General features: G+C 39.1%; 6 protein-coding genes across 8 annotated transcripts; 1 reads left to right on the top strand and 5 right to left on the bottom strand.

The window, feature by feature from the left end:
* Positions 1 to 2,829: 2,829 nt before the first annotated feature.
* Positions 2,830 to 9,005, bottom strand: tex36 (testis expressed 36). Its single transcript, XM_089012627.1, has 5 exons — positions 8,903 to 9,005; positions 7,071 to 7,273; positions 6,816 to 6,956; positions 5,960 to 6,034; positions 2,830 to 5,485 (listed from the first exon to the last, which is right to left on the bottom strand). The coding sequence occupies exons 2-5, from the start codon at positions 7,230 to 7,232 to the stop codon at positions 5,183 to 5,185; spliced, it is 681 nt and encodes a 226-aa protein (XP_088868753.1). The 5' UTR covers positions 7,233 to 7,273; positions 8,903 to 9,005; the 3' UTR covers positions 2,830 to 5,182.
* Positions 7,176 to 11,595, bottom strand: LOC148889704 (autophagy-related protein 16-1). Of its 2 annotated transcripts, XM_089012625.1 has the most exons (7): positions 10,997 to 11,595; positions 10,862 to 10,925; positions 10,691 to 10,772; positions 9,900 to 9,973; positions 9,076 to 9,327; positions 8,903 to 9,011; positions 7,176 to 7,273 (listed from the first exon to the last, which is right to left on the bottom strand). In XM_089012625.1, exons 1-7 carry the CDS (start codon positions 11,082 to 11,084, stop codon positions 7,190 to 7,192), a joined length of 753 nt encoding a protein of 250 aa, XP_088868751.1. In that variant the 5' UTR covers positions 11,085 to 11,595; the 3' UTR covers positions 7,176 to 7,189. The 2 variants fall into 2 exon arrangements, with proteins under 2 accessions (XP_088868751.1, XP_088868752.1); XM_089012626.1 differs by lacking the exon at positions 7,176 to 7,273 and having other exon boundaries at positions 8,289 to 9,011; positions 10,997 to 11,586.
* Positions 11,596 to 11,811: 216 nt separating this feature from the next.
* Positions 11,812 to 30,479, top strand: edrf1 (erythroid differentiation regulatory factor 1). Its single transcript, XM_089012331.1, has 25 exons — positions 11,812 to 12,180; positions 12,630 to 12,850; positions 13,205 to 13,271; positions 13,346 to 13,471; positions 13,573 to 13,697; positions 14,557 to 14,695; positions 14,987 to 15,088; positions 16,070 to 16,191; positions 16,330 to 16,441; positions 16,508 to 16,655; positions 16,740 to 16,851; positions 16,930 to 17,041; positions 18,193 to 18,477; positions 18,555 to 18,626; positions 19,135 to 19,267; positions 19,358 to 19,549; positions 20,582 to 20,782; positions 21,868 to 22,083; positions 23,082 to 23,308; positions 24,313 to 24,471; positions 25,277 to 25,426; positions 26,487 to 26,640; positions 26,750 to 26,865; positions 27,955 to 28,100; positions 28,728 to 30,479. Exons 1-25 carry the CDS (start codon positions 12,100 to 12,102, stop codon positions 28,897 to 28,899), a joined length of 3,690 nt encoding a protein of 1,229 aa, XP_088868457.1. The 5' UTR covers positions 11,812 to 12,099; the 3' UTR covers positions 28,900 to 30,479.
* Positions 30,480 to 31,322: 843 nt separating this feature from the next.
* Positions 31,323 to 80,310, bottom strand: adam12b (ADAM metallopeptidase domain 12b). Its single transcript, XM_089012477.1, has 23 exons — positions 79,880 to 80,310; positions 72,084 to 72,196; positions 67,884 to 67,957; positions 55,650 to 55,728; positions 54,189 to 54,265; positions 53,308 to 53,497; positions 52,065 to 52,130; positions 51,478 to 51,549; positions 50,181 to 50,350; positions 49,008 to 49,092; positions 48,055 to 48,203; positions 46,074 to 46,251; positions 43,923 to 44,012; positions 42,486 to 42,681; positions 42,273 to 42,381; positions 40,694 to 40,892; positions 40,348 to 40,425; positions 38,744 to 38,852; positions 38,455 to 38,593; positions 37,391 to 37,499; positions 36,848 to 37,108; positions 33,997 to 34,172; positions 31,323 to 33,135 (listed from the first exon to the last, which is right to left on the bottom strand). The coding sequence occupies exons 1-23, from the start codon at positions 79,989 to 79,991 to the stop codon at positions 33,084 to 33,086; spliced, it is 2,883 nt and encodes a 960-aa protein (XP_088868603.1). The 5' UTR covers positions 79,992 to 80,310; the 3' UTR covers positions 31,323 to 33,083.
* A 717-nt stretch (positions 80,311 to 81,027) lies between these two features.
* On the bottom strand, positions 81,028 to 90,641 carry LOC148889701 ((E2-independent) E3 ubiquitin-conjugating enzyme FATS). Its single transcript, XM_089012612.1, has 6 exons — positions 90,613 to 90,641; positions 87,911 to 87,998; positions 86,990 to 87,149; positions 85,009 to 85,012; positions 84,224 to 84,323; positions 81,028 to 81,057 (listed from the first exon to the last, which is right to left on the bottom strand). The coding sequence occupies exons 1-6, from the start codon at positions 90,639 to 90,641 to the stop codon at positions 81,028 to 81,030; spliced, it is 411 nt and encodes a 136-aa protein (XP_088868738.1).
* Positions 90,642 to 94,784: 4,143 nt separating this feature from the next.
* On the bottom strand, positions 94,785 to 117,844 carry insyn2ab (inhibitory synaptic factor 2Ab). Of its 2 annotated transcripts, XM_089012580.1 has the most exons (6): positions 117,266 to 117,844; positions 117,072 to 117,189; positions 108,370 to 109,486; positions 104,745 to 104,816; positions 97,389 to 97,876; positions 94,785 to 96,261 (listed from the first exon to the last, which is right to left on the bottom strand). In XM_089012580.1, exons 3-5 carry the CDS (start codon positions 109,479 to 109,481, stop codon positions 97,693 to 97,695), a joined length of 1,368 nt encoding a protein of 455 aa, XP_088868706.1. In that variant the 5' UTR covers positions 109,482 to 109,486; positions 117,072 to 117,189; positions 117,266 to 117,844; the 3' UTR covers positions 94,785 to 96,261; positions 97,389 to 97,692. The 2 variants fall into 2 exon arrangements, with proteins under 2 accessions (XP_088868706.1, XP_088868708.1); XM_089012582.1 differs by lacking the exon at positions 97,389 to 97,876.
* Between the last annotated feature and the right edge of the window lie 4,523 nt (positions 117,845 to 122,367).

The raw sequence follows: 122,367 nt of genomic DNA, 5'->3' as shown, positions 1-122,367 counted from the left end.
AATATCGTTTTACTTTTTGTAGGATGGACTTTTTCCTCTCATAAACCACACACACACACACACACACACACACACACACACACACACACACACACACACACACACACACACACACACACACACACACAGTGAGTAAAGAGTGTGTGTATCCAAGTGAAATGAAAATACACACCAAAAAAATCATTTTGGGTGAATTTGTGAGGACCTCTCTGAAACTTTAACAGATGCATATATGGACCCTCTTGAAGCCTTTAGAATGAAAAACTTGTGAGGACCGGCCAAAAGGTCCTCACTTGTCAAAAATGTCCTCACTACGTATGGTATAAAAGGTTAGTGGTCCTCACAAGACATACAAACACACGCGCACACACACACACACACACACACACACACACACACACACACACACACACACACACACACACACACACACACAGGCTCAAAAACATCTTGGCAAAGTTGTTTCTTATTCTTAATGTTGTTGTTGTAATTAAACAGTATTATTTTCAATGGCGGGCGGTGGATTTCATCGCTAGGCCTTCAGTAGTGCTATGTCTGAATCAATCCAGACTGAATTGTAATGATTTCCTATGGGAAACTAATGTTTGGAATACACACACGCTTTTCGCCTTACACACTCTGTCTGGGAACCAATTAAGTTTGTAAGCCACGGTATCAGTGTGAAGTAAAATAAATCAGACGTACGCTATAATTTCACTTTACTCGCTCGTTTCACACATCTCACATCTGTATCTGGTTGTCATTAGCCCGAATGTGCGAGCACAGCGTTGTGCAAACATTTACAGCACATCTGCAGCAAGAGACGCCCCCCCCCGACCCCCCTTCACAATTCCTCCTGGCGCAAATCCGAGCGCTTGACCTTTTTAAAATGCAACACGAATTCTTGGACTTGAGAGTGTAAGCTCATCATGCGTGCTGCTAAATCTTAAGGACTCACCGGCGTGCTCGCTGCCTGCTAATTCTGCACTTTGCTTATGGGGTGGTTGATTTCTCTCATATCTGCATAACAAGCGCTTTGCTAGTTAGCATATAGCGCTGTTTTGAAGATTTTTTGAATAACTTCTTTTCCTTTCTGACCAGTTTTAGATTTCAGGGATGTGAACAGGGAACCTCTATAAATAAAAATAATAATAATAATCAATTTCATTTCTAAGCGCCTTTCTAAACTCTCAAGGTCACTTTTCAGTCACAGGATACATTTTTTTTGTGGGTGAGCAGCAGCAGCCACACGCGCCAACGTTCACTCAATCCCGAAGTAACTCAAAAAGATAGAAAGCTAACTAGCTAACAGATAGCTAATAGATCGACAGCTAGCTAGGTAGCCGTATAACTAATAGATAGCCAGATAGATAGCTAGCGAGCCAGCCAGATAGCTAATAGATAGCAATTAGAGAGCCAGCTAGGTAGTGAGCTAGATAGCCAGCCAGGTGGTAATCATAATAATAATCATAATGACAATACAATAATAACAGTAATAACAGTAATAATAACAATAATAATAATTATAACAGTAATAATAACGATAACAGTAATAATAACAGTAATAATAACAGCAATAAAAATAAAAATAAAATAAAAAATTAAAATGAAATAAAAAGACAATAATAATAATAATAATAATAATAATAACAATAATAATAATAATAACAAATTTCATTTCTAAGCGCCTTTCAAAACTCTCAAGATCACTTTACAGACACAGGATACGTCTTTCTGTGGGTGAGCAGCGGCAGCCACACACGCCAGCGTTCACTCAACCCGGAAGTAACTCAAATAGATTGAAAGATAGCTAGGTAATGATCATAATAAAACTTTTTTCAGCTGAGTCTAGCAATATTAAATCCTATTTTTTTTTTTCATCTCTTACCATTCTAAGATATCCTCCACCTTCATCCGGATGCAAATTTCCTCCATTGGGTTTTACGCTACACTTCATCGGTAGACTTTTGTCCATGAAAATCAACCTCTTGCTATTTTTCACCCCTCATCCTCCATGCACAAACAGGTGCAAAATCTCTTCGCATCAACACACACCTGCGAATAAATCACAGCCAACGCTTAAGAATGAAGAGCGCAAAGAGAGTACGGATTTAAAGCCCCCGTCTCTTTTCATATTCATGAGGTGTAAAGCTCTAGTGCTCCCTGCGCTTGTTTACCGCCTTGTACTGCCTGCCTGGTGTCCTTGGGAGAAGGTTTGATATTCCACCAGGCAAACGTGTTGACATAAGCTTGCCATTTTGCCTTTCGACACCATGCACATGAAACGCTACACATACATATCATCCGACGGGCCCTCCTTGTTAGGTATTAAGTCGTTCCCATGTGATGTTTGTTGCTAGCGTTGAGGTGTTGAAATTACTAAATGAAATTGCTAAAGCGGCAAAACGCGAGACAGCTCTCATTATGATAATAATAATAATAATAATAATAATCCATTTCATTTTTAAGCGGCTTTCAAAACTCTCAAGGTCAAGTTTTTTTCCTGTGGGTGAGCAGCGGCAGCCACATGCGCCAGCGTTCACTCAACCTGGAAGTACCTCAAATACATAGAAAGCGAGCTCGCTAGTGAATAAATAGCTAATAGCTAGTGAATAGATAGCTAATAGCTATCAAATAGATAGCTATTAGCTAGAAAATAGATAGCTAATAGCTAGCGAATAGAAAACTAATAGCGAGCGAATAATAATAATCCATTTAATTTCTAAGCGCCTTTCAAAACTCTCAAGGTCATTTTACAGTCACAGGATAAGTTTTCCTGTGGGTGAGCAGCGGCAGCCACACGCGCCAGCGTTCACTCAACCTGGAAGTACCTCAAATACATAGAAAGCGAGCTCGCTAGTGAATAAATAGCTAATAGCTAGTGAATAGATAGCTAATAGCTATCAAATAGATAGCTATTAGCTAGAAAATAGATAGCTAATAGCTAGCGAATAGAAAACTAATAGCTAGCGAATAATAATCATAATCCATTTAATTTCTAAGCGCCTTTCAAAACTCTCAAGGTCATTTTACAGTCACGGGATAAGTTTTCCTGTGGGTGAGCAGCGGCAGCCACACGCGCCAGCGTTCACTCAACCCGGAAGTAACTCAAATAGCTAGCTAGCTAGTGAATAGATAGCTAATAGTTTAAAAATCATGAGATGGCAAAAGTAGTCGCATTGTGTACCAGGGTAAATACGTAAAATTCCTCGGGAAGCGTCTAAATGTGTTGTAAAAACGTACAAATAAAGTTGTATTTGCTTTGAAGCAAGCAAATGGTTGAAGAAATGCTTAGGTGTCAATGGAATTTAAAGGACAACCGACGTCTCCGGACAAGTTGTGTCCATAATTTGTAAAATGGCTTCAAATGACTTCTACTGAGCGTATTTTAATAAGATTCCACCGCATATAGCGATATTTTACCTTTTAAAACTCGAGCTGAATATTCCGTTAGTCTTGTTTTTGAGTTGGTGACGAGTCCGCACGTGACGTCACTAAAGGAACTCCCCCTGACCGAAAAAAAGACATTGTAGCAGCCCTTTCATCACGTCAATGTATTTTGCTGTATTGTTTGGTCTGAAAACCTTGTGTTGCACCCAAAAGCCGCCAGAAGAGGGTGTCCAAGCTCCATATAAGGAATTTATCAGCCGGTGGCCACAGGAGGTCGCCATTTTGTGCCTCTTTTCTGGTGATTGTTTCTCCCCAATGTTGCCTCAAAATGGCACGGAATAAATTATTTAATCGATTGCAAACATGTATGCTTTCCTCTACAGAACTATTTCAATCATATTCATAACTGGATGTGTAACAAGAAAGGATATTCTCCGAATCTGAATCCATTGTTTTGATTCTCCAGCAATTCATGACGTCTTGGCGTGACGTCACCAACTGGGGGCGGGACTTTCTGAAAATGCCCAATTCGCGGCTCAATTTTTTTGCAGATTTTGTGGACACTTTAAATCATTTTTATTGGTGTTTTGCATTTGAGGACATGCTCGCCATCCTTGCAAATGTGACACCACAGCTAATTAATACTTGCGAGGCTCTCGTCTCCCTGATGAAGACTTAAGTAGCAGCTGCTGCCCCCGAAAGCACTCTATGGGGAAAAGCAGCAGCTTTTAGTCATTGGTGCTGCGCCTCCCATAAGTGCTTTTCTCCCATTCGCTCCCACGCATCCCCCACTGTGGAAAGAGCTTTGTTCATCTCACATGTTCTCATTTGTATTGATGAAGAGCTCATTGACTGCCCGGGTTTCTTTTAGCTGAGAAATTAAATGAAAAAAAAAAGGCAAAAAAAAAAAAAGCCGATTAGTCAGTTTAAACAAGGGCGATTTGATAGTGTGTTGCTGCCCTCTGTTGGTGATTATTTAAAGACAACCGACAACTCCAGTCAAGTTGCGTCCATAATTTGTAAAATCACTTGTGCTGAGCGCATTTGACAAAGATTCCACCGCATATAGCTATATTTTACCTTTTAAGACTCGCGCTGAATATTCCGGAAGTCTTGTTTTCGAGTTGATGACGATTCCGTGACGTCACACCCCTGACCGAGAAAAACACTGTGTTGATGGCAAAATTAGAATGAAAACTACATCAATAACGCAATGGTGAATCGTTGTGTGTCACAGCCAATTGCGGTAACACGCATAAAGAAGGTGGAAGTTTACACAAAATCCCAGCGGACAAATCAGCCCATTTGCACCACAGCTTGTGCGCCATCTTGTGCATTTTCTGGGCGCTACATTAGAGTCCAGAATTGATACGGAAGGACTTCTTTAATCGATGTCAAACATTTATGCTTTCTTCTTCAGAACTATTTGAATCATATTCATAACTGGATGAGGAACAAGAAAGCATCTTTTTCCGAATCTGAACTCTCTGAAGCCATTGTTTTGATTCTGGAGCATGGCAGTGTGTGACCAATAGTGACATCACGAACAAGGGGGCGGAACTTTCTGAAACTCCCCAGTTTCGAGGTCATTTTGTGGCAGTTTTGGGAGACTTGAAGTCATTTTTATTTGTGTTTTGCATTTGACAAAAAATATCAACCTGCGTGTTTTGGGTATTTTCGATGCTATAAAACGTTGTTCTGATGTTAGTTAAGAAACCAAAAAAAATGGTGTCAGTTGTCCTTTAAATCTGCCTAGCGAAACCCCAAAACATCCATTTTACACCACGGGAGTTTAGAGAGGTCTGGAACCCGCATTTAGATTAGCAAAACCCAACACTTCCGTGCTGTCATAGTCATCATAAGTATTTTGTCCAAACCACATGAAGTCTCCTCCGTCCAGAGGCGTCTCGGCGCACTTCCTCTTATGATCGTGCGGAAAGCGTCGGGATCTGGTGGGTTCCACCGTAGGTTGCGTCGCATAGTCAGTGCTGTAGACTGAATTCTTCTGAGTGGCGCGTTTGGTCCCGTGGTGGCAAAGGCACAAATGGGACTTGTGCTGACTGATCTCCTCGTGATATTTTTTACGACCTGCACCCTGACGGCATCAAACACAAAGGTTGGTTCAGTAGGTTGTCTACAAAAAAACAAACAAAATAAATAATAATAATAATAATAATAATAATAATAAATTTAATCTCTAAGCATTTTTCCAAACTCTCAAGTTCAGTTAAGTCACAAAATCAGTTCAGTTTAGTCACAAAATCATTTTTTCCGCGGGTGAGCAGCGGCAGCCACTTGCGCCAACGTTCACTCAACCCGGAAGTAACTCAAATACAGAACGCTAGCTATCTAGCTAACAGATAGCTAATAGATAGTAAGCTAGACAGTTAGCTAACTAGCTAGATAGCCACAAAGCTAATAAATAGCCAGCTACTTAGCTAGCCAGCTCGATAGCTAGCTAATGGATAGCAAATAGATAGCCAGCTAGGTAGCTAGCTAATAGATAGCAAATGGATTAAACATTTTACCATGTTTTTTTGCTGTAATATAATTCATAATTTATACTCACATCATCGAAGACAATGATATTTTCGTGAACGGTTAGCTTGTTGTCATGCTGCGAGAATGGATATGTCTTGGATTTCTATAAAACAGTGAGACACAAATACAAAATTGACAATTTGTGTGTGTGTGCGTGTCTTCTACTACGGATTTTGACCAATCACGTGCGGCTTTAACCGAATGGAGGGCGTGGGCTCCTATAAGCGGCTACCTATTAAGAGCCGGCTCCCTATTAAGAGCCGTCTACCCATTAAGAGCCGTCTATCCATTAAGTGCCGACTCCCTATTAAGGGCCGGCTCCCTACTAAGAGCCGGCTCCCTACTAAGAGCCGGCTCCCTATAAAGAGCCGGCTCCCTATAAAGAGCCGGCTCCCTATAAAGAGCCGGCTCCCTATAAAGAGCCGGCTCCCTATAAAGAGCCGGCTCCCTCTTAAGAGCCGGCTCCCTATAAAGAGCCGGCTCCCTCTTAAGAGCCGACTCCCTCTTAAGAGCCGACTCCCTCTTAAGAGCCGACTCCCTATTAAGAGCCGACTCCCTATTAAGAGCCGACTCCCTATTAAGAGCCGACTCCCTATTGAGAGCCGGCTCACTATTAAGAGCCGGCTCCCTACTCAGAACCGGCTCCCTACTCAGAACCGGCTCCCTATTAAGAGCTGGCTCCCTATTAAGACCCGGCTCCCTATTGTGTCCTGTCCTTGTATTCTGTCCTTGTGTGTTCTACATACTTGCCAATAAAGATGATTCTGATTCCCGGCTCCCTATTAAGAGTCGATTGCAGTCATTCACTTCAAAGAGCCGGTTCATTCGCGAACGACACATCACAACTGCAGTGAGGTTGGATAGGTCTTGAAACACACACATACCGGCTCGGGTCTCGTCTTGTTGAAGCGTTCAAAGCGAAAAGCTTGCGGCAACTGCGAGGGAATCTGAGTCAGCATCCTCCCGGTACTTGTGTACAATTCCCGATTCCTTCCCTCCCTGGGCGCAGCGTCTGGATGAGGAAACTGAGGAGGGTACAAGAAACAGTATTAGGTACACCTGGGGGCACACAGAGAATGTGAGGGAACTAGAGGGAATAAACTAAAAATGTGCAGGCTCAAAAAGCAAAATGGTCTTACCCAATTGCCGTCATTGCACGTCGGCGAATAACGCTTGCCTCCTTTTACCATGTCGACACTTTTGACCAGGTTGCTCCCACTGCTAAACGACAACACGACAAAACGACACACGATCCGACTCAAGAGTTCACGAAAACACTGGTGACTATGGAAACTGTGCATTCAATAACCAACTGCTCTCGGTTGACGGTCGAGATGAGAAACTGGAATACACACACACAAAAAATGGGAGGTGAGGGTGAATTATGAATGACAAAGCGATAAGATTTGACCTAACACAGACACTGTACAGTGATACCTTGGCTTACAAACTTAATTGGTTCCCAGACAGAGTGTGTAAGGTGAAAAATGTGTATCCCAAAAATTCATTTCCGATAGGAAACCATTAAAATGAGAATAATCCGTTCCCAGTTCCCCACAAAACATAATTTTATAATTTTCAAAGCCTTAAAACTACGCAAAATATACCTTATTTTATGTATAATAAATGTGCTATGGTATTATAATTAAAGAAATAAACTGTACTGTATTATAAAGTCGTTTTATTGACCGGTTTCATCAGCATTAAACACTTTCAACATCTTGAGGAATGATCCCTTGTAGGTGCTTTCTCTGCGATAATTTTACCTAGTTCCTCATCAATTGTGTTCTGTTTAGATGGGTTGATAGCTTTTTGAAACAAGTGTACAGATGGCTTGTGCGGGTTATTTGTGGAGCCTGATTGATGGAAATTTTAACCTTGCAGTCTACACTCTGCTTTTGAACTATCAAAGTTGAAACTAGTCCAAATTTCACTGTTTTCTATCCATTTTGTCACACTCTGTGTCGTCTGTGTGTCTTTTTATTGTTTAAACCACCTCCCCTCACTGCTGCGTTCTTGACCAATCACATGGCTTTAACCGAAGACGGGAGGCGGGGAATAGAGGACCAAAACAAGTCGGCTGCTAGTTTCTTGTTAGGAGAACGGGCTCGTTTGCGAATGACACATCACTCATTGTGGCAGCTCTGTGTGTATCCTGAAAAATAGTTCGTATGCCAAGGTAAAATTTTCATACATTTATCGTTCATAAACCAAAAAGTTCGTAAGCCAAGGGGTTCGTAAACTGAGGTATCACTGTACTTCAAAAAAATAATTCTAATTTAGCAAATCAGTGACTTTATTTCCACATTTCTCATGACAATTAGGTTAGTTCTTACACAAACATTCCGCAGTTTATTCGCAGGCACATTTTATTATTCTTCCAACATAAAACCTAAACCCATTAAAACCTAATTTTACACACACACACATCCCATCCGAGGGATTAAATCCGTTCAAGGTTATTTTCTCAATTACTTTCAGCAAGTTAAAAACTCACCCGGTGGAAATTAGACACGCCCGGTTGGAGATAAATGACAAATGGCATCAACTGTTTAAAAGTAACACTGGCAACAACAAAAATAATAATAAGATGACTGATGACACGCATCGCGTGTGTAATAAGGTGACACAAAGATCTACGACTTCTTATGACATCATCATTGCGTCCCAAATCAAAGACCTCGTCGAAATTATTACTCTGACTGGAATTATTAATTAATTAAACCTCAATCAGGTGATCACAGTTCTTTTTGAACCTAACATACAAACGCCGCACCGACGAGCTCGAGTCGGGATTTAAACTTCTCTACTGTGCGGCAGAGCTGCTAACCGCTAACATGCTGCTGTCATCATTTATTAATTCAACCTCAATCAGGTGATGACAGCTCTTTTTGAACCTAACATACAAACGCCGCACCGACGAGCTCGAGTCGGGATTCAAACTTCTCTACTGTGAGGCAGACATGCTAACCGCTAACATGCCGCTGTCATCAGACGAGGAGGGAATTTTAATGGGCTCGTTAGCTTCCTTCTTCTTCCTGTAAATGTGTTTTTTCAAGTGCCTGGCTACACGCTGCCACCTGCAAAAAAAAAAAAAATCAGATGAGTCCAGAAAAATGATCCAGCGTACATCTTTCGGCATACCTCTCCTGCGCGTCGTTGTGCTTATTTAGCCGTTCGGCCTCATGTTTCTTCTCTTCCATCCACCGCCGTAGGAGATCTTCCTTTTCGCGCCAAGCTTGCGACAGCGCCTCCTTCAGGTCGCTCTGCTCCACACGCAGCGTGGATAGTTCTTTCGTTTGTTGTTCGATGGTGTACTCGTGTTGATAAAGGGTCACTTTCTGGGCGTTGCTAGCTTTAGCCAGAGTGATAGCCTCTTGGCGGTGGTGGGACACTCTGAATTGAATCAGAAAAAAAGAACTATCAGAAAAAAAAGCACAGTAAGTTGCACACGGTTAAACTTGAGAAACGTAGAAGGCCAGAAGGTCAGAAGCATTCAAAAACTATATGGGAAGGGGGGTCAGGGGTACCACAAGGATCTTCCTTGGGGCCACAAGACATTTGTACTGATTCCATTAACTCGTTTTGGACCCTCAGAATATTGAGTTTTAGGACTACATAAACATTCAATGCAGCGTAAGAAACCTTAGACTCTCTTCTTTCATCAGAAAAAATAGTTAATTCCTGAGTTATATTGGCTTGGAGTTATATGAGCTTGAAAGGAGGGTGGGTGTCCAAAATTCAATGCAATACATACATTTTGGTTTATACAGCACTTAAAAAAATAATAATAAGACATTTCATTTATAAGCGCCTTCAAAACTCTCAAGGTCACTTTACAGTCACAGTTTAAGTTTTCTGTGGGTGAGCAGCGGCAGCCACACACGCCAGTGTTCAATCCAAAATATTCCGACCAATCCATGTAAAGTTTCACCTCGTCCAACCCAAAGCCTCAAGGTCATTCTTACCGTGAGTGACAGTGCTGCAGCTCAGCATCTTTCAGATACAAGACGGTGGTCAAGTCCGAGACGGTTTGAGACAGCTGAAGAGACACAAAATAATACAATACAATACAATACATACATATAGATTTATATAGTGCTTTAATAATAGCTGAAGCTGTAACAAAGCGCTTAACATTGACAGCTATCATATACACACAGGAAATAAAGCAGTCACAAAGATAGGAGAAAGCACCAGGGAGTGAAAACAAGACCTCAAATGCGCCCCAGAAAATCAATAATAATAATAATAATAAAATAATAATACAATGCTAATACAATAATAAAATAATTATAAGGTAAAATAAAATAATAAAATCATAAAATAATAAAAAAGAAAAAAGAAAATAAGAAAAAATAATACAATAATAATAATAATAATAATAATAATAATAATAATATGAAAAATAAATAAATATAATAAAATAATAACAATAATAATACATTTCATTTCTAAGCACCTTTCAAAACTCTCAAGGTCACTTTACAGTCACATGATCAGTTTTTCTGTGGGTGAGTAGCGGCAGCCACACGTGCCAGCGTTCACTCACCCGAAAATAATTCAAAAAGATAGAAAGCTAGCTAGTTAGCTATCTAATAGATATCTAATACCAATAGCTAGCTAGATAGCCAATATGTTCCCTGACTCAATTAGCTAGCTAGCCAGCCATATAGCCAAGAGATAGCCAACTAGCTAGCTAGTAATAATAATTCATTTCATTTATAAGTGCCTTTCAAAACTCTCAATCCATTCTTACCTTTTCAGCAAGATGCTCACTTTCTCTGAGGTCAAGTTGAAGTCGTCTGACGTTCTCCCCAACTTTTATTCCATCTTCCGAGCTGTACTAAGTCAACGTTGACATTTTATTCGTCAAGCGTTGACAAGCCGGATCAATGACGATGACAAAATAAAAGTTGATATTTCTAACCTTTCTGACTGAAGATCTTTGAAAAACTGCAGTCGAATTTCAAAGCGTTCTTCCAATTGAGACACTAAAACATGCGTTAAAGTCAAAAGTAGTAGATGCACAAAATATGTCAAATGTTTACATTGGGAATCTTACAGCTTGTGTAGACGCCCTCGTAAGGAAGTTTCTCTGTTTGGTCTCTGAGTTGCAGTTGTGAACGAACATGACGTTTCCAGCTGGCCATGTTAGTTCACACACACATATCTTAAATTTCTCACTCACCAAAATGAGAGTTTTTTTTCTGAAATCTTCCACGCACGATTGTGGGTTAGCAGGACAACAAAAGCTGATTGTTAAAACGCTGGCGTCAGCTGATCAATGCCCCGCCCACTGTTGGCACCATCGTCTCCACTTACACACAATCAGCAGCTTGACTGAAATAAATGCTTTTTTAATCATGTTAATAACAGAAAGTATTTGTAGAAGATAATACGATACCTTGTTTATTTTATGTTATGTTTTATGCGTATTTTTATTCTATTGTACGTCTATTGAAAACACGCTTAACCAAAAGTGTTATTCGTTTGTATTGTTTTTAATTTAATACGTATAAATATACATATATTTTTGTAATCAGAACATGTTTAAGGCAAAGCAGCATGGTTTTAAATAATTGACAATGACATTGCTTATTTTTAAAAAGATAAACTAAAATATATCGCATAAATTGACCAATTTCCAGTTCTTTCCAGAAGTAACAATGTATCCCGACCCTTCCAGAACGATGACGATTGAAGTGCTTCCGGGTTCACGTTTTCGAATTTTACCAATGCATTGCTTTTAAATCTACACAAAATGTAAAACAAAATCAGATATATTATTTTGTATTTTATAGTTTCTATCTTTTTACTTTATTTTGAATAAACATTTTGTTAAACAAAATCATTTTTTGAAAAACCGGAAGTTGCGTTTCGTCATGGGATCGTCGGGGTCGCTTAGGGGGAGGAGGAGAACCCCTAAATTTATAATTCCGCGACTGTACTTTTTTAAGTTTGACAGCACAAAACGAAATACTTTCCTTCAATGTTGACCCGAATCCCGTGGTATTCTCCCCGCATGCATAACGTGTCCGATCTCCAGTTGTTGTGTAACAGTTTATCGCTTGCTAAGCTAGGAGACGTCAACTTTAGCTCCATTGATGATTGAAGTGTGTTGGCAGCTCCATGGGAAACATCGACTAGTTTTCGTGGCTGTCTAGTATGAGCTCGTCAGATGGGCACACAGAGCCCGGGGAATATTCCCAGGAAGAAAATATCTCCACGGGAGACAACAACAAACATGTGCGTAGAAATATTTCCTATAAACTGTGTTGACAATAATTCACCCACCATAATATTGTATAGCGTGACCATTGGAGTCACTCAAAATTAAAATCAAAACGAGTTTTCGAACGATACTTAGGTGCATTGTTATTACATCTTTTCTCTTTCGTTATTACGGTATTAACATCAGAATTGGAATTCGGTAATAAGTGTTGCACAATTACGTTGTAATATAATGTTGTTTGAGTTGATTATTTTTCTGAAACTAATACAAGCAAAGCATTTTCTTTATAAATGTATGTTTTGTAATCTGACTTGTGTTATTGGTGCAATCGATTTATTGCTCTTCTTGTAACCATCAATACTTTTCAATTTTCACGATACGCCGTGACCGTTGGTTGTTGCATTGTGGGATGCATTGAAGTCCTAACATCACCTGTGTTTGATTTTGCCTGGTTGCTTCTTAGGACTCAGCGATATGCTCAGCAAGTAGCAGCAGCAGCAGTGAAATCAAGAGCTGCGCTGTGGTCAAGTACTGCGCCGCCCCACCTGCTAGCACGTATGCCCTCCTGCAGGAGAAGACCGACCTCAAGCTGCCTCCCGCTAACTGGCTCAGAGAGAACGCCCAACTGGGAACTGCCGGTACCACCGTGTTGGGCTCCAGTAGCAAGGGCAAGCCGTTTTCAAGGTGGAAAACCTAAAGCAATAAAAATTGAAGTAAAAATGTATTTAAAAATGCCTTTATTCGTCTCACAATGGAGAAATTTAGATATCACAGCAGCAAATACAAAATACAAAAGCTGCTGTAAAGGCAGCCAATCACGCGGCGCCATCTTGAAGTCAAAAAGAAAACAAAAATCAAATAATGTGACAACACTAAAGTCACATTATTTAAAGACGACAATTTTATGTCGAATGGCCGTTGGCCGTTATGTTTAGTGACAAGCAGAATGTGGCGGTAGTTACATAATCTGCCCGTGTGCTCACATTTTATTCCGTGAGACTGAATGTAACATGCCTCAAATGCTTTTTTTGATGACAGTTTTGGAATGGCGTATGACTTTATCGACTGCATCGGGGATGACGTGGACGTCGTGTCAGACTCAGAGGTCAGTGTGACGGTAGTTCAGCGTCTCTGTATACACGTCGTTTATGCTAACCGTCCTTCTCCCCCCTGTGACAGAACATCAAGAAGCTGTTGAAAATCCCTTACAGTAAATCGCACGTCAGTATGGCCGTCCATCGCGTGGGTCGCACCCTCCTTTTGGACGAGCTGGACATTCAAGAGCTCTTCATGAGATCCTCGCAGGTCTTTCCGTTTGCCCATCGGCCACATTTTGACTGGCCGTCTGTGGGATAGCATGAAAGTAGCGTCTGGAAGGGGGAAAAAAAGTTTGTTCTGCGTTGTAGACGGGCGATTGGACGTGGTTGAAGGAGTTTTACCAGCGGTTGATGGATCAGAAGTGGCAGAGAAAAAAGAAGAGCAAAGAGCATTGGTATCAGAAAGCCATCCTGTCCAAGTTCCTCTACTACAGGCGAGTTTGTCAACTACAGACACTGCCCAATTTACGAACGAGATGCGTTCCGAACGGTCGTTCGTAAGTTGAAATTGTTCGTAAGTCCAAATCGTTCGTAAGTTGAATTTGTTCTTAAGTTGCTTCAGTGCTATATTTTGCATGGAATGTCTGTTTAAGACTTATATAATATTAAAAATAATAATACATTTAATTTCTAAGCGCCTTTCAAAACTCTCAAGGACACTTTACAGTCTCAGGGTTTTTTTTTTTTTTTGTGCGGGTGAGCAGCGGCAGCCATGAGCGCCAGTGTTCACTCTGCCCGGAAGTAACACAGCAGCTGAGTTATGAAAGGAAGAGGACAGGAAAGAAAGAAGTAGTAAAACAAAATACAGGAGCTGCTCGATAGATATCATCTCGCTAGCTAGCTAGCTGATATATCAGCTAGCTAGTTGATATATCAGAGAGCTGACATATATATAGCTAGCTAGCTGATCTATAGCTAACTGATATATCAACTTGCTAGCTGATCTATAGCTATCTGATATATCATCTAGCTAGCTAGCAGGATAAGCTAGCAAGCTGATATACCAGCTAGCTAGCAAGCTATCTACTGTATATATCAACGTTTAAGGTTCATATCAGTATGTTCAAGTCTTGTACTGAAAAATAAACATTTAATAAAATATATGCTCTATAAAGATATGTACATGTATAACTGGAGAGAATATTACACAAGTTACTACAAAAATGTTCATATATAGCGTTGTTCGTAAGTCGAATGTTCGTAAGTAGGGGTGCGTTTGTAATTCAATCAGGAGAAGATGTCACGTCATGGGTACGTTCGTTTTATCGGCAATCGGTGTGTATTTTTTGGCAGTATTAACGCCGACTGCGCCGCCGAGCCGGCGGCGGAGAACCTGAACGACGACGACGAGTGCGGCGAGCGGGAGTTCGGCTCGTCGTGGCCCACCGCTTTCACCAGCTCAGACGCGGATGAGTCGGCAGCTTGTAAACAGGTCGATTGATCATTTGATATGACCTAATCACATTGCCAGAGAGGAAAATATACATGAAATGGATGCCTCAGGTTAGGGGATAGAGGGTCACATTAAGCTTTTCACCTCAACATAGTTCCTTTTGCTTGATGAAGCCACAAGAGGGCAGCAAAGCAATACTTTGACATTGGACACAATGATTTTAGATCTTTTTTGGCCCTATTTTCTTTTAATTTATTTTATCCATACTGTTGAGTGTTATTTATGCAGGATGAATTTGTGACTTCTTTTTTTTTGTGTTTGTTTTTTTAGGGACGTGTCCCCATGGCCAGCAAATTCGCTTTAGGCCAGGCGACGTCGGCACCCCAAGAACAAAACCTGCCGGCGCTCTTTAACGAAGGCGAAAACAGTCAGGTCGGGTCTTTTCGTCCGAACGGAATTGATTGCAATTCAGAATTGAATGGCCCATTCATTCATTCATTCATTCATTCATTCATTCATTCATTCATTCATTCATATTTCTATATTTATTTTTATCTGCTCATTTCTTTATTTATTTTTATCTGCTCATTTTTATTTATTTATCGATCTATTTATTTATTTATTCATTTATTTATCAATTTATTTCTTTATTCATTTCTTTATATCTACTCGTTTTTTAATTAATGTATTTATATATCTATTTATCTATTTATTATTGTGTGTGTTTATTTATTTTGATCATTTATTTCTATATTTTATTCATTTCTTTCTTTATTTCTATCAACCCGTTTTTATTTATTTATTTATTATTTTGTTTGTTTACTTATTTATTTGTTTATTTTATTAATCTATTTCTTTATCTATTTATTTTTATCTACTCATTTTTATTTATTCATCGAACTGTTTATTTATTTCTTTATTTATCTATGTATTTCTTTATTCATTTCTTTATATCTACTCGTTTTTTAATGTCTTTATTTATCTATCTATTTATCTATCTATTTTTTATTCATCTATTTATTTATGTATTTATTTATTTATTTTGTTCATGTATTTATCTATTTTATTCATCTATTTCTTAATCTATTTATTTATTTTTATGGACTTATTTTTATGTATTTATTTATTTATTCATTCATTCTTTTATTTATTTATATCTACTCATTTTTTTTATGTATTTATTTATCTATGTATTTATCTATTTATGTATGTATTTATGTATTTATTTAGTTAGTTCATTTATTTATTTTATTCATCTATTTCTTTATTTTTATCTAGTTATTTTATTTATTTATTTATTCATTCATATTTACTCGTTTTTCAAATGTATTATTATTATTATTATTATTATTTATTTATTCATTTATTTGTATTTATTCTTTTGTTCATTTATTTATTTATTTAACTTGACAGGGTTTAAGGAATGACTTTGTGCGAAATATCATGTGGACCTTTGAGGACATTCACATGCTGGTCGGCTCCAACATGCCGATTTTCGGAGGCGGGCGATATCCGGCTGTCAGCCTCAAACTCAGGTCAGATTTTGGAATTGTCGGTTCTGACGTCTGGGATTTAAATCTCGCCGCTAAAAAGTGCACTATAATTTTTTTATTCTTGGGATATTTTGACAAAAATGTCTTAAGATTATTATTTTATTTGTTTTTTGTCCTCAGGGACAACAACAAACCCATCAACATCCTGACCGGTATCGACTACTGGCTGGATAATCTCATGTGTAACGTCCCCGAGTTGGTCATGTGCTTTCACGTCAACGGTATCGTTCAGGTAAGCGTCGGAATTTGCGTCCCTATGACGACCGGAATTTGTTACATTTGAATCTGCGTTTGTCAGAAATACGAAATGATGAAAACGGAGGACATCCCCCATCTGGAGGACTCGACTTTTTCCACCAGGGTGGTCAAAGACATCGCTCAGAATATTCTTTCTTTCCTCAAGTCCAACTGCACCAAAGAGGGTCACACCTATTGGCTTTTCAAAGGTAGCGCAGGAGGGGAATCCACTTTTGAAATGCTCACCAATTTTGATGTTGTTTTTCCAACAATCGCCTGTCTCGTATCGTTAGCTAGCGGGAGCGACATTGTCAAGCTTTACGATCTGACGACGCTGTGCGAGGAGGCCGAAGAGGAGAAGAGCCACAATCCCTTCACGCTTCCCGTGGCTGTTTTGCTTTACAAGTAGGAAAATGTCCATTTGATTCAATTAAAAAAAGGAGCGCGATGACTGGCCTGACTGGTTTACGCTTTACGCTTCAGAGTGGCATGCAACCTGATGTTCAAGGCCCGAGAAAGCCGAAAGCACTACGGGACTATTCGAACTTTGCTTTTAAACTGCATCAAACTTCTGGACGAGGATCGGCACCCCCAGGTTACATTTCTTTCCGTCACTATGCAGTGTTGTTGTTGTTGTTGTTTTTCAACAGACATTTAAGTGAAGTGGGAGGGGGTGGGTGTTTTTGTTTGGTCAAGGAGAACCATGGTTGCGACACGGCTATTTTTTTTACTGCCTACTCACCCACAAAAACAACAAATCTATTTATAGTTTTTTATTGTGTGTATTTATGTATCTATTTGTATATTTATTTGTTATTTATTCATTATTTATTCATTATTCATTCATTATTAATCTATTTATTAGTAATCTAGTTGTTATTAATCTATTATTTTGAGTGTTCAGAAAGGCGCTTGTAAATTAAATGTATTATTATTATTATTATTATTTATTATTAATATATTATTTATTCATTATTTATTCATTATGTATTCATTATTTATTCATTATTTATTCATTATTAATCTATTTATTAGTAATCTATTATTTATTAGTAATCTATTATTTATTATTAATCTATTATTTATTATTGTTTATTATTTATTTATTTTTATTTATTATTAGTTATTCATGTAATATTATTTGTTTATTTATTTAGTTAATTATTTATTTATTACTCATTATTTATGACTCATGACACATGACTCATGATTATTTATCATTTATCATTATTATTTATTATTTATTATTTATTATTTATTATTAATTTATGGTCATTCATTTATAAATTAATTTATTTGTGGAAAGTAGCATTCATTCTATTGTACGGCCCTTTATAAAAAAATGGCACTATTAAATTGGACAAGCATTTTTGAAACTGTTTTTGCCACATTTTATACTACGGACTTAAAGGCATTAAGCAGCAGTCATTTCTTACAATTCTAGTTTTTTAATTATTATTTATTATTTACCAGCATGAAGCTAAACAGATTTCATTTAAGATAAAAGCTATGCAGTTGTGTAAAGCAATCAATGTATACTTCTTTTGTCGCGGCTTGGAACTGAAGCGGATTTATGTGGGACAGGAGATGTGAGACAATCTCTTTTTGTCAAGGGATGCTACCGGATTTTGTTTTTCTACTTCTTCCTTTCCTTTCCTCACTTTGCTGCCTGTGAAATGTAACAACTCCACAAATGCGTCCCAATCTCACCTTCTTCGACCCCCCCCCCCCCCCCCCCCAACGCAGATCATCGCCTCGGCCCACTACATGCTGTCCGAGCTTTTCCAGCTCGACGAACCTCAGGGGGACGACGACGACGGAGGCGAGTCATTCCGGGCTTGCGGCTCAGAGGACAGCTACAGTAACGATGACCGCGAGGAGGAAGACGACGACGACCCGGAGGAGCAGAGCGACGACAGCAGTTCGGACAATCAAGGCCGGATGCAGGACGCCAGTAAAGCCGTGGCGGTCATCCGCTCTGTCGGAGAACTTTCTGTTCCGGAGAAATATAAATCCACTCAGCTGATCAGAGTCTGTGAAATATGTATTTTTTTTCATCACCTGTGAGTTAAATATTAAAGATATATATTTTTTGTCTTTCTCTGCAGCCGGGTTGCGCTTTCCCCATCTCACATGACAAAGAGGAGCGATGCAGACATGTCCTCAACTATGTACTGAAGGCAAGTCCGCGGGATATTAAGCGTTTTTAACAGCCGCAGTTCGTACATTTTTGCGAAATAATCAACAATTTTTTAAAATTTATTTTTATTAATTTAGTTAGTAGGTTTTTTTGTTATGCGTTATTGATTTATTATTGATTTATTTTATTTTTTATTTTTTATTTTTTTAATTTAGTTAGTTAATATGTTGTGAATTTTTTTCCGCCTTGAAAAAAAATATCAATACATTTAACAAAAAGAAAAATAATAATACAAAATAGCCACAGTATCAACAGAGTAAAAGTTAAGGTAAAATATTGAGTACATTTTACACCCAAAAATTTTGAGCCAATATTTTGTGGAAAAGCAAGAATCAAAACGAGTGCAGAAAATCCTACAGGACCCTCCGCACCCTGCTCACCACCTTTTCCAGCGAGTCTTATATAACTGTATAATGCCTCTTTCCTTGTGTGTTCTACATACTCGGCCAATGCAGATGATTCTGATTGTGATTCATAACACCGCACAGGGTCTGAAAGCCGTCGATAGCAGCGTCAAGAAGGAGAGCGAACTCCCGGCGGTGGACCCCAACACGCCCATCCCCCTCAAGTATGAAGACGGAAGCACCGTGGAAAAAGGCGTCTCACCTTTCCTTGAAAGAGGTCACCGTCTAATTGGGCACGACCGCAATAATGTTGACCAAGATGGTGGAAAACTGTTTTTGTTCTTACCCGTCACTTGGTCGGTCTCAGTGGGGCTTTCGCAGGCGGACCAGAAGCATCCGACGCGCTCGGGGATGATTCCGGGCACTTGGCAGCATCAGATGAAACTGCAGCTTTTCCTCAAGGCCTCCAAAGCGTACTACGTGCTGTCCGACGCCGCCACCAACCTACTGAAATACGGCCGAGCTTTGCGCTACATCAAACTGTCTCTGCAAAGCTACGGTAAGCTAGCTTAAAGGACAACCGACACAAGTTGAATTCATAATTTGTAAAATCACTCGAAATGACTTCTACTGAGCGCATTTTACAAATATTCCTCGGCATATAGCTATATTTTACGTTTTTAAGTCTTGTTTACGAGTTGATGACGATGCCGGAAGTGACGTCACGGATGGAACGCCCCTGACCGAGAAAGCGACACACAATGCATTTTGGGTACTTTGTTTGGTCTGAGAACTTTGTGTTGATGGCGAAATTAGAAGGAAAACACATACATAACGCGATGGTGAATCGCAAGACTACTATTTGATACTAGTTGACACAAATTCCCAGCAGACAAATCAGCCCATTTCCAACAGAGCTTGTGCGCCATCTTGTGCATTTTCTAGGACGCTACATTAGAGTCCTGACGGCTCGAATTGATACGGAAGGACTTCTTTAATCGATTGCAAACATGTATGCTTTCCTCTTCAGAACTATTTGAATCGTATTCATAACTGGATGAGTAAGTGTATATCGTTCTAGTTGGCTGGCTAGCTATCTATTAGCTAGATAGCTAGTTTTCTATCTATTTGAGTTATTTCCGTGTTGAGTGAACGCTGGCGCGTGTGGCTGCCGCTGCTCATCCACAGAAAAACTGATCCTGTGACTGTAAAGTGACCTCGAGAGTTTAGAAAGGCGCTTATAAATGAAATGTATTATTATTATTATAACAACAAAGCATCTTCTCCGAATATGAACTCTCTGAAGCCATTGTTTTGACTCTGGAGCAAGGCAAGACGACTTAGCGTGACATCACGAACAAGGGGGCGGGATTATCTGAATCTCCCCTAGTTCCGAGCTCATTTTGTGGCAGTTTTGGGACACTTGTAATCATTTTTGCATGAAGTGCATGTTTTGCATTTGACTAAAAATATCAGCCTGCGTGTTTTGGGCATTTTAGATGCTATCAAACGTTTTTCTGATGTCAGTTGTCCTTAAAAGCAAAATCCAGCAAAAGAAATGTCATTGCATCACCATTTCCTCCCCTCGCAGATGCCTATTGCGCGATCGAAGGCGCGCTCCACCCGCAGGCGCTTCTTTTCCACAGCCACTGCCTCTCGCTGTGCGGCGACATCCAGCTGATGTTAGCCCAGAATTCCAACAACAGAGCCGCGTACCAGGAGGAGTACAGCTACCAGACCAAAGAGGACCAGGAGATCTTACACAGCCTGCATCGGGAGAGCAGCTGCCAGGGTCAGCGACACTGTCACAATCTCAACACAAAGACCGTACAATAAAGTTTTAGTTGGTGGACTGAGGCCCCCCTAAAATGTTTAGAATTATTGGTATTGATCGTTTAAAATAGCCATGGGTATCAGTATCGTGCCTATACTGACTACCACTTTAAGGTTCGCTAGCTAGCTATCTAGCTAGCTATATTATAACATCTATTTGTCTGTCTGTTAATCTATCTATCTGTATCTATCGTCATATCGAGCTATCTATCTGTATCGATCGTAACTAGCGAGGTATCTAACTTTTGTAACTAGCGAGGTATCTAACTTTTGTAACTAGCGAACTATCTATCTTAACTAGCTCTATCGTAACTAGCGAGTTATCTATCGTAACAAGCGAACTATCCATCGTAACTAGCGAGCTATCCATCTCTCGTAACTAGCGAGCTCTCTGTCCATCCATCCATCGTAGCTAGCGAGATTGCTATATATTTATTTAGCTAGCTTTATCTTATCTAGATTTCCATCCATCCATTCATCTCGCCAGCTAGCTAGCAAGCAATATAGTGTATGTCAAACATAGCTAGCTACCTATATTGGTTTCAAACGTAGGTAGCTACCTAGCTATGTTTGTTTCAAAAATTTGTTTGAAAGATATGTTTTTCTATCTATCTATCTATCTATCTATCTATCTATCTATCTATCTATCTATCTATCTATCTATCTATCTATCTATCTATCTATCTATCTATCTATCTATCTATCTATCTATCTATCTATCTATCTATCTATCTATCTATCTATCTATCTATCTCACCAGCTAGCTAGCTGTCTATACCGTGTATGTTAAAAAGAGCTAGTTATGTTTGTTTCAAACATAGCTAGCTAGCTAGCTAAAAATACGGCAATCGCATTTCCACCTCTCGTTAAATGGTGGACTTCTTCCCGACATTATAAATGAGAGAACTGAGGTACTGGAATGACTCATTTTCAGCCCAAATTTGATGTAAGTTGTGCCTTTAAGAGGCAAGGCTCACTGTGGTGGCTAATTTATGACTCCTACTCGTTGCTCTGTACCTCACACTTCCAATTCAAACCCGTTAGCGTTCAACATGGCGACCGACCTGGCCACCGATCTTGAGTACCAGCTGTTTGTGAGCAGCAAGTGCTACGAGGCCGCCTACGAGCTGCTCGTCTCGCCCGCCTTGAAGGAAGACGGGTCGGATCAGCTTGCGCAGGTGCTGAAGCGCTTGGGGAACATCCGCAACGAGATGGGAGTCTACTATATGAACCAGGCGGCGGCCATGCAGACGGAACAAGGTGACCCATGATGTCAGGTGTCTCGTTATCAATCCGCTGTGACTTTATGATGATGATTATTATTATTATTATTTTTACAGTGATACCTCAGCTTACGAACTTCATTGCTTCCCAGAAAGTGTGTGGAAGGCGAAAAGCTTGTCAGCCAAACATTTATTTCCCATAAGAAACCATTAAAAATGAGAATAATCCGTTTCCAGGTCCCCATAAAACATAATTTTCGACTAAATAAGCCTTAAAACCACACAAAATATACCTTGTTTTATGTATAATTAAAGTGCTATTGTACTGTAATTAAAGAAATAAACTGCACAGTACTATATAATAAAGTCGTTTTATTTACCTTAGTGATGGTCGTTGATGTAGTTGCCTCTTGATGATATCCGAATGAAGTTGCCGTGCTTTTTCGGCGATAATACCCTCACTTACACTGTCCCCTGCTAGCTGTTTTTCATTAATCCAAATCAACAGAAGTTTATCAATGTTTTCTATTGAGTATTTTGTATATACTGAGTATTTAATAGTGACAATAAGTGTATTATCTAACTAGGTATGTAGCTAGCTATCTTTTAGTTATATAGTTATCAAGTGGCTAGCTATCTGTTGGCTATCTATTAGCTATCTACTAGCTGGCTAGCTAGCTTTGTGTCTGTGTATTTAACAGTGACAGTCGGTGTATTAGCTAACTAGCTATGTAGCTAGCTATCTTTTAGTTATATAGTTATCAAGTGGCTAGCTGTATGTTGGCTATCTATTAGCTATCTACTAGCTAGCTTTCTATCTGTGTATTTAATGGTGACGGTCAGTGTATTAGCTAACTAGCTAGGTAGCTATTAGCTATATAGCTATCTACATGGCTAACTATCTCGTGAGCTAATTGTTGGCTATTCGCTATTTAATAGCTGGCTAGCTAGCTTTCTGGGGTATCACTGTATTATTGTTATTTTATTTTACGATTATTATTATGATTTATTTTTATTTTTGGGTGGGGGCGGCAGTCAAGACGTCGGTATCGCCCGCCGAGCAGGAGATGTGGAAAAAGAGCTTTGCCTTTTTCGAAAAGGGGATGAAAGACTTTGAGGCCATCAGTGACAGCACCAACAAAGCGCTACTACTTTGCAACACGGGCAAGTTGATGAGAATCTGCGCCCAAGCCCACTCGGCCGTTTCCGTGGACGACAGCAGAGGGGAGTTCTCCCCCGAGGAGGCTCTCTACTACCATAAGGTCACACCCTCTTCTTCAAATGCAAAACACCAATAAAAATGAGTTAAAGTGTCCCAAAACGACCTTCAAAATGACCCCGAAATGGCGAGTTTCAGAAGGTCCCGCCCCCTTGTTCGTGACGTCACGCCAGGACGTCTTGCTTCTCTCGAGAATCAAAACAATGGCTTCAGATTCGGAGAAGTTGATGCGCCATCTTGTGCATTTTCTGAGCGCTACATTGGAGTCCAGACGGCTGGAATTGATACGGAAGGACTCCTTTAATCGATGGCAAACATTTATGCTTTCCTCTTCAGAACTATTTGACTCATATTCATAACTGGATGAGTATCAAGAAAGCATCTTCTCCCAATCTGAACTCTCTGAAGCCATTGTTTTGATTCTGGAGCAAGGCAGTTTGTGAAGGAGTATCCTGCCGTGATGTCACGAACAAGGGGGCGGGACTTTTTGAATCTGCCTAATTCCGAGCTCATTTTGTTTTGGGTAATAGTGGTGTGTCGTTCGCGAACGAACCAGCTCTTATCTTGGATGTGAACGACTGGAGCCCACTCCTAATCGGGAGCCGTATAATCAAAAAAATTATATATTGTACTTTTTTGATATATTGTACTTTTTTGGTTTGTACTTGAGAAATTCGTTTGACATATAATTTACTTTATTTTCGGTCATAAATTAATTTATTAAAAAAAAAATGAGGAGCCATTTGGGAGCCTTAAGAGCGGGATTTCCCATCACTAGCTATTAGTTATCTATTTGGATGGCTCGCTATTAACTGGCTATTAGCTAGCTAGCTTCCGGGATGAGTGAACGCTGGCACGTGTGGCTGCCGCTGCTTACCCACAAAAAATCGTATCCTGTGACTGTAAAGTGACCTTGAGAGTTTTGAAAGGTGCTTATATATGAAATGTATTATTATTATTATTATTATAGATGCTATAAAACGTTTTTCTGATGTCAGTTAGGAAAGCGTCGGTTGTCCTTTAACACTTTTGGGGAAAACTATCCAGGCCATCGACTACTACTTGCGTGCGATGAGGTCGCTGTCTTGCCGGGAGAACCACCAGCCAATTTGGGACAGCGTCAACTGGGAGCTTTCCACCACGTATTTCACGCTGGCTACGCTTCTCCAGGACTACGCGCCTCTCTCCAGGAAAGCTCCGGAACAGGTCGTTTTGGATTACAAAACATCTTGAACTTTGACCCAAAAGGGTGATTGATTGCGTTCGTATGCCAAGGTATCACTGTATTAGCTAGCTAGCTACCTTTGTACTTATTTGAGTTATTCAACTATCTAGCTAACTATCTATGAGTTATCTATTAGCTATCTAGCTAGTAACGTTCTACCTATTTGCGTTATTCAACTGTCTAGCTAGCTATGTATGAGTTATCTAGTAGCTATCTAGCTATCTATCTATCAGTTATCTATTAGCTAGCTAACTTTCTACCTGTTTGAGTTGTTCAACTATCTAGTTAACTATCTATGAGTTATCTATTAGCTAGCTAGCTAACCTTCTATGTATTTAAGTCACTTCCGAGTTGAGTGAACACTGGCGCGTGTGGCTGCCGCTACTCACCCCCAGAAAAACGTATCCGGTGACTGTAAAGTGACCATGAGTTTTGAAAGGCGCTTATGAATGAAATGTATTATTATTATATGCTGTAATTGGCTATCTATTACAATAATACTAAATAAATTTCATAATTCAGTTAGCTAGCTAATACAATTAGCTAGCTAATAGCTAGCTAACAGCTAGCCAGCTAGATGCCTAGCTAGCTAGATAGCTAATAAATAGCCAGCTCCATAGCCAGTTAGATAGCTAATAGACAGCAAATAGCTAGCTAGCTAGGTAGCCAGCTAAATAGCTAGCTAGCTAGCTCTGGTAAATTTGCACGAAATTGCTTGAGGCCTCCTTTTTTGATGAATCACATATTTTTTTCCCGAAATTTATTATTATTATGATTATGATTTAGATTGAGCGGGAGGTGACGGAAGCCATGATGAAATCGCTCAAATACTGCGACCTGCACACCGAGTCCGCTCGCCAGCTGCTGTACCAGTACAGGGCGGCGACCATTCACCACCGACTGGCGTCCATGTACCACAGCTGTTTTCGGAATCAGGTGAGCAAAGCATATCGGCATTACAGATAAAAATTCCGTTCAACCAATCATGTCTGTCCAAGGAGCCATTTTTTGATGGTGCTTTTCATCATTCGGTTGCGGCTGAGCTCCACCCACTCCATCATGTTTTTTTTGTTTATTATTTTGGTCATTATTGACCGGATTTAATAAAATAATGGCAGGTGTTTTTATTTTGTTATTTTTTAGCAGTGACTAAATTCAGACAGCGATTCTTCCGAAATGAATTATCCGCCTGTTTTCGGGCGGCACGGCGGCCATCTTGATTGTAAATTACCTAATATAAAAAGAGAGCTATCCGTTAGCCATCTGGCTGGCTGGCTATTTAGCTAGCTACATATTAGCTATCTATCTAGATAGCTGACGATCTATTGGCTATCTATTAGCTAGCTAGCTAGCTTTCTATCTATGTGAGTTACTTCCGCTGCTCGCCCACAGAAAAAAACATGTTTGTTGAGTTTTGAAAGGCACTTATAAATGGAATGTATTATTATTATTATTATTATTATTTTATTATTATTATTATATGCTGTAATTGAATATCTATTACAATGATAATAAATAATACATTTCATTTCAGAATCAGAATCAGAATACCTTTATTATTTATAAGCACTTTTCAAATCTCTCAAGGACACTTTACAGTCACAAGATGTTTTTTCTGCGGGTGAGCAGCGGCAGCCATACGCGCCAGCGTTCACGTAGCTACCTACTAGCTGGCTGGCTAGCTAGCTTTCTATCTCTGTATTTAATAGTGACAATCAATGTATTAGCTAACTAGCTATTAGCTATATAGCTGTCTAGGTGCCTAACTATAGAGCGAGCTATCTGTTGGCTATCTATTCGCTATCTACTAGCTGGCTAGCTGGCTTTCTAGTTACTTTCGGGTTAAGTGAACGCTGGCGCGTGTGGCTGCCGCTGCTGACCCACAGAAAAACTTATCCCGTGACAGTAAAGTGACCTTGAGAGTTTTGAAAGGCGCTTATAAATTAAATGTATTATGATTATTATTATTATTTAACGTGCGCAAACGTCCATCCAGGTAGGCGACGAGCGCTTGAGGAAGCACCACCGCAGCCTGGCCGAGCTCCACTACAGCAAGGCCGTCCATTTATTCCTCAGCCTGAAAGATGCGCCTTGCGAACTTCTCCGCGCCTTATTGGAGAGGGTGGCTTTCGCCGAATTCACCATGGCGGGTGCGTTACCACGGCGATCTACCTTCTCGTGACGGTTTGAATTCAATGTGATTTTTTTAATTATTATTATTATTATGATGATGATTTTTTTTTGGTGTCTCGCCCTTAGCTCAGAACAGCAGCACGGCTAAGCAAAAGAGCCTGACTGCCGCTTTGGAGATCATGGCGGAGACTCGCTGCGCCTTCCAGATTATTCACAAAGAACTGCTTGAAGAACAGACTGAGGTTGACTTGCAAAAACTTTCAAGATTAACTCTTTGGATGTCATCAACAGGAAACTTAATTTCAGGATTTTATTTCCTCACTTCACTTCCTTTTATTTATCTGTCTATCTGGCTAGCTATCTAGCTATTTAATAGCTGGCTAGCTAGTTAGCTATTTGCTGTCTATTAGCTATCTAGCTGGCTATCTAATAGCTAGCTAGGTATCTGGCTGGTTAGCTGTTAGCTAGCTATTAGCTAGCTTTCTATCTATTTGGGTTGAGTGAACGCTGGCGGATTATTCTCATTTTAATGGTTTCCTATGGGAAATGAATTTTTGGCATACACACTTTTCGCCTTACACACTCTGTCTGGGAACCAATCAAGTTTGTAAGCCAAGGTATCACTATATTTGAGTTATTCCGGGTTGAGTGAACGCTGGCGTGTGTGGCTGCCGCTGCTCACTCACAACAAAAACGTATCCCGTGACTATAAAGTGACCTTGAGAGTTTTGAAATGAAATGTATTATTATTATTATATCAATTAATTATTAATGTTAATTATATAGCTAGGTAGCTAATAGCTAGCTATTAGTTATATAGCTAGCTAGCTAGTTTTCTATCTATTTGAGTTACTTCGGGGTTGAGTGAACGCTGGCGCTTCTGGTTGCCGCTGCTCACCCACAGAAAAAAACGTATTCTGTGACTGTAAACCTTGAGAGTTTTGAAAAGCGCTTATAAATGAAATGTGTTATTATTGTATATCTATTTTTTTCACACATTAATGCTATTTACATAATGGATTAATCCCATTTCAATGTATTTAAATAATAATAATAAATTTGGTTTTGTTATGCGAATAATACGCTGGCGCGAATGGCTGCCGCTGCTCACCCGCAAAAAAAAGTTCTTATCTTGTGACTGTAAAGTGTCCTTGAGAGTTTTGAAAGGCACTTATAAATGAAATGTATTATTTATTATTATTGTAATAGATTGCCAATTACAGCTATAGTAATAATAATAATAATAATAATAATAATAATAATACATTTCATTTCATTTATAAGCACTCACCAGGTGGTGCTGAGGGACTCACCTGTGTTTTTGTGTGCAGGGAAGTCACGCGGCTTTTCCGGCATCTTCGACGCCAGGACTGAATTTCCATGAAGTGACCAAGCTGACCGCTCTGTTTGAGTCGCGCTTCTCCGATCTGCTCCTGCAACTAATCAAAATCATGACGAAAGCTAAACGCAAACCCAGGTGAGCACCCCACTCTGCAAATAACTTTAACTCACAATTCCGACTTTTAACTCAGAATTCCGACTTTTAACTCAAAATTCCGACTTTTAACTCAAAATTACGACTTTTAACTCAGAATTCCGACCTTTAACTCAGAATTCCGACTTTTAACTCAAAATTACGACTTTTAACTCAGAATTCCGACCTTTAACTCAGAATTCCAACTTCTAACTCAAAATTACGACTTCTAACTCAGAATTCTGACCTTTAACTCAGAATTCCAACTTCTAACTCAGAATTCCGACCTTTAACTCAGAATTCCGACTTCTAACCCAGAATTACGACATTTAACTCTGAATTCCGACTTAACTATGAATTCCGACTTTTAACTCACTTTAACTCACAGCTATTCGACGCAGAGGATAAAGACTATGGCGAGTACTGTGATACTGTCTGTATTCATGCCGAACAGTTTCTTTTGGATCTGTTGCTTAAGCTGTGGTAGAAGTGCGACATCGATGCGAGTTAGCATTAGCATTAAGCTAGCGGCACCTTTTTTTTTTTAGGTGGCCATTTTTTAAAATACACCAAATAATAATAAAAATAATAATAATAATTGTTGGACATACAACATTTCTTGACGTGCAGCAAAAAGGACGAGGAGCTGCTTCAGAGTTACAAGAATATTTACTCCAAGATGCTGCGTTGCGACAAGAACACGCCGCTGCTCGCCCGCGTCGCCCTGTACGCCCAACTACTGCAGCAGCTTACGGCCAACGCCGATGGCTACGACGCTAAAGTGCCTTCGTTAGCGTCGTGACGATGCCTTGATGGGATATTACGGACTGAAAATGCATATTTTTGAAGAAGCTAGGTTTCACAGTTTATCCGGTACTCACATATTTTTTAGGGATACAGTGATACCTCGGTTTACGAACCCCTTGGCTTACGAACTTTTTCGGTTTACGAACATTAAATTTATGAAAATTGGCATACGAACTATTTTTCGGGATACACACGCAGCTGCCACAATGAGTGATGTGTCGTTCGCGAGCCAGCCCGTTCTTCTCACAACAAAATGGCAGGCAACTGTTTTTGTCCTCTATCCCCCGCCCCCAGTCTTTGGTTAAAGCCACGTGATTGGTCAAGAACCCAGCAGTGAGTGGAGGCAGACGACAGAGAGAGAGTGACAAAATGGATAGAAAACAGTGAAAGTTGGACTCGTTTCAGACTGCAAGGTTAAAATTCTCATCAATCAGGCTCCACAAATAACCCGCACAAGCCATCTGTACACTTGATGCAAAAATATCAACCCAGCTACGTTCCTCATCAAGTGTTTAATGCTGATGAAAGCGGCCATTCCATTCCATCAAGCCATCAATGACCATCACAAAGGTAAATAAAACGACTTTATTATACTGTACAGTGTAATTATTAAATTATAATACCATAGCACATTTATTATCCATAAAATAAGGTATATTTTGTGTAGCTTAGAAAATTAGAACGTAGAAAATTATGTTTTATGGGGACCTGGGAACGGATTATTCTCATTTTAATGGTTTCCTATGGGAAATTAATTTTTGGGATACACACTTTTGCCTTACACAGTTCGTAAGCCAAGGTATCACTGTATTCAGATTTTGGATGAAAAATGTTTTTGGAAGAACAAGTCATGCAAAAAAAAAAATCCAAAATCTGACCTGGTTCGCACACATTTTAAAGGCAAAAGGTCAAATTAAGCTGTGAAGTCCATTTTCAATTCATCTTGAACTTTGACCCAAAGAGTGAATGTGACTGATTGTGTCAAAAATCAATATTTGATTGACAGTAAGTATAGTGGTGCCTCAAGGTTCATTCGATCCGAATGGAAATTCCACGAATCTGTTTACTCTTAATAATAACACACCAAAGCTTCTCTGACCTCATCAGTACATCACTAATATGAGCTATTCTACGTAGAGGATAAAGATTATGGCGAGTCGTGTGATACTGTCTGTATAAACGAACTGTTTCTTTTCAATCTGTTGCGCAAGGTGTGAAGAAATGTGAGTTAGCATTAGCATTAAGCGAGCAGCACCAATTTTTTTTAGTAGGCAAGCCAGTTGGCCATTTTTTAAAAAGACATGAGAGCATCAGATTAGCATACAAGACCCAGTGAGGGTCTGATTTTTTTTACGGGTATCCCGCTTTCAGATCGTTACGTTAACAATTTTCGGGAAAAGACAGCGTTGACGGTGCTCAATCTGTAACGACTTGACATATTTTTGATATCCTGAGCTTCCGTTTTTTTTGTTTCATGTTGCTTTCTGAAAACCAAAACAGTGCAATTACGGAAACAAAATGTGTCAATGTTGGGCATGTTTGCTGTGATATGGAAATAAAGTTTTTGGAATGTGATTATTGGCTTTTTTCTTTTTTTAAACACTGCCAGTAATAATGCCTATTATTATTATACAGCTATCCAGCTGGCTAGATAGCTATCTATTAGCTATATAGCTATTTAGATCGCTCGATAATGTCTATTAGCTATCTAGCTGGCTCGATAGCTGTCTATTAGCTATCTAGAGAGCTATCTTTTAGCTATCTAGATAGCTGGTTGGCTATCTATTAGCTATTTATTAGCTATCTAGCTAGCTGGCTATCTAACTATCCAGCTGGCTAGATAGATATGTATTAGCTGTCTATTAGTTATTTGGCTGGCTCGCTAGCTGTCTATTAGCTATCTAGATAGCTGGCCGGCTATCTATTAGCTAGCTAACTGCCTGGCTGGCTATCTAGCAATCCAGCTGGCTAGATGGCAATCTATTGGCTGTCTATAAGCTATCTAGATAGCTGGCTGGCTATCTATTAGCTATTTTTTAGCTATCTAGCTAGCTGGCTAGATAGCTATCTATTAGCTGTCTATTAGCTATTTAGCTGGCTTTTTATCTATTTGAGTTACATATGCTTCCGGGTTGAGTGAACTCTGGTGCGTGTGGCTGCCGCTGCTCACCCACAGAGAAAAACTTCTCCTGTGACTGTAATGTGAACTTGAGAGTTTTGAAAAGGGCTTATAAATGAAATGTGTTATTATTATTATTATTATTATTATTATTATTATTATTATTATTAAAAACTGTATGGGATGAGATTTGTAATAAGTCACCTTTTCCACAAGATGGCAGTGTAGGACCAAATGCTGTTGGGGAAGACAAGAGACCACAAAATGGCAAAAACAGACGCCATACACCTGTGTGGTTGCCCTCCAATGGCTTTTGTTGCCTTTATGTAAAGAAAACACACATTTGGGATGTCAAAATGGCAAAAATATGAACCACAATTGCGCACTGAATGTTTTCCTCCTCGCACGCAACACGAAACACTCTTGGAAAAAGCAAAAATTGAGGTCTAGGAGGAAAACACCAACCAATAATCCAAAACGCGATGCTGTGGTGAGAAAATAAAATAAAATAAATAATTCACTTATTCACTGCCAGACGATGTGCAAAAATATGTCCGCTCCAGTGGCCAGGGTTTTTGTCATTGTCACTTGAATTCCAGAAACCCCACGGAATATTGCGTTTTAGGACGATATAAGCATCCAATGCAGCATAAGAAATGTTAGACTGTCTTCTTTCATGACCAAAAAAAAGTTAATTCCTAAATTATATGGGTCTGGAGTTATATGAGCTTGAAATGAGGGCCGCTGTCCAAAATAAATGCAATACATATTCCTTTCATCACTTTGCTGCTGTGAAATGTACATTTCTCCAATGTGAGACTAATAAAGGCAAATCCAATCCAATATTGATTTATATAGCGCTTTAACAACAGCTGAAGCTGTTAACAAAGCACTAACTCAACCCGGAAGCAATGTACATACATTTAACTCAGAATTCAGACTTTTAACTCAGAATTCCGACTTTTAACTCAGAATTCCGACTTTTAACTCAGAATTCCAACTTTTAACTCAGAATTCCGACTTCTAACTCAGAATTCCAACTTCTAACTCAGAATTCCGACTTTTAACTCAGAATTCCAACTTCTAACTCAGAATTCCGACTTTTAACTCAGAATTCCGACTTTTAACTCAGAATTCCGACCTTTAACTCAGAATTTCCACTTCTAACTCTGAATTCCGACTTTTAACTGAATTTAGATTTTTAACTCTGAATTCCGATTTTTAAGTCAGAATTCCAACTTCTAACTCAGAATTCCGACTTCTAACTCAGAATTCCGACTTTTAACTCAGAATTCCGACTTCTAACTCAGAATTCCAACTTTTAACTCAGAATTCCGACTTTTAACTCAGAATTCCGACCTTTAACTGAATTTAGATTTTTAACTCTGAATTCCGATTTTTAAGTCAGAATTCCAACTTCTAACTCAGAATTCCGACTCACCTCAGAATTCCGACTTCTAACTCAGAATTCCGACTTTTAACTCAGAATTCCGACTTTTAACTCAGAATTCCGACTTTTAACTCCGAACTCTGATGAAAGAAGTAACTCCAAGCCTTTCTCACACTGTATTGAATGTTCACGTAGTCCTAAAACTCAATACTTTGCCGGTCCTGCAAATTGGAGCGAGAACGACAAAAACCCTGTCACCAGAGCGGGACACATTCCTTCCTGCACATCATCTGCCAGGCAATGAGTCAATAAATCACTGACAATTGATTTAAAAAAAAAATCATAATTATGTTAATTTATCCCATGTTTTTGCTTTTTTTAAAATGTATAAAACACCTCATACATAAGCGTCCAATCTCCCTCACGCGGAAGAATGTGTGACAAATACAATAAATAGTCCATTGGTACCTGAGCGAGGACAAGATAGAGCACCATCATCGACCAGGTGATCTCATCGCCTTTTTTTTGTTATTTTTTTTTTTGGGGGGGGGGGGGGGGCGTCCATTTGTAGGTGCAGCGACCAGTCCAGCGACCAGTCCAGCTGAGTCTCGGTGATGAATTAGTGCAAATAAAAGAAAGACAGAGACTCGCTCCACCTGGGAGATGCTGCTCAGCAGTTTTTGGGGCTCTTTGGTGGTCTGTAGGGCAATATTGGCGCAGGTCTGGAAAAAAAAAATGTATTAAATTAAATTATAAAAAGAATGTTTAAAGGACAACCGACACCTCGGGACAAGTTGTGTCCGTAATTTGTAAAATCACTTCAAATGACTTCAACTGAGCACATTTTACTATTCTGGAAGTCTTGTTTTTGAGTTGGTGACGATTCCTGATGTGACGTCACGGAGGGAACGCCCCTGACCGAGAAAGCGACACACAATGCATTTTGGGTACTTTTTTTCCATCGGAAAACTTGTGTGTTGATGGCAAAATTAGAAGGAAAAAACATAAATAACACGATGGTGAATCGTTGTGTGTTGCATCAAGACTACTATTTGATACTAGTTGACACAAATTCCCAGCAGACAAATCAGCCCATTAGCAATGGAGCTTATGCGCCATCTTGTGCATTTTCTGGGACGCTACGTCAGTGTCCAGACGGCTCGAATTGATGCGGAAAGACTTCTTTAACCGATTGCAAACATTTATGCTTTCCTCTTCAGAACTATTTGAATCATATTCATAACTGGATGAGTAACAAGAAAGCATCTTTTTCCGAATCTAAATTCTCTGAAGCCATTGTTTTGATTCTGGAGCACGGCAGTTTGTGAAGGAGTATCATGGTGTAACGTCACAAACAAGGGGGCGGGACTTTCTGAATCTACCCAGTTCTGAGCTCATTTTGTGGCAGTTTTGGGACACTTGAAGTCATTTTTATTGGTGTTTTGCATTTGACTAAAAATATCAGTGTGCGTGTTTTGGGTATTTTAGATGCTGTAAAATGTTTTTCTGATGTCAGTTAGGAAACCAAAAAAATGGTGTCGGTTGTCCTTTAAACAAAAAAATATTGACTTGTGGGGACCAACCTGCTGGGTAAGGAGATTGCCGGCGGTGGTTTGGGCACGGTGGGGATGGGGACGGGCAGCGGTCCTCTTCCGGGGATTTGAAGAGCCAATGCGGAGGCGCCGTGACCCAGTCGAGCGTTTCGGCTCAGAGGGTCGGCGGGGAGCGGCTTCCGCGGAGGACTGGGCTTGTCCAAGTCCTGCGGATGATCGAGCAGTTCAGTTCACAGATTTGTTTGATGCACAATCAGAAGAAAAAAAAAAAAAATAGGTGGGCATAGTCAGTTGTGAAACTGTTATTGGATTATACTGCCTCCGAGTGGCTAAGAGAGGAAATGCAACCATTTGAGAAAAAAAAACCCCTGCGTCAACACCCAGAAAAAAACAAAACGAACAACTAAATGTTGTATCGTTTACATTCTGTGACAATTTATGTATTCATCTATTTATCTATGTATTTATTTGCTCATCTATCCATTTATTTTTATTTATTCATGCAATTTATTTATTTTTATGTATGTATGCATTTATTTATCGATTTATGTATTTATTTATTCATTTATTTTCTCATCTATTGGTTTATTTATTTGTCCATTTATTTATGTATGTATGTATTTATTTATTTATTTATTCATTCATTTATCCATTTATTCGTTTATTTATTTATTTGCTCATCTATCCATTTATTTTTATTTATTCATGCAATTATTTATTGATTTTTATGTATGTATGCATTTATTTATCTATTTATGTATTTATTTATTCATTTATTTTCTCATCTATTGGTTTATTTATTTGTCCATTTATTTATGTATGTATGTATTTATTTATTTATTTATTCATTCATTTATCCATTTATTCGTTTATTTATTTATTTGCTCATCCATCCATTTATTTTTATTTATTCATGCAATTATTTATTTATTTTTATGTATGTATGCATTTATTTATCTATTTATGTATTTATTCATTTATTTTCTCATCTATCCGTTTATTTATTTGCCCATTTATTTATTTATTTATTTATTTATTTATTTATTTATTTATTTATTCATTCATTCATTCATTTATCCATTTATTCGTTTATTTATTTATTTATTTATTTATTTGCTCATCTATCCATTTATTTTTATTAATTCCTGCAATTATTTATTTATTTTTATGTATGTATGCATTTATTTATTTGCTTGTTTATTTATCTATTTATGTATTTATTTATTTGCTCATCTGTCCATTTATTCATTTATTTATTTAATTGGTTATTTATTTATTCATGTATTTATTTGCTCATCTATCCATTTATTTTTATTTATTTATGCATTTATTTGTTTATGTATTTTTAATTATTTGTTTATTTATTCATTCATTTATTCATTTGCTCATCTATCCATTTATTTTTATTCATTTATTTATGTATTTATTTGTTTATCTATTTTTAATTATTTGTTTATGTATTCATTCATTTATTTATTTGCTCATCTATTTTTATTTATTTATTTATTATTTATTTATTTATTTATTTATTTATGCTTAATATAATATTACTGGGGGGCCATAATTTGTTTCCATTCGAGTTCCGTTATGGTTGAAACTTATCTAAGAATGTCCAAAATAACAAATGAGAATTTCAGATTTTAGTGGATTTTGCTTTCGAAGGCAACCGGAAACGATCTGGCCCCAGGTGTGTCAACTCAATACGTTGCTCTAACAATGACAGACCACTCTGGAAAGGCAAAGACTGTTCTGCACGGACGTGATTGGCCTTCAAACAAGCCTTTTTTTCCCCATTCCAATCACCAATATTAGCAGCGACAGAGTCGGCGTCACGTCTCACAAGAAGCGACTAAACACATTTTCCTTCGAGGGATGCCGCTCGCCTCGCACCCGCTGGCCTTTTGATTGGATCTCGTGACACGGCGTCTCTCGGCTTGATTAGAACCTGACCCGCTCTGCTATCGCCGTCTTGTTTTGCAAAAGAGGACGTCTTTTTTTTTTTTTTTGGAGGCAGAGAGCCTTTCGGGTAGCGTAATGGACAACCGACACCATTTTTTTGGTTCCTAACTGACATCAGAAAAACGTTTTATAGCATCTAAAATACCCAAAACACGCAGGCTGATCTTTTTAGTCAAATGCAAAACACCAATAAAAATGAGTTAAAGTGTCACAAAACTACTTCAAAATCAGCCCGGAAATGGCGAGTTTCAGAAGGTCCCGCCCCCTTGTTTGTGACGTCACGCCAGGATACTCCTTCACAAACTGCCTTGCTCCAGAATCAAAACAATGGCTTCAGATTCGGAGAAGATGCTTTCTTGTTACTCATCCAGTTATGAATATGATTCAAATAGTTCTGAAGAGGAAAGCATACATGTTTGCCATCGATTCAAGAAGTCCTTCCGTATCAATTCGAGCCGTCTGGACTCCAATGTAGCGCCCAGAAAATGCACAAGATGGCGCCCAAGCTCCGTTGGAAATGGGCTGATTTGTCTGCTGGGAATTTGAGTCAACTAGTATCAAATAGTAGTCTTGGTGCAACACACACAACGATTCACCATCGCGTTATTTATGTGTTTTCCTTCTAATTTTGCCATCAACACGAAGTTTTCAGACCAAACAAAGTACCCAAAATGCATTGTGTGTTGCTTTCTCGGTCAGGGGCGTTCCCTCCGTGACGTCACGTCAAGCATCGTCATCAACTGGAAAACAAGACTTCCTGAATATTCAGCGCGAGTCTTAAAACGTAAAATATAGTGAAAATTATGGACGCAACTTGTCCGGAGGTGTCGGTTGTCCTTGAAACGACCATTTAGGCGACACGTCTTGACAGATTGCATCTTGGGAAGTCATCGTCGGCCACTATCGCACAGCGCTGACATACCGTGCCTATTTGGTAGGATGCCGGCTGGCGCGGCAGACTGAAGAAAGGCGGCACGGCGGGCGGCGAACGAGCGTTGGCGCCACGTTGGGCCGACGCCAGCCTGTGTCGGGTCGGCAGAGGAGGCAGCGTGGGCTGCCCCACGCTGAGTGACACGGGCATGGGCTGGCTGATGTGCAGAGGCTGGTACAGCGGCAGGCGGCGGAGGCTGTGCGAGTGGAACTTGTGTGGCGGGAGGAGAGGCTCGGCGCTCAGGAGGGACGGCTGGGCGGAAAAAACACTCATATTTTCTGGTTTATATGTTATATTATTATTATTATTATTATTATTATTATTATTATTTTATGGATTGGAAGAGGCGTTATTAGTCTCGCAGTGGAGAAATGTACATTAAACAGCAGCTGAGTTATGAAACGAAGAGGAAAGGAAAGAAAGAAGTAGAAAAACAAAATACAGGAGCTGCTGTAAAGGTAGCCATCTTGAAAATAATAATAATAATAATAATAATAATAATAATAATAATAATAATAATAATAATAAACTCACCTTGTAGATGTTGGCTGACAGTCCGCAGGGTTTGGGAGGAGGTTTACGCTGTGGTATGGTCTTAAACTGTGTCCTGGATGGGCTAGTGGGCCTCTTGGCCTCGATGGATCTATAAAAGGTCATGAAAAGGTCATTAAAAGCATTTCTAAGTTACCAGGATAATGGGAAATCAAACTTTTTTTTTTTCTCAACAACAAAAAAATACCCGTATTTTCCAGTGTATAAGGTGCACCCCAAAGAATTGTGTATTTTCAAACGTTTCCATATACAGGTAACATCCAACTTACGACCGAGTTCCGTTCCGATTAAACGGTCGTAAGTCAAAATGGTCGTAAGTCGAAATCCATTCAAAATGTTGAATAGAGACTCGGAGGCTCTTAAAATGTTAAAAATAGGGTCTGGAAGTCGTGGTCGTAAGTATGGGTGGTCGTAAGTCGAGCCGGTCAGAAGTCGTATGTTACTTATATAAGGCGCACCTGAGTATAAGGCACACTTTCAATGAATGAAAAATGTTTTCCAAATATAATAAAGAAATACCGTATTTTCCAGTGTATAAGGTGCGCCGGAATATAATGTGCATCCAAATATATAGAAATACTGTATTTTCCGGTGTATAAGGTGCACCAGAGTATAAGGCGCACCCCAAAGAATGGTATATTTTCAAACTTTTTCCACATATAAGGTGCATTGGACTATAAGGCGCACTTTCAATGAATGAAAAAAGTTTTCCAAATATCATATAGAAATACTGTATTTTCCGGTGTATAAGGTGCACCAGAGTATAAGGCGCACCCCAAAGACTGGTATATTTTCAAACGTTTCCCTATATAAGGCGCACCTGAGTATAAGGCACACTTTCAATGAATGAAAAATGTTTTCCAAATATAATAGAGAAATACCGTATTTTCCGGTGTATAAGGCACACCGGAGTATAAGGCGCACCCCAAAGAATGGTTTGGAGACTAAGGGCATTGTGAAAATATAGGGCCGCACGCACCAAGTCTCTGAAGTCCAGTAGCGCGATGTGAAAACTGACTAGCGTATGATTTTTGCGGGCTGCTAACCTGAGCTTCTCCAACGTGCTCTTCCTGTGGGCGAAAAGCAGTCGCAGCAGCGTCTTCCTCTTGAGGAAAACCAGGCCGCTAGCTAGCAGCAGGCCGCTAGCGGCCACCAGGACGGCCACGGTGACCAACGCGCTGTCAGCTAACGATACATACAAGATTTACACGAAGACACACGTGAAGAGTAAAACATCATAATGCGTCACATTTGTTCTTTTTTAGCATGGCGTAGCGGTGTAATTTACTGCCGAGGCTAACGGGAGTGGCGGTGAAATCATCGGCGAGAGGCTACCTGCCAGTCTCGTCGGCCCGCTGTCGATGCTTCCGCCAAAACCGACTCCTTCGCAGAACGGGGGCGCCCAGTGCGCTTCGCAGTGGCAGTTGTTCTTGTTGTTACACACCTGCGACAGTGGATGATCATGTCATGTTGTATAATAATAATAATCATCCATTTCATTTATAAGCGCCGTTCAAAACTCTCAAGGTCACTTTTACAGTCACAGGATGAATTTTTCTTTGGGTAAGTAGCGGCAGCCACACACGCCAGCGTTCACTCCATCCGCAAGTAAGTCAAATAGATGGAAAGCTAGCAAGCTAGCTAACAGATAGCTCATAAATTATCTATCCAGCCAGTCAGCTAAATAGCCATATAGCAAGCTAGCTAGCCAGCCAGACAGCTAATAGATAGCAAATAACTAGCTAGGTAGCCAGCTATTTTTATTCATCTTACAGTGGAGAAATGTATTTGAGTACACATTCCAAAAATTAAAACATCAAACATAAAGTTTTGAAAGGCGCTTGTAAATGAAATGTATTGTCCCCAACTACAATCACAAAGGTAAATAAAACGACTTTATTACACAGTACAGTTAATTTCTTTAATTACAACACAATAGCATATTTATTGTACGAAAAATAAGGTATATTTAGTGTAGTTTTCAGGCTTATTTCTTAGAAAATTCAGTTTTATGGCTACCTGAGAACGGATTATTCTCATTTTAATGGTTTCTTATGGGAAATAAATGTTTGGAAGATGAACTTTTCGCCTTAGACACACTTTCTGGGAACCAATTAAGTTCGGAAGCTGAGGTATCACTGTATGTTCAACTAACAAGCTAAATGTAGCTGAGAAGGTTTCTTCAACCGTCATCTGTACTTCTTTGAAGGTTGTCGGACGCTTCTTATCCAAGAGGCTTCGTCAGCTAATTAAAATATTTTTTTTGCTGGTAGTTTTGGCCATATATATATATATATATATATATATATATATATATATATCCCTACTGTCCAGACGCGGCGGTGCCAGACTCTGCTATTGGTCCCTGCTCTCAGGTTGTGGGGAGCAGAGGACTACTCCCTGCGGCTACACTGATTACTTCTATTGTCCTGACTGATTACTTCTATTGTCCTGCCTGAGTATGGGATCTACGACTGGCCTGATTGCCCCATTTGATCTGGTATCACCTCATCAGCATAACTAAGCCTATGTTGCCTAAGAAGTCGGCTGTAGGAAGGATCCACATTGAACCTCACCCCACCATGGCGATTTAGTGATGGGTTTTGCTGTTTTATGAACATAGCTTCTTTAACTCCCCTTTCAAACCTTCTATGGTCTGTCAAAAGTCCAAAATAAATACTGACTAAAGTTACACAAGCGGCTTTTGATAAACTTTGTCTTGATCTGATAGTGAGAACACATTCAAATTAGCAAAAGACACCCGTCTCCCGCCCAAAAAAAGCGTATGAAGTTGGGACGTCAAGTCAACATGCTTTGAATTTGCCAAGTAGCTAAGGGTGATTAAACGGATAACTTGCTCAAGAGTCAATTAGAGCGTGAGGAGGGCGGCTGCGGTCTCATTAAATATTGAATCCAACGCGACGCTACTTTGTACTCACCCCACGTCCGTTGCACTTTCCCGAACACTTGTGCACGCCGAAGACGCTGATGTTCTGACATTGGCGATTCAAACACACCTGTCGAGAGAGTGAAGCGGTGAGGCTAACGAACTCCAGTGAACCCCTTTTGCTACGTGCACGTTGATCATTCACAGAAGAAAAATGCGCGGATGAATACAGTCTTCAGTGAGTCATCTCAACTCGTCAGTACGGCGTTAATATGTACAGAGGATGTACATTGCAATTGTTTTAATGATACGGGTTGGAATTGCCTTCTTATTGGTGTGGCATTAAATTCAGATAGAGATATATATATATATAGAGAAAAACAGACAGAAAAGCTCACCCTTCCGTCTCCGCACTTGGTGCCAGCCAGAACTAGACCCGGATCAGGCATGTCGTCCCCAAGATAAACGTGGGTCCCTCGACACAGGATGCGTCCGCCTTCTTGAAGCGGGATGTTGGTTTCGATGGAAACGGCGTTGGTGCCGATCACCGGCCGGTTGGCACCGCCTTGGCATTGGATTTTACCGCACTTTGCATCTCTGGATAGGGCAATAAATAAATAAATAAATAAATAAATAAATACACAAAGAGATAAATAAATAAAGAGATAGATAGATAAATAAATAAATAATAAATAAATAAATAGATAAATAAATAAATACACAAAGAGATAAATAAATAAAGAGATAGATAGATAAATAAATAAATAATAAATAAATAAATAGATAAATAAATATAGAGATAAATAGCGAGCTCGCTTTCTATTTGAGTTACTTCCGGGTTGAGTGAACAGTGACGCGTGTGGCTGCCGCTGCTCACCCAAAGTAAAATCTTATCCTGTGACTGTAAAGTGACCTCGAGAGTTTTGAAAGGCGCTTATACATGAAATGTATCATTATTATAAATGAATAAATAAATAAATACATTTTAAAAAATGTAAAAAAATTATGTTTGATTATTCATGATAACAAAATACTTTGGGACACAATCTTAATTATTTTTTCCCTCTCTTAAAAAATATCATTTGGACTCTCATTAAGTCCATTAGCAAACCCAATTAAGCATAAAAGCAATGAAATCATGCATGGATACTCATTTAGCTGTCCGAATCATTGATAGTTCGGCTGGCCTATTGCCTGCATAATGACGATTGCTAATGACAACGATTAAGCTAATTGTTACATTTTCCTTGAAAACAGCATAAATTAACGACAACAATACGGGGCAGAGAAGGTTCCCTATTAAGATACAGGAATAGTCGTTGTTCCCACAGAATAGAGAGAACAAATGGGTGCTTAAACGACAACCGACACCTCCGGGCAAGTTGCGTCCATAATTTGTCAAATCACTTCTACTGAGCGCATTTTATAACGATTCCAGCGCATGTAGCTCTATTTTACGTTTTAAGACTCTCACTGAATATTCAGGAAGTCTTGTTTTTAAGTTGGTGACGAGTCCGTACGTGACGTCACTGAAGGAATGCCCCTGACCGAGAAAGCGACACACAATGCATTTTGGGTACTTCTTTTGGTACATTCATTTTAGTACTGAAAACTTCATTTTGATCCGTGTTGATGACGAAATTAGAAGGCAAACACATAAATAACGCGATGGTGAATCGTTATGTGTTGCACCAAAACTACTATTTGATACTAGTTGACACAAATTCCCAGTGGACAAATTAGCCCATTTCCATGTGCATGCAGTTTTGGGAGACTTTTTATTGGCGTTCTGCATTTGACTAAAAATATCATACTGCGTGTTTTGGCTATTTTAGATGCTATAAAACGTTTTTCGGATATCAGTCGGGAAACAAAAATATGGTGTCGGTTGTCCATTTTATGCTTCGAATCAATAATGATGATGATTCTTCGAATTAATTTCCTCGATGAGGACATTCGAACCCTTCAGAAGCCCACCTCGCATGGCATTTGGCAAAAGAGCCTTTGGAGTCCTTCCCGCAGTTCCCGTAAGGATCCCCCGCCGAGTTGACTCGTTCAAAGCAGATTCCCGGCGCTGGCTTGGCTCCTACGCGTAGGACGGGATGGCTTCAAACATGGCCGACACAAAGATGGCCGTTCAGAGGCCATCGTCAAAGCGAAAAATAAAAATAAAGGAAAAGGAAAAGGGACCTGGACCCCAAAGGGTGATGCATTGCTGCTCGTGCGTCTGGCAGATGCCGTTGTAGCAGTAGCCCTCCACGGAGTGGCAGGCGTGGCCGTCGTGGAGGTAAACGTTGGCCGGGCAGTGGGCGTCGGCGCCCGTGCAGAATTCGGGGAGGTCGCAAGTGTTGCCGGATTCGCGACACTTGGTGCCTGCCGGTTTCAGCTGGAAAAACGAATCAAACGTGACATTTGGGCAGGCTTTGAGTTTTCATTAAAAATTCTTTGCATTGGGTTTTAAACTTCTTGTTTGATTTAGCTTCTATTTCTTTTTGGAGCAAGTTTATTTAAAAAATGCTTAGCTTTTGAGTTTGTTGTTTTTTAGAAATAATTTCCTTCGTTATTGTTAGTTTATATATTATGTATTGTATTATGTATTAATAATTAGGAATTATCTGATTTTTTTTTTAAATTTTTAGTATTCATTGGTTACAATTTACTATTTATTATTTATCAGTTAGCGTTTGATAATTATTATTTAGCATTTAATATTTAATATTTAATATTTAATATTTAATATTTAACATTTAATATTTAATATTTAATATTTAATATTTAATATTTAATATTTAATATTTAATATTTAATATTTAGCATGAAATATTTATTTAATATTTAATATTTAGCATGAAATATTTATTTTTTATTATTTAGTATTTACTATTCATTAGTTACTATTTTTTATTTATCATTTATCATTCACCATTCCTCATTTATTATGTATTTTTTGTTTATTATTTATTATTTATTTTTTATTATTTATTATTTACCATTTTTTACTTAGCATTTATCATTCCTCATTAATCATTAATTATTTATTATTTACTACTTCTTATTTATCAGTTAGTTTTTATTATTTATTATTTAGTATTTACGATTCGTTATTTACTATTGTTTTAATTTATCATTTATAATTCATCATCATTATTATTATATTATTATTATTATTATTATTTACTATTTAGAGTTACTATTTTCTATTTATTATGTATTAGCGATTATTCATTATTTATTATTCATTATTTATGATTACTTATTATCATTTTTAAAATAATGTAATATAAGTTATTAAGTGTTGAGTCATCAAGCAAACGTAAACTACAACAGTCAGAGTATTTGATACTGAAATGAAGACATTGAAAAGTTCATGGATATTAATGTCAATCAATATTTCAATGTTTTTTTTTTTGCCATTAGCACAAAAAAAATGGAAATTTTTGCAACTTAGTTGAAAAAAAAAGCTAACAGCGAATGCAATAATGCCACATTTCCATTATTGACTTAAATGTGATGTGTTGGCATTTCCATGATGGCCCCAAAGCCTCAAATGATAAAAACTGGAATGTGTGCATTTGGCTTTCGTTTCGCAGTATTCGTTAATGTCAAGCTGGTGGGCGAAAGACTCACCTGGCAGTCGTCGCAACATTGTCCGTGGGCGCACACCGCGTCTCCTTTCAGCGTGCACGTGGTGGCGTTGCAGCAGGGATTCAAACATTCCTTTGGGGACGACACGCAAAGATTATTATTATTATTATTATTATTATTATTATTATTATTTGTATTATTATTATTATTTTTTAATTATTATTATTGTATTATTAGTATTATTATTATTATTATTATTGCATCATTAGTATCATTATTATTGTATTATTATTATTATTATTATTATTATAGACTTTTTATCTTTTATTATTTATTATTTCATTTATGGTTTTATTGTTCTTTTAATTGTAAAGTGTCTTTAATTAAATGTATTATTATTATTATTATTATACTATTATTATTATTAGATAATAACTAGCTAGATAATAACTAGCTATTTGCAAGCTGGCTATCTATTCGCTAGCTAATAGCGAATACATAGGTATATTTTGTGTATTTTTCTTAACCTCTTCTATTGCCTGAGACTGTTGCTATCTATTCGCTAGCTAATAGCTATCCATTTGCTAGTTGGTAGCTATTCGCTGGCTAATAGCTATCTATTTGCTAGCTAGATAATAACTAGCTATTTTCTAGCTGGCTATCTATTTGCTAGCGAATAGCTATCTATTCGCTAGCTAATAGCGAATAGATAGGTATATTTTGTGTATTTTTTTAACCTCTTCTATTGCCTGAGACTGTTGCTATCTATTCGCTAGCTAATAGCTGTCTATTCGCTAGCTAATAGCTATCTATTCGCTAGCTAATAGCTATCTATTCAGTAGCTGGTAGCTATTCGCTGGCTAATAGCTATCTATTTGATAGCTAGATAATAACTAGCTATTTGCTAGCTGGCAATTGGCTATCTATTCGCTAGCGAATAGCTATCTATTCGCTAACTAATAGCGAATAGATAGGTATATTTTGTGTATTTTTTTAACCTCTTCTATTGCCTGAGGCTGTTGCTATCTATTCGCTAGCAAATAGCTATCTATTCGCTAGATGTTAGCTATATATTTGCTAGCTTGCTATCTATTTAAGTTTCTTCGGTGTTGAGTGAATGCTGGCGCGTGTGGCTGCCGCTGCTCACCCACAGAAAAAAACGTATCCTGTGACTGTAAAGTGACCTTGACAGTTTTGAAAGGCGCTTAGAAATGAAATGGCTTATTATTTTTATTTAAGTCTGTGTTTATAAGATGAATTCACTCAACAAGCGCAAGCGAGTGCGGCGGCGGCGGCGACAAAAGCAAAGGAAAGTTTATTTCAGCCTTGGACCCAATCAAACGTTCTCTTTTTTTGTCACAACGCCGGAGAGCAACTTGATGAATGGCACCGTAACTGGGAAATGACAGCAGCGTGATAGCCTGTCACACCAATGACTAAGCACCAGGCGGCGGGGTTAGCGTCACGAGCGGTGAAAGGAAAATACTGGAAAACGACAACTTGCTTGGGCGGCTTTGTTTTTCCACGTTTGTTTGTTTAAAAAAAAATACATTGCGAGTCACAATAAAAATGTCAAGGTGAGAGGGTGGGGGGGGGGGGGGGGGGGGGAAAATTGACATGAAGCGCTGAATGTCAGAGATCATGCTAATTTGTGTTAGCTGATTTATGGCGTATGTCGTTATATGATAGCAAGAAGCTAATGGATGTTTGACCATATTATATATCTCATGTTCATACTTCTATATAGTTTGTAGGACAGTCAAATAGTTATATTTTTGTTTGATGAAGGTTTGTAATTACCATACCATCTGTGCTAATTTCCAATCGCCTGTACATGACGTCCGACATGATGTTAGCGCAAGGCTAATGGACTTTGTTTAGACAAACCATATATGACGCTAGAATATGCAATGTCAAATTTACATGCTATGCTGTTTCTTTTGTGTTTATTTTTTTCCCCTTTTATTCTAATTTCGGTATTAATATGTTAGCATGACGCTAACAGACTTGTGTTATATGAAATTATATGGCTTCTTTATACACATACAAACCTGTGTGTGTGCCTATCAAAGACAGTTCACATTTTGTGTTAGCATTAAGATAGCAGACTTTAATTAAATTGTTTGGCCAGTTTTAATAATAATAATAATAATAACAACAAGGTGTTCGTAGATGGACGCCCGTCGTCCTTACCTCGGGCTCCCCGCAGTCACACTCCTCGCCTTCCTCCACGTAGCCGTTGCCGCACTTCTGACCCCCGTAGAGCACCTTGACCTCAGGCATGTTGTCCAGACACATGCCAACGCCTTTCTCCAGACTGGCTGCAAGGTCCTTCTTGCTGCATGTGCTGAAAACTGTGGGGAAGGGATACCTAACGGGAGCAGAGGAGGGTACAAAGTTGATGACAGTCAAGGAGTCAAAAAAAATTATTTTATATATATTATATATACACACATATATATATATATATATATATATATATATATATATATATATATATATATATATATATATATATATATATATATATATATATATATACACACACACACATATATACACACACACACATATATACACACACACACATATACATATATATATATATATACACACACACACACACACACACACATATACATATATATATATATATACACACACACATATATACACATATATATATACACACACACACATATATATATATATATACACACACACATACACATATATATATATATGTATGAATTTTGTGTGCATATATATTTTTTCATTGATTAATATATCTATATATATTTATTTTTATTTTTATTTGACATATACAGTAAAGTCTCGTTATATCGATATCGGATATATCGATAGTCCCGGTTATATCGATACTATTTCTATGCACGCACGGAGAAAATTACATGCAAACAGGGTCGGATATATCGATAGTCCCGGTTATATCGATATTTTTTCGGACTCCCTTGAATATCGATATAACGAGACTTTACTGTATATGTATATTTTTATTTTCCATATATTTATATAGATTTTTTTTATTTTCCATATATTTATGTATTTTTTTCTTTCATATCTGTGTTTTTTTAAATATATTTTTTACATATTTGTTTCATTGTTATATTTTTTTCTATTCCTATTCCTTATAAAAATGTATATATATTTTTTTCATTGTTTAATTTAATTTGTTTAATTTCATCGTTTTATATATATATATATATATATATATAATAAAATCTCTGCATTGCCGCCAAATGTTCTGTGTAGTTCTACACCTCGCCGATAAATGTATACGTAAATAGACTCCTGAATGTTTCAAGCGAGGCCAAATAAAAGCGCCCTGTCACTTGATTGACGGCTTCGGGCTCGAGACGGATGAGCGTGAAAATGCTTTCTGCCGGTGACTGTGCCGCCGAGTGACAAATATTTAGTCTAACAAGATGAGACCTGGCTGACATTTAAGCAAATGTCAAGCTTTGACACCATCGGGAAGGTGTTTGCGATTAAAAGAAAAGGACATGTTGTGCAAACATCAGGTTGTCTACGGAGGAATTGTATTTGTCATTTTGCTTCATCTAAATGTGACATAATTTTTGAACAGCTTTGCAAAAGTAACGCTCGGCCTTTAAGTTGAGTAAATGTCGACTTTTCGCCTGCGTAAGGCGAAAAGTGTGTATCCCAAACATTAATTTCCCATAGGAAACCATTAAAATGAGAATAATCCGTTCTCAGGTCTCCATAAAATATAAATTTCAACTAAATAAGCTTTAAAACTACACACAATATACCTTATTCTATGTATAATATATGTAGATTACTCTGCCAGCTGTGGTGGGGGGTATGTATCGTGAAAAGTAGTGCTTAATCCAAGGTTTACTTTTCATAAATTTAACGTTCATAAACCGAAAGGTTCGTAAGCAACTGTAGTGAACTGGTTTAACATTGACGATCGTCCCTTATTGTTTATTGAGTAAACAGTGAGAGGGGGGAATAAAACAAAAATGTGTGTGACACCACAACCAAAGCATCAAGAGAACATTTGGGCTATCAAAATGCATGCCTCGCAATGTTAGGGTTCTGGGTTTGAATCTTAGCTCTGGACTTTTTAGACATTGCACGTTTTGCAAAATTCGGTCGTGGAAAAAAAACAAAAAAGATGACATCTCACCCCGTTGAGGGCGTCATGATGCAACCGCCACGGTCCACCGTCATCCGGCATCCGCAGCCGCGTTCTGGCGTGTCGTGATTCATCCCGAAATTGTGGCCCAGCTCGTGCGCTAGCGTCACGGCAGCGCCCAGCGGGTTCTCTGAGTGATCCTGTGAAAGGGATGCAACAACAAGCAAAAATGTTTCATGAATAAACAAAAATATAACTTATAAATCATTCATAAAAATGAAAAAAAAAACAAGACAAAAGAACAAAATACATAAAGGATTCTGAGCCTCGGGTCAATTTCAGTCAAAGTTCGCGCCATTTTTTTTTCTTCTTACGCATTTATCTGGATTTACTGTAAATTTAGTATTCTATCTAGCTGGCTAACTAGCTGGCTACATAGCTAGCTGTATATTAGCTATCTGGCCGGCTAGCTGGCTTTCTAGCTATCTGGCTGGCTATCTAGCTAGCTGTACATTAGCTATCAGGCCAGCTAGCTGGCTTTCTAGCTACCTGGCTGGCTATCTAGCTGGCTACCTAGCTAGCTACCTATTAGCTATCTAGCTAGCTATTATAATAATAATAATACTACAAATACTATGACTACTAATACTACTACTACTACTAATAATAATAATAATAATAATACATTTCACTTATAAGCGCCTTTCAAAACTCTCAAGGTCATTTTACAGTCACAGGATATTTTGCCTGCGGGTGAGCAGCGGCAGCCACGCGCGCCAGCGTTCACTCAACCTGGAATAGATAGCTAGACAGCTAAAAGCTAGCTAGCTAGCTAGATAGCTAATATGTTTCCTGACATCTGTTGGCTGGCAATATACATAGCTATCTATTAGCTAGCTAGCTACCTGTTAGCTTGAGTGAAATGGATCATTTCCTCGTGGCAAAGAGTCGACACCTATTTTGGATATATGCAACGAGAAGGCCGGGAAGGCATCACGGCTCACCATGACGATGCCTCCAGACTGCTCTGCCGTGCACATGCTCATGATGGGCGCCATGCCAATGGTGGTGCCTTGGAAGTAGACCCCGCTGCAAAAGGTGAGGAGAAAAGTCTTTTGAAAGGCGCTTATAGATACAATGTAAATACAGTGATGCCTTGGCTTACAAACTTAATTGGTTCCCAGACAGAGTGTGTAAGGCAAAAAGTGTGTATCCCAAAAATTAATTTCCCATAGGAAACCATTAAAATGAGAATAATCCGTTCCCAGGTCCCCATAAAACAATGTTCTACTTTCTAATTTTATAAGCTTTAAAACTACACAAAATATACCTTATTTTACGTATAATAAATGTGCTATGGTATTATAATTAAAGAAATAAACTGTACTATATAATAAAGTTGTATTATTTACCTTTGTGATGCTTGTTGAAGGCTTGATGGAATGGAATGGCCGGTTTCCTCAGCATTAAACACTTGATGAGGAACGTAGCCTTCTTCTTTCACCATCTTGAGGAATGATCCCTTGTAGGTGCTTTCTCTGCCATAATTTTATCTAGTTCCTCATCAATTGTGTTCTGTTTATCTGGGTTGATAGCCTTTTGCATCAAGTGAACAGATGGCTTGTGCGGGTTATTCGTGGAGCCTGATTGATGGGAATTTTAACCTTGCAGTCTACACTCTGCCTTTGAACTATCAAAGTTCAGTCTCTCACTGTCCTCTGCTTATCTCTTTAATGTTTAAACCACCTCCCCTCACTGCTGCGTTCTTGACCAATCACGTGGCTTTAACCGAAGACTGAGGGCAGGGAATAGAGGACAAAAAAGTCTGCAGCCATTTTCTTTTTGGAGAGCCGCTTCACTCACGGCATTTCAAGCTCAGATAACTCCAGACCCGTATAGCTTAGGAATTAACTATTTATTTTTCTGATGAAAGAAGAGAGTCTAAGGTTTCTTACGCTGCATTGAATAGTCGTAAAACTCAATATCCTGTGTGTCCTGGAATTCGAGTGACAATGACAAAAACCCTGGCACTGGAGTGGACACTTTTTTGCACATCGTCTGGCAGTGAATGAGTTAAACATTATCTGAAATGCCCACTAAATGCCGCTATATTCCATTTTACTCTAGGGGGACCTTTGTATACAATCGTACCATATCCAAAATCGAGCGTCAAGAACCTTATAAGCTGAGCGTTGTCATGAGGTTTCTGTGGCAGCAGCTTCACTTTGCGCCAGTCGAGGAACTCGTGAAGGGTAGCGAAGGGATCCTGCGTTACGGGACATTTGTCGTGGTCACTCCACACCTCCAGACCCACCAATGCCACCCGGATGTTCAGCGCTCGGTAAAACTGAATGGATAAAACAAGCACATGGCGATGAGTCGCGTTGAATCTATGAAGCGCTAATTGTTAGCGTTAACCGCATACAGATAGCTACTGTTCTGTTAGCAGCTGATGGAGAATAAGAAGTTATCATATTTAAAAGTTTCATGCTGTTATATGCTTAGTCAACATGTGTGATTCGAATACACAATTGAAGCACAGACAACCTGGGGTCAATCTGAGGTCAACAGACACAGCTTGTTAAACTGTCATCTTCAGCTAGGTGATCTGGCCTTGGACAGAATTTAGGACTCGCGTAATAGTTGTATTAAGTTCATCCCGTCTACTTGATATCTAATTTTCAATAGATTCTTTTCTTACAGACTGTGTTTTTTTAGGTGTTCTGTTACCTGACGACTTGAAACTCCTTCACAGGAAGAGCTCATTAGCCAGGTTACAAATGTATCAGTTCATGAAAAAGACAGTGTTTTATTGATTACAACTGTTTGTGCTTAGAACTCAAGAGGTGCGGTATTCTAATCAAGAAAACTATGTTTTACTAATGTATCATTTTAATTTGCATATACGCTCAATAAATAGCTTGGCAGAGGGCTGCAGAATTCAGGCGTCTGTCATGAATGGCTATGTTTCCTGCCGGCAGTAGGGACAATCTTTCTGGTTCCGAGTCTCTGTCCACAGTGTCTGACTGTCATATCTCTGACACAGTCTGTAAGAAAAGAATCTGTTGAAAATTAAAAATTGGGAAACTCCTTTATCACCGGAGTAATTTACGACTTGAAACTCCTTCACGGGAAGAGCTCATTAGCCAGGTTACAAATTTATCAGTTCATGAAAAAGACAATGTTTTATTTCTTACAGCTGTTCGTGCTTAGAACTCAAGAGGTGCGGTATTCTAATCAAGAAAACTATGTTTTACTAATGTATCACTTTAATTTGCATATACTCTCAATAAATAGCTTGGCTGCAGAATTCAGGCGTCTGTCACGAATGGCTGCATATCCTTCCGGCAGTAAAAGACAATCTTTTTGGGTTCGAGCCTTTGTCCACAGTGTCCGATTGAACATCCCGGACAGCGGCTAACAGAACAACAGCCGTTAGCGCGGCATTTGCGTTGTGTCGATTGCAGTTTGTACCTTGTCCACATAATTAGCGATTTCTGCTAGTCTCTGTTTCACCTTCTCCACGTCACTGCCCTGTTTTTGAAACTAGACAAAAGAGTGGGAATAAGTGAATACAACACAATACACGACCCCTCGCTTCCGTTCTTTAGGGGGGAAAAAATGTCCGAAGACATTGTGGTGAATGTGTGGGAATTGTTTGTCCATTCGGAGCATCTGTGAGGTCACATGATCTGCGAGTTGCTCGCCGTATTGTTGATGAGTTCGGGTTCTTTGGACTCACTCGCTGACATTGGGAGAAGCCGTAGGAAAAGTCAGCGTCGATCTTGTTCCTGTTTGCTCACTCACTCGGCTAGGGAGTCATTTCCTGTTCAAGCCGCTGGCACCAAAGCACACAGCTTGTTGCACACTGACCTATATATATATATATATATATATATATATATATATATATATATATATATATATATATATATATATATATATATATATACGCTGCACTCTTAATGGACCCCCCGCCCTGCCCCCCCTCGATCCCACAACCCGTTTCCTGCTCTCGTCATTGTGGAGAAGACGAACAGAAGCGAGGCAGGTGGCTTTACCTCTCGGTTGTCGGCGACGATGATCAGTTCCACGTATTTGGTGGTCTTCTGCGTGTCCCTTTTGTGCTGAAGGTTTAAAATAATAAATAAAAATGTGAACGAATATTATTCCATTACAGTTCAGAATATGTAAAAAAACCTTTTTGGCCAAAATATGGCACAATTCGAAAAATGTCATCATTATTTGCTATTAATAACATTATTATTATTATTACTGAAACAGTAGCATTAAAAAGAGGAATATTGATTTTTTTTTTTTTATTATTATTATTATTGATATTGTTGGCTTTTGATATTATTATTGTTATTATTATTATTCTTGTTGACATTGTAGCAGTAATAGTACAAACTGAAATATCAATATTATTATCAGTAGTATTAGTATTATTAATATTGTTGACATTGTAGCAGTAACAGTTCAAACAGAAATATTGATATTATTATTATTATTGTTATTATTATTATTGTCAATGTAGCAGTAAAAACAGAAATATTGAAATTATTATTATTACTACAATACTATTATTGATATTGTTGTTTTTTGTCATTATTAATATTATTATTATTATTATTATTATTATTATTATTATTATTAGTAGTAGTAGTAGTAGTAGTGTTGTTCCTGACATTGCAGCAGTAATAGTACAAACAGAAATATTGATATTATTATTAATTATTATTATTGTTGTGATTATTGTTGACATTGTATCAGTAACAGTACAAACAGAATTATTATTATTATTATTATTATTATTATTATTATTATATTTTTGGGGGGTGCTGTTATTATTATTGTTATTATTATTATTGTTGTTGTTGTAGCAGTACAAACATAATTATTATTATTATTATTATTTTTTTTTAATTATTATTATTATTATTATTATTGTCATTGTAGCAGTCGTCGTACAAAGAGAAATAGTGAAATGCCGCAATATCACTACAGGAAATAAATAAAATATTTACGGTACAGCATCTATTTGATAACATCGAAAATGTCTTCCTGCATTTGAAGTGTTTGCAACATATGCAAGTCCATGTTACTTTGTAAATATTCGCTATCACACTGAGACATGGCCGCCAGCGCCTGTTTTGGCCAAAAACTCTCAGAAGGTAGCCGTCAATATTTGGACTTAGATGACAAAGCCTCAGGTAACAACACTTTCTGGGACCGCCTCTAAAAAAATGCAGTTTGCACAAAACGTTTGCATCAACAAGGTGAGTCCACAACCTGTCATCTCACCCTTGTGTGAAAAGCCCGAAAATGGCTTTTAAGCTCGTCGCCCGGAGCCACGGAGGACATGTTGAAACCGTGACCGCAGTCGCCCGTGGTCAGACGCAGTTCCTCCGCTCGGTAAATGAAATGGACGTCAGCGACTTTGCCGGGCGCCGGTTCGATGATCAGCGACTTGTTGTCAAGCGCGATGAAGCCTCTGGAAAGAGCAGCATTTTATTTACAGCGATACCTTGGCTTACAAACTTAATTGGTTCCCAGACAGAGTGTGTAAGGCAAAAAGTGTGTATCCCAAAAAATAATTTCCCATAGGAAACCATTAAAATGAGAATAATCCGTTCCCAGCTCCCCATAAAACATCATTTTCATACTTTCTAAGCCTTAAAACTACACAAAATATACATTATTTTGTGTATAATAAATGTGCTATGGTGTTATAATTAAAGAAATAAACTGTACTGTATCATAAAGTCATTTTATTTACCTTTGTGATGGTCGTTGATGGCTTGATGGAATGGAGTGGCCGGTTTCATCAATATTAAACACTTGATGAGGAACGTAGCCTTCTTCTTTCACCATCTTGAGGAATGATCACTTGTAGGTGCTTTCTCTGCGATAATTTTACCCAGTTCCTCATCAATTGTGTTCTTTTTAGCTGGGTTTTTGCATCAAGTGTACAGATGGCTTGTGCGGGTTATTTGTGGAGCCTGATTGATGGGATATTTTAACCTTGCAGTCTACACTCTGCCTTGGAACCTGCATTATTATTATTATTATTATTATTATTATTATTACAGTTATTTGATCATTTTCTTTCCCCATAATAACCTTTACTGAAACATTCCTCCTTCCTACGTCACAACAGCATCAACATTTGTCCAATTTCTTACCGAAGGCCCGAGCAGGCGCTGAGGGTGACGTCAGAGTTGGGATGCGCCTTCACGTACCCGTGGTAGTAGCAGTTCTTCTAAAAAAAAAAAAAAAAAAAAAAAAAAACATGCAGATAAATATTAGCATAGTTGCTAATATAAGGACAGTTCCGATTGACAAATAGTAGCGCCGTCATGTTGCGAGTCATTTAGCTTCTGAGGATTTCGACTTACGACCATTTCGACTTACGACTACTTGGTCGGAACAGAGCTCGGTTGTGGGTCGGATGTTACCTGTAATGTACGGCGTACTACAGCTTTTATACGGGAAAAAAATTATTTACAAAATTGTGAACCGTTAGCGTTTTATTACTACAGTGAACCCTCGTTTATCGCGGGAGATACGTTCCAAAAATAGCCCGCGATAGGTGAAATCCGCAAAGTACAATGTAGATTTTTTTACACAATGCAAAACTGTACATACTGCAGAATAAAACAAAATAAAAAACTCTTTTCTTTAATAGTTTAAAGAACGGTGTTGTAAAACAATATCTTGCTGTTGCGCCTATTCGTCCTGACTCCGCTGCGCTGTAGCGTCTTTTTCTACTGAAGGAGTCTTTCTCTCCGAGAGAAGAACATTGTTATCGGTAGTTGTTGGAACTCTCTTTTTTTAGCGAGAAGATTTTTATAAACCGACATGGCCCGATTTCTAGAAGCAGAATGCTCCATGAGCTGTTCAAAGCCAGTATGTTTGATTTTATTCTGCTTTGTTTGCAGTATTGTTTCTTTTACTTTGTTTGTTTGCAGACATTTAAACAGCTTCTTCCCCCAAGCCATTAACTCTTTGAACTCTTCAACAGTAGCCAAAATGGAACTGTATAGTGCCACTTAGCAGTTTTTTTGACGACGATACTAGTGCAGCGTGTTCTACCGGAAACAAATTCCTTGTGTGTTCTACATACTTGGCAATAAAGATGATTCTGATTCTGATTTGCATGCCATAAAGAAAAATTTAAAAAAGTAAAAAAGTGAACCGCGAAGTAGCGAGGGATCACTGTATTTCAAATGATGTATGGCGTTCTACAACTTTTATACGGGAATTTTAATCAGGCAGCTAAAGGGCAGCTATTAGCCATGGTTGACAGGTATGGCATATGAAAACATCATTTTTTAAAAAGATTTTGCCTGTTTTGTTTTATTTTATTTTATTTTATTTGCAACTCGGAAAGGCTTAATTGGGAAAAATGGGATTCCATAATAAAACCCTGATGGCATCATTCCTTGGATAAAAAAAAAAACAACTGAGCTTATCAACAAGTAGGCCACTGGCTATATGTCATGCTCTGCTACGGCGTCATGTTGCCACGCGATCGGGTCACGTTATACTGATGAGATCATTCCAGGGAAGAAAAAAGAAACAGGCTCATTCAAGTCCGATTAGCAAGTCGTCAATGCATTTGCGTGTTGCTTTCGCCGTCGTACCGTCAAATTGTGCGCAGCGGTGACAACGCGTTGGTTGTTCTGGTAGTGCGTCTCCGTGTAATGGTTGGCGAAAAGACCCCTGTGAAAAATAAAAAGGACACGATGAGATTAGGACGATGGAGAATGACATTCTTAGATGTTCAAGGGTAGATTTGTGGACCGCGGGTGGGGGGGAGGGATAGTGGGGTTCTGTTATGCGAATGTCTGCCATGATTAGAACAGTAACAATCTTTATAGAGGCAATTCAATGAAATGTATTATTATTATCTCGCTATCGATTAGCTTTTTAGTACCTTTTTATTAGCTATCCATTAGCTAGCTAGCTATTAGCTGTCTAGCTGGCAGGCTGTTAGCTGTCTAGCTGTTGGCTATCTGGCTATATCTTAGCTATTTATTCGCTATACAATAGCTAGCTAGCTAGCTAGGTAGTCTTCTTTCTCTGAGTTATTCCCGGGTTGAGTGAACGCTGGCGGGTGTGGCTGCCCCTGCTCACCCATAGAAAAAAACTTATCCTGTGACTGTAAAGTGACCTTGAGAGTTTTGAAAGGTGCTTATAAATGAAATGTATTATTATTATTATTATTATTATTATTATTATATTATTATTATACATACTGTACTTATTGATTTATATAGCGCTTTAACAACAGCTGAAGCTGGAACAAAGCGCTAACACGGACAAAAGGCATATTCTGCCTCCTCGTGGAAGGGAAAAAACATTGACTAGATAACAAATAATATAACAACACAAAGACAGTCATTATTGTATTTTGTACAGCTGCCCCCATTTCAAGCGCAGATAACACCAGACCCATATAACTTAGGAATTAACTATTTTTTTTGATAAAAGAAGAGAGTCAAGGGTTTCTTACATTGGATGTTTATGTAGTCCTAAAACTCAATCTTCTCTGGGTCCTGGAATTTGAGTGAAAATGACAAAAACCCTGGCACTGGAGTGGACACATTTTTGCACGTGGTCTAGCAGTGAATGAGTTCAAGGCACATGCTAATGTTTGTATTCATTTATTTATTTATTCTTTTTTTTTGTAGGGTTCTCCGTTGATCACTTCTGGAATGTGATAAAGTTTAACATGAACGCCATGAGGGCAAGCGAGGATGCGCGTTTGCGCTCCAGATTGGATTTAGCAGCACGTGCGCGGTAAATCATAGCGAAAAGCTGCCCGTGTTACATGTTGGCAACATATTTGGGGAAAACCAGATTACATCCGAGTGGCATGACCATATATCGCGTATTAAAGCCGCCGCTTTTGATCTTCTGGAAGCGGCCTGTAATCAAATATTTGGCCAAAGGACTCGAGTTAATGTTTACATGACCACTTTTGTTGACGGGGAATCAATTTTGTCTGCCGCGACTGCTCTCGTTCGAGATAGACAACATTTTCCTGGACTATAAGGCACACTGGATTATAAGGCACACCTTCAACGAATGATGTCATTCGTTGAGGTAACAGGTAACATCCGACTTACGACCGAGGTCCGTTCCGACAAAACGGTCGTAAGTCGAAATGGTCGTAAATTGAAATCCATTCAAAATGTTGAATAGAGACTCGTAGGCTAATTGACTCGCAAACCCCCCATTTTAAAATGTTAAAAATAGGGTATTATTATTATTATTATTATTATTATTATTATTATCCATCCATTTTCCATACCGCTTATTTCTCATTAGGGTCGCGGGGGGTGCTGGAGCATTATTATTATTATTATTATTATTATTATTATTATTATTATTATGATTAAATTGACATTTCAGTACAGATTTTAGATAATTGACACAGAAGATTTGCTTAAGTGGACCACATAAAATAACCTGGTGGGCCAAATCTGGCCCCCGGACCTTGACTTTGACACCCAAAAAATCTCCCCTAATTAAAGCTATCGCTAACCAAAACAGCAGCACCAATTGAAACACGTTCTCAAATAAAGGAAGCGTTCCCATTGTAGTTAAATATAAAATAATCTGGTGAACAAAGATGGCGGGCATAAGTGAGGACGACAGAAGCCGAGAAACCGTGCGCTGCAGTTTTGAGGATTTTGAGGAAAAAGTCAGGGGGGGCAGTGGGAACACAGCCACATGTGGAAATAGCATTAGCGTTGTCAATCCCACCCCCTTCACTTCCTCTTCTTTTCTTTGCTTGTGTAACATTAGCAAGAGCGGTGGTTAAAAAGTGGTCTTCTTCCATTTGGGGGCACTCCGACAACTACGGTATAAGAAAGGCTTTGGGTTGCAACTGATGGTGAAAGGTGGTGGGTGGGTTGAGATGGGGAAGGGGGTGCGATTAAAAAGAAAATCACAGCAGTGAGCAATTCCTCTTCAAAGGAAGCGTGTAGGGGAAGCCACGCTTCTTGCCAATGGTTTGGCGCTCGGGGGGGTGGGGGATTAGGGTCTTTGAGCAGCGTTGAATTATTACGCGGAGTCACATGTATAGTGTGTAAATGAACCCGCCATCTGCGTCAAGTGAAAAAAAAAATATCGGACGCAGCATAGAAAACTGTGGTGTTAGCAGCCGTGCTAAATTTGAGTCATTTTAAAAGAAATCGCTTCAAAATCTTACCAAAAAAAAAAAAAACAATTGAGATGTGCTTGAACATACAGGTAACATCCGACTTACGACCGGGTTCCGTTCAGACAAAACGGTCGTAAGTCAAACGGTCGTAAGTGGAAATGCATTCAAAATGTCCGATGTGACGTTTACACGACAGGATAGTACAGTCATACATCGGTTTACGAACCCCTTGGCTTACCAACTTTTCGGTTTACGAACGTTAAATTTCTGAAAATTTTACCTTGGCATACAAACTTTTTTTGGGATACACACGGAGCTGCCTCAATGAATGATGTGTCGTTCGCGAACAAGCCCGTTCATCCTAACAACAAAATGGCAGCCGACTGTTTTTGTCCTCTATTACCCGTCCCCAGTCTTCGGTTAAAGCCACGTGATTGGTCAAGAACGCAGCTTTCTATCTATTTGAGTTACTTCCGGGTTGAGTGAACGCTGGCGCGTGTGGCTGCCGCTGCTCACCCACAGCATAGCATGACAGTTTTGCTGCTATCTAGCGAGCTAGCTATTGCGGATATGGCTTGCTGTCTATTTGCGATGTAGCAAGCTATTTATAGGCTGGCTATTGTCGCTAGTGGCTGGCTGGCTGTGTCGCTGATATCTATTAGCGATATAGCTAGCTCTCTATTACCGAGCTATCTAGCTTTCTATCTGAGTTACTTCCGGGTGCGCGTGTGGCTGCCGCTGTTCACCCACAGAAAAACTTATCCTGTGACTGTAAAGTGACCTTGAGAGTTTTGAAAGGCGCTTATAAATGAAATGTATTATTATTATTATTATTATTATTTCACAATTTAGTCTGCAATGTATCCATTGTTGTTATTGAATAATTTGCGGGCATCTGACAAGCCAAATGGCCTCGTAATTGGAAGTTACAGTGCCACCTTTGACTTGAAACGGCCATGTTTCTGTGGATTAATGACATTGGTATTGGAAGTAAATCCTGCGGAAAAGCATTTTATGAGGCGCCGGGGTTTATTTTAATCGATAGTTTGTGGGTTTAGAGAGGAACATGCGATTTTTTTTTTGAAGGGGTTTGTTTCCCTGGCTATTAAGTGCATCTCATTCATCACAATTAACCCTCTGTGACCATTAGCGCATCCATAATTAGACCGCCGTGTTTGGAGATCCCAGAGCGGACGCGCCGAATCGATGCGCGCCAACTGGAGCAATTACGGGGGAAGCGCCACAAGTTGCAAAGACAAAAGTGACGAGGGGGAAAGTAAAGTCCAGGTAGTCAGTCAGCAAGAAATGAAATTGCAATCAACAGGATGGCGTTTGTGAAATGTCAAGTAGGATCGATATACCACCTCAAGTTGGCCAATTAACAAAGGCGACTTTCTATTTTGGACACACTTGTGATTATCTCCCATTGACGCTGGAACAAAAGACATTTTTTTTTTGCACACACGGTGCTCGTGTAACTATATCCACAGAAATTATTCACTCATTTATTGCCAGACGATGTGCAAAGATGTGTCCATTCCAGTGCCAGGGTTTTTGTCATTTTCACTCAAATTGCAGGACCCACTGAATATTGAGTTTTAGGACTACATAAACATTCAATGAAGCGTAAAAAAAACCTTAAACTCTCTTCTTACATAAACAAATAAAACAATAAAAAAAGAAAAAACAATTTAAAAATTTAAAAATTTAAAAAAATTAAAAAAAGTTAATTCTAAGTAACATGGGTCTGGAGTTATCTGAGCTTGAAATGAGGGCAGCTGTACAAAATACAATACAATACAATACATATTGATTTATATAGCGTTTCAACAATAGCCTAAGCTGTAACAAAGCGCTAACATGGACAAAAGGCAAATGCTGCCCCCTCGTGCAAGGGAAAAACATTGCCAAAGGTCTTACCAGCACTTTATCAGCACCCCCCCACAAGAAAAAAAACAAAATCCGAACAAATTACGTTACGCTTTTCAATTCCCGAATAAATTCAGACCTGGCAGCAAATGAGTTAATATGCGGGGCTTAATGTTTGCAAAAGTGTGCACACCATTCTCTTCAACTTTTTGGGCATCATTTCAACAAAATATTTGGGGTAAACTCCACATTCAATGTAAGGAAAAGACCACTAGAACATCTGGCGTTTATTCTGTGTCCAACAAAGGTCATTTAATTGGTAGTTTGACCAGCGCTTTATCAGCACCTCCCCGCAAGAAAAACCAAAACAAATCTGGGAACGTCATGCTTTTCAATTCACAAATAAATTTCGGGAATGGCGGTGAATAAGTTAACAAAGGTGATTATCTCCCATTGATGCTGGAACAAAAGACATTTTTACACACACAGTGGCTCGTGTAATCATATTTACAGATATTATGAATTAAATGCAAAAATTAACATTTTTTGGGCTTGTGTGGAACGGATTAATGACATTGCTATTCATTTTAATGGGGGAGGATGACTTCATGTCACCAAGCTGAATACAAAATGGTGTATACATCTTAAATTGATGCTGTATTCACACACACACTCACACACTTACAGTCAACCTTTTTAGGCCACTGAACAAATGTTGTAGCATTACCAAAATTTCTACATACGCACTCAATCGACCAAAGGGACTGACGTTAGCAGCCGGCAGAGTCATAAAGCAGATCAATGAGACAGATAGTCGACTAAAATTCACCCGCTACAAATTGGCCCAACAAACTGGCAATGGCGAGGCAGCCCATTTACATAACGACTGCCACGAGCTCCTTAACGATATCAAAATGTCTCGCAGAAGCCGCAAGGAAAAAAAAAACAGCTGGTTCCTTTTGAGAGATTAACCGGCAGGAGCTCGCCACAGCAAATGTATCTTTGCGAGAGATTATTCAAGACGAGCCATTGCGCCTCGTCGTATTTATATGCACCGACTCACCCAAAAAAAAGAAACCAAGGCTGACAGCGTGAGAGATGTTTCTATTTTATATTCAGACGACGCGTCTTTTTCAGCACTTTGGCTCCAAGGCCAGGGACATCGGCACAAGTAAAGTTAAACAGAGTTCCGGTCTGATGACAATATGGTTTGTTTTAAAGGTGAACTTTGTTTTTCTCTCTGCTTCAAACATAAAAAAAGAACAATATATATTTAGAGTGGGAATAGCAAAACCTCACAGGTGCTAGGAGTGGACGGCCAAGAATGAGCTACATGCTGCTTTGTTAAACAAATAAAAAAGAAGGCTACGACTAACGCTAAGGTGTTCATAAAAAAAAGGAGGATGGTAGGTTTTATTATGTTTTTTTTTTTTGTACGTGTGATGTTGAGCATGATGGAGGAATACAAAGTATGACAAGCTACATAGTGCGCAACATTTTGACACACTTGTGATAGTCAAAGGTATTAATTTAGCCTTTTTTTAAAAAATCAGGGATGTGGTTGCATGTGTGCTCGAGATGACCCCAGCGAGGTAGGTGGGTAGGTAGCTAGCTAGTTAGGTAGGTAGCTATGTAGATTGCTAGCTAGGTAGGTCGATAGGTAGGTAGCTAGCTAGCTAGGTAGATCGTTAGGTAGCTTGCTAGGTAGGTCACTAGGTAGGTCATTAGATAGCTAGGTAGGTAGGTAGCTAGGTAGGTAGGTAGGTCGATAGGTAGGTAGCTAGCTAGGTAGATTGTTAGATAGCTTGCTAGCTAGGTCACTAGGTAGGTCATTAGATAGCTAGGTAGGTAGGTAGCTAGGTAGATTGCTAGCTAGGTAGGTCGATAGGTAGGTAGCTAGCTAGGTAGATCGTTAGGTAGCTTGCTAGGTAGGTCACTAGGTAGGTCATTAGATAGCTAGGTAGGTAGGTAGCTAGGTAGGTAGGTAGGTCGATAGGTAGGTAGCTAGCTAGGTAGATCGTTAGATAGCTTGCTAGCTAGGTCACTAGGTAGGTCATTAGATAGCTAGGTAGGTAGGTAGCTAGGTAGATTGCTAGCTAGGTAGGTCGATAGGTAGGTAGCTAGCTAGGTAGATCGTTAGGTAGCTAGCTAGGTAGGTAGATCGTTAGGTAGCTTGCTAGGTAGGTCACTAGGTAGGTCATTAGATAGCTAGGTAGGTAGGTTGCTAGCTAGGTAGGTAGGTAGCTAGGTAGGTCGCTAGGTAGCCAGCCTGGTAGATCGCTAGGTATCCAGCTAGGTAGGTCACTAGGTGGGTCGTTAGGTAGCTACGTAGGTAGCTAGGTAGGTAGCTAGGTCGGTAGCTAGGTAGGTCGCTAGGTAGGTCGATTGCTAGGCATCTAGCTAGGTAGGTCACTAGGTGGGTCGTTAGGGAGCTAGGTAGGTAGCCAGGTCGGTAGCTAGGTAGGTCGCTAGGCAAGTTTAAATTGCTCCGTTTGAGGAGGTGTGATACATTTTGACACACTTGTGACAATCAAATGTATTCATTCAGCCATTTTTTTATTGGTGGTGTGGTTGCAGGTGAGGTCGAGATGACACCAGAAACCAGGCAGGTAGGTAGCTAGGTAGGTCGCTAGGTAGGTCGCTAGGCAAGTTTACTAAATTTCAAAAAATATTTAGAACGAAGAGACTCTAAAACCAAATTAAAACTAACAGGAAAAAAACTAAAGGCAAAAAGAAAAGAAACTAGAAAAATCCAAACATATTATTATCTTGCTCTGTCGTCGCTCAAATTAGCATAAAAAAAATATGTGCAAAATGTCATGAACTCAAAATACTTGGAAAGCAATATTAACACACGGACATTTTTCCAACTTTCAACGTTTCAAATGACTACTACTTGCTCACATTCCATTCCTGTCCTCTTGAGGAAGGCAGGAAGGGGAACACCTTGCACCATTAAGCCCCCGACCGCCTCCTTCTTCTTCCCATGCGCCAAATCTCCCGTAAGGTAATAGCGTACAATCTGTCGCTTGTTCGCCTCATTGCCCGGCAAAGATGACGGCGACGGAAACTTTGCTAGCGGCTGATGTATCATTTTGGCTGGAGGACGCGGGTGGACGATCTGTCGCTAACGCTAATGCGCTGGAACACGGAGATAATGTCGATTATCTGATGAGCCACAGGTAAAAAATTTTCATGCCATTAAAAATATAATATAAAATAAAAATGGCAAACGTCTGGTATATTTGAGGAAAATGGCGCGAGATAATGTTTTACGGTGGATGGGCGCCTTTTTGCAGGCTTGAAACGATGTTTGGCTTTGCAGACGCTGGAGGATTTGTGTTGCTATTTTTTTCCATGCTATTTTTGTCTAGCTATTTTGACCTAAAATTTGTTCAGGCTGTATTTTCCATTTTCTGGCAGAATTAAAGATTAATGCAGTATTTTAACTTGTTCACTGCCATTCCTGAATGTATTTAATTTATTGATCCTGAATTATGCCCAAAAAGTTCATTTTTTTTTCATATTTATTGCCTTGAATTTTTTTTAATTGCATCGTGGTAATTCAGAACACATCCAACTCAGAGGAGGGTGTGCGCACTTTCGCAAACATTAAAACTGAGCTCTGCATATGAACTCATTCGCTGCCATTCCTGAATTTATTCGAGAATTGAAAAGCATGACGTTGAGCGCCATTCCCGAATTTGTCCGGGCTTTGGTTTTTCTTGTGGGGATGCCGATAAAGCACTGGTCAGACCTCTGGCAATTTTTATCCCTCGTACAAGTGGGCAGAATGTGCCTTTTGTCCATCTTAGCGCTTTGTTGCAGCTTCAGCATTTGTTAAAGCGCTATATGCCCCCCCCCCCCCCTGCCCATTTCAGCACGATGGGGGTCAGGGCTTTCAGCTGCTCTGCCCACAAACTCTGGAACAATAACCCTGGCACTGGAGTGGACACATTTTTGCACATCGTCTGAATGACTTAATCTAATCTCTCGCTTTCTCTTTCTTACACTTCGAAAATCATGTAATCGTAGGCCGCCCTGATTTTATCTGAAGTCTTCCAAGAAACGAGCTGCTATTAATTATCATGACTCATCAAGTACAGCGAGCAAACCTGCAAGGTCAAAAGTTTCACATCTGTCAACGATGTCATGATGCGAGCTTCCTTCCCCTAATTTTGTTTTTTTTCCCCGCCAGCTGGTCCCGTTTTTTTTTTTTTTTGGACACATGCTTCCTCTTACGCGCAACGTTAGCGTAGCCATTCGCGCAGACCTTCCTGTTGACTGACGAACCCCAATCGAGCGGAGAGACGGCGAGTTGGCGCGTGACGTCCGTCGGAAACAAAGCCGGTGAGAATAGTTCGGATTTCCCGATGGCAGCAAAAGAAACATGACATGCGAAAACGTGCCTGTTCGGTTCATCGGAGACTAAATTACCCATAGTTGTGAATTGCGGTTTAAATTCACGTCAAATGGCAGTCGGCGCACACATGCTACCATTTAAACTGACACAGAATAAACTCCAGATGTTCTAGTGGTCTTTTCCTTACATTGGATGCGGAGTTTACCCCACATATTTTGTAGAAATTATGCCTAAAAAGTTGACCTTTTTCATATTTATTGCCTTGGAATTTTTTTTAAATATGCCAGCAAAAGCCGAAACTAACAACAGAACTGAATTTGACTTGAATCGAAAGCACTTGAAATGTTTTCGCCGACTGCAGCGTGTTAATTCTGAACACATACACGCCCGAGTAGGGTGTGCACACTTTCGCACACATTAAAACGGAGTTCCGCATATTAACTAATTTATTCGTGAATTGCAAAGCGTGACGTGGAGCGCCATTCCCGAATTTATTCACATTTTGGTTTTTCTTGCGAGGGGTGCCGATAAAGTGCTGGTCAGACCTCTGGCTATGTTTTTCTCTTCCACGAGGGGGCAGCATTTGCTTTTTGTCCACGTTAGCGCTTTGTTACAGCTTCATGATGCAAAAAGCTATCAACTCAGCTAAACAGAACACAATTGATGAGGAACAAGGTAAAATGATCGCAGAGAAAGCACCTACAAGGGATCATTCCTCAAGATGGTGAAGGAAGAACGCTATGTTCCTCATCAAGTGTTTAATGCTGATCAAACCGGCCACTCCATTCTATGAAGCCATCAATGACCATCACAAAGGTGAATAAAACGACTTTATTATCCATTTTTTTTAATTATGATACCGTAGCACATTTATTATACATAAAATAAGGTATATATGGTGTAGTTTTAAGGCTTAGAAAGTAGAAAATGTTTTATGGGGACCTGGGAACGGATTATTCTCATTTTAATGGTTTCCTATGGGAAATTATTTTTTGGGATACACACTTTTCGCCTTACACACTCTGTCTGGGAACCAATTAAGTTTATAAGCCAAGGTATCACTGTATTGATGCTCCCTCTCCTGACAGATATGACCTCCTGACCTCTGCATGCCGCCTTCCACTCAGTTAGGCATGCAAAGGCGCACATGTGCATTTTCATATGTGGAGAAATCTTTGTCTGCAGAAAAGGTAATATAATCCCACATGCGCCACGCTCGGCAGAACGTGTTCCTGTCTCGTGCCGATAAATGACGGCGGGAATGATATTATGCCCCATCACTCCGCCGCCTCCAAAAACACCACGGCGGCCCGGCTAATGGATTTTCTTCTCACCGGCGCTCGCACGGCACCGAGGAAATCTCGAGACGTACCTTGTGAAGGACTCGCTAAACGAGGCTGAGCGCCCATTTACGGGTTCCCGCTGGCGGCGATGTGAAAAAAAATAAAAAAAATCACACGACACTGCTTCCGGTCATGCTCTTACGCGGTTGGAGTCCATGTAAATTATAAAACCTTTTAAAGGACAACCGACACCATTTTTTTTTGTTTGCTAACTGACATCAGAAAAACGTTTTATAGCATCTAAAATAGCCAAAACATGCTACAACATCAGAGACTGGAAAGACAAAGAAATTACACCGTAAATTGAAGTTTCTGCCGATGGGAGATAATGCACACGACGGGAGATGTTAGCATTGTTAAGGCGAATCTTTTCATACGCCGCGCATCTTCTTTCCCTTTTGCAAATGTTGCGATGGGGATTTCTGTCAGCGACATCATGATGTCGTTGCCGCGTTACCCTTTTCCTCTTTTCTTTCCTGCCGCAGAAGAATGAAAGGAAATGTTCTCAATGGGGAGTTTTTTTTTTTTTCACCAGGCCAGTCCGAGTGGCAGCGAATGCGTGGATTTTTTTCTTGAGACTTGATGGATCTTTTGAGTTGCCATTTTTCGGCTGCTAACGTGTCTTACGTGACGAAATGCAAAAGATTACCGTATTTTCCGGTGGATAAGGCGCACCCCAAAGCCTTTTTATTCTTCAGAAGATGACCCTGCGCCTTATACGCAGGTGCACCTTATATATGGAAAAAGTTTGAAAATACACCATTCATTGGGGGTGCGCCTTATACTCCAGTGCACCTAATACACTGGAAAATACGGTATTCATATATTATATTTTGGGGAAAAATCATTCATTGAAAGTGCGCCTTATAGTGCGGTGCAGCTTATATATGGAAAATGTTTTAAAATACACCATTCATGGGGGGTGCGCCGTATACTCCAGTGCGCCTTATACACTGGAAAATACGGTATTCATATATAATATTTGGGGGGGAATCATTCATTGGAAGTACGCCGTATAGTCCGGTGCACCTTATATATGGAAAAGGTTTTAAAATACACCATTTATGGGGGTGCGCCTTATACTCCAGTGCACCTTATACACTGGAGAATATGGTATTCACATATGATAGTTTGGGGAAAAAATAATTCATTGAAAGTGCGCTTTATAGTGCGGTGCAGCTTATATATGGAAAACGTTTGAAAATACTCAATTCATTGGGGGTGCGCCTTATACTCCAGTGCGCCTTATACACTGAAAAATACGGTATTCATATATTATATTTGGGGGGGAAATCATTCATTGAAGGTGCACCATATAGTCCGGTGCGCCTTATATAGTGAAAAAGTTTGAAAATACACCATTCATTTGGGGTGCGCCTTATACTCCGGTGCGCCTTATACCCTCGAAAATACAGTATTCATATATAATATTTTGGGGGGGGAAATCATTCATTGAAGGTGCACCATATAGTCCGGTGCGCCTTATATAGTGAAAAAGTTTGAAAATACACCATTCATTGGGGGTGCGCCTTATACTCCGGTGCACCTTACACACCGCAAAATACAATATTTGACAGTCAGAAGATTCACATTACAATTGAGAACCCTAAAAAGGACCAACTATAACAGCACAGACTAAGAACTCCTGGCAGAAACAAGACAACAACACTCCCTTCATATTTGTGGTCACCCCTAACCAACCTCCAAAACACCCCCACATGATCTTTCTACGCGTATCGCAATATTTACGAACTTCACATGATATCCCCGCCCATCATTTGGCGCCGTCCACTGTTATTCTCAGAGGTCCGGAGTGGGGGGGAGGGGGTTCTGGAGGGGGGGGCGAGCATGAAAACAAGCTCGTCCTCAAGTGTTTCTCCTCTGCCCCCACCGCCTTCTTCTTGGGTGCCTTTCATCTCTTTTTTTGGGGGGCCTTCAGAAAAAGTGAACTTTGAAAAGGTCAAAACCGCGAGAGGCTATATTCTTTTCTGACCCCACCCCTTTATCCCACTCCCTTTAATTCACTCGATCACACTCCATTCTTGCATTGGGGGAGGCCCATTCATCTGTTTGCGATTAAAAATGGAAGCGTTTGGTGTCCCACGGTGACCGCTCGCGATGAAAAACTCACTCATTTTTTTCCAGCAGCAGGACGAGCTGTTGGTTTTCGGCACGGATCAGCAGGCGCAGCGACGGTGGATAACCCTGGAACACAAGAGGGGGGGTCGGCGGGCGGGGGGGTTAGAAGGGCAGGGAGGATGGCAACTTGACACAAAAAGCAAAGCAGGATGCGAAGATGCACAATGGAGACGGAGGGGGGGGGGGGGTGTCGCTTCCGTATCATCGACTTCCCGTGAACTCAGGCAAAAGTATTGGGACAGGAAGTGAAATTCGGTGCTGGATTTTCTTACTGTTCAACGGAAATATCAAGTTGGTCTCATGGTAAAGTCAAAATGGGGTCAGTTTCCAGTTTTCTATTTCATTGATTAGTCTGTATGTGGTCTATTTTTCTTTTAAAAAAACTTTTTCACAAATCGACAAGATTCTCCACCTCTGTATGCCCTCTGCCCGTCTCACCACGATGGGGTGCAGAGCTTTCAGCCGCTCCGCTCCCAAACTCTGGAACTCACTTCCACCCAACATCCGTAACATTGAATTTCCAACTTCCTACTTTCTTTAAACTTGCTTTCATGGTCTAGTTTAATCTGCTGTTTTATTATTTATGGTTTTATTCATTATTTTATTGTTTTATGTATTGTTTTTATTGTAAAGTGTCCTTGGGTGATCAGAAAGGTGCTTGTAAATGAAATGTATTATTATTATTATTAATAATAATATTAATATTAATATTAATATTAATATTAATATTAATATTAATAATAATAATAATAATAAGAATGATAAATAAATAAATAAATAAATAAATAATACAGTGATATTAAATCGCTCAAGTGTCTTAAAAGAGTCTGTAGGAGCCTGGCGGTGTTATATCTATATATAAATACAATAATAAAATAATAATAACAAAATAATAAAACAATAATGACATAAAATCATAATACCATAAAAATAAAATTATCGATTCATAAAGTCATAGATTTATAAAATCATTGTGTGTCGTTTTCTCGGTCAGGGGTGTTCCTTCAGTGACGTCACGTACGTACTGGTCACTAACTCAAAAATAAAATTATAGATTCATAAAATCATACATTTATAAAATCATTGTGTGTCGTTTTCTCGGTCAGGGGCGTTCCTTCTGTGACGTCACATACGTACTCGTCACCAACTCAAAAACAAGACTTCCGGAATATTCAGCGCTAGTCTTAAAAGGTAAAATATGAGGTGGAATCTTTATAAAATGTGCTCAGTAGAAGTCATTTCAAGTCATTTTCCAATTTATGGATGCAACTAGTCCGGAGGTGTCGGTTGTCCTTTAAAAGCAGTTGTCAACACCTACGCACGCAATGCTTCTGCTCCTTCTAAGTAGCGTTATGATCTATACAATTTAATTTTTCCCCGTCACTCTGCGAGGGTCTGAAGAGCATATGGAAAGCGTTTGTCAATGGCGGTCACGACTCGCCAAAGAAAGAGGAAGGTTGGAACGCTGATGGAGTCTGCAGGGGGTGGCGAGGAGAGGGAGGGAGGGAGGGAGGTAGGGAGGGAGGGAGGGGGGGGACTCAGATGATACTAGAAAGGCGAGCTAAGATGTTTTCAAGGGTTGAACAATCACGAAATGGATCGGGTATATTGTAGAGTGGGCGAGCGAGCGAGCTCGTGATAGCTCTCTCTCTCTCTCTCTCTCTCTCTCCCTCACCTTGTACCTCACTCCTTCTCCCTCTCTCTCCCCCTGTCTCCCTCACCCCTTCTCTATCTCCCCCCTCTCTCTCCCGTACCCCTACCCCATCTCTTTCCCCCAATATATCCCCCTCTCTCACCCCCTCTTCCCCACTTTCTCCATCTATCCTTCCCCTTCTCCCCCTTCTCTCTCTCTCACTCTCCCTCTGTCTGTCTCGCATTCTTTCTCTCCCCCCCTCTCTCTTCCTCCCCCCCCTACTATCTCCCTCACTCCTTCCCCTTCTCTCCCTAAGTCTCTCTCTCTCTCCCTCCTTTTCCCTCTCCCTTTCTGCCTCCCTTTCTCCCCTTTTTTCTCCCCCCACTCTCTCCTCCTTTCTCTCTCCCCCCTCTCTCCTTGCCCTTCTCTCCCCCCTATCTCCCGCCTTTCTCTCTCTATGTCTCTTTCCCTCTCTCTCTCTCCCGCCCTCTTCCTTCCTCTCTCCTTCACATTCTCCCTCATTCCTTCCACCTCTCTCCCCCTTACCTCCCCCCCCCCTTCACCCCTCCCCCAGCTATAGATAGGAAGAGCACAGTCCTCCCATTAATTGACTGAATGCGGCCTTTGTTATCATAAATCAATCATCCAGTGGCTGCCTGATGCGGCGGGATCCGTGACGAACAACGAATTTCCGAATGTCCAAACGGCTGGAGTGAAGTGAAGTGAAGCAGCGTGTGGTTCCGACACCATTTTTTGGAGTTCTACAGTACTTTGATCTCCATTTTGTACAATCAATTCCTCATCTCCCAAAAAACAAACAAACAAACAATGCAACACTTTTCCGATGACGTCACTTTTGTGTCTTTCTGCTTTAAAGTCTCCTTGACAGAATAAGCCGAGATGAATTAGAACAGAACCAAAGCGCCCCCAAAAAAAAGATGGGCACTCCATCCAGAAATGAAGTCTGTCATCCAAATTGAGCCATGACTCACGAGCGCTCTTCTATCAACTCCAAACACTCTAAATGGATGCACATGTGGCCATAAAACAAACGCCCCGACATGTAACTAGCATTCAAACACGTTTTGGATTCTTGTCTTTTTTTTCATGATTCAAAACAAATGTTGCGGTTTTAGGGCTACTTTTTTTGTATTTTAATATAAAGCTGCGGATATTCTAGTGCAGGAGTCGCGAACCTTTTTGACTAAGAAAGCCATAAAAATAAAATATTTAGAAATGTTTTTCAGTGAGAGCGACATGCGCACACACACAATATACAGTGATACCTCGGTTTACGAACCCCTTGGCTTACGAACTTTTCGGTTTACGAACGTTAAATTTATGAAAATTTTACCTTGGCATACAAACTATTTTTCGGGATACACACGGAGCGCCACAATGTGTGATGTGTCGTTCGCTAACTAGCCCGTTCTCCTAACAACAAAATGGCAGCCAACTGTTTTTGTCCTCTATTCCCCGCCCCCAGTCTTCGGTTAAAGCCATGTGTTTGGTCAAGAATACAGTGAAAATTGGACTCGTTTCAACTTTGATAGTTCAAAGGCAGAGTGTAGACTGCAAGGGTAAAATCCCCATCAATCAGGCTACACAAATAACCCGCACTAGCCATCAGTTCAATTTGAAATGAAAAGACAAGCAAGGGAACCAGCTATTAATGATGTTTCTAGTGTGTCTGCTTGCATCTGTTGCAATATCACAACTTCCAAGATGGACAACCCAGAACTCCTTGAGACACTTTATGCAAGGATATCCATTCCATCAAGCCACCAATGACCATCACAAAGGTAAATAAAATGACTTTATTATACAGTACAGTTTATTTTTTTAATTATAATACCATAGCACATTTATTATACATAAAATAAGGTCTATTTTGTTTAGTTTTAAAGCTTAGAAAATTTGAACATTTTGTGTTATGGGGACCTGGGAACGGATTATTCTCATTTTAATGGTTTCCTATGGGAAATTAATTTTTGGGATACATACTTTGCCTTACACATTCTGTCTGGGAACCAAAGTTCATAAGCCAAGGAATCACTGTATAGTGATTTCAACAAAATGTCAGAATATATCGTTTAAAATAATTTTGTGATAATGCTCACCATTAATAAGAATGGTTTTCCATTCCTCATATGTAAAAAAAATCCAGCCAAACGATCGAAATCAAAGTCAATTTGCCGGGTCCATACGCAAAGTTACTGCTAGCTAGTTTGCACACTTGCTTTCTGCTGTCTCTCACAGAAGTATATTTATGCTAATGTTAGCCCATACAGGAAATGAACAGCGAAAAAGCGAGAACATGTATTTAGTTTTATCGGTGAGCCAGATTCAATCATCAAAAGAGCCATATCTGTTCTAGTGAATTCATGGCAGCGATAAGACATTAGCAAAAGAAAAACACTTCTACTTTTACAGATCCTATTAGATAAATATTGTTTTTGTTCTTTTTTTTTATTATTAAACTTTTTGACCTTGGTGAAGGTCCCCCGAGTGTCATTTGAGTGAGCGCGTCGTTAGCCTAATAGCCTTGTGAGTACCTACCCCTCGCTCCAGTAAGCTAAGGGGTGCGCTGTGCTGGTCCATAAGCAGCAAAGGTACGGTGGTCTCGCGGCGGTCCACTCGAATTGGCCGCCCAGCCTTGGCGGAGGCACTTCCTGTTAAACACAGAAGTAATAATAATATTAAATACATTACATTTTAAAGGACAACCGACATCACTTATTTGTTTCCAAACTGACATCAGAAAAAAGTTTTATAGCATCTAAAATACCCAAAACACGCAGTATGATAGTATATATATATATATATATATATATATATATATATATATATATATATATATATACACACACACACTTTTTAAAAAAGTATATATATATACACTTTTTAAAAAAGTATATATATATATACTTTTAAAAAAGTATATATATATATATACTTTTAAAAAAGTATATATATATACTTTAAAAAAAATATATATATATATACTTAAAAAAATATATATATACATATATATATATATATATATATATATATATATATATATATATATATATATATATATATATATATATATATATATATATATATATACACACACACACACACACACACACAGATTAAAAAATCTATATACAGTAAAGTCTTGTTATATCGATATCGGATATATCGATAGTCCCGGTTATATCGATACTATTTCTATGCACGCACGGAGAAAATTACATGCAAACAGGGTTGGATATATCGATAGTCCTGTTATATCGATATTTTTTCGGACTCCCTTGAAAAACGATATAACGAGACTTTACTGTATTTATATATATATATATATATATATATATATATAATTTTCTTAAGTGTGTAGTGGAAACGTAGTTTCAATCGTAAGAATGAATCGCAGCAATTAATCAATCAAAATCAATGTAAATTCGAAAACAGCTATGCTCTTGAATGGGCGTAGGCGCAGAGCATTCGCCCGCGCTCATATGACTTGACTGATGTCAAACGTTACTGTCGCCTACAATGGCGTTGGTGATGTCACAGAAGCTCCACTGACAACTTTTAAATATCCTAAAATAGAATTGTCGCTTTGTAACAAAAATACACAAGTCAAAGGGAAATGGTACCTCGCTCTGATATGTCGAAATTGATTCCAAATATTTGAAAACTACCTAAAAGTCAAAGTATAAAAAAAAAGGCGAAATGCATCCATTTTGGGATTTCTCACCGCATCGCGTCGGAGCTTTGAAGCTCCACCGTCTTATTCTGTCAGCAAACGTCAATCAAAACTCAGCCCAGCTCTTGTATCGTATCTCATCCGACAGGTGAAACCTCACAAAGCGGCTCCTCACGAGTGTATCTCGAAATCCCGAGGCCGCATCACAAATTGGCCTGTTTGAGTTAAAAAAAAAAAGTTCTTTCCGCAGCGGCGCAGTGGGACACGGCAAGCGGATCGCAACCGCATCAATAATACATCCGCACTGTTTACTGTGTGAAAAACCTCCGCCTTTCCAAAACGGGCACACGGGGACGGAAAATTCCTCTTCGGCGTGATCCGATGGAGGTCTTTCAAAGTCTTTCCTTCCATCACTATTAACGAGGTCGCGTGAGCAAGTTGTAAATACAGTGATACCTCGGTTTACAAACCCCTTGGCTTACGAACTTTTCGGTTTACGAATGTTACATTTATTAACATTTTACCTTGGCATACAAACTATTTTTCGGGATACACATGGAGCTGCCACAATGAGTGATGTGTCGTTCGCGAACGAGTCCGTTCTCCTAACAAGAAAATGGCAAATAACCCGCAAAAGCCATATGTACGCTTAATTAAAAAGCTATCCACCCAGCTAAACAGAACACAATTGATGATGAACTGGGTAAAATTATCGCAGAGAAAGCACCTACAAGGGATCATTCCTCAAGATGGTGAAAGAAGAAGGCTACCTTCCTCATCAAGTGTTTCATGCTGTTCCATTCCATCAAGCCATCAACGACCATCACAAAGGTAAATAAAACGACTTTATTATACAGTATAGTTTTTTTCTTTAATTATGATACCATAGCACATTTATTGTCCATAAAATAAGGTATATTTTGTGTAGTTTTAAGGCGTAGGAAATTATGTTTTATGGGAACCTTGGAACGGATTATTCTCATTTTAATGGTTTTCTATGGCAAATAAATTTTTGGGATACACACTTTTCGCCTTACACACTCTGTCTAGTCTTAAGTTCATAAGCCAAGGTATCACTGTATGCTGTGTGTGCGGGAGGTGATGAGTCGAGGGTGAGGAAGGGGGAGGGGGGTGAGAAATGGTGGTGGGCTGTTCGGCGTTCCATAACAAACGAACGGCATCTTACGCCGTGGCCCATTTTGACGGTCCCGAGGGACGCGGGCGTAAAGCGTCTTTGGGAATGTGCGGCAGAAAAAGGGTTGTGGTGTGTGGGGGGGGGGGGGGCAACCGGAGTTCAGTGGTGCACTCATACAATGTTTACCATCCCGCGACTCCCAGGGGGGTCGTGTTTTCATTTATACCTCCGTAAATAACGTCTGTCGTTTCCTCTTTGAAGACAAGTCGAGACTGCATTTTCGTCAACTTCAAACGTTGGAAATGAGTGCGCAATCGATCCATGAAACGAGTGGATGCCGTGTGTCGCATGGTTTTTTTTGTGAAGTAGATCAGCGTGACGACGATAAATGCGGCGGTGTGAAAGCTAATTAACTCATTCGTCGCCATTCTGAATTTATTCGGGAATTAAAAAAATTTAAAAGTGTGACGTGGAGCGCCATTCCTGAATTTGTTCGTGTTTTGATTTTTCTCACAGGGGGGGGGGGGGCGCCAATAAAGTGCTGGTCAAACCTCTGGCAATTTTTTTCCCCTTCCACAAGGGGGCAGCATTTGCCTTTTGTCCATATTAGCACTCCGACGTACGACTCCAACGTACGACTCCGAGGCACGACTCCTAGGCAGGACTCATGCGTACGACTCCTAGGCACGACTCCTACGTACGACTCCTACATACGACTCCTACCTACGACTCCTGTGTACGACTCCTGTGTACGATTCCTGCGTAGGACTCCTACATACGACTCCTACGTACGACTCCTGCGTACGACTCCTGCGTACGATTCCTACATACGACTCCTGCGTACGACTCATATGTACGACTCCTGCGTACGATTCCTGCGTAGGACTCCTACGTACGACCCCTATGTACAACGGCTACGTACGACCCCTACATACAACCCCTACGCACGACTCCTTTCACAATGTCAGCTTTGGACAATAAGGAGATTTTGTACAGAATCCAAACCAATCGAGGACTTCACATCGATCATCACGTCAAATCAGGTGGCGTTGTCAAAAAGGACCTTGATTGAATAAGCGCCCTTGTACCTCCACCAAGGCAAAACATTTCCTTTCGCTTACATCTCATCCATCAACTCCCTTTGTTTTGATTTCCCAAGTGACAACATATCAATAGAATTAGCGCAGAAGTGAGAAAAGGTGCTAATCGCCCCCCCCCCCCTACATCCTCTTAGCACCGGTCATTCCTCCAAACCGTAGCAAACAGGAATAATCTTTAAGATAAAATGCCTCGTGGTAATAGAGGGGGTTTATCCAGTGTCATCCCCCCGGAGGGAGCGAGTGGTCGCGGAGTCAATTCCAGTCTTGTCTCACACAGATTTGAGCCTGATGGGAATTTAACAGGGGGGGATTTAGGGATTAGCGGGAATTTATTACACATGTTGGGTCACCTCCCAGTCAGTGGTGAGGTCTTGACAAGCTCCCAATAACATGTTTTTGTTGTTGTTGTTGTTCTTTTTTTGGTATGCTTGCTTTAAAATAACAATAATTTGCATATTCTTTGAATAGCACTAACGTATTTTCGTGCTCTGTTTTAAAAAGCTTTTTTTCGTCCCTGTGTTTTGTTAATTGGACAATTTAACTCATTCACTGCCATTCACGAATTTATTTGGGAATTGAAAATATGACGTTGAGCGGCATTCACAAATTTGTCATGCATACGAATCCTGCGTACGACTCCTACGTACGACTCCTAGGTACGTCTCATCGGTAATTGCCCTCGGCACGAGCCCTAGGTACGAGCCCTAGGTACGACCCCTAGGTACGACCCCTACGTACTACCCCTACGTACGACCCCTACGTACGACCCCTACGTACGACCACTACGTACGACCCAAACAAACGACTCCTAAGTACCACTCTCCTACGTACGACTCCTACGTATGACTCCTACAAACGACTCCTAAACACGACCTATAAATACAGTCACTCAGCCAAGATGCAAACAAAAACCGAATGCAGGTTTTTACCTACGGAATTTGGATCGGTTCCTGCCTGGACCTGTCTGAACTCGATCAAGGAAGTGGAACAACACAACCATCAATCAAAAACTCCATATTGTCTTTTCTATGGATGTGTTCATTACTTGTGACAAATGGAACGGATCCTTCCAGACGGATCAGAATGCATGACACAACCAAGGAGACGTCGGCGTTATCCGTGGCGAGGATTCGCATCGATAGCCGCAAGGACCGCCGAGATCTCACAGAAGATGACAGACAGCGAGTCAATGGCAGCCTGATCTCCAAATGTCAAGTGACAAGCAACCCCCCGAAGGGCTTTGAAAGACAAACCACCTGCCAGGTCATTCCCTAAACGGCTTCGGCTGACGTCGCTCGATTGAAACGACCTCGCGATTTCCATCCCTTTCTAACGAACGCCGTCGGACGCTGTCGCCGGGATCGGGCGAGAGCCACAAATCCAATCCAGGTCATTTGGTCATCAGGCTAATTATTTATTGAGCTTGCTTTTGCGCAAATATGAGAACAGAATCGGCTCACTGATAAACGGTTGACATGCATGAGGAAAAACGGACCGAGCGATACATCATAGCGGAAAAATACAAAATGTTAAATTATTTGGACTGCTGTTTTTTTATCGCCACTGCTGATAAAATTTGATTTATGTGTCCATTTTATTTTGCTCTGACTCCAGTAAAAAATATTGGATTGATTCTTTGTCAACCTACAAACACAGCACAATATTTTTTTTTCTGAAGTAGGGGAAGGAAATTATCTTTGATTTAATCACTACAGACAATTTCATGGACGATACGTTACTGCGTAAAGGTCTTAGGTCAACGTTGGATTTTTTTGTTTCAGCGCTGCTGTAATGGTTGCGCATAACTTGAACGTCAGTACGAAGATTACAGGCCAACTGTTAGCAAAAAAATCTATAAAAAGTGTCAAATTAGCGCTTGTTTTTCAGTTGCTAGGCTACTACCTGGTTCACAGATCGGAGGTTCTATAGAATAGATAGAAAGCTAGCTAGCTAGTAGATAGCTAATAGATAGCCAACAGATAGATAGATAGATAGCTAGATACCTAGATAGATAGATAGATAGATAGATAGATAGATAGATAGATAGATAGATAGATAGATAGATAGATAGATAGATAGATAGATAGATCTACAGCAAAAAAACAAAAGTGAAAAATAAAAGAAAAAACAAAAAAAGGTTAGAAAATGGATAGAAAACAGTGAACTTAGACTCGTTTCAACTTTGATAATTCAAAAGCAGAGTGTAGACTGCAAGGTTAAAATATCCCATCAATCAGGCTCCACAAATAACCCGCACAAGTCATCTGTATACTTGATGCAAAAAGCTATCAACTCAGCTAAACAGAAGACAATTGATGAGGAACTAGGTAAAATTATCACAGAGAAAGCACCTACAAGGGATCATTCCTCAAGTTGGTGAAAGAAGGTTATGTTCCTCATCAAGCGTTTTAATGCTGAGGAAACGGGACACTCCATTCCATCAAGCCATTAACGACCATCACAAAGGTAAATAAAATGACTTTATTGTACAGTTTATTTCTTTAATCATAATACTAGAGCACATTTATTATACATAAAATAAGGTATATTTTGTGTAGTTTTAAGGCGTAGAAAATTATATTTTATGGGGCCTGGGAACGCATTATTCTCATTTTAATGGTTTCCTATGGGAAATTAATTTTCGGGATACACACTTTTTGCCTTACACACTCTGTCTGGGAACCAATTAAGTTTGTAAGTCAAGGTCCCACTGTAGATCTCTACTGTCCAGACATGGCGGTGCCGGACTCTGCTATGATAGGTCCCTCAGGTTGGGGGGAGCAGAGGACTACTCCCTGCGGCTCTACTGATTGTTCCTATTGTCCTGACTAACGACTGGCCTGATTGCCCTATTTGCGCTGGTATGACCTCATCAGCATTACTATTCCTATGTTGTCTAAGCAGGCTGTTGTACGAAGGATCCAAATTGAACCTCACACCACCATATCGGTTTAGTGAAGGATTTAGCTGTTTTATGAAAATCGCTTCTTTTACTCCCCTTTCAAACCCTTAATGTTCTTTCGCTAATATTTTTTAACCTCAGTGTCGTCAAATGAGTGGTTGCTAGCTTTTAGGTGCGTATGTACCTAATTAGTACCTAATATTGTGGCTGAGGTGTGAATTGGAATAGCGCCATGACAAACAATCCACAGAGGCAACTGAGTCGATATCCCGCTGATATCAAAGAGAAGTCTCACGCTGCCCTACTTTGCACTATTTTTTTACTGCACGCTGGTTGCATTCACACTTGGATCATCTCCTTCCTGCCAGTGAAACTTTTAACGACTCCGCCGGGATGATGATGTGAGCGCTTTACATCTGGATAGGATTCTTGATGATGTTGGGTTAAAAAATAAATACGTTTAAGTCAGGATCGATCATCTAAATGGGTTTGACACAAAAAAGCCCACCCTGAAATATAATAATAATAATGTATTTCATTAATAAGTGCCTTTCAAAACTCTCAAGGACACTTTACAGTCACAGGATTTTTTATTTGTTTTTGCGGGTGAGCAGCGGCAGCCACACGCACCAGTGTTCACTCAACCCCGTAGTAAAATGAAGTCAGAAAATAAAAAAAAAATTAAAAAAAAAAACACTGCAGCATGTTGGAGGCATGCTTTGACCACAAAAAAAATGTCCACAAATTACTGTCAACCACTCAAAGTTATTATTATAACAATTAAAAAACATATAGTGGCGCCTGGGGATACAAGTGTTTCAACATGAGATTCAAATCATGTTTTTATTATTTTTATTATTTCTTCTTATTATTATTATTGTTCTTTTGACCTCAAAATGGCGCCGCGAGTGGCTGCCTTTCCAGCAGCTCATGTATTTTACTACTTTTAGAAAAAAAAATAAATAGTTTTTCATCCTTTCATGACTTTATTTTTATTTTTTTCATTTTTATTTTTATGATGATTTTTATGATGGTTTTTATGATTTTTACGATGATTTTTATTTAGATTTATTTTGATTTTTATTTAGATTTTTATTATGATTTTTATTTTGATTTATTATGATTTTAATTTTAATTTTAATTTCTATTACGATTTTTATTTTTATTTCATTATGCTTGTCATTATGATTTGTGATTATGATTTTGATTATGATGATGGTGATTATTATTATTATTATTATTATTACAGTACACACGACAGGTCTGTCGCTCCGCCCCCTTGTGGGCAAGGTGGGCAGCACAACGGCCATTCAATTCAAGTGTGACAAACTGTTTCTTTTTAATTAAATTACTTTATGTTTTAATACAGCAACCGGACAATATTATTTCACCTACACTCCGAATCAACATTTTCGGGGGAATATCATTTATTTATATGGGAAGTGACCGTAAAAAAATCAATACATGGCAGAACAATAATGTAAATGAAGTGTTCCGGTAAGTATATATGCTGCTTTCACTTACCCTCCAGGGGGTTGTAACTCGTAATGTCAGCAAAAGCGATAACCGAGGTCAGGCACCAGATGACAGCCGAGACGAGAAAGCCAGAGTTCTTCCTCCGGCGCGACATTCTCATGCTTCAAAACGGACGGAAAGTCTCCGTTCGTGACTTGTAGCCCAAAACAAAAGCGGGAATGGCGAACCGTTTCACGGCAAAAGTGCAAAACGGGGACGTCCAAACTTGTTGAATCCACCAGGCTCCCCAAAACAAAGCTGCCACACCGAGAAGCTGAGGAAAAAGTTGGATTTTGTCTGCTGGTGGGGAAACATGGGTTAGCTTTGTGTTTCCGCGTGGGATGGTTGATGGAGCGTTGAGGACATGACAGATGGAATGGCAGCGAACAGCGAGGAGCGAGGAGCGAAAGAAGGCGACCAAGTCAGCGTGCAGAAGAGTGTGGCGGATGACTACCAGTCAGCTCTCAAAAACAGCATGCGGTAGACAACCAATTTGAGCCATGTGAGGAGGCCGCGTGGTCCTAGCGCCCGTTAAATCACAATCAAAATTCTCTTTTTCTCATTAAAAAAACCATTTTATAATAATAATAATAATAATAATAATAATAATAATAATAATAATAATAATAATAATAATAATAATAATAATAATAATGCGATTGGCTGGCAACCAATTCAGGGTGTCCCCCGCCTCGTGCCCGAAGACAGCTGAGATAGGCTCCAGCAACCCCCGCGACCCTAATGAGGAATAAGCGGTACGGAAAATGAGATGAGATGAGAATAATAATAATAATAATAATAATAATAATAATATCATATCATTTCTAAGCACCTTTCAAAACTCTCAAGGTCACTTTACAGTCACAGCATAAGTTTTTCTGTGAGTATCGGCAGCCACACACGGCAACGTTCACTCAACCCGGAAGTAACTCAAATAGATAGAAAGCTAGCTAGCTAATAGATAATAATAATAATAATAATAATAAAATAATAATAATAATAATAATAATAATAATAATAATAATAATAGATCGCGAATAGATAGCTAGTTAGATAGGTAGCTGGCTCGAGAGATAATAGCTAGCTAGCTAGGTAACCAGCTAGCGAATGTAAATTTCTCCACTGCGAGACGAATAAAGGTACATCCAACAGCTTCTTCATTTTTGCAGGATGTGGTCAAGAGGTCTCTGCCGAAGAAGAAAAGTAGCATTACTGATACCCCCTTCTCCCAAAAAAAAAGACCAGAAAAAAAACAAAACAAATAAACAAACAAAAAAACAAACAAACAATCTAATCACTGAAGACAATCATAATCTCCTTTGAGAAGCACCTTGGCCACGAAGCAGTGAAATTGCCTTTTCACTCTATATGTGGTTGTGAGGCGCACGCAGGTAGGGGCAATCACTTTACTATCTGAGCGTTCCGTCGGACAGCTGTCCCAGCTCATTTTCAAACCATCTCCTCCTAATCCCCCCCCCCCAAAAAAAAACTAAATCCAATTTGATCAATGAAGTGTGAATCTTTTTGCAGTTCACGTAAGGTCATGTGATTTTTTTGAGAGCTGGCGAGTGTATCCCACTGACGAACTTGGCTTACGAACTTAATTGCTTCCCAGACAGAGTGTGTAAGGCGAAATGTGTGTATCCCAAAAATTTATTTTCCATAGGAAACCATTAAAATGAGAATAATCCGTTCCCAGGTCCACATAAAACATCATTTTCATACTTTCTAAGCCTTAAAACTACACAAAATATACCTTATTTTATGTATAATAAATGTGCTATGGTATTATAATTAAAGAAATAAACTGTACAGTATAATAAAGTCGTTTTATTTACCTTTTTGATGGTCGTTGATGGAATGGAGTGGCCAGTTTCATCATCATTAAACACTTGATGAGGAACGTAACCTTCTTCTTTAACCATCTTGAGGAATGATCCCTTGTAGGTGCTTTCTCTGCCATAATTTTACCTTGTTCCTCATCAATTGTGTTCTGTTTAGCCGGGTTGATAGCTTTTTGCATCAAGTGTACAGATGGCTTGTGCGGGTTGTTTGTGGAGGCTGATTGATGGGATATTTTAACCTTGCAGTCTATACTCTACCTTTGAACTATCAAAGTTGAAACTCTCTCACTGTCGTCTGCCTGTCTCTTGAATGTTTAAACTACCTCCCCTCACTGCTGCGTTCTTGACCAATCATGTGGCTTTAACCAAAGACTGGGGGCGGGGAATAGAGGACAAAAACAGTCGGCTGCCATTTTGTTGTTAGAAGAACGGGCTCGTTGGCGAATGAAACATCACTCATTGAGGCAGCTCCGTATACGAAAAAAAGTTCATATGCCAAGATAATATTTTCATAAATGTAACGTTCGTAAACCGAAAAGTTCGTAAGCCAAGGGGGTTCGTAAACCGAGGTATCACTGTACTTTAAATTCTGTTTATAAAAATTACAGTTAAATTACACTCATTATGAAGTGATTAGTGTTAGAGTGAAGGACTACAACAATATAAACATTCATTTAATTATGCTATTTATTTTTTAATAATAAAATAATCATATTTAAACCATAAAAATGGGTTCACCTTGAGTAATAAACTATTGTTTCCCCCATAGGCGCACGCTCATACACGTACACACATAAAAAAACACATTTTAACGACCGTATGATATGTGTGTCCCCTGAAAGGCACTCTATAAATCTATGTTAGCGCTGTTAGCGCTGAGAGCGCTTAACACATTTATGAGGACGCCGAGCATGATGGAGTGCTTTCATGCGGACTCTTTCAATTTCAGACGCGGTTTTGACAGCCTAAATTTACGTGTGCACACCAGTACAATTAAAACGCAGGATAAGACTGATCATGATATTTTAGCACACAAAAAAAAATGCATTTTTGAATATTATTTATTAGCGGTGATAGACACTGAGTACGATGAAAGATTCATTTCCAAAATCACGTTTTGTGATCTAGGAAAGAAGGAATATGATTTTTAGCCAATGTAAGGAAACATAAATAAACTAAATTTGCCATCTTTTCACTTTTCAGAATCAGAAAGTCTTTAATAGTCCCGCAGTGGGGACATCTAGCTGGCTAGCTATTAGCTATCTGTTAGCTAGCTAGTTAGCTTTCTATCTATTTGTTATTCCAGGTTGAGTGAACGCTGGCGCATGTGGCTGCCGCTGCTCACCCACAGAAAAACGGATAGCTGTGACTGTAAAATGACCTTGAGAGTCTTGAAAGGCGCTTAGAAATGAAATGTATTATTATTATTATTATTATTATTATTATTATTATTATTATTATTATTATTATTATTATTTGCAATCTACAGCAGAAAAAAATTAAACGGGTGGAGGTCCAAAAGAAAAAAAACAAAAACAAGAACAAAGTATTTCATGTAAAAAAATGACAAAAGACTGAACTGTATATCTGCACAAAAAATGTTCATAAAAAGAACTGTAAGTAGTGCAAAGTATATAAATACAGTATAAAGCATTTATGATACAGTATATGTAAACTGGATTTAATCTACACAAATCCAGGTTTTCATTAATTTTTTTAAGTATTAGATTATAAAACTTCTATTTTAGAGTCAAAATTAAGTTTATTATATAAAAATTATGGCAAAATTATCTTTTAGAGATAAAATAAAATTGCTTGACGACCTTGTGTTTTTCCCACTACTGATTTGTCCCTAATCGTTTTCCGTAGTCGCCGATATAAATTAAATCTTAATATTATACACGGATATTTAATTTTATTTATGAAAAATATATAATATGAGTCATGCAGAAAATCATGAGCCATAATATTTGACACACATTCGTAGAATCGTGAGATATCGTGAAATATCGTCGACAGATTATTGCACTCCAATTCAATTGGGAATAGAGAGTGACGATTTGACTTTTTAGCAATGAAACAGCGCCATCTGCTGGACGATACAAAATATTCTGACGTCCAATGTGACACCGTTTATACATCGACAAATCTATTTCATAATTATATCACTAAATGTTGCGTTTTAGGGCGACAAATTACCCTCACAAGTAAACAAAAGACAGAAAATAGGAATGTGTGTGTAACTAATAGTACGTAACTTCTTGGAAGATAATTTGTCGCAACCACTTTAAGTCATTTTTTATTGGTGTTTTGCATTTGAATAAAAATATCATGGGTATTTTAGATGCTATAAAACGTTTTTCTGCTGTCAGTTCGGAAACAAAAAAGTGACGTCGGTTGTCCTTTAAATGAGAGGCATCCCGGTTCCTCATAAATCGAAGGCATGATGCCTTCTTTAATTATTCTTAAATATAATTTCGATCGAACGGTATTAAAAAAAAGCATCCACCTTCTTAAAGAGGTGTGCACGCAGTCTGTTGGCCTGTGACATGGCTCTCTTCTCCCCCTCTTGCTTTTTCCTTTCCACCTCAGGCAGCTTCTTGTACGTCCTGCACTCACACACACTTCGATTAGGGAATACAGTGAGACCTCAACTTACAAACACCTCAACTTACAAACTTTTCGTCTTACAAACGTCAAATTTATGAAAATTAAACCTTATAATACGCACTATTTTCATAATACACACCCACCACGGCTGGCGGAGTGATCTTCGGCGGAAGCACACGACCGAACAGCACCAGAGGTTAAGTTACCAACAGTCCTTATGGAAGGTGACTCTCCTTCCATAAGCCAACAACGACCATAAAAAAAGTAAACAAAACTTTATTTTCCAGCACAGTTTATTTCTTTAATTACAGTCCTCATGTAATGCGCCTCTCTTTCAAAACAGCAATTCTCTTTGACCTTCGACCTCCAACTCCATTCCATCAAGCCATAAATGACCATCACAAATGTAAATAAAGTGACTTTATGATACAATGCAGTGTATTTCATTCATTACAATACAATAGCACATTTATTATACATAGAATAAGGTATGTTGTGTATCACATACATAACATAAGGTATGTTTTAAGGCTTATTTAGTTGAAAAGTATATTTTATGGAAACCTGGGAACGGATTATTCCCATTTTAATGGTTTCCTATGGGATTTTTTTTTTTGACATACACACTTTTCGCCTTACACACTCTGTCTGGGAACCAATTAAGTTTGTAAGTTGAGGTCTCACTGTACTGCAATGTGGGGACTTATCTGGAAAACAGGTGTTATTCACAAGACTCCTTCTTTCATCCTTTATCATGCCGCCGCCGGTGTGTTCGCAGATCCCAGCGGTCAGATAGTGTCACCTTTGAAAAAGTTACAATGGCTTGCCAGCATCTGATTGGAAGGGAGTGGAGTACATTTTGTGTGTGTGTGTGTGTGTGTGTGTGTGTGAGGGGGGGCATGTTGCAGATAAGGCGCATGAAATGTTGTTCATATCTCCTGTTATGACATCCAGACATTGTGTATGTTTGACATATTGTGACAAACACGCACGATGTGATGAATGAACTTACATCTGCTTTACTAATGAAGTGATACGTCGGCTTACGAACGCTTTAGCTAACAAACTTTTCGCCTTACGAACATTAAATTCGAGAGAATATAATCTTGGCATACAAACTAGTTTTCGGGAAACACACGGAGCACCATAATTGCTGGCGGACTAGTTTTCCACACCCACTTTCTTTGAGTGAACTCAGTGCATGCAGACGTGGTTTGTTATTGAGTGGATACTTTTGCTTTTTTAGGACCGAAAAAGACCCCACCACAGGCTAGTGTTAATCCGAGGTCGCGCAGAAGAAGGAGCGCATCGAAAAACACGAACAAGGTGTGCGTTTGTGTGACTTAGCGTCCCAGTACCAGTATGCTAAGTAGACTATTGCTGACTATTGTAGACTGTGGCTTAGGGTGTTTCTGTGTTGTCTAAGCAACAATCTCCAGCAATAGAAGAGGTTGAAATACTTCTGTTTCTTTCCTGTGGATTAACAAAAAGCAACTTGCAGGGGACAGTGGGAGTGAGGGTATTATCTCCGATAAAGCACGGCAACTTCACTCTGATATCATCAAGAGGTAACTACACAAAAGTAAATAAAACGACTTTATTATACATATACGTATTTATTTATATTTAATTAGAATCCAAGAGCACATTTATTATACATAAAACAACGTATATTTTGCATAGTTTTAAGGCTTATTTAGGAGAAAATTATGTTTTATGGGGACCTGGGAACGGATTATTCTCATTTTAAATGGTTTCCTATGGGAAATTAATGTTTGGAAAACACACTTTTCGTCTTACACACACTTTCTGAGAACCAATTAAATCCGTAAATTGAGGTATCAGCAAGAATGTAGCTAAAATTGATGAGCAATTGAATTTGAAAGGTTTGCAGTTGACTATAGTTTATCCAAGCATACAGAAGTTAAAAATAATATTAAACAACTGAAATTGTGCGGTTGCATAGTGTGCACACCCTCTACGCTAACTGCCGGTAGCTGCATTCAGAACGAGGCAATCACAATTCAAATTCAAATTTTAGGTGTCAAGTTTTTCTAAAACACTCACAATAGAAAGTGTCTTTGAGAGTTTTGAAAGGTGCTTATAAATGAGATTTATGATGATGATTATTATCATTATCATCATCATTATCATTATTATTATTATTATTAGTGGCGTGAGTTTATGTTACTTCCGGGTTGAGTGAATGCTGGCGCGAATGGCTTTATCACGTGACTGTAAAGTGTCCTTGAGAGTTTTGAAAAGCGCTTAGAAATAAAATTCATTTATTATTATTATTAAATACATAAAAATAAAATCAAGTATAGGTGTCCTTGTCGGATTTTCCTGACATTTTTTTTTCGTTTCTCTAAATCGTCAACAAGACGTCGTAGTTTACACGATTTCAATCGAGCTGCAATGCAACGTAACTGCCAGCAGAGGGCACGGTTGGACAAATGCCAGTCGTCCTTTCAGTGTCGAAATGAACTCGTCCACATATTGAACCGTCATAATTTCCCCTCCGGTGTCTTGTAACTGCTTTCTAATAAAGTTTCACTCGAGGACGCAACGCCATATCGAGTGTTATCAGTGTGTAACAAGTGTAAAAAAAGTGTTCTAAAAGGATAAATGAACACAGTCCTGGAGGTCAGGGGTCAACGCTCACCGCTTAGCGGATCCGGTGTGGTGCACCTCCTTATTCGGACGCTTCCATCTTGCGTTGGGCTGACGTTCCTCCTCTTCGCCGTTCTCCTTCTCTGCTCCATCCTTCTCACTCGAGCCAGAGATCGTTTGATAATGTCTGGCCTGAAGAGCTCCAAAGCCTCCTGGTGTAGGGGGTAAAGGTTTGAGAAGAAAAGATCCGGTGACATCTGTTTGCTTATTGGTGGGAAGAAGTTCAACGACTCTTTGACACTAATCTGCCTGCATCAAGATGAAGTTAAAAATATATATATCATATCACATCACATCACATCACATCACATCACATCATATCACATCACATCACATCACATCATAACATATCATAACATAACATAACAACATAACATAACATAACATAACATAACATAACATAACATAACATAATCTAATATAATCTAATCTAATCTAATCTAAAATATATATGTATTGCATTGTATTTTGGACAGCCGCCCTCATCTCAAGTTCATATAACTCCAGAGCCATATACTTTAGGAATTAACTCTTTTGTTTTGAAGAAAGAAGATAGTCTAAGGTTTCTAATGCTGTATTAAATCTTAATGTAGTCCTAAAACTCAATATGTTGTGAATCCTGGAATTCAAGTGACAATGACAAAAACCCTGGCAGTGAATGAGTTAAATTAAAAAATTATGATGATGCCCATAGTGGGCTCAAGGCGGACACAAGGGTCAGTGCAATATCCATTGAATTGGAGGCTTAAAAGCGAAAAAAAAAAGGAAAAAAAGGGATTTCATTCTGAAGATGGACCGGATTACTGACATTCACATTCACTTCAATGGAGAAAGGCTTTTTGAGATGAGACTATTTTGTGCAGAAGCCGGGCAATACATTTTTATGTCTTTCCGGGACAGCAAAACCTCGTACTTTGAGACTAAGGGGTTCAGGTGAAGCTTCCAGAGTGTTTGTTTTCGAGTAGAAACGACAATAATCCATCTCGTGACTCGTTGGGGACCTGACAGAGCGCCGATGCGCATGTGGATTTGTCGCGGCTTGGAATTGAAGCGGATTGACGTAGGACTTTGCTGCTGTGAAATGTAAATGTATCCACTGCAAGACTCATAAAGACTAATCCAATTTAATGAATGAACGAATCAATGAATGGATGCATGAATGAATGAATGAGTGAGTGAATGAATGAATGCATTAATAAGATTGAATGAATGTGTGTCTTTTGTTGTGTCACATTATTTGCTATTTTTATTCTTTTGTTGTTGTTTTCACTCCAAGATGGCGCCGCGAGAGTGTCTACCTTTACAGCAGCTCCTGTATTTTGTTTTTCTACTTCTTCCTTTCCTTTCCTCTTCCTTTCGAAATGTAAATTTCTCCACTGCCAGACTAATAAAGGGCTAATCCAATCCAAAGGAGAAGATGGAAGAAGCCATGTTGAAAATGACCATCACCACCACCAGCAGCAGCAGCAGCTCGTAAAATGAAAAAAAGAGCCGTCGGCAACGTTGAGCGTGGCTGATGAATAATGCAGAAGATGACTGCGCATCTGTCCTGCTTCTGTAATTTCCGTTCTTGCTGCTTTTATGGAACATCTCCACTGAATTCACATTCGGGATCGAGACGCTGAAGAAGGCCCACATTTGCTTTCTGGGGTTTTTTTTTTCTTCCTCGCTGGGACATCTGCGCAAAGTCATTGTGCAAAATATGAAGCCATGCATTCAACGCGGCTATAAATAATGACGCGGATAATGGCTCGGTGTCATGAACTGTCACCCGCGCTTGGTGGGCAGCTGATGTCGCCATAACGTCGCCTCTCACCAGAATGTCTTGACGGTTTTCTTTTCAAAGACGTTGGAAAAAGGGATTCACAGATTATTTGGAAGGGATTTGGAGGCCAAAACAAGGCCGTGATAGAAAAAAAAAACTATGTATGATTGAATTATGACTTTTTTTTTTTAATCATAAAATGCATTATTATTATTATTATTATTATTATTATGGTTGTGTGGTTAAAAGAGGGAAATGCGATGACATACTTATGTGTGTCCATTTATTTATACTTTTATTTCATCATTTATTTATCAATGTATCAATTTATTTATCCAACTATTTATTTATACAATTATGTATCTATGTATGTATTTATTTAGTTATCCTTTTATAAATCTTAATTATTATTATTATTTTGGTTGTGTGGTTAAAAGAGGGAAATGGGATGAGGAATGTGTGTCCATTTATTTATACTTGTATTTATCAATTTATTGATCAATGTATCAATTTTATTATCCAACTATTTATCCAATTATATATATATATATATATATATGTATTTATTTAGTTATCTTTTTATAAATCTATTTATTGATCAATTTATTGTAAACATTATGCATATGTGTATTTCTCTATTCATCTCTCTATTTATACATCTATTTTTTTTTTATCAATTTATTTGGTCATTTTTTGACAAACATCTACTTTAATGGATGCCCAATAAGGATTACTATACAGCTGTACGTCATTAAGCTACGGTACCTTTCGGGGGAAAACTGCCTTGGGTAACTTTCCAGGTCATTTGACCTTTCAGGTAATGATGTGAGTCGATGTTTACTTCACCGACGTGAGCTGTCAATCGCCTTCCAGCTGTCGAAAATCCTTTCTTCTATTCCTGCTGCGATTATACAAGATGAAAGAATGTGGCGGGTCTCCAGAGTGAAACCAATCACACTCACCGTGTTCATCACATGTGAAAATAGCACTTGATTATCACCTTCTTCGCTTGACGCTTTTATTCCAAGCCGCAGCTGAGATTCCTTCTTCCTTCTGGCGAGCAGACTTGACGTGAGATCAGTTCGCAGCAAACGGTGACTCGCTGGCATGTGTTTCTTTGCCGTGCACGTTCCTGATTAGGCCCGAACATTGAACAATGGACCTCATGAGTGTTAAAGGACAACCGACGTCTCCGGACAAGTGGTGTCCCTAATTTGTAAAATGGCTTCAAATGACTTCTACTGAGCGTATTTTACAAAGATTCCACCGCATATAGTTGTATTTTACGTTTTAAGACTAGCACTGAATATTCAGGAAGTCTTGTTTTTGAGTTGGTGACGAGTCCGTACGTGACGTCACTGAAGGAACGCCCCTGACCGAGAAAAATGACACATTGTAGCAGTCCTTCCATCACATCAATTCATTTGGCGGTACTTGGCTGGTCTGAAAACGTCATGTTGCACCAAAAAGAGCCAGAAGAGGGCGACAAAGCTCCATATAAGGAATTTATCAGCCTGTGGAAACGGGCTGATTCATTCCTCACACGGAGCTTGGTCGCCATTTTCTGCCTCTTTTCTGGGACGCTACATTGCAGTCCAGATGCCTCAAAATGACACGGAAGGACTTCCTTAATCGATCGCAAAAATGTATGCTTTCCTCTTCAGAACTATTTGAATCATATTCATAACTGGATGTGTAACAAGAAAGAATATTCTCCCAATCTGAAGCCATAGTTTTGATTCTCCGGCAATGCAAGACGTCTTGGCGTGACGGGAATTGTCACCAACTCGAAAATAAGACTTCCGGAATATTCAACGCGAGTCTACGAATTTAGTGTGGATCAATCTTACCTTTTTCCAAGTGTCAAAATGGCAGCCATTGTCCATTTCTTTGTGAAACTCTCCCTTCATTGCGTAGCGTTAAATCCGATAAGATAACGGAATGAATGATATTGGTCATCCGATGCTATCTGGCTGTCTGCTAAAAAAAAAAATAAAAAAAAAAATAGCTCATCTCTTTGCGGATGTGAAACAGAAAAAAAACGTTGAGAATGTCAAGGAATCCTTCAGCCAAATTTTAGGTCAAGCTAGCTTGAATTTTTTCCTCGGGACGCTTGAGGAGTTAAGACCTGCGAAAGGCAGCAACAGCTCATGTGAGGCTCACGTCGCACAGCGAGTGACTCGCTCTCAGGTTGCCATCTTGGCTAAAGAGCTTCCTATTGCACACCTGAATATTAATGAGTTGCTGGGAGAAAAAAAAGCAGTTATATAATAATAATGGTAACAATAATAATAACAATAATAAATAATAATAATAATCATAATCATCATCATCATCATAATACTAATAATTGAATTGGATGTACCTTTATTCATCTTACAGTGGAGAAATTTACATGATATATACTACTACTACTACTACTACTACTACTACTAATAATAATAATAATAACAATAATAATAATAATGGATTTGATGTACCTTTATTTGTCTCACAGTGGAGAAATTTACACAATAATAATAATAATAATAATAATAATAATAATAATAATAATAATAATTTTATATTTAAAAAATATATTATATATAATATATACTAGTACTACTACTACTACTACTACTACTACTACTACTACTAATAATAATAATACATTTCATTTATAAGCGCCTTTTAAAACTCTCAAGGTCACTTTACAGTCACAGGATAAGTTTTCTGTGGGTGAGCAGCGGCAGCCACACGTGCCAGCGTTCACTCAAACCGGAATAACTCAAATAGATAGAAGCCACCTAGATAGCACGATAGCTAATAGTTAGCTATTATCTAGCTAGATAGTTAGTTATGTTCATTTAATAGCGGTTTTGTGAACCCACAATGACGGACAAGGAGGAGAAGAAATGGATTTGGTTACAGATATACTGTTAAGACGGACTTTTCAAAAATAAATGGACATCATGAAGGTTGGACATCTCGGAAGCTAGCAAAAATAGCAAATACTATGGCAAATTTATGTAAGTTATCATGAATCCACACATTCATAGAACAGTTTCATGACAGTTTCAAGTTATTTCCTGGCCAATGGCACCCTCTAGTGGACGTGTAGTAATATCACACCACACTCACGGCTAATTGATTCAGACGTAGCACTACTGAAGGCCTAGGACTGATACACATACAGTTTAACCCCCCCACGTTGGAAATCGAAAGAACTAATGAAGATCTATAATATTTAAACCAAACTTTAGCTCACTAAGCCTTTGTAGATTAGCCCTAGCACGATTGGGCTGCTGTACTGCCCCCCCCCCACCACCACTTAACAAACCATCTGTGGATGAATTGATGATCTCGGGGGGAAAGAAAACTGGAATAGAGTCAATGTTGTGGCTTGTGTTCCCTCTGGCGAAATATTGATCAGGGGCACGGTTTGAAGCCACCACTGGAACGATCATTAGCGCGATAGATATCGTTAGTGTCAAGATGTGCTGCATTGCGCTTCTATGAGGGGGAAAAAATGTCAGGAATGATGAATTCGGTTGCTAAGGTTGCTTAAAACTGTTAAAGGTTTTAATTAAGGCGAGGCAAGTACGTATTTACTTGAGTTTTCCAGCTGGGGCTGCTGAGCAGGTGTTTTGTATGTTGAATGGATTTCAACTTACAACCATTTTGAATTCTGTCGTAAGTTGGATGTTACCTGTATATGATTTTCGGATGTGGTTGGAAATAACAAAACATACACATGCGATTCGAACCTCGGAACTGTGTAGCAAACGTGCTAACCGCTACTCCAATGGACTACTTCGTATTCTCCACAATTGCATATGCTGATTTTCGAGAAAAATGCATACTAGATGTTGAAGGTGAATCCGCTTGTGTTAAAAGTGTGGCCAACCGTGACAGTTTTTTTGGCTCGGCGGATGAGACGAACGTGGAAGCGACGCTTTTGGCAGCCAGTACAATGCGGCGAAAATCTGCAGCCAACAACGTTGACGAACAACGAGCCCGGCCAGCAACCTAAAATCAATTAGAAACAGTCAGATTAGGCAAACATTCTTTGAAAATATAGAAAATATGAATGAACGGGCATATAATATGAGATACAGTGATACCTTGGTTTACAAACTTCATTGGTTCCCAGGCAGAGTATGAAAGGCAAAAAGTGTGTATCCCAAAAATTAATTTCTCATAGGAAACGATTAAAATGAAAATAATCCGTTCCTAGGTCCCCATAAAACATAATTTTCTAATTTTCTGAGCCTTAAAACTACACAAAATATACCTTATTTTATGTATAATAAATGTGCTAGGGTATTATAATTAAAGAAATAAACTGTACTTATAATAAAGTCCCATGCATGTTGTGTGGAGTGCGTAAGCGCATTACCTGCTCCAGTCGTTTACATTCGAGCTTGGATTTGCAGACTGTGAAGGGCACGGAGGAGATTGCATCGCTCTACTTGGCATTCATGAAAAATTGGACTTTACAAGCCGAGTCATCGGACACAAAATTCAGTCCGCCTGCATTTTTTGTTGGATCAAACTTTTTGTTTCTTGTATTTTGGTAACCTTCAGCTTTTCACGCTGATAACTCGATAAGATGTCTACTGTAGTAGTCACAAATGTCCTTGGAACAAGGGGAAAATATTTAGAACTGCTCTTGTCATGGTGCAGTGCAGATTTATACCAACGGAAGCAATAATAATAATAATAATAATAATAATAATAATAATAATAAAATAACAATAACATTAATAATAATAATAATAATAATAATAATAATAATAATAATAATAATAATAAAATAACAAAAATATTAAGAGTGATAATAATAATGATAATAATAGTGCTAATAAATGATCACAGCTCGGTCAAAAATTTCAAGATGGAATTTTATGAGAGTAAAATTATTTTTGTGGATTAAGGTACATTTTTGAAAATTAATTTGTTATTTCATTGTTTAGGTGATAAATTGTAATACGGGAAAAAACACAATTGTTTTTTAAAACTTTTTTTATGTGGTCTTTTTTGAACTGGAGAATTTAATATAGCATTAATAAAATAATTAATTAATATAGCATTAACAAACAAAAAAATTAAAAAAACGACCCATATCAGGTCAAGGTTGTTTTCTCAACATCAAAACATAATTTACGAATTAAAAACAAAATGGATTTTTTTTTCATCAAGGACCACAATTTTTCATTCGAAAAGCATGACAAAAATTCGAAGCAACAGACAAATGCCGCTGATGGAGAATAAGAAGTTATCATATTTAAAAGTTTCATGCTGTTGTATGCTTAGTCAACACGTGTGACTGGAATACACAATTGAAGCACAGACAACCAGGGGTCAATCTGAGGTCAACAGACACAGCTTGTTAAACTGCGAATCAACAAGTATTGCACAATAGTCTCCCCCTGAAGTTTTCAAATTGGAAAATTCCAACGGGTGAACAATATATCACAAGCGTGACGAGGACTACCACTTTGTTAATTCGTACTTTTCCATACGTATTTCTCTTTGAAATGAGTTTTTTTTTTTTTCTCTTTTTTTTACCCGCTCGCCGATTGATTAAACATTCATCCCACGCCATGGAGGTCATTTGGGATGGGTGATGAAGTTACTGATTACACCCTACATAAAAAAAAAAGAAATCCATCTCACACTAGGTCATTTTGTTCTTGTTATCCCCGCCATGAGCCTTCGCCAACATGATCGCGCGCAGGTGAGTAATCTGCTCAGTTTGATGGAGTCCTGCAAAGTAGGCGAACCTCTTCATGAGGTGATAATGAGCAGCGGCGTCCTCGTGCATGCAAATGGCTGACTTTGTGTCCGTCACTTGTGTTTTTAAATCTTGAAAATCGACATCCCGCTACTCAATTTGTCACGTTCTCACCGAGTTAGCATCGCGCGACCGGTGTGGAACATTTTAGAAATGGAATTTGATCATTTTTTTGTCCCATTTTTTTTTTTTTTTTTTTTGCAAAGCCACTTGACGAAATAAAAATATTTGTCATCATATTTTTTATTTCAGTGTCACTCTCAGTCGAAGTTCATGATCACAGTGTAGCAGGAAAAATAATAAAATAAATAAAAATAATAAATGATGAATATTGTCAAAGGGGCGGAGCAACCAAAAAGTCCCTCATTCCGAAAATTAGCAATAATTATCCCATGCTCGTTCAGTACAACGGCCAGAAAAATTAGTGCTTCGCTACAATCTTGCAGTAATTTGGTACCCATGAACTATGTTGGAGTGAGTTTAGGAGTTATAAAAATAGTACCTGGCTTTACCATACCCGCATTGTGACAACTTGCTCCTTCAGTACAACGGCCAGACAAAATTAATAATCATAATACATTACATTTGAAGCGCCTTTCAAAACTCTCAAGGTCACTTTACAGTTACAGGATATGTTTTTTTTCTGTGGGTGAGCAGCGGCAGCCACACGCGCCAGCGTTCACTCAACCCCAAAGTAACTTAAATAGATAACAAGCTCGCTAGCGAATAGATAGCTAATAGCCAGCAAATAGATAGTTGATAGCCAGCCAGCAAATAGTTAGTCATTCGCCAGCGAATAGCTAGCGATTCGCTAGCGAATAGATAGCTATTTGCTAGCGAATAAATAGCCATTAGTACTTGAGACGTGAAACAAAATGGCACACGCACCAGCGTTCACTCAACCCCAAAGTAACTTACATAGATAGCAAGCTCGCTAGCTAGCGAATAGATAGCTAATAGCGAGCTAGCGAATAGTTAGCTATTCGCCAGCGAATAGCTAGCCATTCGCGAGCGAATAGATAGCTATAAGTACTTGAGACGTGAAACAAAATGGCAGAAGTGCTTCGCTACAATCTTGCAGTATTTTGGTACCCATGAACTATGTTGGAGTGAGTTTAAGGGCTTTAAAAGTAGTACCTGGCTTTACTGTATCTACATTGTGAAAGCTTGCTCCTTCAGTACAATGGCCGCATTCGGTACATATTTAAAAAAATATTTTCTCAGCTACAATTCTGCTTTTTTTTTATTATTATTTTTAGCAACCGAACGAGAAATTACTTAATAAAACTACAAAAATCAAGCACCCCTCATCCCCCCAATCATGTCGCTGCTCAGTCGAGCCTGCAAAAGATACTTGACGTTGCAGTAAACACAACCAGTGCACAAACAAACAACAAAAATAAAATAAATAAAAAACATTCCGAATTCTGTGTAGCATCCATTAAGATGGCAGTAGTGGGAGTTGGGGTAAAAAAAACACATCATGTCTTTTCTAAGGCGACGTCGCTCGGTTGTTGGCGTGGAAGTTTGAATTCAAAAGAAGCGACGGTGGAGCGAGAAGCCCCCTTTGCTTGATGTCAGTCCTTGACACGTGCTCCTCGGGAAATAGTCAATTGTTGTGCTTTGCCGGAGGTGCTGTCCATTCAACGCTTATCCCTTCGCCAATGAAAAGCCCCCCCGGACCCCCGTCACGCGGCGCCTCCTCTTTTTGACAAGCAGGATTCTGTCAAGGCAGCAAAAAGATGAAAACAAATTTGGCATCACAGCGTTAATTCATGGGTGTCAAAGTTAAGGCCCGGGGACTAGATCTGGCCCGTCACATCATTTTATTCGGCCACGAAAGCAAAACAAACTTGTGAAATTCCATGATGCTTGCTAAACTAACGCGACATTTTGAAAAGTATTAAAGGACAACCGACGCCTCCGGACAAGTTGCGTCCATCATTTGTTAAATGACTTCAAATGAGCGTATTTTACAAAGATTCCACGGCATATAGCTATATTTTACCGTTTAAGACTCTGAATATTCCGGAAGTCTTGTTTTTGAGTTGGTGACAAGTCCGTACGTGACGTCACTGAAGGAACGCCCCTGACCGAAAAAAGGACACATTGTAGCAGTCCTTCCATCACGTCAATGCTTTGTTTGATCTGAAAACTTCGTGTAGCACCAAAAAGAGGCAGAAGAGGGCGACAAAGCTCCGTGTAAGGAATTAATCAGCCTGTGGAAACGGGCTGGTGAATTACTTACATGGAGCTTTGTCGCCATTTTCTGCCTCTTTTTGGTGCTACATTTTTGCCTCCAGATACCTCAAAATGGCATGGAATAAATTCTTTAATCAATTGCAAACGTATGCTTTCCTCTTCAGAACTATTTGAATCATATTCATCACTGGATGAGTAACAAGAAAGCATATTTTCCGAATCTGAAGCCATTGTTTTGATTCTCCAGCAAGGAAAGACGTCTTGGCGTGACGTCACGAACAAGGGGGCGGGACTTTCTGAAACGCGGCATCTCCGAGGTCATTTTGAAGTAGTTTTGGGACACTTTAAGTCATTTTTATTGGTGTTTTGCATTTGACTAAAAATATCAGACTGTGTGTTTTGGGTATTTTAGATGCTATAAAACGTTTTTCTGATGTCAGTTAGGAAACAAAACAAAAATGGTGTCGGTTGCCCTTTAAGTTTTTATAACAGCCAAGGAAAAGCACAATTGGACTCAGAAGCATATTGAAATTTCGGATTAAATAATTGAATTTTCAATCCAAAAACAGCGTGACCAAAATCTGCCATTTTAGCCTCACCAAAGGAATATTTATGCAAAAAAATAAAAAATGTATCCCGAGGGCTCACCTCGATTTGTAGGTGTTCATCCGTCCTCTTCAGTTAAAGTGCCAGAAAAAGATTTGGCATCGTTTAAAAGATATAATCTCATTTTTTTAATATGTGTGGTTTGTTTTGTTTTCTCCCCTGCTGACTTGGACGTGCAGTCTCAGCTCAGAACCTCTACCCCCCAAAAAAAATAAAATAAATAAATGAACGATTCTCTACTGTACTGTTACGCATCCGCTTGGCTCGATTCCTCCTCCGGAATCATCCCGTTTTGAGACGAGCGTTGGGATGTAAGAAGGCCGTTTCCAAAGCATTCATGTTCCCTTCAAAGGAACCACAGTTTCCAACGGGCGTGCTTCTTAGAATCCGATTTGGACTTGCGTTTGGGAGTAGATGTGAAGACTTCGTTGGAATAAGGCAAAGCGGGACATTGTTGGCTGTCCTGGGGGCAAAGTCTCTTCATCAGCGGCTGCAGCTTGTCCTCTTGTAGCTTAAAGTCCAACTCCACGCTGCAACCAGAGCAAAGCGTTAAAAGTCAGGCCTGCCCTTTGATTTGAATTGATGTTTAAAGGACAACCAACATCACTTTTTTGTTTCCCAACTGACATCAGAAAAACGTTTTATAGCATCTAAAATAGCCAAAACACGCAGGCTGATATGTTTAGTCAAATGCAAAACACCAATAAAAATGACTTAAAGTCTCCAAAATCTGCCAAAAAAATGAGCTGCAAATTGGGCATTTTCAGAAAGTCCCGCCCCCAGTTCGTGACGTCACGCCAAGACGTCTTTGCCTCGCTCTAGAATCAAAACAATGGCTTCAGATTAGGAGAAGATACTTTCTTGTTACTCATCCAGTTATCAATATGATTCAAATAGTTCTGAAGAGGAAAGCATAAATGTTTGAAATCAATTAAAGAAGTCCTTCCGTGTCATTTTGAGGCATCTGGACTGCAATGTAGCGTCCCAGAAAAGAGGCAGAAAATGGCGACCAAACTCTGTGTGAGGAATTAATCAGCTCATTTCCACAGGCTGATAAATTCCTTATATGGAGCTTGGTCACCCTCTTCTGGCTCTTTTTGGTGCAACATGACGTTTTCAGACCAAACAAGCACAGCAAAATACATTCACGCGATGGAAGGACTGCTACAATGTATCCTTTTTTCGGTCAGGGGCGTTCCTTCAGTGACGTCACGTACGGACGCGTCACCACCTCAAAAACAAGACTTCCGGAATATTCAGCGCGAGTCTTAAAACGTAAAATATAGCTATATGCGGTGGAATCTTATTAAAATACGCTCATTTGAAGTCATTTTACAAATTATGGACACAACTTGTGTGGAGGTGTCGGTTGTCCTTTAAATGAATACACAACACAGCAAATCAATATGAATAAGGCATCCGGAAAATGTGGTCTTAAGGACGGATTTAGTCCACGCTGGAATACCCGCGGTTAATCACGGCCCGATTGACCTCTGCCTGCTTTGCCTTTGGTTGGAATTAAGATGCACACTTACCCAGCGCGGCCAGATTTCATCGGTCAGAGAGTTCAAGTCATGTGCCGCTACAAAAATGCCACACAGTGACCAACCCGGGAATTAAATTGACAAATGTGGACGTCTTCGATCGCAAAGACCAATGAAGGCTCTTGTTAAAAATGGAAATCTAATCTAGTAAAGGGGGAAGTCCTTTGACTGCATACGTGTGAAATGGCGACTGGAGCAATTTCGGGGATTGTGTGTCAGAACAGATATGCGCTTTCCCTCCCGGATTCCATCTGGATCAGTGATTTATTAATATAAAAAAAAACAAGCCAGGAAACAGAAAGTGATGCATGTGATAGCCGCACAAAAGACAAGTCGTCAAAGCTTGGAAATGCCGGAAGACAAGACCCGTCTGTCTTTTGACATCCCATTAAAAGTAGAAAATTACTACTAGCATCATATGTACTTCTTTGAAGGTGTGGGACGTTTCGCTTCTTATCCAAGAGGCTTCGTCAGCAAACTATTTTTTTTGCTGGTAGTTTTGGCCCTATATATATCCCTACTGTCCAGATGTGGCGGTGCCAGACTCTGCTATGATTGGTATCTGGTATCACCTCATCCGCATAACTAAGCCTATGTTGCCTAAGAAGTCGGTTGCAGGAACGATCCAAATTGAACCTCACGCCACCATGGCGATTTAGTGAAAGATTTTGCTGTTTTATGAAAATAGCTTCTTTTACTCCCCTTAGTTGGTGGAACACAAGGCCCAAAATGGAAGCACAGAAAAATCTCAGGTCAATCTGAGGTGAACAGCTTGTGAAACTGTCATCCTCAGATAGGAGATCTGGCCTTGGGTGGAATTTCGAACTTGGGAAACTCCTTCACAGGAAGAGCTCATTAGCCAGGTTACAAATCTATCAGTTCGTGGAAAGACAAGAGGAAACCGTGGCCCACGGCAAAAAAATGACTTTGACACACTTGGCGTAAACGTTAGCCGGGAAGAAAGATAAAAAAATGGGGTGTTTTAGGGGCCTTATGTAATTTTTGACAACACAAAATCAAAAAAGCTAACTGGATTAAAGAACAGACGCAGCCAAAATAAGTGACATCGAGGTTGATTGACCTTGTTGGCAGGAAGATAATCACTTGGGTTTTACCCCACCGGGTCCGGATGGGCTAACGACTATGATGGACAGCGCAATTAGCCCTCTGCCGGATTTCGCAACCATCGCAGTGACATAATGAATCCCGGGGACTCGCCTCAGCTTGCCGATGAATGTCAGTTCAGAACAGAAGGCTAATAGAATCATAACGGATCGCTAGGTAGTACTTTGGTGGACTGGAACGTTCTATGACTTTTAGTATATGATGAACTCCAGCTATTATCAAGATGTTGATGATCATTATCAATGATGTTTAATTTATCAGCAATAAGGATCAGCAGGTTAGCCAGCTACTAGCGCTGAATCTATGAGCTGTGAATATGACCTATGGGAGGAAACAAAACTACATAAATAACGCGATGGTGAATCGTTGTGTGTCGCAACCAATTGCGCTAACACGTATAAAGAAGGTGTAAGTTGACACAAATTCCCAGCGGACAAATCAGCCCATTTCCACAGGAGCTTGTGCGCCATCTTGTGCATTTTCTGGGCGCTACATTTGAATCCAGACGGCTTCAATTGATACGGAGGGACTTCTTTAATCGATTGCAAACATGTATGCTTTCCTCTTCAGAACTATTTGAATCATATTCATAACTGGATGAGTAACAAGAAAGCATCTTCTTCGAATCTGAACTCTCTGAAGCCATAGTTTTGATTCTGGAGCAAGGCAGTTTGTGAAGGAGTATCCTGGTGTGACGTCACGAACAAGTGGGCGGGGCTTTCTGAATCTCCCCAGTTTCGAGCTCGTTTTGTGGCAGTTTTGGGACACTTTAAGTCATTTTTATTGGTGTTTTGCATTTGACTAAAAATATCCGCCTGTGTGTTTTTTGGTATTTTAGATGCTGTAAAATGTTTTTCTGATGTCAGTTAGGAAACGAAAAAATGGTGCCGGTTGTCCTTTAAGAGTATGTTATAAGATTTTCATCCAATCACTGTTTGGTTGGAACAAACTGTTCCATCATCTGCTTCAAGTCTTCAAATCTCAAAAGAAAATGTCGAATTACTCCTCTGCTGCACTGTATCGACAGAGGCGGCAGACAAATAACAGCGTCTCAATATCAGGCCAGGAAAGGGAAAAATGTCTAGCAAATGACCTTTTCTTTACATTTGTATCCCGGTTCGTTGTAAAAAATTACAGCGTACAATTCTTTCCCTGATTCATCATCCTCTCGTTGAGCCTTTTTCTCCCGTCTTTTTGTTTTGCCAAATATGCACCCCCGTTTTTTACAGTGATTTATGATTGTCGATGGCATTCGGGAGGATGGGGGGAAGTGGGTGTTTTGTGTGTGTGTGTGGGGGGGGGGGTGTCAGGCAGGCCAAAACGGAGGTCTGGATAAGAAGGAGTGACTCTGATTGAGCACCTCAGCTCGGCAGCTGCCGGATTCTTGATTTTATCGGACGTGCAATCCAGAAGTTGTAGTGCTCTGAAATTAAAGGGATACATCTCGGGGGATTCTAATCTGTGGCATGGCCGCAACATGACTGCCGAGTTGACTTTGAGCAATAATTGATTTCCCCTCGTGACAACCGCCCTCGCCCTCCCCTTGCCACCAATCGGTTGTTTCAAATGTACGTCAGTCACAACGATCAGCCGCTTAGCTTGCAAGTCCGTGTCGGAATTTTTGCGACTCTGAGAAGATTTTGTTGAAATAAATAAATAAATAAACAAATAAATAAATACAATGTTAATTTTAATTGAAATTAAAATTAAAATTGCAATTAAAATTGCAATTGAAATTGCAAATTTGAAATTTGAAATTTGAAAAATAGAAAAATTGGAAAATTGGAAAATTAAAAATTAAAAATTAAAAATTAGAATTAAAAAATTCAATTAAAATTAAAATTAAAAGTTACATTGAAATTAAAATTACAATTAAAAATTTCAATTAAAATTAAAAGTTACATTGAAATTAAAATTACATTTACAATTACAATTACATTTAAATTTACAATTAAAAACTTGAATTACACTTAACATTACAATTAAAATTACACTTAACATTACAATTAAAAATTTCACTTAAAATTAAAATTAAAATTAAAATAAAAAAAAGAACCTTGGAAATGGATAATCTTCCACCTGCTCTGGGCAACAGGCAACCATTCACATTCACGCCAATGAACATGGGTCGCGTACTACTACACTACCAGTGTCAATCTGTTACCTGACTTTTGTTTTTTTTATACAACAACACCAGTCTGATGCGACGCATAGAAAAAAAATGCTTTCAACAAAACAAGATGGGCGAAGTAAGTGTCACCTTGTCAAACTTCACACCTCTGTTCTGCCTTCCTGACAGTCCCTCGTACACGAGCGGCTACCACGCCGCATTCCCGGTGAAGTCGAAGGTGTAACAATAGAGAATGGGGATTTAATTCTTCGCTGCTTTTCCAAAAAAAATAAAAAAAGGCGACAAAGCAAGACATTGGTCCGTCCCAAGTATGGGATGTATCCAGGCGGGCGTCGCGACCAAGTGGGATGAGGTAATTAAATCAAAATGGTGTCAGCGAGACCGTGATAATTGCTTTCAACACAAAAGCGAGTGAACAGTAAGTCGGCTTCGTATTCCCCCGACACGCTGGCCGTGTTTTGCTTAGGAATCAACGCCAGAAGGTGCGAAAAGTGCCGGTGCACTTACGGTCGTGATTTTCAAACTTTATGGGTTCAAGGACCCATTTTGAATTGGTCAAGAACCCACAAAAAAATGGCATCTTAAATATAAATCCATCAATTTTCTGATTTCAAACGTGCAAACTCCAAACAGGAAGTCCGTAGTTAGAATCAAACCCGGTACCTCTGCATTGTGAGGTCGATACGCTAACCGCTAGACACCTAGCTGCCTTTATAATAATAATAATAATAATAATAATAATAATAATAATAATAATAAGAAGAAGAAGAAGAAGAAGAAGAAGAAGAAGAAGAAGAAGAAGAACAAGAAGAACAAGAAGAAGAAGAAGAAAAGACCAGATCTCCTAGATGAAGATGACAGTTTAATAAACTGTGTCTTTTGACCTCAGACCCAGGTTGTCTGTGCTTCAATTGCGTATTCCAGTCACACATGTTGACTAAGCATATGAAACTTTTAAATATGCTAACTTCTTATTCTCCATCAGTGTGTGACGCTTTTTCATCCCTGATCTGAATCCGTCATGCCAGCTAGCGCTTACTTCTCGTATTTAGCTAACCATCTCAAATCATCACCGCACTTCTCATTATCTTTTCAAAATGTCCGACTCCAAAGCCAACAATAAACGTATCAATGCTTCTCGGTCCCTGTTAATTAAATCCACCGTTCTACATAGATGTCAAAGGCTTTCCTCTTGAATATGATACGAAATACAAAATATTCATCACCGTAGTAGCTGTGAGAACCCCCCCCCCCCCACTGTGTCTTTTGTGTTCGAAATAAACCCCGATCTAGGTCAGCGAGAAATGCTGCATTTGTCAAGTGGGAGCAAGAAAGCAACTTAGGGAGGGCCGAGGAGGTAGAGGTGGGAGGTGGTGTGTGTGTGTGTGTGTGTGGGGGGGTGCTTTTCCTCGATTAAAATCTCTTTTCACAGGTACAGAATGTGTCCAATCATGTAGTACAAAGCCCAAATAGTTAAGAAGTATTTTCCTGTGTGTGTGTGTGTGTGACATTTTTCTGATGAAATGAAAAATGATGATTTATTTACTATCGAACGGACATGACACGTGGAGTCCCTCAAGGATCAATCCTTGAACCCCTTTAGGATTACAATTTTCAGAATGCGAATGCAGGATTTTTTTTATCTTCAGTGGATTACGTCTGTGTAAACTCTCAGTCGTACAGGAGTGGTCCATCGATGAAAAGGTTTCTTCGGCCGTCATCTAGCAACCACTCATTTGACGATAATGAGGTTAAAATCTTAGCGAAAGAAAATAGATGTTTTGAAAAGTGAGTAAAAGAAGCTATTTTCAAATTCTTTCAAATTGCTGCTGTGGACTGCAAATTTCCCCATTGTGGGACGAATAAAGGTTTTTGATTCTGATTCATAAAACAGCAAAATCCTTCACTAAATCGTCATGGTGGGGTGAGGTTCAATTTGGATCGTTCGTACAACAGACTTCTTTGGCAATATAGGCTTAGTTGTGTTGAGGTGATACCAGAGCAAACGGGGCAATCAGGCCAGTCGTAGACCTCATACTCAGGCAGGACAATAGAAGTAATCAGTCAGGACAATAGAAGTAATCAGTGTAGCGCCACAGGGAGTAGTCCTCTGCTCCCCCCAACCTGAGAGCAGGGACCAATCATAGCAGAGTCCGGCAGCGCCACGTCTGGATATATATATAGGGCCGAAACTACCAGCAACCCCACGTCTGGACTGTAGGGATATATATATATATATATATATATATATATATATATATATATATATATATATATATATATATATATATATATATATATATATATATATATATATAGGGCCTACCAGCAAAAGACTAGTTCGCTGACGAAGCCTCTTGGATAAGAAGCGAAACGTCCGACACCTTCAAAGAAGAACAGATGACGGCTGTAGAAACCTTCAGTGGATTCGATTTTTGTCGTGTTCGACCTCAAAAGAGCATCGGAGATAAAAATATATTGATTGTCCTCTAAACTATTGGTACCTCTGCAGCAACTTTGGATCTTTCGCATCATCAACATGCAAAAACAGAACTGAATGCAGAATTAATGACCCGCACCTGCAGTAGAGCCACCCACCTGTAAATGATACATGCGCTGTTTCGACAGGTGTCACAGTTCGCCGTGTCTTGTCCTGTTCGGTAGGTGAGCCTGTAGAAATGGGGGGGGGGGGGATAAAAAATGAATTAATAGCGGCATGCTACGGTCCACCAGCTAAATTTGTTCAGGTTATTTGGATAATCTAAGCTGTTTATTTCGATCAAATGGAGGTCGGATTTCCTTCATCAAGTGTGGAGACTTTTACATCATGAAATTAGCCGCGTAACATTGTTGGATAATGAGTGGCCTTTTACATCCCTGGTGACACACGGGAGACAGCATAAGTCAACATAAGTCATGTGTCATGGAGACGGGATATTATTCGATATTATATTTTAATATGTATTTTAATGCTTGGTAGTAGGAAAAAAAAAACATGGCTGATTATTTTATTCATCAAACGGATAGAACATGGGGTCCATCCAAAATGATAAAATATGAAACTAAAACTGGGAAAGACCATTTTTGAAGATGAATGTAGAAATAAATAAATAAATAAATACACACATAAACACAAATAACTAAAATACATAAATAAAAATAAATAAATAGCCAAATAAATAAAGAAGGAATAAACAAACAAATAAGTAAAATAAATGAAAAAAAACACACATGTAAATAAGTAAACAAACAAACAAATAAATAAATACACACATATAAATAACTAGCCAAAAGAATAAATAAATAAATAGCCAAATAAATAAAGAAGAAGAAGTAAACAAACAAAGCAGTAAAATACAGAAATAAACACATACATAAATAAGTAAACAAACAAACAAATAAATAAAAATAGCGAAAAAAACAAATGAAATAAAAAACAACAACAAATAAATACGCGGCCAAATAAGTAAATAAGATATAAACAAACAAATAAGTAAAATAAATAAATACATACATAAATAAGTAAACAAACAAAAAAACAAATAAATAAATACATACATAAAAATATACATAAATAATGGCAGAAAAATACAACAACTGACATTTATAAAAAACAAATAAATAAATAAATAAATAAATAAATAAAATCTACATAAATAATGCCATAAAAAACAACAACTGACATTTATAAAAAAAAATGAAACAAATACATACATGGCCAAATAAATAAACAAATAAAAATAAATGAATAAATAAACAAATAAAAATAAATAAGAAATGAAGAACAAGTTAAAATTATTACATTATACAGTTGAGTTGAGATGTGGCGGGATCTTAGAGGAACTATATCCAAGTAAGTTGAGGCACTTGATTTGGATGCAAGTTGCCTCCATTGGGTTGGCACATGTCGGGGAATTTCATGTTGATAAAAATCAGGATTTTCCCGCATGTATAAGTTTTTCTTCATGGGTGTCAACAACTTTTGATATATTTTGACCACATTTTTTTTTGCTTTGTCCCCACCCTCCACCCCACAATAAACAAATAAATAAATCACATTTTATGCATTCCCCCAACACAACAACTGACTAACGCTTTGAAGCCCTGCCAAAATATGTTTCCATTTCCCCGGCTGCCATGATTAATGCAGCAAAACTTTTTTTTTTTTTGGTAGGGGGGGGGGGGGTAGAAATTCCTCTTCCATTCTCAGATTGCATCGCTTGAAGATTCATCAAACTTGCTTTCATGGCGTAACATTAGGGAGAGAGAGAATCATTAGTTCTGCAAACTTCTGGCAGAATTGGGCTCGCTCGTCCGACCGTTAATAAGCCACGCGCGGAGTAATAAGATAAAAATGTATTTTCATCTTCGTTTGTGATAAAGCAGGCCAGTTGAAAGGTTGTCTTTCTTCTCATCATGTCAATATGATGTGACCTACATGCAAATTGTTGTATTTTCAAGACATAATGCTAAACATGAATCGTGACATGACCAACGTCTTATCTGGTTATAACACTCAACACACAAGTTGGAGGGGGGGGGGGGAGTCAATTGGCATATTGAGTTGAGTGCATTTCGCCCCTTGAATGCAACTGTGGAAATGTCATTGTTATTCCTTTGAGCCGAGTGGGATATTTGTTCATTGCCTTGGCGTAAATTGCCAATATCAAGCCCAATCGTTAAAAGAATCGCTAAAGGGAATGAAACGAGGCGGCGCTCGCTAGGATTCCTTAATCATAACCAAACACACTGTAGGTATTGTGCAGTGGATCAAAAGCCCGTTCAAGCAATTTCTTGGCTTTTGTTCCTGTTAAACATGGCCCGGATGGATTTTTTTTTGGGGGGGTGGGAGGAGGGGGGGGCCTGGCGGGGGTTCAATTTCATCATTGCTTTGCTATCATAAATAAATAAATAAATAAATAAATACATGAAAGAATGAAGGGAATAAATAAATAATAAACACATAAAACACAATAAATAAGTAAAAATATGAATAAATACATAAATAAATAAATGAATAAAGGAATACATAATTAAATACACAACCAAATAAATAAATAAAGGAATACATAAAAAATAAACACATAAAATACACAATAAATAAGTAAAAATATAAATAAATAAATAAATAAATAAATAGATAAATAAATAAAGGAATAAAGGAATACATAAAAAATAAACACGTAAAATACACAATAAATAAGTAAAAATATAAGTAAATAAATGAATAAATAAATAGATAAATAAATAAAGGAATACATAATTAAATACATAACCAAATAAGCAAACACGAAAATAAATAAATACATAAATAAATACATGAAGGAAGGAATGAATGAATGAATAAATAAAAAATAAAGATATAAAATACACAATACATAAGTAAAATATAAATCAATAAATGAATAAATAAATACATAAATAAATAAAGGATTACATAATTATATACATAACAAAATAAGCAAACACATAAATAAATAAAGGAATGAATGAATAAATAAAAAATAGACACATAAAATACACAATAAATAAGTAAAATTATAACTAACTAAATAAATAAATGAATAAATTAATACATAAATAAATATATACATGTATACATGAATAAATACATAAATTAATTAATTTAAACAAATAGTTTAGTCATGTGAATTATACAATTTAAAATTGTTTTTTCCCAAAATAAAAATATTTAGGTTAAAGTCCAAAAAGTTTGTCCTGCTTTTATCATTTGTCACTGATAAAAATGTCCTAACAAATAAGTCCTGAAATTACGATTATTATTTTTTTTTTTTTGCAAAGCGAGGTTGTTGGCATCTGTTGAAAGTAAATATTAAAGTAATGTAACTTAGTTCCAATGACAACTAAATTACAACCTCAAAAACCAAGGTAACCATAACCCGCACAAGATCAAACCAAATCATCGTTCACCATTGAAATGAATGGGAACGCTGTTAATCCGTTCCCACATGATTTTAGTTGGGCCATTCGCAAGGCAAGGCAACACCGAACCGTGTTATGAACAAAGCTGGCATGTGAGTAGAGTTTCTCTTTGTCTTATGAGATCACCGTTTTGAGGTAAAAACCAAGAACGGTTTGCATAGAAATTAAAATAGGCGAATTTCTTTATCGAAGAGGGTGAAACTGTCAATCTTAGTTCAAAATCCTGTCAAACGGTTTTCAATGAATTTATCGGTCCGTTTATCGATCGCAGGACACTCACCCCTCTCGTTGCGCTTCACCTTTCTCCAACTCCTGAATAACTCCGAGCAGAACCTTGATGGTCTCCTGGCTCGAGTTAATGAGCGTCTCCATCGCCTGCAGCTGTGCTTTGATATCCTTGTCATCCGATATGGGAATTATCTGCTGGCCGCCGCCCACGCCGAGAGCAGCTTCGGTATTTCCCGGGCGGAAGCCAGAACCCTTCCCTGGAGCCTGCTGCCGTTTCGAAGACGCCGATGCGTGCCTCGTCCGACACGGCGCTTCCGACGGCGCTGAACATTTGCCGCTGTGAGGGAGCGTCTGCGACTGTTGCTCGTTCAACTGCGCCCCCTTTTTTCGTTTACAAGCCTTGGAGGGGCTCCCTAAAGACTCCACTCCAGTCAAAGAATTCCAAGCAACTGGACCCTTGGCGACGTCCGAAGTCGCTAGCTGACGCTTGGACGAAGCGCCAGAATCACTTTCCTCCCGGCGTAATCCCTTGTGTTTGGTCCTTACGCCGCAGTCCTGATGCTCCGGTTCCGTTTTGGACAAAGGGTTGCTGGACTCTTGGGAGTCCGTACAAGATGGTCCGTCGTCCACGCAGTTGACGTCGCAAATCAAATCCTCCATCTCGCTGCTGTCGTCGGTGTGATGGAGCAACGCTTTGGTCTGCCCTACGATTTTACCTTTGCACTTGGACGTCACCCCGATGGGTTGACCGTCCTCGCAGACTGTTTTTATGTCGCTCAAAAAGCCATTATTGTGTCCACGGTAATCTTCCACTAAGGCGGCGTGTTTAAACGTGTGTCCCTTTTTCCTCTCAAAGGGAAAAGTTTTGTAACGTTTGGTCAGGTCCGGCGACGTCTGCACGCCGGTGCTTCTGGTGACGTTTGGGATGGATCGTCTGGCGGGCATGGTCATGTATTGTCGCTGCGTCACTTTACAGGAAATGGATCTGTTGTGTTTTCCTCGATCTTCATTCTGGGCTTCGCAGATATCCTGAAATCGAACCTGCAAGGCTTTGTTTTTCTTCTTCACCTGCCGCTCGTCCACGTTGTACGTGAAGACCGGGTCGGAATCGGAGTCATCGGAGTCTGACGCAACCATGCAATTGCCGTCCTCTATGCTCACCATATTTCCTGACAATGGAAGACATAAAAATGGGAGTTTATTCCAAGGCTACGGCGCGGTAAAATATTTTGATTTGGTAGCACGGATGCTGTAAAGGCTCAACCAAACTGAGAAATCACAGCGGAAATGACACAAAGTCATCAATCTTAACTGCCAGACGGTATAATAATCCCTTTCATTTCTAAACGACTCTCAAGGTCACTTTACAGTCACAGGATCAGTTTTTCTGTGGGTGAGCAGCGGCAGCCACGTGCGCCAGCATTCACTCAACCCCGAATAACTCAAATACAGTAAAGTCTCGTTCTATCGATATCGGATATATCGATAGTCCCGGTTATATCGATACTATTTCTATGCACGCACGGAGAAAATTACATGCAAACAGGGTCGGATATATCGATAGTCCCGGTTATATCGATATTTTTTCGGACTCCCTTGAATATCGATATAACGAGACTTTACTGTAGATAGAAAGTTAGCTCGCTTATAGATAGCAAATATATAATAGAGTTTTTCTGTGTATTCTCTTGACTTTATTCATCTTATTTCTTTTTTACCGCTCTAGCTATCCAGCTAGCGATATAGCTATCCAGCTATCTATCTCGCTAGCCATCTAGCTAGCCATCTATTTGCTATCTAGGTGACAAGCTAGCCATCTAGCTAGCCATCAACCAGCTATATAACTATCTGCAACGATATGCAAAGATGTGTCCACTCACTCCAGTGCCAGGGTTTTTGTCATTTTCACTCAAATTTCAGAACCCACAGAGTATTGACTTTTAGCACTAAATTCCACAGCATCCTCAAGTATTACGTACCTTTGGGAGGATGGAAAATACTAATATTAATTAGTCGCGTCGAATAATTAACTCATGCACTGTCAGACGTGGGCAAAAATGTGTCCACTCCAGTGCCAGGGTTTTTGTCATTGTCACTTCAATTCCAGAAATCCCAAAAAAGAACGAAATTTCCCGCAGCGCATATACAGAGTGAACAACTTAAAAAGATGACCGTTGATATTTACTTGAGTTTATCTAATTGCCTCTGTGCCATGTTGTCACATTTCTTTTTCATAAGAGCACTTTCATTTTAACTGCGAGTCCTCTAGCTCGCATTTCACCTTGCGGGGCGGTCAACTGTGACCCCCATCCCTGTTCAAACGGCGGACGACGGGTAGGGAAATTTATTTGCAGTCGACTATGTTTCATCTTAAGTCACCGTGATGGATGTTGTGGTGCTCAGTGAGGATCATATCGCACAGCGTAACTCGCTCATGCTGATTATGCACAAACAATATACTTTGCTGTCTGGTGAATTTACACAGTTGCTTTGAGCAGATGGAATGTTTTTTTATGATTATTATTATTATTTTCGGGTCGGTCGGTATTTGTTCTAAAGCCTTGACATGCACATGGATTTCAGAGTAGGTTGCTTGTCAGAAGCAATCGCGGATGTAGCGTACTATAAAATTCCGCATGGGAGTCGACCGTTTTAGAATAGATGAGATTACCGTATTTTCTGCATCCATAGACTATTTTGTGTACATGCAACGAGGATTATCTATTAGCTAGCTAATCTCGCGGTCTAGCTGGCTACCTTGCTACATAACAATTTGCTAACTAGCTATCTAGCTGGCTACCGAGCTGGCTGTCTATTTTCTATCTATATGCTAGCTATTAGCTATCTATTAGCTAGCTGACTAGCTATTAGCTATCTGGCTTTCTAACTGGCTATCGATTAGCTATCTAACTGGCTATTAGCCAGCTAGCTAACTTTCTATCTGAGTTATTCCAGGTTGAGTGAATGCCGGCGTATGTTGCTGCCGCTGCTCACCCACAGAAAAACTGATCCTGTGACTGTAAAGTAACCTTGAGAGTTTTGAAAGGCGCTTATAAATGAAATATATTATTATTATTATTATTATACAGTATATAATAATAATCCAACTGTATAGTGCCTCTTTGCAATTTTTTTAATGATGATACGAGTTGCAGCGTGACCTACCGGAAACAAGTTCCTTGTGTGTTCTACATACTTGGCCAATAGAGATGATTCTGATTTCTGCACCCTTTTTGTGACATGAAGCAGTTCTAAAATGAAAGAGAAAAGGATCAAGGTGTCCTTTTCACAGGTGGATCAGGGACGTCACGGTGAAATGTGCACGTCTGCTACGAGCTAAATGTTGAAAGCAAACACAAAACTGTAGCATCCATTATTCACGAAAGAGATTGTCTCATATCTACTGCCTAGTGTAAATCCGCTTCAATTCCAAGCTGCGGCAGACCCAACATAGCATTGAAGCGCATTTCTTCTCATGGCGGGTTTTATTACCCCAAAAAAAGCTAATCTCACAACACTTAAGAGGTAATCATGTTCGCCGAGCACAAAAAGTCTCTCATGTTAGCCATAAAAACCATGTCAAGCAGCCATGTGGTAATCACACAAAAGGAGTCGGCGGGAAAGGGGGCTACGGGGGGGATTTGTTCCTAACACGCTTAAGTACTCGATATATCGAGAATCTCATTTCTCCTCCTACTCTAGATCTTACTCCTCCTTTCTCCGGCAGCCAGCCACATCTGGGGCTAATGACCCGAGGTCCTCCCACCCACCCCCCCCCCCCTCGATTTGGCCGCAGTCATCCCAAAAGGATTATGAATAATGCATTGAGTCCGAAAATTGCAAAAAAAAAGTAATCCCCTGAAATCTCCTTATGTGTGCGCTGGCGGAGCACGTCGTCTGTTCCAATTGCCCCTCAGTTCCTTTATACTAAAAATATCACGTGGGGGTTTACAAATATATATCTTTGCTCTATGGTGCGGTGATTGATTTATTATGACTGGAAGGATAGCAGACCGGGCGCGTTTCTACTGTGATACCTTGGTTTATAAACTTAATTGGTTCCCAGACAGTGTGTAAGGCAAAAAGTGTGTGTCCCAAAAACTTATTTCGCATTGGAAACCATTAAAATGAGAATAATCTGTTCCCAGGTCCCCATAAAACATGATTTTCTACTTTCTAATTTTCTAAGCCTTAAAACGACACAAAATATACCTTATTGTATGTATAATAAATGGGCTATGGTATTATAATTAATGAAATAAACTGTACTTTGTAATAAAGTCGTTTTATTGACCTTTGTGATGGTCGTTGATGGCTTGATGGAATGGAGTGGCCGCTTTCATCAGAATTAAACACTTGATGAGGAACGTCGCCTTCTTCTTTCTTTCTCGTTTTACCTTGTTCCTCATCAATTGTGTTCTGTTTAGCTGGGTTGATAGCTTTTTGCATCAAGTGTACAGATGGCTTGGGAATTTTAACCTTGCAGTCTACACTGCCTTTGAACTATCAAAGTTGAAACAAGTCCAGATTTCACTGTTTTCTATCCATTTCGTCACTTTCTCTCTGTCATCTGCCTGCCTCTTTAATGTTTAAACCACCTCCCCTCACTGCTGCGTTCTTGACCAATCACATGGCTTTAACCGAAGACTGGGGGCGGGGAATAGAGGACAAAAGAATGTCGCCAGCCATTTGCTTTTTTGCAGAATGGCTTCACTCTCTCTCTGTCTGTAACCCCCCGCCCCCTCACTGCTGCGTTCTTGACCAATCACGTGGCTTTAACCGACGACTGGGGGCGGGGAATAGAGGAGCAAAACAAGCCGGCTGCCATTTTCTTATTAGGAGAACGGGATCGTTCGCGAACCACACATCACTCATTGTGGCAGCTCCGTGTGTATCTCGAAAAATAATTTGTATTCCAATGTAAAAATTTCATAAACCGAAAAGTTCGTAAGCCTAGGGGTTCGTAAACCGAGGTATTACTGTATATCTTTGCTCTATGCTGCGGTGATTGATTTATTAGGACTGGGAGGATATCCTACTGGGCGTGTTTCTATTTTATATGCAATAGTAGTTGTTGGGGGGAGGGGTCGCGACAAAAAAATTGCTGACTCATCTGATGGGCTTTGGTTATATCACCGACATGGATATTTACGTCGGATAACCCGGTCTCGCTTCATCTTATTATTATTTAGTTATTTTTATGTCATCCTATCAGAGCGTTTCATCCTAACTACACAGAGATTTGCAAGTGGACACGCTCGGGTGTTCTGTATTCACGGTCTTGCAGGTTTGAGGTGGAGTCATTGTGCATGCAAGAGGGTTTCGCGCGCATACATTTCACAGTGTGACATTGCACCAACGACGTCTTCACAAGTGCGCCGTAAAGGGCGAGCTCAAAAACACTATGGGAAGGTGTTTGAGTGTGTTATGTTTTTGTGTTTTTCTGAGCATCATAATGTAACTGAATTGGATGGTTTTTTTTGTATCTCTGAAAGATTATCTTGTGGCTTGCAATGTGTTAGGTGTGATTTTTTTTTCTCTCTCTCCACTTGGCCCAGATTTTGCAGGTAAATGAGTTGATAAAAGTGAACGTTAAGCCTTTTTAGGCACAGCGGTGACTACAGTGGATTGCTTATCACATTATTAGGTTACAGGGGAACTAACCAGGAAGCTATCTGAAGTTTATTCTGCTGTCTGAATCATAAATGTTAGAGTTTAAGGGGGTGTAATTATCTTTAAAAAAAAAACTACCATCGAGAAAACGTGTCGTTTATTTATGGGGCAATTATTCAGTAGAGATGCCAAGGTGTGAATCCCTTGATTGGGTTTAAAAATATCATATGATGAATACAACGTATAAATATGAGAAATGGACCGCACTGAATTTATTATTCCAACGTTTAAAGATCGGGACTTGATTGAGGAAGAATATATTTACATGAAGTGAAATTAGCACCCTATGGCTGACGGGGAAAATTACATTAATGTATTTATTTATTCATGTATCATTTTTTATTTATTTATCTATTTACTTATTGATGTATTTAATTAATTACTTTTAATTATTTATTCACCTATTTATCCATTTATTTATGTATCGACAGTATTTATTTGTGTTTATGTATTTAGATATCCATGGATTTATTTATGTACTCATTTGTTTATTTATTTATTCATCCATTTATCAGTTTATGTATTTATTTGTGTTTATATTTCTTTACTTATTTGTTTCCTTGTTTATTTATTTATTTATTCACCTATGTATGTATGTATGTACGTATGAATGTATTTATGTATTTATCCATTTATTTATTTGTTAATGTATTTATTTATTTATCTACCCCTTTATCTATCTATATTATATATTTTGTTATTTATTTATTTATTCACATATTTAATTACTTTTAATTATTTATTCATTTATTCACCTATTTATTTATCTATTTATTTATCCCTTTATCTATCTGTGCATTTATTTATGTATTCATTCTATTATTATTTTATTCATTAATTTATGTCATGCATATTAGCATATTTGACAATAAAGCTAACTTTAACTTTGACTGATTTATCAGCTTATTTCTGGATTTATTTATTTGTTCGTTTATTTATTTATTTACTTACTTATTTGTTTACTTGTTTATGTATTTAATTTTATTTATTTTTTTATGAACCTATGTAATTATGTATCTATTTGTTTATTTATCTATCTATTTACTTATTTATTTATCTACGCCTTTATCTATCTATATTTATTTAGTTATTTACTTATCTATTTTTTTCATCTATTCATTTGTTAATTTATCTAGTTGTGTATTTATTTATTAGTTTATTTATTTAATTGTTGCGGATCTGCCACTGAGAATACAATACAGTATTATTCTTCTTTGTTTTTTTTCCTGGTATTCTGTGGCACCACGCTGCCCCTTATAGGTTAGTGTTGGTAGTTCAGCAAGTACGGGTTTGCTTTGGGCCGGGGATATGATTATGTGTTTCATGATTTTTTTGGGTCATTTCGAGAATATAACAAGAAACTTTAAATATTGTATAAACTGATGTTTTGTCTGTGTCAAAATGTGCAAAATTGCAGCGGGGAGGTCAGCCGGTGAAGATTGCGAAAGTCACCGCGCTCACGTTGTTTTGAGCGATTTAGCAAAAGCAGCTTTTGAAATCCACAACACCGCTTTGTTAAATGAAAGTCAGGCGGGGCCGAGTCCGTCAGGATACATTTTGGGGATTAAACCTAATTTTGGTTTTACTACGCCCCGATGAATCCGTCGAATAAGGTTGGGCTGCGAACGTACAACCTGATGATGGAGTGCGATGCGTATCTGGATTTATGTAACAAGTGAAAAGGAAAGTGCTGATGTCGGCAAATGTTGCGCTTGGCGCCTTGAAGCGTTGACTTGAGTGATTCCCATCATTGCAGGTGAGCTATGACACGGTGAGACCGCTTCAAAAGTGTAACTGTATACGTGACGCGATACCCTTGAGCACGCCGGATTATCGTTCGGAATACAGTGATAGCTCGGTTTACGAACACCTTGGTTTATGAACTTTTCGGTTTACGAACGTTACATTTATGAAAATTTGACCTTGGCATACGAACTATTTTTTTGGGATACACACGGAGCGCCACAATGAGTGATGTGTCATTGGAGCCCGTTCTCCAAAAAAGAAAATGGCAGCCGGTTTGTTTTGGTCATCTATTCCACGCTCCCAGTCGTCGGTTAAAGCCATGTGATTGGTCAAGAACGCAGCAGTGAGGGGAGGTGGTTTAAACAATAAAAAGACACACAGACGACACATAGAGTGTGACAAAATGGATAGAAAACAGTGAAATTTGGACTGGTTTCAACTTTGATAGTTCAAAAGCAGAGTGTCGGCTGCAAGGTTAAAATATCCCATCAATCAGACTCCACAAATAACCCGCACAAGCCATCTGTACAGTTGATGCAAAAAGCTAACAACCCAGCTAAACAGAACACAATTGATGAGGAACTAGATAAAATAATAGCAGAGAAAGCACCATCATTCCTCAAGATGGTGAAAGAAGAAGGCTACGTTCTTCATCAAGTGTTTCATGCTTTGCTGCTGTGAAATGTAAATTGCTCCACTGCGAGACTAATAAAGGCAAATCCAATCCAATCCAATCCAATGCTGATGAAACTGGCCACTCCATTCCATCAAGCCATCAATGACCATCACAAAGGTCAATAAAAAGACTTTATCATACAGTACCGTTTATTTCTTTAATTATGATCCCATAGCACATTTATTATACATAAAATGAGGTATATTTTGTGTATTTATTTTCCGGATAAGCGTTTTTAACGTTTTTAACAACACATGCATACATGCTGTGTTTGTATGTTTTTTTGGGGGGGTAGGGGGGGAGGGTGATGCTTTGAAAGTCCTGTCAAGTCCTGGAATTCAAGTGACAATGACAAAAACCCTGGCACTGGAGTGGACACATTTTTTTGCACATCATCTGGCAGTGAATGAGTTAATTATTTCACGCCACTAATGAATTTTCGCATTGTCCGTCCTCCAGAAGGTATGTAATACTTAAGGATGCTGTGGAATTCAAAAACCGAACGCATAGGTCAACCGCATGGGACTGTCAATCAAAACCGAGGTGAGGACATTTGCACTGAGACGATATTTTCTGACAATTTATTTCTCAGTTATGACAAGTTGTTATCTGTCGCTCGGATTGAATTATGTGAGATGGAGGGGGGGGGTAACTCTTACCTTGAGAAACAGATCAGCGCTGCAAAGGACGAGCGAGCGTGTCTCCCCCGTGTCCATCTGCTCATCGGTGGGGCGCCTGGCTTGTGTCCAGCCGGAAAGGCAGCCGGTGCGGTGACAGCTGGAATAGTTGTGGCATATCCGGTAAGGGAATGTTTCGGTTAGGAGAGCAGGAAAATAACCTCTTTTTCACTCACCGGTGACGGACGCTCATAGCGGAGATCTCCATCTCGGGATGCTGCTGATGATCCTGATGCTGCCGCAATCCCGGTGCATTCATGACTGAGGGAGGAAGGTAGCGAGAGGGTGGAGGGGAGGACTTGCGGGTGGGGAGGAAGAGGAGGAGGAGAAAGAGGATAGGGGGATGAGGAGGAGTGGAAGGGGGGTGGCATGAAAGCTGCCGGGAAAGAGTCCGCATGGCTGGTGAAGACCACCTTAAAGGACAACCGACATCACTTTTTTGTTTCCTGACATCAGAAAAACGTTTTATAGCATCTACAATAGCCAAAACACGCAGTATGATATTTTTACTAAAAAAAAATGACTTAAAGTGTGCTGAAACTGCAAAAAAATTAAACCGGAAGTGGCCAGTTTCAGAAGGTCCCGCCCCCTTGTTCGTGGTGTCACCCCAAGACGTCTTGCCTTGCTGGAGAATCAAAACAATGGCTTCAGATTGGGAGAATATGCTTTCTTGTTACTCATCCAGTTATGAATATGATTCAAATAGTTCTGAAGAGGAAAGCATACATGTTTGCAATCGATTAAAGAATTTATTCCGTGCCATTTAGAGGCAGCATTGGAGGGAAATTGATCACCAAAAAGGAGGCAGAAAATGGCAGCCGAGGTCCTGTGAGGAATTAATCAGCCTGTTTCCACAGGCTGATAAATTCCTCATAATGAGCTTGGTCGCCCTCTTCTGGCTTTTTTTGGTGCAACATGATGTTTTCAGACCAAACAAACACAGCAAAATGCATTGACGTGATGGAAGGACTGCTACAATGTGTCCTTTTTTTCGGTCAGGGGCGTTTCTTTAGTGACGTCACCTACGGACTCGTCACCAATTCAAAAACAAGACTTCCGGAATATTCAGCGCGAGTCTTAAAATGTAACATATAGCTATATGCGCTGGAATCTTTGTAAAATACACTCAGTAGAAGTGATTTGAAGCCATTTTACAAATGATGGACACAACATTCCATACAAAATATGGAACTGAAGCAACTTATGAACAAATTCACCTTACGAACAACCATTCGGAACGTATCTTGTCCGTAAATTGGGGAGCGTCTGTAGATCTGACACTTTGTTTACGAGAGGTATTGAAGGGGCCGGATCGAACGGCGGGGGTGCAGACTAGGGTGAGGGCGGAGGCGGGTCAGAAAAGACCAAATGTTCCAACGCAGACTCACGGCTTAATGAGACTCACGCAGAGACGAGTGGGAGACTGAAATAACACGAGAGAGTAATAGAGACAGTGAGTCAAGGCGAGAGAGAGAGAAAATAACTCGTGCTCGGGTAGTTGATATTGATTCGGCGACCACCTGATATTTATTAGGTAGCCTCTAAATTCATTCGCCTTCTCTGTGGTCTAATGACGTCGACAATCCCGTCGATAAAGGCGACGGGTAAACACGTGAAGGAATCGATCGGCATTAATTATAAACAGACGTTGTAAGCAAGAAAGAGAAAAATCCTATTGGGGGATGTCATTTGAAGGCTTTTTTGTTAGCTGATTGAACTGTTAGCTGATCATTTTGTTTCTGTATATAATCAATACATAACTCTAACTCTCAAGGTCACTTTACAGTCACAGGATAAGTTTTTTTTTGTGGGTAAGCAGCGGCAGCCACGCGCGCCAGCGTTCACTCAACCCGGAAGTAACTCAAATAGATAGAAAGCTAGCTAGCTTGCCAATAGATAGCTAATAGCTAGCCAGCCAGCTAGATAGCGATTGAAATTCATATTCATTCTACACGAGGGCCATATGTTATTGATTTTAGGACAGTAGCTGCGGGCCGGATGAAAATTGATCACGGGCCGCATTTGGCCCCTGGGCCGGACTTTGGAAATATCGGGCGGGCTGGGTCGAGATCCAGGGCCATTTTCAAGCAACAGACTCCCAATCCACTAGACTACACCGTCGAGAAAAGCCAGTGTGTGACGGCGGTCCTGAGATCGAATCATAACGCGAAATAAAAGCCCCAAGGGTAAGCAGAGCTGCATTGGAGTCAATGTGATCTCTCAGCGAAATTGTCGTGGGGGTATTTGAATTTGGTTCCGCCATATTGTCCCCCCGCAGCTTACTGCGGGAAGTGCTGCCTCGGCAAGTACAATGCTTTTTAATTATCTTTATGGGAGTGTGCTTTCTTTCCTCGGTCAGAGCTTCGATTCCGCAAGTAAAAATGGCGATTGTCGTCACAACGCTAAGACTACTATTAGACAGCCCGATTATTATATATTTTTTAATTATTCCTCCTTTTTACCATGTCCCTGTACACTTACTCGGCCATTTTGACAGTTTGGACAGAGCCATAACCGATGTGCGGGGATGTCTGTAAGTCGTCTCATTAGTACTTTATACACTTGCTCCATTCTTGTAGCTGCGTGAAGGCACACGCAGTTATGGGATTTTACGAGAAAGAAATAAAGAAAAAAATATTATTATTGGCTTCTTATTCTGCTGGTGCAATTTCTATTATGTGTGACTGTAAAAGAAATGATTTACTAGATTTTCCAGTGCGTAAGGCGCACCGGAGTATAAGGCGCACCCCCAATGAATGGCGTATTTTCAAACTTTTATCATATATAAGGCACACATTCAATGAATGAAAAAGTTTTCCAAATATAATATATAAATAGAGACATTTTCCAAATATAATTTATAATATATGACATAATACATTTTTCCAAAAATAATATATCCAAATCCAATTTATCCAAATAAATTTATAAATATATTAAAGTTTTCCAAATATAATATTAAAATATAGAAGTTTTACAAATATAATATATAAATATATCAAAGTTCACCAAATATAATATATAAATGTATTAGAGTTTTCCAAATACAGTATAATATATAAATATAAAAGTTTTCCAAATAACATATTTAAATATAATAAAGTTTTCCAAATATATAAATATACAAGAATTCCAAATAAATGTATTATATTTAAGTTTTCCAAATATAATATATAAATATAGCAGTTTTCCAAATAAAATATAGACATATATTGAAGTTTTCCAAATATATAAATATAGAAGTATTACAAGTAAATGTATAAATGTATTTACGTTTTCCAAATATAATATAGAAATATAGTTTTCCAAATATAATCTTTAAATATATCAGTTTACCAAATATAATATATAAATATATTAAAGTTTTCCAAATACAGTATACTGCTGCTGTGTGCTGTGTGTGCTGTGCTGTGCAAGTTTTCCAAATATAATACATAAATATATTAAAGTTTTCCAAATAGAATATATAAATATTTTACATTTTTCCAAATATAAAAATCTAGAAGATTTCTAAATGTAATATATAAATACATGAAAGTTATCCAAATATAATATACGTATAAATATATTTACGTTTTCCAAATATAATATAGAAATATAAAAGTTTTCCAAATGTAAGATACAAATATATCATATTATTATTATATATATTATCTCAATTGTTTTTTTCTGTATGGGGGATTGGAAGCAAGACAGGAAATAGCAAACTTGAATAATACTAGTACTTCAAACTTGCTGTACACGGATCACGTTCGCCGATAGCATGTCAACAATCTTTACAGAAGCGCTCCATCAACGGCACTCCGAGCCTGTCGGAAAGAGACTTACTCATCATTTTGTCTCGGAAAGATTTAAATTTTGTTGGCTGTCAAACACAAGACATACTGTCTAATGTTAATGTCCTCCCCCGCGCCCCCCGGAGACAGTTTGAAAAGATTCGGGCCAGATTTATGCTAATGTCAATCACACAGCTAAACCATCCGTCTGTTTTCTATCAGATGGGTCCTCAGTCAAGTTGCAAGTGAGTTGAAGGTTATGCGAGCTGACTCTGGTCGTCTGGCCAATCGTAACGCCCGGTTAAGCAATTTGTCATGTAGTTGCTTGCTAACGGGGCGTGTGATCAAAACGGATTTTTTTTACGATGTGGATAAATTCTGCGCATTCATGCAAAATAGGTGCTCTCAAGAAGGGACTCTTTCGAGTACAGTGATAACTTGGCTTACGAACTTAATTGGTTCCCAGAGAGAGTGTGAAAGGCGAAAAGTGTGTATCCCAAAAATGTCATTCGCATAGGAAACCATTAAAATGAGAAGAATCCGTTCCCAGGTCCCAATAAAACATCATTTTCTACTTTCTAATTTTCTAAGCCATAAAACTACACAAAATATCCCTTCTTGTATGTATAATAAATGTGCTATGGTATTATTATTAAAGAAATAAACTGTACAGTACAATAAAGTCATTTTATTTACCTTTGTGGTGGTCGTTGATGGCTTGATGGAATGGAGTGGCCGCTTTCCTCAGCACTAAATGAGGAACGTAGCCTTCTTCTTTCACCATCTTGAGGAATGATTCCTTGTAGGTGCTTTATCTGCGATAATTTTACCTTGTTCGTCATCAATTGTGTTCGTTTAGCTGGGTTGATAGCTTCTTACATCAAGTGTACAGATGGCTTGTGTGGGTTATTTGTGGAGCCTGATTGATGGGAATTTTAACCTTGCAGTCTTAACTCTGCCTGTCAAAGTTGAAGTTGAAACGAGTCAAAATTTCACTGTTTTGTATCCATTTTGTCACTCTCTCTCTCTCTGTCATCTGCCGGTCTCTTTAATGTTTAAAACACCTCCCCTCACTGCTGCGTTCTTGACCAATCACGTGGCTTTAACCGAAGACTGGGGGCGGGGAATAGAGGACCAAAACAAGCCGCCTACCATTTTCTTGTTAGGAGAACGGGCTTGTTCGCGAACGACACATCACTCATTGTGGCAGCTCCATGTGTATCCCGAAAAATAGTTTGTATGCCGGTAAAATTTTCATACATTTAATGTTAGTAAACCAAAAAGTTCGTAAGCCAAGGGGTTCGTAAACCGATGTATCACTGTATAGCACTTTCATTTTTGGCCTACGGATGATTTTCGAATCTCAGGGTGGCGATCAGCTCGCTCTCTATCCTCCACTGAAAAGTGTCTCCTTTCACTATGAGGAGTTTCTTGTGTAAACCGCAGTCTGATAATCGTGTTGATTTATGCGCTGTGTACGCAGCCCCCGCGAGGACACGTTC

This window comes from Hippocampus bargibanti, linkage group LG13 (genome assembly GCF_051943395.1).
Source record: "Hippocampus bargibanti isolate YZ-2025 linkage group LG13, ASM5194339v1, whole genome shotgun sequence".
In the NCBI taxonomy this organism is placed as follows: domain Eukaryota; kingdom Metazoa; phylum Chordata; class Actinopteri; order Syngnathiformes; family Syngnathidae; genus Hippocampus; species Hippocampus bargibanti.
This window is presented reverse-complemented; position numbering and strand designations above follow the sequence as displayed.

Bases quoted from the DNA above. Each gene is read 5' to 3' on its own strand.
- tex36 (XM_089012627.1), bottom strand. From the start codon at position 7,232: ATGCACAGTTTCCATAGTCACCAGTGTTTTCGTGAACTCTTGAGTCGG. The intron at 6,035-6,815 runs GTATGTGTGTGT...ACTGTTTTATAG, and splicing joins ACAAGACGAGACCCGAGCCG to AAATCCAAGACATATCCATT. The intron at 5,486-5,959 runs GTGAGTATAAAT...TGATGCCGTCAG, and splicing joins ATATCATTGTCTTCGATGAT to GGTGCAGGTCGTAAAAAATA.
- LOC148889704 (XM_089012625.1), bottom strand. From the start codon at position 11,084: ATGGCCAGCTGGAAACGTCATGTTCGTTCACAACTGCAACTCAGAGAC. The intron at 9,974-10,690 runs GTAAGAATGGAT...GTGTCTCTTCAG, and splicing joins GTGAGCATCTTGCTGAAAAG to CTGTCTCAAACCGTCTCGGA. The intron at 7,274-8,902 runs GTTAGCATGTCT...TGTGTATTCCAG, and splicing joins ATGACAGCGGCATGTTAGCG to TTTCTCATCTCGACCGTCAA.
- edrf1 (XM_089012331.1), top strand. From the start codon at position 12,100: ATGAGCTCGTCAGATGGGCACACAGAGCCCGGGGAATATTCCCAGGAA. The intron at 16,442-16,507 runs GTAAGCGTCGGA...TGCGTTTGTCAG, and splicing joins ACGTCAACGGTATCGTTCAG to AAATACGAAATGATGAAAAC. The intron at 20,783-21,867 runs GTCAGCGACACT...CAAACCCGTTAG, and splicing joins TCGGGAGAGCAGCTGCCAGG to CGTTCAACATGGCGACCGAC.
- LOC148889701 (XM_089012612.1), bottom strand. From the start codon at position 90,641: ATGGCTGCCATTTTGACACTTGGAAAAAG. The intron at 87,150-87,910 runs GTACGAGGTTTT...CCCCTACACCAG, and splicing joins CTGAACCCCTTAGTCTCAAA to GAGGCTTTGGAGCTCTTCAG. The intron at 81,058-84,223 runs GTGGATGCTTTT...CTTCTTCGGCAG, and splicing joins GTGCACACCTCTTTAAGAAG to AGACCTCTTGACCACATCCT.
- adam12b (XM_089012477.1), bottom strand. From the start codon at position 79,991: ATGAGAATGTCGCGCCGGAGGAAGAACTCTGGCTTTCTCGTCTCGGCT. The intron at 52,131-53,307 runs GTGAGATGACAG...TTAAACCTTCAG, and splicing joins TTCGGGCTTTTCACACAAGG to CACAAAAGGGACACGCAGAA. The intron at 38,594-38,743 runs GTAGCCTCTCGC...ATGTATCGTTAG, and splicing joins CGGGCCGACGAGACTGGCAG to CTGACAGCGCGTTGGTCACC.
- insyn2ab (XM_089012580.1), bottom strand. From the start codon at position 109,481: ATGGTGAGCATAGAGGACGGCAATTGCATGGTTGCGTCAGACTCCGAT. The intron at 104,817-108,369 runs GTGAGTGTCCTG...CCATTTCTACAG, and splicing joins GGTGAAGCGCAACGAGAGGG to GCTCACCTACCGAACAGGAC. The intron at 97,877-104,744 runs GTGGGTGGCTCT...CTCTGGTTGCAG, and splicing joins AGCGCATGTATCATTTACAG to CGTGGAGTTGGACTTTAAGC.